Here is a 121,896-nt window from a genome sequence, read left to right as displayed (position 1 = left end):
ACAATCCCTTCTGTTTCTGCTCCTGCTCATGCTCAGTCATGCGCTCGGGAACAGTCTCTGTCCCTGCTTTGCGGTGACCACGGACAGGTAAGTACAAATAGATTGACATGCATATACAGGCTTTCTATTAGTCTCTATACATGTACTGTATATTTATGTGCTTTTATATTAAAAATGTATATATACATTTTAAATATAATAGCACATAAATATAAATGTATACAGGTTGAGTCTCCCATATCCGGGTAATCCATAAACCAAAATATTCCAAAAACTGTAGTTTTCGGGCAGCAGCATCACGTGTCCTGATGTCATGAACAGGTTACTCAGGTAATGATAGCTGACAAGAACTCTGCCTGCACTTTACCACCATGCTGGAACTACTTGCAGCACCCAACGGACCCCTCAACTCACCAGACCAGGCTCCAGCGGCCACCCTTTGCTTCACTGTGCCCAGCGGACACCCCCGCGGCACCTGTCGTACAGGCTCCAGTGGCCACGCTCTGCTTCAGAGAGCCCAGCAGGACCGCCCCCACCCGTGGCACTCGCCGGCTCCCCCACAGTCCACTGTCTGTTTCTCCAGTGCCAGTCCCGCAGCAAGCACAGCACCCACCGGACAGGCACTAGCATCCACCATCAGCCCCAAGGAGCACAGCAGCACCCACCAGACCCATCCCCTATCCACGGCACCCACTAGCCCCCCCTCCCCACTGGACAGGCATCAGCAGGCTACTTCTGTTCCACTGAGCCCAGTGGCACCCACCACTCCCCCCCCCTTCACAGCACCTGCTGAACCAGGCACCAGTGGCTACCATCAGCTCTACTGAGCCTTGATTAAGGTATGCTAATCTTTCTCTTTCTTGTACATGTTGTAACCCCCTCTGTAGGTGCCCTGGGCACTGTGTACCTCCCTCTACAGTCACAATTAGGCATGGTGTACCCCCTCTGTACCTCCCTCTACAGTCACCATTAGGCATGGTGTAACCCCTCAGTAGCTGCCCCTGGGCATTGTGTACCCCCTCTGCTGGCACAGGGCATGATTTACCACTTCCTGTAGCTGGTATTGCCCCTGGTATACCCCTCCTTGCAGCTGGCAATGGGCATTGTCCACCCATCTGTGGCATCCATTAGTGACTATGACTCCATTTAAAGCGGTGTACCCACAAGCTATTTCATTCCGATTGGGCCAGATTGGATTGACAAATGTGGCATTTTGTGCAGTGTGTATGCCCAAATTGCGTGCTCCTGCAGTCACATGCGTTATCGTGTGATTGACCATGTTACAAGGCCATCACATGATATTGTATGCCAAGCCTTGCATATTAATGAAGGATGGAACAAGTGATTGTTCTGTTGTTCATTAATCACTGTTGGGTATCCCAACAATCATGTGAGGTCCAGGGTGAAGGCAAATCGCCCTGGACATCGGCCAGTTTGCCGATTAATTGCTGATTTTTAGTGAAACTAAAAATCTCTTCACAGGAGTTTTGTGTTATAGAAATCTATAAAACAGTGGTATAACTGCACCCTTAGGGCCTGATTCAGAGCTGTTCGCAATTTGCGGACGTTCGTTCAGGAAAAGGGGGTGGCTATTCAAATGAACCGTTCGCTCTTTGCGGTCTGTTGACGCCTCCATGTCTGAACGAGCGATCAAAACCTGCGGCCGCTATTTTGTAAAAAACGCCCCCTGGCCGCTCGCCTGGCCGCTCGCATCATACGTCATGTCCGCTATTTAATAGATTAATCGAGTACATCGAACAGCGTATGAACTGCTTGCTATTCTTCTGGCTGGTTTTTCCTACCACAATCTTGCTAGCAGTTCTGGCTATAAAATAACCAAGTTACGTGGTCGATGACGCTGCTGTTTTAATTATGCACACCCTAAAAACGCCCGTTTTGACCTTTAAGCACACCTGCGTTCGGATCTCCACTCCCCGTTTTCAAGAACCTTCCCCTGTTACCACCCACATACGCCTCATCCTGTCACTCAAAATAGCAGGCACTCGCTATATAGCGAACAAATGATTTCTGGCCGCACTGACTGGTTCGCGCATGCGTATTAAAAACCGTACACATGCGCAGATGTGAAAACATCCCTCCGAACGAGCGAACAGCCGCTTACGAGCAGCTCTGAATCAGGCCCTTAATGCACTGTTGCTGTGATTGTGGATAGGACTGGTTTAAGATTTGTGGGATGGACCCTATCAATTGTCTGTAAGATATGCTGGCAGTGTTATTAAAAAAATAAGTGGTTTTTCGCTGCATCTGCAATGTGAATACGAAGCAAAATTTAAAGAAAAAGATGGTACACAAATATTTGTTTTTCAACAGACCTCTCTTTTTTTTAATTTCTTCCAGCCTTGGCTGCTGTTGCGGCTTTATATGACATCCTACCTGCTGTTTCTTTGAGGTTGGACCTACTGCTATCTGTACTCGTGCTCCGGTGCTTCCTTCCCTTTCTAGCCTGTGTAACGCCATCACCATTTTGTGTGGCTGCAAGCCCCGGTGGGTAAGTTTTGCTATTGGCTCATCAGAAAAGAGGCAACTTTTATTCAAAACCAGGGTGCTCAACATGTGGCCCTCCAACTGATTTGGAACTATACAGCATGTGTAATGTGTAAGCCCACAAAAGCTGGAGGACCTCATGTTGAGCACTCCTACTCTACATTGCACTGTACATTGTAATTACTCTGGTTGTTTACTAAAGTCAACCTGTCTCATTGACTGTCTTTACAGGTACTTATTAACCAGGATAAAAGTGCTCTGTGGTGTAAATACACTGAATAGTGGTGACAATGTCAAAAAGTCCTGCTAACAGTCAGAAAAAAAAGGAAGTGTTGCTGTTTAACTATATCAGAGAAAATCAAGCTGCTGCACAAACTGGACAGCGGTGTAAGGTGAAACATCTTACAGAAGAGTTTGGTGTTGGATTGACCACTATATATGACCTGAAGAAACAGAAGGTTCACCTGTTGAAGTTCTTTACTGAAAGTGATGAACCGAAGTTGATAAATAATAGAAAAACACTGCACAATGCAAAAAGTGTGGATCTAGATCATGTACTGAAAGAGTGGATCCATCAGCGTTGCAGTGAACACGTGCCACTTACTGGTATGTTGATCATGAAACAAGCAAAGATTTTTCACAATGAACTGAACATTGAAGGGAACTGTGAATATTCAATAGGCTGGTTGCAGAAATGTAAGAAAAGACATGGCATTAAATATTTAAAGATTTGTGGTGATAAAGCATCTGCCGATCACGAAGCAGCAGCTAAATTTATTGGTGAGTTTGCCAAGGTCATTGCAGATGAAAATCTAATGCCAGAATAAGTCTATAATGCTGACAAAACAGCACTGTGTCGACATTATTGCCTAAGAAAGACACTGACTACAGCTGATGACAAAGCTCCTACAGGAATGAAAAAGTCCAAGGACAGTATAACTGTGCTAGGATGTGCTAACGCAGCAGGGACACATACTGTAAGTGTAAACTTGTTGTGATAGGCAAAAGCCTGCGTCCTCGCTGTTTTAGAGGAATGAACTTCTTACCAATCAATTATTATGCTAACAGAAAAGCATGGGTCACCAGAGGAATCTTTTCCAACTGGTTTCACAAACATTTTGTACCAGAGGCTTGTGCTCACTGCATGGAATCTGTACTGGATGATGACTGCAAGATTTTGTTTCTCCTTGACAACTGTTCTGCTCATCCTTCAGCTGAACTTCTCCCCCAAATGTGACTAAATTAATTCAGTCATGTGACCAGGGTATCCTCAGATCACTGAAGAGTAAATATAAAAACACTTTCTTGAACAGCATACTAGCAGCAGTGAACAGCGGCATGGGTGTGCAAGGTTTTCAAAAGGAGTTTAGCATAAAGGATGCCATATATACTGTTGCCAATGCTTGGAACACAGTAACTAAAGAGACAGTTGAGCATGCCTGGCACAACCTGTGGCCTGCAACTATGTGCAGTAGTGATGATGATGATGATGATGATGATGATGATGATGATGATGATGATGATGATGAAGATGAAGGTGACTTTGAAGGATTCCATATTTCAAGTGAGCAAGCAATGATGTCTGACCTCCTTGCATATGCAAGAAATATACCTTCAGAATCCATCCATAAGCTGTAAGAAACTGATTTCGCAGAAGTTTTTGACATCGATAATGAGGCTCCAGTTATTCATTCATTGACTGACTGATGGTGAAATAGCTGAAATGGTTCTAAACTAAGTTGATCTTGATAAAAGTGACGAAGATGACGTCGTTGTTGTTAAATCTGCAGAAAAGGTGTCTATAGATGACATGGTCAAAATGTGTGATGGACTTATTTAAGATGTAGAGCAGCGTGCAGTCATAACAGATCACGAAGAAATGTCAGTTTATAAAACCAAAGAGCGACTTCTAATCTGTTAAATCTGCAGAAAAGGTCTCTATAGACGACATGGTCAAAATGTGTGATGTACTTATTTAAGATGTAGAGCAGCATGCAGTCATAACAGATCACAAAGTCATGTCAGTTTTTAAAACCAAAGAGTGACTTCTAAGACAAAAAACGTTGTTAATGAGACAGATGACTTTGGAGGAAACATTTAAAAAAGCCATCCAGCAGAATTCCTCTTCATCTCTAGAGTAGCCACTTCCTGGCTCTTCAAGTGCTTCTGATGTTTTTTTCGTATGTTGAGACGTAAAGCCTTCTGTTATTTATTGCTTAAAAGCTGGTACTGTACAGTATTCTGATACTGCTGAGCACATTATTTTTTCACTGTTCTACTATACCTGTATTAATGTGAAATGTTTAACGGTTAACTACTGTGCATTGTTTACTGTTAAGTACTTATGTGTGAATAAGTGTAAGAAATGTGTTCATATGTGCAAGAAAATTATTGCTTATTGGTAGCATTCAAATTCAGTGCCTAATATAGTACACAAACTTTGTTATATTTTTTGAAACCTTGTCTCATGCACAAAATTAAAGATTTTTGTGTGTATTTTATGTGTTTAAGGTGTATTGCAACATAAATGCATTTGTGTGTTCACACCTGGGTCCCATCATTGAAATACGTCATTGAAATATAAAAATATTCCGAATTACGGAATAATCTGATATTCAAAATGCCTCTGGTCCCAAGCATTTTGGATATGGGAGACTCAACCTGTACAGGGCAATATAAAATCTGTATACACATGTTAAACTATTTAGGCAGGATTAAGCTCTAATTGTACTTACTAGTCAGTGGTCACTGGGAAGCAGAGACAGAGACTGAACGGAGTAACAAGATAATGCAGGGACTTATGAGAAAATTTCCCTGTGTCCATGTAGTTCTGAAATGGCGTTATAAAAAGTAAAGATTTATTGAGCAAGTACACACCTAAAGATTTTCTATCCAACTAGCTGATTGGTTGGAATGAAAATCTGGTAACATTTGGGAGTAAATGATGATCAGCAATGTTCTCCTAAATGCCAGAAAACTGATGAAAATGGTTTTTCAGACAAGTTTGTTAAATGTTTGATCTAAACAATTTGATCAAACAACAGTTTTTGTCCATTTTCCGGCATTTGGGAGCAAATTGCTGATTGTCATTTGCTTTCATACCTTACCAAATTTTCATTCTAACCAATGAACTAGTTGGATGGTTGGACAGGAAATCTTTAGGTGTGTACCCAGCTTATTTTAACACTTTTTGCTATGCTGAATAGAAAAAGCATTAAAACACTGTAGAGGTCAATGGCTGATCCCTACAGTGGTGTACTCTGCAAGATGGGAATTAATGGAGAATATAATTATGTTATCTTCTCCATTATCCCATTGCTGAATAGGGGATTTACATAAATACGTAAATCATAGTTTCCGCATTTTTTATGTAAAAAACTCATTGCTGAATGGGAGAGATATGTGAAGGAACCCTGCGCTAATTAATATGCTTAAGGGTTGATATGGATGAACTGACAATCACCATACTGATAAAATTATTTATAAATCTTTACTAATAATAAAATATAATGTAACAATATCAAACTGACAGGTCAATATACAATATTAAAGTCACCATAATATAATGATTCAATTCTTAGATACACTATCAAAAAAATGTATTGCTGGGAGAAGTGAATCAAAAACATAAACAAGCAGATAATATTTAATAGGTGTCTTATATTAAATGTCTCTCATGGATAGTCTCAATATAAGAGATAAAAAACAAAAAGCAAAAAGCAATAATCCAGTTCACAGGGAAAATATTGGAATGTTTCACACTGAACGTGTCATCCCGCTGCAATGCTCTCACCAAAGCGCTGATCCTATGTAATATCAGACAGCCGGCTCCATGTTATTAGGAATCCTGGGAGGCATCTAATGTACAGCTCCGTTTAGATAGATGAAATATTGTCTATTTCCAGGTAAGTATAGCAAGGTTAATGTCGGAGGAGGCTGCGTCCACGGAGAGACAGTCTATGAGCGGCTCACCTGATGATGCAATAAAGGTGCTCCCGCCGCGTCTCAATCCCAGCCTCTACTCCGACTACCAGCAAACGTCCTCCGGGGTTGCAGAAATACACATCCCAGCTGCTGAACACCACCAATATGTTTGAATGAGTCCCAATGTGTCCTGGAAGGCTACCTCTGACCGGTTTCGCTCCACAATGCTGGGGCTTTATCAAAGAGTGACTAGATGCTGCCTGATAGCCCTTTATATATGTATCCAAATTGGTCACATATATACACCAAACATCTTATTGATTGATATACCAAATGACCAATATATTTTTCACATATTTTGTTTGTCCAACACACCTGATTCACAGGTGTGTAACTGTGTTACCATTAGCACATTTTTTATCTCTGCTGCTTTATACATCAAGTGTTGCTACACACAGGTCATTTGAGTTTATATATTTAAATTAAGTCAAATTAGCGCTGGATGGTTGTTTTTAGTTTTGAATGTGAGAGATCTATCGCAGCCAGGAGATATACATTCCAAATATTATAATATACAGACACACCTTCCATATGTCAGAAATACTCCTTCTTAATAGAGATGAGCGGGTTCAGATCTCAGAATTCCAAACCCACCCGAACTTAGGGGATCCGAGTCAGATCAGAGTTGGCACGGGTTTTATTTCCTGACTCAGATCTCAAAACGAGGCAAAACATCATCATCCCTCTGTTGGATTCTCGTGGGTTTTGGATTATATAAAAGGTCCCACGATCGCTGCCATTTTTCATTCTGGCTATGGAGAGTGAAGGGGGAGGGAGCTGGGAGCTTTGCTGTGCTGCTGTGCATAGTGGATGGCTACAGTTGTGTTAAACTTGTCATTGTCAGTCACTCAGGGACTGCCTGCTTAGTGTCCATAGGGGCTGGCTGTTGTCCATAACATAATCCATATAGGGACTGGCTTGCTATTGTCCTGTCCATAGGGGATGGCTGGCTGTTGTCCTGTCCATAGGGCTTGGCTGGCTTTTGTCCTGTCCATAGGGGCTGGCTGTCTGTTCTTTTGCGTTGTCCAGGAGGTGCTATGTCCATTAGGGGTGCTCTTCACCCCCAGTGTAAAAGAAAAAAAGATCATATATTTTTTTATTTCTGTGTGTGCATTAGCCACATTTATTATTATCAGCAATGTAGGTGCACAGGTGTGCTGCCTGTGTCTCATTTATCAAGGGGCTGCTGCCTCATTCAGGGGTGCTCCCCCCCTCCCCCAGTGTGAAAAAAATAAAACCAATTTTTTTGTGTGTGCGTGTTAGCTACACCCGCCATGTGAAAAAATAAAACCAATTTTTTGTGTGTGTGGTTGGTTGTGTGCCTTAGCTGCAACTCATCTGCGCTATAGTTTCTTGGTGACATGGCTGTAAGACCGCAGTGAGTATGGAGGACAGTCACATGACAGGAGACCAGAATCCACATACCAGTCTTATAGCTGTCGGCTGCAGTCATGATGACGATGCAAGACCGTCAACGTTATCTATGAAGGCCGATGCACTAGACTTAAGTCTACTTTTACGCTGTTAAAGAGAAAAAAAATCTAAAGCTAAGTTAGCTTTAGGGAAACAAAATATTGGCAATATTCCATTCACTACACAAAGTGGCAAGGTAAGGGTAAGGCCTTGGCCTTTATTATTTATGACTGGTGGTTCTAGTGATGATTTATGCCCTTCTGCTTGTAGAAGAGGTACCAAAAATTTTTTAATTGTTAAGAGTCAGATGAGTAAGACACTGAAACCAACCATGTGCTCCGAAAAATCACAAATTCCTGAGGAGAGTCCGTGTGTCCGCATTTGCCATGTGTGAGCCTGACCTTTTGGATCCTCCTTCCACCATTCATTTTCCCTCTGCAAATGTGGGGATGAGCAGCTCCCTCCGTCGTGCGCATGCTCAGTCCATAACATCGACCCACTTGCGAGTGGATAGCCGCTCACGAGTGGGTCTGAATCAGGCTCTTAGGCTTTTTGCTTACAAAAAATTATCTGTTTGTTCCAGTGTGGCAAGCTATATGTAAAAAAAAACTGTGAATGCTGCACCATGGAAAATAATTAGTATTTCCTACATTCACATAATTGTAGTAATCTATGACTTTAATCCTTCTGGAACTTTTTGAATATCGAGCTCCACCTACAGGTTTCTTAAATCAACTTATTTAACCTTCTTCTATCATACACAGATACATCTGAATGATTGTGCTCAGTGTTTTGGCAGACTGTGCAGCACAAAGGGAACTCTAGCAAGTGGGAACTAACTCGGAATGGATTTACTACAAGGTTTGACACTACTACTGATTTTATGTGCCTCTTGCCTCTTCTTGTATTTACAATTGAATAGATTTTGGAGATATAAGAACCTTCCCCCTGGACCAGCACCCCTTCCATTGCTGGGGAACATCCTAGAGATAGGAATAGGAGGCATAGTGAAATCTCTGATAAAGGTAAGTCCTCTTTAAACTTTTCTTTAACTGGATGAAGTTGGTCAGTTAAACATTACACAAGTGACATAATAAGAAATATTAGATTCCTATTTAAAAATATTTTAAAACCTTGAATTGTAATTATGCATGTGAGTATAGGCTAAGGAGACATAAGCAATGCTAGTGGGGCAAAAAGTGCTGCCTATGACAACATACAAGTGCCTTTTATTTTGGATCCTGGAGGTTTTCAGAGATCATTTACTGTAACTAGATATCTGAACATTTTAGGGTACGGAAAACAAGAATTTTCAAGATGAAATTGTGGATGATGACATATAGATGCACAACTATGCTTTAACCACTTAACTGACGAATTCTTTTTCCAAAAACCGCTCCAAAATTGTCGGTTTCTTTTATGATTGAATTAGGTCACGAACATAATTTTAAACTTATCCATCACTATTTTATTTGAAAAAAATATTTTTTTAAAACACAGTATACCATAAAAATAGCAATATTTATATTATACTGTAGTGATGGCCATTGACGGCTGTACCATCGATGGTTCAACTATCGTTAGAAGCCATCAATTGTTTTGCGATTGGTCGAGGAGATCTGTGTACACCACAACTGCCGATGTTTCCTAAACATCGATTGAGTTTTGCCATCGATGGTGCAACATTGATGGCCACCAGCAATGGCAAACCACTTGTTTGCAGTCAGACCATCGATGGTTTGCAAACCATCGATGGCCAGTTGCCATCCCTAATCAGAGGCTCTGCGATATCCATCGATCGATATATATATCGATCGATGGATATGTGTTGGAGCTCAGCAGCAACCAGAGCCGCTGCTGCTGCGCTCCTACACAGTGATCACTAGGTGATCACTGTAAGTGCCGAAGCCACAGCGGGAGCGTCTCCCGCTGGTGGCCCAGATCCAGAGCCGCTGCTGCTGCGCTCCTACACAGTGATCACTAGGTGATCACTGTAGTTCCGGAGCCGCAGCGGGAGGGTGTGTCAGGTCCCAGAAGGTCCCTCTGATGTAGGCGGCTGCGGGAAGATTAGCTTCCCACAGCCGCCTAGTGGGCATTTCTGACTGGTCGTATCAGATACGACCATGTCAGGGAAAGCCCAGCCTGGTGCGGTTGTATCTGATACGACCGTGCCAGGCAAGTGGTTAAGGCAATGTAATTCAAATATTTAAAATGGATAAATAAAACTATAGTAACATTAGTGATAAGGTCTCTATTTACTACAATCCGCATTGGGAATGCAGATTGTAGTGTGATATTACTGATTGAATTTGCATTGCAAATTCAGGCAATATCACAAGGATTTACTAAAAATCCCTTGCAGGGACAGAGCTTGCGATAAAGATCTGTCCCTGCGAATCCCCTCCGGAGCCTTATCACGGTATTTTCGCAAAAAATACCATGACAAGTGCCCCCGCATGTGCTGACTGGCCGCCGCTCTTACCCCCCTGCAGTAAGCGCCAACCCCGACACTAAACCCCTCCCCCTGTGACCACCCACCCCCCCCTCCCTTAATTGCACTTACCTGCATGATCCAGGCTTCGGTGATGTCCTCCTCACCTGATGATCGGGCCACAGTGCAGTATGGGAGAACAGCTGACTGGAGGGAGGACATCACCACAGCCCCAAACTCAGATCCCAGGACTCAGGTAAGTTCATTTTTTTTACTACTTTTTTTTCAGTGTGTTTAGACCACACAGCTGATCACTGGGGCCGGCTCCGGGCTCTGCTCTGCCTGTTAGAGTGGAGCAGGAGTCCTGTAACTGGGGGAGACCCTGGGTAATGCCACCTTTAGGTGGCATTATTATCACAGGGCCTCCCCAGGTATTTTTTTCACAATTTATTTTTAGCAAATTGCACACAGATCACATTTCCCATTACAATTATGGGAAATGTGATCTGATTACTAAAAATAAGTGATACTTAAGGATTGGAGTAGAAATTTACAAATTCTACTTCAATTGCCCTGTAGTAACTGTAGGTGAAACTAAAATAATGTGAAACAGGTGTGAAAACACCCTTTTTCACTTTATTTTAGTAAAAATGATGATAATAAATAGAGCCCTTTATCACTATACGTTGATAAAGCTGATTTAAATAAGATAAGCTAGTGTTTGCACATGGCTTTACAATTCAGAATCTTGGGTGCACACTTTGTGTGCAGATGGGACATGCAAATACATATAGAAGCATAGTGCTCTAGGACATAGGTTCTCAATCTCGGTCCTCAGGACCCCAAACAGTGCATGTTTTCCAGGTCTTCTCACAGAATCACAAGTGCAATAATTAGCTTAACCTGTGAATCATTTAAAATGTGTGAGTAATGAATACACCTGTGAACCTCCTGGGTGACCTGGAATACATGACATGTGTGGGGTCCTGAGGACCAAGCTTGAGAACCACTAATCTAGGAGATACAAGCATACAAAAGAGAAACATATTTTCAAGCCATAAATAAACCCAGGTGGAAATGTACTAAATGACGGTTTGTGTGGTGATTTAAAACCATCTCATATTATGACAGTTTGGATGGAGGATTTACTGTTCTGCAGTTTAGAGGGTAGTTCCCAAACTGTTGCTAATGTGTGCTGTTTAGAAATAGCCAAATAGCTAGCAGTTTTACCCAAACAGTCACAAACCATAGCAAAACCACCATAAACTGCCAAAAATATATCTGTCAATTAGAAGATGAGATGGCACGATACAATTATTATATACTGTTGGCAACCATTTTTATTGTATAAGGTGTACAAAAAAAAACTTTATAAACTCATCTGGGACAAACTTATTTAATGAATATTAAGAGGTTAAATAAATAAATCATCAGATTAATAGACCAATATTTATTTTTAAATGTAGATGCCAGTATTAAATTATTGCTAATGCGGCAAATAAAGTATTTTTAATGGGGAAACCGTTTATGTTTTATGATGTGGTACCATTCATAGTGACATAAAATATTAGTTGTTTACCTTTTATATGGTAATTTTACTGGCCCTATCAACAATCAATTCATAATTATTTATAAATGTACCCCTTTATCATTATAATAATATTATTAATATTATTATTATTATTATTATTATTATTATTATTATTATTCGGCACTTTAATAAATAAACTTTACATAAATATTGAACATAATACAGAGGTTGCAGTAAATACAGAAACCATGAATAGAATATAGAGCTGTGGCAGCCATTTTAGGTCATCAGGTACACAGATTATTTATCCTACCCAAAAAAGTACCAAGCAAGGTAGTCCTCTTTGGTGCACTACTTCTGTTACAGTAGGAAGAATAGGCAGTGCAGTAGATTCTGGCTTAATGCCAAAAATTTAGTGCACGTGTGTGGGTCTCCAGGAGAATGGCACCTTATTCCTGGGGACATCTTTACTGTGCAAGTCACCAGGAAATGGCCGTGAATTTTGTTGCTTTGCAGTATCGGCCCGAGACTGCAGAGCAGCACTCTGTAGACTGTATAACTACATGTGGGTGCAGGGAGACTGTATAACTACATTTGGGTGCAGGGCATGCAGTGTGGGCCCACCTGGACCAAGGTGCCTGTATGCACCGCAGACCTTGCATCTATTATTGATATACTATTGATTCTTTGTCTTACTACATTGGTTTCAATATGGACGGTATATCAGCGGCCGGCATTCCGTCCACTGGAAATATCACTACATCCCATGGTAACAACAGATTAATAACAAAGGTGTCATACTGCAAAATGAGTGAGGACAGATTGCAATAACCAAAAAATAATGAATTTAAGGTCAAGTTGAAGGGGGCTGGAGAAGTAGCATGGGATGCAGTGATCAAAAAATTGTTTAATCTCTGGATAGGGTAGACCAAAGTCAAGTCCAAATCCATCTCAATTTCCAGTTACAACCCCTCATGCTTTGGATGATATTTTATTGATCAACAAAAGCTTATTATGCATCCTACAGTATTTAAATCACTTTGTAAATTAGATGCATTTGAAGGTAAAAAGTATATGTTCTTTTTAACACGACTTGTAGCACATGGAGGTAAGATGTACACATCTGTAGACCCAAAACACGAGGGTCTGCACACATCTCTAGTTACAACCTCTATTTTTCTGGTGGCTCTTCTGGCATTTTTTCAATGATTTGGAAAAATCATTGCTTGATAAATATCATTGTTTCTATTACTTCTAATGCGAACTATTGTGTAGGTTTTGAAAAATTGCTTTCTTGCAGTTAGACTGCCAGAAAAAAATGGTCATTTAACAAAGTGCCATTCAATAAATCTCCCACCCAAAGTTTAAAATTGAGTGCAGACACATCTATTATATTTTCTGATTCAGCAATGTGTAAATCAGCACCATAATATATCAGAGTTGCCATTTATTAATAAATAGTTATTCCAACATAACATTATATATTAAATATAATAACTGAATATTCTACATATGCATTATTTAATTCAGCTTACGGACAAATATGGTGATGTGTTTACCATTTACCTTGGGTCCCGTCCAGTTGTGGTGGTCACTGGATACAAATTTGTGAAGGAAATCTTTTTAGACAATGGAGATGATTACTTAAATCGGGGGGAAATGCCATACTTGCAGCCTTTCTACAAGAATTATGGTGAGTAATAATTATTATTATTTTTTTATAGCAATATTGTTTTATTGAGACAAAGTAAATCTTACAATCCTGAGTATATATATGAGAAGCATCACATATAAAGTGTAAAAATAAATTGTGAATAAGAATACAATTGCAAGGATGATAATCACAAAGACTGTGGGGTAGCAATAGGTAGAGTTGTGAGAATTAGTCTGAGTGTTCTTTTAGAGACTTTTTCCATCAGGGCAACAAATGAGAAGAATGTCTATGGTATAGTGCAGATTCCTCTTGAGTATATCTAGCAACAGAGTTCGTCAACGTAGGTCTTCAAGTTTGTAATTTTTTAACAAACCTATACAGAAAGATTTGTTAGGAATGAACACAAAAATGTATCTTGTGTCTTATTTTGGGGAAAGGGAATATAAAGTGAGGGTAGAATAAAGTTTAAGGATGACAGGGTATTGGAGATTGTAGCCAGAGGTGTGTAGGTGGGGAGAGAGGGGGATAGAGGGGTGCAGTGAGCCAAGGGAGTAACCACAGTCCAGGAAGTTTTATCCTTGGAACCAGGTACTGTAAATTCAAGTATTATGACTGGAGGGGAGAGTTGCCAGAGACTAAATGGGATTGTAGCCATTGTGTAGGTTGGAAGCATGTGAGTGCAACATTTTTAATGTCAAGTAATAATTATTTGAAGGTTTTTCAACAAATATAAATGTTCTTCGAGATGGAATTTTCCATTTTTATCTATTATGAGCAACCAGTTAAGTCACATAGTTTTAATATTTCATGAACTACAGTACAGTATATAGTGTATGTATGTATATGTGAGCGTGTGTATGTGTGTGTGTGTATATATATATATATATATATATATATATACACACATAGTTAATGAATCCCATGTACAGCACTGGTTCTGTAATTCTGCAAATATGCAAGCACCTTTCCAGAGGTTAGCAGTTGTCTATATAGTCCTTTTGGTTATTTTAATTCAATGTGTTGACCTACAATTATCCTGAAAGATTAAAATCCATCCATACACATAATAATAAGTATGGTTGACCAGATAAACACATCTGGTACATTGTAAGACAAAAATAAAAACATTTATATTTATTTTTAGCTGTTGAACATACAGTAAGTTTGGAAGATCCAGAGTTGCATAATTTGGTTTTGTTAATGTGTTGCCAAATTGGAAATGCATACAGATACAAAAATATGCATGCTACTGCACATGCTGGGTGGGGGGTATAACTTGTCAAAATTCATAATGTGGACAGGGATGTTATGTTGACATGTGAAATATAGTCCTTCACAATGTTGAAATTGGCATATTGTAGACAGTGATAAAATTAGGATACAGTTGTGAGTGACTGGCACTATGGGCCTGATTCAGAGCTGAATGCTCTGACCAGAGCGCTCGCTCTGAATCAGGGCCCTCCTCCATGAAAATGGAGCATCCTCCTGGATGCTCGTATAGCTGTGGGTGACCACCCACAGCTATAACGAGCGTCCATGATGATGGTCGCGATGGTCTTGACCATCGTGACCATCGGACTTGCGATGGAGACCCTGCGGTAGGGTCTCCCTGCCACAAGCCCTGGAGTGATTTTGGCTCTATCAGAGCCAAAATAACTCCCACTGACATCACTAGTGATGTCAGTGGGGACGGCTTCAGACGGTAGGCGTTCCCATTGCCGCCACGCCCCCGGCACGCCCACCAAAGGGGGCGTGCTGTCACTCACCATCGACAGCACGCCCCCTTTGGTGCGAGACCCGGAGCGACAGCTTGGCTGTCGCAGTCCGGGTCTCGCGCATGCGCACAACGGAGCTCCCTCCGTCGTGCACATGCGCAGTGGGGAACATCGACCCACTTGCGAGCGTACTGCCGCTCGCGAGTGGGTCTGAATGACCCCCTATGTTTCCTGTGAGGTCTAATAATAGACCCAGAATTGCAGCCAGGAACAGCAGGAGTTTTCAACAGGGCCACTTAAAGAAAATAGTTGGGTGCAAAAGGTGGTTTTGTTGCTTTCTTTAATCTAATAAAAGTCCTTTCTTTCTGGTGTTTTTTTCTCAGAAATATGTGAAAGAAAGAAACATATATTGTAAAACCATATAGATATCTTATTATTTGTTAGAGATAGATGTGCACTCACCCTTCAAGAGTGAGTTATAGGTGTAGGACTCAATTTTCACCACAGTCCTACGGTGGCTGCAGAAAGCAACACTGATCATTATTAATAAGGTTGTTGCTTCCTCCCAAGTGGGGAAACAAATACAACAAGCCTACATGGTACAGATCAATTAATCCATCAATATTAGATCAAAGAAAACATTGGAACCACCTTTTGAATCCAAGACCGTGAAATAATCTCAACATTTTGAATATCCACAGTCCGCATTTCAACATAACATTTTGCCCATTTAATCCCTAACTGTAACCCTAACCACAGCCTAACCCGAAGATTAACATGGTATTGAGCCTGTAACATTCACAATCAGTAGCGTAACTACAGGGGATGCAGGGGGTGCAGTTGCTATGGGGCCCGCCGCTAGAGGGGGCCCGAGTTCCAGCAAGCAAATTGCACTTTAAAAAAAGTGCTGCACCCTCTGTAGTTATGCCGGCACACTGCCTTCGAATCTCACCGGGAGTCCTGTACTACTATGAAGGGCCGCCCAGAGCCGCAACTGGAAGCAACGCAGGAAGGAGACTCCGCCGGAGAGTCTGCTGATAGCTTAATGTGGTGAGTACAACCTTGTCCCTCAGACCCCCCTCCCTCCCTCAGTGCTGGCCCGAGTATCCCCGCTCCTGCTTCTGATGGTCAGTCACAGGAGACACTCAGTCTCGAGCACCGCGGCAGTGCTGCTGATGCCCCCCCTCAGTGCTGGCCAGACTGTCCTGCATAATACATTGAACTCCCCTCCCTCGGGTGATTGAGGGGAGTCAGTGACATGCAATAGGGGGAGTGACAGGTGTTACAGGGGGAGTGAGGTGCTACAAGGTGAGGGGAGTGAGGTGCTATGAAGTGAGGGGAGTGAGAGGAGCTATGATGGTATGAAGAGGTGCTATGAAGTGAGGGGAGTGAGGTGCTACAGGGTGAGGGGAGCTAATATATATATTTGTATATACATATATATACAGGTGCAGTGCATCCGGAAAGTATTCACAGTGCTTCACTTTTTCCACATTTTGTTATGTTACAACCTTATTCCAAAATGGAATCAATTAATTTTTGTCCTCAAAATTCTACACACAATACCCCATAATGACAATGTGTAAAAAGTTTTTTTGAGATTTTTGCAAATTTAATAAAAAAAAAACCCACTAAGAAATCACATCTACATAAGTATTCACACCCTTTGCCACAACATTCAAAATTGCGTTCAAGTGCATCCTGTTTTCACTGATCATCCTTGAGATGTTCCTACAGATTAATTGGAGTCCACCTGTAGTAAATTCAGTTGATTGGATATGATTTTGAAAGGCATAAACCTGTCTATATAAGGTCCCACACTTGACAGAGCATGTCAGAGCACAAACCAAGCATGAAGTCCAAGGAATTGTCTGTAGACCTCTGAGATAGGATTGTCTCGAGGCACAAATCTGAGGAAGGTACAGAAAAATATATGCTGCTTTGAAGGTCCCTATGAGAACAGTGGCCTCCATCATCCGTAAATTGAAGAAGTTTGGAACCACCGGGACTCTTCGTACAGTTGGCCGGCCTTCTAAACTGAGCAATCGTGGGAGAAGGGCCCTAGTCAGGGAGGTGACTAAGAAACCGATGGTCACATTGTCAGAGCTACAGCATTCCTCTGTGGAGAGAGGAGAACCTTCCAGAAGGACAACCATCTCTGCAGCAATCCACCAATCAGGCCTGTATGGTAGAGTGGCCAAACCGGAGCAACTCCTTAGTAAAAAGCACATGGCAGCCCGCCTGGAATTTGCCAAAATGCACCTGAAGGAATCTCAGACCATGAGAGACAAAGATTGCACTCTTTGGCATTAATGCCAGGTGTTATGTTTGGAGGAAACCAGGCATCACTCATTACCAGGCCAATACCATCCCTACAGTGAAGCATGGTGGTGGCAGCATCATGCTGTGGGGATGTTTTTCAGTGGCAGGAACTGGGAGATTAGTCAGGATAGAGGGAAAGATGAATGCAGCAATGTACAGAGACATCCTGAATGAAAACCTGCTCCAGAGCGCTCTTGACCTCAGACTGGGGTGACGGTTCATCTTTCAGCATGACAACAACCATAAGCACACAGCCAAGATATCAAAGGAGTGGCTTCAGGACAACTCTGTGAATGTCCTTGAGTAGCCCAGCTAGGTCTCAGACTTGAATCCAATTGAACATCTCTGGAAAGATCTCACAATCCAACCTGATGGAGGTAGAGAGGTGCTGCAAAGGGAATGGGCGAAAATTCCAAAAGATAGAGGTGCCAAGCTTGTGGCATCATATTCAAAAAGCCTTGAGTCTGTAATTGCTGCCAAAGGTGCATCAAAAGTATTGAGCATATATCACAAACTTCCGGCACTCCAGCTATTCCTGTCAATAAATCACACTAATGGTGCATACACATGGGACGATCATCTACGATAACAATATCATTGAACGATCTCCATGGTGTGCTGGATGATTGACATTGATCATCTAGCACACCACCAACCTGCTAATGACTGCAATCAATGATCACAGGTCCCTATAGTAACAACCTGGTCGATTATCTGCATGGACGGTCGATAGACAATATTTTTATTGTCCATACTTGCCCATGCATCACAGGTCATTGGTGGGTTGGAAACCCTGAAAAATTCACGATATGAACGATAACTATATGATCATTATCATTCATATCGTGCATTTTATCGTACCGTGTGTACGCACCATTACATAATGTGTGTTTGCCCAACATTTCGGTTTACTTAACTGTTTTCAAGGACCTGAATCAAAAACAACATAATTCACTTACCTACAGTATATAGCCATGAATCACCCAGACAGTGCAGAGACAGGCCTCTCACACCCAGCAGCTGGACACGCTAATGATGTCATCAGGTGACACCCTCACTGTAGACCCACATTGATGACTCCCCCACACCCTACTGCCTGCCAGTCTGAGTTGCCTAAGGGATAGGTGTAAACAAAATAAACCACCACCAAAAATAAAGAACAAGAAAAAAAGGGAAATCCTGAATAACTTGCAGGTATAAATAGGAAAAAAACAGGGAAATCCTGAATAAATGCAGGTCTAACAGTACAAAAAAGGTCATAGACTCGTGCAACGGTGGTTGCCTATTAAAATGTCTCATATTAAGGTTTTTGAAGCCAGTGATGTCCACATGGACCACAAAGTCCCAGATTTTCCTTCCTCAATGGAAACAGGGCATCACACTTGAATCTTTGATTACATTTTAACTCTTTATCTCCACTAACAATAGGCCAGTAGTTCTTAGCTGTTTGCATGATGGTATTGCTGGAGAATGTGTAGGTATTTGGATATGGTATTTTGTTTCGATGTTGCTCATGTTTTTTTATAGAGAACCGACTCCCTGGAGAATGTCAGGGCCTTATTTTTAGCTTCCAGTAAAAGGCCCAGATGGTACCCACACAATAGAAATTTGGACATCATCAAATCCATTTCATGGTATCTTCCTCATTGCTGCATATTCTTCTAATTCACATGAATTGAGAAAATGGCAATCCATGTTTAAGCTGTGGAGGATGATGGCTCTTAAAGTCCAACAATGTGTTCCTATCAGTGGGTTTTTGATACAGTGTAGTCTGCAGCCCCATCGGACCCATCTGGATAAGTACATCCAGAAAGTGAATTTCCGTATCACTTATATCTGATGGAAATTTAATATTTGCAATCGAAATGTTGATAAATTCCAATGCTTGTAATAATGTTTCTCGGGTTCCTGACCAGATGATGAGGATATCGTCTATGTATCTGGTAAATAGAAAAATACATTTGGAGATCCAAGGTTGCAAAATAAATACGTCCTTTTCAACTTCAGACCTAAAACAATTTGCATATGAGGGGTCTACGCAGCTGCCCAGGGCACAACCCTGTAACTGTAAATAAAATGAATCGTCAAACAAAAAACAATTCTTAGTGAGCATAAAATCCAGAAGTGTAAGGAAAAAGTTTATCAGGGCCAGGATATTTCTAATTATTACATAGCAATCTCCTCACAGCTTGTATACCTTTAGAATGAGGAATGCTAATATATAAACTGTAATTTCAGGTTCTAGCTGGTAGTGTCCTTTTAAGAAAGGTTTCATGTGCCTGTACCAGCGGCTGGAGGTAGTTATCCAGGAATTGCAAGATTCTGTATATATGCACATTATACACTATATATAGAGATCAAATATACGTGTGTGTATGTAATATATACAATTCTGTGGTGAGAGGGGTTGGCCCTCGCATGAATTAGCCACATTCCTGTGGGATCAGCACCCTCCAAGGGACACTAAAGCAAATTCTGTGCAGTCTGCATCAGCAGTGGAGGTTTGGAACTCTGGGATTTGTGGGTTACACAGGTCTTGCTAGAAGTCATGACTGGATGACAGGTAGGGTTTAAAACCCCCCTCCCTTTTCTACTTGGTATGACCCCTCCCTTTCATGCACCTGAATAGTACTACCAGATTGATTGAGCAGCTAACATTTTTTTGTTTGTGGTCATGAGATGCATTTATGTATGTGCCTTTATCATGAGGCCTCACATTTGCCAAAATATATATGTGCCTTTATTATGAGGTCTTATAATTGGTATATATTACATTTGGGGTGAGCATTTGGGTGTAGGGTCCTCGAGGCCACTCTGGCTGGGCCTCCTCAGGGCATCGCCACTTAATACACATAGTTACTTTTCACATCACCTTTTATGTTTGTTTTTTTATTCATGTATTTTTTCACATATATTTTAACCACTTTTTCAACACTTATTAACTACTCGCACAAATCTATACTTTACACTGCACTGTCTGGGCTGGATGTTTTTTGGGGAGCTCTGTGCTCCAGATGTGAACACCTTAGTGTTAGGGACTGCTAGTGACAGAGAAGCTGTGACGAGGCCTAGCAGCTTCCCATGTATTTGCAAATGCATGCAACCATATAGTGTTCATATATTGTTGCAAGTATTGTTGCAAGTATAATTCAGTGTGCTGAGGAACAATAGGGAGTTAGACCCTCCTCACTTTTATACTTGGTATGACCCCTGATTGATTGAGCAGCTGCCATTATTTTATTTTTTCGTTTAGGGTTTAAAACTCTCATCCACGTGGTGCTCTGGGCACTGATGCTGAATAGCGGCCAGTGAGTAGCTCGGAGTCTCATTAGTGCCAGGGACTTTCTGAACTAGCTGTGCTAAGGAGCAAAGAAGATTGTGAATGCGTTCTACCACAACAGACTGAAAACTAGCACTTTGGTGCTTGGCGATTTACTTGCACCTGCATGTCTAATTACTGTGCCTGTTTGTCCCGGCTTCAGTCTGTGTATGTTAAAGTGTAGTGTCTGTTGCAATTAAAAGCACTGTTTCACCATGAACCTGCCTATTATGTGTCCTATTGACTACAACCCTGTTTCTCTAAAGAAAAAAAAAAAAAAAAATATATATATATATATAATGTGTATATATGCATAGATATGTAATGTGTATGTATGTATGTATGTATATATATATATATATATATATATATATATATATTGCAAAAAGATCCAGCACTCCCTTTAATCGGAATACTTAGCTGGTTGCCCCCACTCGTTACAATGCATAGATTCCATAAGGTACAGCACTCCACGCAAACAGCAGGCACCGCTTAGTAAATCAACATTTCAATGTATTATTATAGCATTTTATACAGTATACATATACTTTTTCTGGATACTCGGCACTCCTGCTAGTGTATACAGATTTCACTGGATGCCCATCCTTAGTGGTTAGCTGCAAATAGAATTTGTGAATAGGCAGCATTCTCAGTATTAGGATCAATAAAAGGTTGGAGGTCCCACTCCCCTCAAGTTCAACATTTCAAATGTAATATACATTTTTCATTGGGAACAATACAAACATATACATTCTTACCTTATACACATGTGAATAAACCCACCAGACTGTGTCGTCCCCACACCGTTTGTGTCCGGACTTCCGCTGACGTAATTGACTATGCACCTTGTCGCGGCAGGCATGACGTTAGACACCGGGAATGTTGCTTAGAATTTTGATTTGATTCTAATACTGAGTGCCGCCTATTAACAAATATTATATATACAGTGTATATATATATATATATATAATTAGTTATTCAACCAAATGAGGACACTCGCTATTAGAGAATTAAGTTAAGATATTGTATTCACAAAGAAGTCATCATCTGTCAATTTTTTAGCTCCGAAGGGTCTTTATCAAGACCAGTGCAAGAAAGATGTCAGCACAGCAAGCAGACAGGAAGCCTCCACATGCTGCTGTGGCTGAGGAGAGCAGGCCCCTATTTTTTTTGTCCTCCCACCCTGGAGTGTTGCGGGACACATGCAGGGGTACCACTAGTTTAGATCTAAGACCAAATCATTTTATTTATGGACTGTGTGATAGACTAAGCCAGAGCTGGTGGCTGCCAATCATAAAACATGTGAAACACCAATATGTCCAACACCACATGACTGAACCTAAGGACGCTATGCAATCACAATTTACTTATTGAGAATTTCCCAAAAATATCAAATGAAGAAACATTTGGCCCAAGAGATGCCGTGAAAAAAAATGCTGATATTTAGTGTGTTATGATTCAATAAAGTTTGGGTTAAAAGAGAAGCAAAAGAAGCAAACCTTCTGATTCTCTTACATGAAAAAGATTGCAGAACATAAAGTACATTTTCAAGAACACTGAGATGTCATGAAAACAAGTCAATATTGATTTGGCCTTACTAAAATAAGGGATACACAGTAAATGAACTGTGTGTCCTCTAAACATTTTGGCCAATGTTCCTGGGACATTTCCAGCACTGTGTATACAATATTCTTGATTAAAGTACTTAGAACAGTTTTCATCAGTTATATATTAATACATTTCACAATTGTTCAGACATGCAAAAAATACTTTGCTAACTTTATAACACAAAGGTGTTGATATTTGTTATAAAATATGCTTTGTTTTAACCGGTAAGTGATGTGAACAGACCTGCACTCTTCTGGTGACCTATGTATATACAATAAACACTGACTAAATTATCAATTTGATTCTGGTATTTACATAATTAATTTAGCCTCATCTGAGACCACTATTACCCTGTCACAAAATCATACTCTGAACCCTAGTGATAATCCTTGAATATATATTCCTTTTTAATAGTAAATGTTGCTGAAATTTTACAGATCTGGATCGAGACTCTCCTGACTCCTGTGCCAAATTTACCATTGTAAACTGTGCTAAGTAATACATTAGATGTAGGCTAATATAATATGTTGCATTTAACATATAATATTGGAAGCTTTGAATAGTGTCATACAAGTAGGGCATAGTGCTGTCCCAAACACCCATTCTGGGGACACAGCCAAACTAATTCTGCCCAAGTTGAACTTGATATGGTCTTTGACATATAAGGAAGAGGTTACATCTGTAGATACTTTGAATTAACTGTCCCTTACTCTGATAACTGAGTAGACTAATGTGCTCTAAAAGAGACAGTAGCTTAGCGTGAGTTAGTCTACTAGAGTTAAACTTTGTAAATCCCCTGCCAGGCCTAGTGCTGTTAACTAATTCTACCCATGCTGTGCACTCATTACAGTGCTGTGTTTGACACCTGTGGTTAAGTAGTTTTGTACCATTTCTGTACTCCTGACATGTGCAAAAAATGTTGTACTTTTTTATATGTTCCTGCTCTTATTACTTATTTACTAAGAATCAAGTTTGTCCGTGATTAAACATGATTGCTATTTAGCAAGTATTGTGTTTTCCGATGATGTATGGAATCATGTCTCCAAATATGTGAGTTCAGTCTTTTTGGACTGAAATGTGTAGACCTGCCTGTCAGCTGCGTGTTCATCAGAAGCACTGCACAGATCACACTGATCTGTGCAGGCTTCTGTGTGCTATAGTTAAGAGTTTATTTTTAAAAAAACAAACTGTGTGGGCTCCATCTGAAAAGCATTACCAGCACCAGACTTTTGAGCCTGTTCTGGTTATATGTAATCCAAAACACACGCCGGGAAGATTAAAGTTTTTCAATCTGAAACTGACTGGAGGACCCAAACAGGGACCTTAATGCATTCGTAACCATTAATCTTACTCACACACATTATTCTCTTTAGCAATCAGTATATCTGGTCAAATGGCACAGCTCTCCCTCAACATTGTATGCATATTGTATTAACCCTGATAGAGATTGGGACATCTCTGTACAGATCTGCAGCTGACCCTAAATCACCATAAAATTTAGTGCATGGTTCTCCCCCCTACAATTGCATAACACTCTGTATTAATATAATCATTGATTAGAATAAACATTAGCAACAAAATTATCTCACAATAACAAGTATAGCCGTAATTAGCATGAGATCAGGCGATTATAATCCACACAGTAATAAAGACTCAACACTTAGCATGTCACCACTTGAACCTGGGAGTGAGCCTAATGTGGGAAGTAATCACATCTTGATCTACAGGCCCACACCTTAGACAGCCTGGCAGCAGGTACTGGAATACACCCAAAGGGGTAAATTTACTAAGATGAGAGTTTTTAGAAGTGGAGATGTTGCCCATGGAAATCAATCAGATTCTAGCTATTATCTTCCAGAAGGTGCTAGTTAAATGTTAAGTAGAATCTGAATGGTTGCTGTGGGCAACATCTCCACTTCTAAAAATTGTCATCTTTGTACAGTTACCCCAAAGACTATAACATGAAATGACTTCAGAAATTGACATGTGTCTTGACTCTGAGTCAGACAAGAAAAGGTAGAAGCAAGTAATACTAATAGGGGAATTCAATATGGAGCGAAAACTTAGTTTTTTGCGTTAATATCGCACCTATGACGTAATTATCGCAGGTTTTGCTTTTACACTGTATTCAATTTCAAAGACTTTTCGCAGGTTCGAAAAGTCTTTGAAAAAAAACGGGGATAACTTTTCACCACTGAATAGGTGGCGACAAAAAGTGCAGAATTGGGGTTTAGGGGTGCAGGCTTAAAAAAAATAGCCTGCACCCCTGGGAATGACATTTTATAAAGAACTGTGTCAAAAAAAAAAATATAAAAAAAATAGGGACACCACAAAAAATTAATTAAAAAATTGGGGTAAAAAAAAAAATGGGAAAAAAGAGTTTAAGAATAGGGAAATAGGTTCAGGGCTTTTCTGCAAGTATGCGGCAGGTGTATTCTAGAATAGGCTATTAGCGGCAGGTGCATAGTTGCAGAATTTTTAAAAACTTACTTTAGGGACATAAAAATATGCTAGTACCCATTTTCATGTACCCCAAATTTGATGGGACCACTTAAAAACCAAAAAAAAACACCTAAGTGCTCTTCTGCAACACTTCTTCAATGTCGGGAAAAAAACACCTGCTTTGGCTATTTAAATCCCCGACTTTCATTTGCAGGCTAAAACGGGGGTACCCATAGTGATCCCCCATGTTTTTACAACTTTAGGGGGGTCCTACAATTTTTTCAAGGAAAATTTCGTTTTTTTACGCAGATCCCACTTCGCAGGTACAGTACCTGCTTTTGGAGGTTTTATATTGAATACGGTGATAAAGCGGGCATGCGCCCTATACTTTATCCCTGAAAAATCTCCGATGTGGAGCGAAAAGTCCAGCACGGACTTTTCACTCCCATATTGAATACCCCTTTAAGTACAGTGATTTTTAAACACATATTCCAAAATATTTATCTTACAATAAAAAATAATGGGGAGTTTTCAAAACATTTAGGAGAAAAATGGTGTTTGATGTAGTACTTTCATTCCAACCGTAATGGCTTCAAATGTGCGAAGAAGAAGAGAGGAGTATTCCCAGTTATGTTACACAGATCAAGGCCAGAGCTCTAGCTCAAAAGTACCGCTGTACTAATGCCCAGCCCCTGATTTAGCACAGTGCAGTATTTAGATTGTTTGACAGATTTTTTTTTCTGGTAGCAAGTGTTATCCCTCTGGAATTGGCAGCTCTCATTTTGATGCTGGGAGTTACATCTGCCATTTTCTACTGTAGCTCTTATATATTAGAATGTCAGCTTTCTTCTGTTAAAATAAATCAAACAAGACCAGAATACAGTATTGTGTGGTGGTGGTGGCTGGATTTCAAAGTAAAACCATTTCTACCTTTGCCACCTCAATGTGCTATCACCTAGTATGGTGTCAGTTAAAAAAGAGAATATTGTAATTGTACTCATTGTTTAGTGTCTGAAGTACACAGCTGTACTGCTATTGCTGTGGATACATTTAAACAGGAGCATTTTATTAATAGTGCTGGCAGAAGTCTACTATTTAAGAAGATCTAGTCAAAGTAAAGCGTACTGATAATAATATCAATGAGATGAATTCTTACAAATATCCAAGATTACAGTACATGCACCACACACAATGGCAAGAAAAGTTTTATTATGAGAATATTTTTTACTAGTAGTGACACAGCTAAAAATGTGACCATTACTCCTGGTCCAATTTATTTTTATTCTTTTCTTTGGTCCCTTACCTGTGCTAATTCAAATGTTCCAAGAGCATGACCTTCAGGAGAGAAGATTGTGTGATAAATTAGGTTATTCATTCCCCAGCTACCTATGGAATGTATGCAATTTATTCAGAAATGTGTGGGTTCAGTTTACCGAAATAGGAACACACACCTGAACTTAGGGGTTCCAAATGCCAGTTTGGATTCGCTTTGAGTTTCCGAGTAGAACAAAGTCCTCGCTCAGGTCTTGTTGCAATTCGGAACTTGGATTTAAAAACTTGATCTTGCATATTTTGGATTGCATTAAAGTCCAGCCCACATGATTTCAGGCACTGTGAGATGGTCAATATTGACTGGAAATGAATGATATTCATGTTAATAATACTAAGGGAACAAAAATGGCTCACAATGCAACTATTTCAGCTGTTTTTTCAAAACCAGATTTGAACCAAAACACTTGCGGGTTTAGTATTAAACAAATCAGTCACTAATCAGGTCTAATAAGATATACCCTCATGTACTAGACAATAAAAATAAAACTGTGTGGATATGTATAGTATGTAATAGTACTAATTGATGAGACAAAATCATAACATACGTGGTTCTCCAGGACTGCAACTCAAGCATGAATATATGATATAAATAAATACTATACTCCCACAGAAATACCTGATATCAATAAGAATAATCTGGCAAGGGACTCTGAAGCTGTAAATATAAAGAAAACTTAAGGTGAGATGTGCTCACGATCCGACCTGAGGCACGATTTCCCCGGAACTCTCCCCAGGCAGCTCCCCGGCAGTCGTGGTCACGATTTGGAGTAAAAAATGTCCAATCTGACTTAAGATCCATCGTGCATCCAGTGCATTGTGTCCCAGATTGGCAAATCTGCCCTACAGCATGGCATATCTGAAGATGCAATGTACGATGAGTGGGGACGTGCATTGGCATCGTGATCGTGAGTGGAAACTCACGATTTGGCCATATTTTACATGATTTGTCATCATGATTTGTCGAAATTGCCCAAATCGGGTAAAAAATCGCTATGTGTGCATGCACCTTTAGAGTATGGGCCTGATTCTGAGTTACACACAAGTCTGAAGACAGCAACATCTTATTTATTTATATTGAGCAAACTGTACATATTTTGCATCTGAAATGAATGAGTCACGTGCATGCCAGTTGCTTCTCACAGTTAGCTGAATAGGCTTTACTAGTTGGCAATTGGGTGAACGCAGGGCATGTAATTGGAATGCATGCCATTTTCAGGCAGCTCTCCTGCATAAATCATGGGGTAGATATAAGTACCTTTTTATTAGTGATGATGAATACTCTCACAGAGTAATGGCTGGATGTGGTTTTGTCACATAGAAGCATATGGCTAAGAATATGGGCAGATATTCGTATAGGACTTCCAATGGCTAAAGGTATCCAGAATTGCGACCTAATATGCACACAATACATAGTCATATCAAAGAATGTAACCCAATATGTCCTCTAGCAAGAGGTTCAGTAACAGTCAAATTATATTTTTCTCAATTTATAGTAGAGATGAGCTGTTCAGTTTTGTTTTGGTTTGGTTATGTTTGGATCTAAAAACAGAATCTTATTGGTATCCAGGTGTCACATGTTTTAGATAGCCAATGAGATAAATATGAACGTGTGCAAATTTTGGTGAAAAGAACAGATTAGAGCCAAACTGCTCATCTCTAGTTTATAGTAGTAATAATTGTTCAGACTGCTCTGTGGAGTTAATCAAGGTAAACAAGTCACAATCATAGGTTAGGGACAGAGAGAGGAATCCAAAAAAGTATCCACCACTGTAGCATAACTAACACTGGCAATGAGGCTAATCACTCTCCTGGTCACTCAGCATGTTCACAAAGAAAGGAGCACTTTTTATATTTTCTGAGCTGTACACCTTTCACTGAAATATCATAACGGTACAGAAAGAATTGTTTTCTTGCTGAGCATGTCCAACTAAATATTCCTGTATATCAGACATCCCAATGTGTCCCAATAACGTGTCATCCAAAGCAGTACTACTGCTACAAATACATCAAAGCAAGATGTACAATGAAAAATTCTATTGTGTTGTGGCAAGCCTCCCTATTCCACTGTAAATGACCCCAGTGATGAATGTTTAGGTATACAACTTACATGATAAATATTCCCTATAAAATGAAAAATCTGGAAAGGATGGAGTTAAGTTTATCCTGAGGACACCACTCTGAAGGACTTCATTAACCAACTGTTTGCAAACAAGTTCAATTTTAAAACTATCATTTACAGATCTCACAGCTGAGAATATATCATGGGATCTATTTTGCTGTTCACAGGCCTGGCTTTTACCACCAACATGAAGAGGTGGAGGGAGCTCCGTCGGTTCTCTATGCCCGTTTTGCGTGACTTGGGCCTTGGGAAAAGGAGTACTGAAGATCGCATTCAGGAAGAGATTCAATTCCTGGTGGCAAAGCTGAAGAAAACTCAAGGTTAGTACAGAAGACATACAATCAGAGGATATGCAGTAAGTGTAAAAAAATATTGGATAAAATTATTTCGGCTATATGGTGGAACTTGTTTGCAAGTACTTTTTCAGAGCATTCCTGCTTATTTTTCCCCAGTTCTGTTCTATGGTAGTTTATAAGTCCTTTTATGCCCTGAGGGAGGAATCATAAAGCACCAGAAATGTTTGTGGAATGTAATTATATTTCAATAAACCATTTTTAAAAGACCTTAAAGAGTTTAGTGATTTATTAAACAGAAGAAAATAAAGTGTGGAGGGGGGGGGACTGGTCATAACAAAACAATTTGGCAAATATGATATACAATTTTCTTTTTTGTGTTTGTAACCCATTTTAAATAAAGTTGTCTAGTAATAGTGCCACCCCTCCAATATTTAAAGCTGTCCAATCAATTTAAACATCCTCCCTGCAGTTTCCCATATTATTGCCTAGGTGCAAAATTGCACCTTAAATTTTAACTGTAAATGGTTCTCAAAAAAACAAAGTATACAATCTTGAGTACAAAATACAACACGAAATCATAGCATAAGTGTATAAAGCATAAGTAAAACATTGTTATAACATTTTTATTTTACTAGTACTGTTAAGAAAAGTATTTGAACATCTGGGTGATATGGGAGACCTCACTTTATACAGTTACCCATAAAGTGCCAGGAGAGTGCCTATAATAACCATCTGTCCAGAACCAGGAACTAGCACAATGCTTTTAAAAACCGATTGCAGAGAGCTAGGAACTAGTGCTATACATGTACTTATCAACTGTCCTTAGCCAGGAACTAGTTTTTGCTCTTAAGTGCGGTAATTACAGATCAATTCCTAGCACTGTGTCTGTAATCATCTGCTCAAAGCCAGAAACTATTACTGTACATACTGAATAATCAGTAACTTCCCAGAGCATAGAACTAGCTCATTGCTTGTATCCATGGATATGTATTTGCACCAGTGGTCGAAGCAGGGGACACATCTCGATCGGCGGCAGCAGACACGCTGGCATGTAGCCGGGACAAAGCATCCGGTCCTGGCTACAGTCAGCACACACTGGCTGCCAGCCAATCGCAAGGCTCGTGGCCGCAAGCCAATCACGGGGCTCGCAGCCGCCAGCCAATCACAGGGCTCGTGGCAGCCAGCCACTGAGAAACTGCCAAGTAGTATCTTCTCATTGGCTCACACAACTGCACCAGCAACATGGGACCTGGTGCTCCTGAGTCCTGGCAGCTCCGTTCCAGCAGCGCACTGAGTGCAGGACAGAGGTAAATAGTGAGAGGGAATAGAGAGAGGGGAGGATGTGAGAGGGAATAGAGAGAGGGGCAGACAGAGGGAGGCAGGCAGTTAGTATTGTAGGGGGTGACAGAGAGGGAATTAGTGAGAAGGGCAGGGTGTGAGAGAGGGGAGCAGGCAGGAAGAGTGGGGGGGGGTGAGACATACAATGGGCTGATATGGAAGCAGGGGCCCAAGGGGAGGGGGGGGGGAAGAGATTCACTCGCCATACCCCCACCTCTAAATTCCCACTTTGAGCACTGATTTGCACCAACAGCTACAAATATATTTCCACTACTTTATGTATCAAGTATATCCTACACTGTTTCATGTAATTGTTTACATCAAGATTGTATAAATTTTCAATGCTGGATAATATCTAACAGATTTATAAATATATAATAAGTAAAACTGTTTCTCAAATGTCCCCAATGTGCCTATGAAACGTTACTGAAAACTATTTACTGACCTGAATCACTACCGTATTCAACTGTGATTACAGACGCAATTGGCTGATTGTTGCGTTCTGCAACGCAATGTGCGAACTAGCTATTGTGATCAGGACTGCTATTACAGTGACTATGCAGACCCATCGCAGAGTGATTGACAGGAAGCGCCATTTGTGGGTGGTGATGGGGGGTGGTTGGTCGAATGCAGGCATGCCAGTGCATTTCAACGCCGTTGAAGGGGTGTGCATAAATTTTCCACTGCAATGGCCTACGCAGTCTGAGGTCATATACCGTGTGTGGTTAGCAATTTCCAAGTAAAGTCAGGGCTTGTGCAAGTGTGCGTGAGGCTGAGATGGTACTCTATTGTACCAATGGTTTTGCAGTGTTGCTAAACATTGCGTATGTGTGCTAAGTAAAGTGAGTGGCCTTGTGTAGTGCTGCATTGGGATAGCGATCGCGATGTATTAGCATACTATCGCAGAACTGAACTGAACTGCGAGCTTAATCGCTTTTGCAAATGCAGTTGCATACAGTAGTGAATCAGGCCCTTAGTACGTCAGCATCAAAAGCAACAGTGCAAGCAGTTTCTCAGTTTGATATATACAGTATGTCCCATAGGCAGGTAGACCAACCATCCCACTGTGGTAGACTAACCATCACATTGTGGTAAAAAATCTATTGTATTTTCAAAAAAAGCCACATTAGAGCAATGTTTCTGGACAATGCAGGGTCCTGTCGTCAGACTGTCATAAACATGAATACCTTATAGCCCCACCAGAGTGATGAACGCTATCCCAGAGGCTGGAGCCGCGCTTCCGTACACCGGGTCGCTGCTCAGTGACATAGGTTGTGATGCGCCTGCTGTTTGCCAAGCAACCTGGTGCTGTCTCCTCCTCCAGGAAGCGGCTGAAAAAATTATTATAGAAAAAATTAATAGGCTACTGAATAATATGATGCACATTAAATCAAGCTTATCTCTTCCTAAGTATATAAGACTATGGCCCACAGTTATTAACGGGTTTTATAACCAAAACGAGTAAGACATTTCACTCTGTATAATAAATGGTGCTCCAACCAATCATCCCAACAGTTGACAGTTGGAAACTGTTTGACTGGAGCACCATTTATTATGCACAGTGAAATTTATCACTCATTTTGGTGATAAAACTAGTTAATAAATGAGGCCCTAAATATGTAGCATTGTCAGAAAAAAAATACTTAGTGGAATCCATAGTAATACTAGGGCAGTGGTTCTCAAACTCGGTCCTCAGGACCCCACACAGTTCACGTTTTGCAGGTCACCCAGAAGGTGCACAGGTGTATTCATTACTCACTGATTTTAAAGATCTACTGGTGGAGCTAATTATTTCACTTGTGATTCTGTGAGACCTGGAAAACATGCACTGTTTGGGGTCCTTGAGAACCTGTGTACTAGGTAGATAACTCCAGGGATAAACTAATTGGTAAAGTACCCTATAGAGTCTGTCCCAGGAAAATATGGTAAACATCTGGCAAAATGAATCATCACAGGCTATAAAGCACACACAAGTAAAGAACATAAGTAACATCATAAAACTAATTTTCAGGATAAATATTCCTTTATCCTTACAGTATCTGTTAATAAGGTAAGATTAAAACTTTCATATTTTTTTGCATACCTTCCAGAATCATTCATTGATCCTCGACACAGTTTCAGCAAAGCTGTTTGTAATATCATTTTCTCCATCATGTTTGGAAATCATCATAAATATGAGGACAAGGACATAGATACTGTTTTATCTTGTATAAATGAAGCATTGGTGACTATGAGCTCGGCCTGGGGACAGGTAACCATTTCATTATTTTTACAAGGTACATGTATTAAAGCAGGAAAGGAACAAGCATTGCCAGACCCTATAGCAAAATCTGGGTAGGGAACCAATGACTTTGCTGCAGTTTTCCTGGCCAACAAACCTGCTCTAGAGAACTATTTAAAGATTCTGGAAGAACTATTAGAGGTTATTAACTTGAACTTGATAACTGAATCTTTGAGTGCCACCTTCTATTTACTCTTGAGGACTATATATGTATATAAAACTAGTGTGCAGCAGTGGCACTCAAATAATTAATAAATCCAAGACCAAGTTATCAATATGATTCTTCATATCTGCTCTATGTTATTTTCTCATGGATATATAAAAGACTAAAACAATGTTGTTTGGTCATATTGTCAAGTAATCACTATCTTAATAAAGAACAAAACTTCATTCCATGAAGGTTGAGTTGGTGCAAATCCTTCCCATTTCCTGCACTTGGGTGAGTGCTATTATAAGCTTGAGATAAGACTTTCAGCCTTTGTGAATGATAGTAGAATCTACTGCTACTTTTACATCTGACTCCTGGGTCACACCCGGGATTATGTTCACGTGTCCATCCTGGGTCTGGGTCGGGTTATCAGTCTGACAGGGGTATCAGCCAGGTCGGCTGACACCCCAGTCAGACTGGCAACCTGACACGGCACTGATGCAAGATCGATGATATCATGGACATCATGTGGTGAGCTGATGCTTGGAGATGAGATGTCAAAGTGCTGGCTCTTCCTATGCAGAGAATGTGACCCGGTTCGCAACAACCCGGGTTACACTTTCACACTGCATCATTAGCAGAGTTGAGTTAGCGTTCAACCCTTCTCAGGACCAGGGTTGAAATACTGGGTTACTCGACCCAGCTTATTTCAACCCTGCCCTTTCCCACTGCACATTAAACCAAGTTGCTGCACGTTCATGTGCAATAACCCAGGTTATTGCTTGTAGTATAAAATGGGTATAAGTAAGCTGAGGGTTTAGACCTCAGGAGGTCTTATTAATCAACACTTCCGAGACTGATGTTTCTTTTATCAGAGTTATCCCCATCCTCCCTCATTAATGTTTTTATTTTATAAGTTCTTGCTAACTTATTTTGTTGGGTAGAATGGAGCATCAGATGGTCAGTCACTGCAGTGCATAGCTGGTACAGTATAATGCCTCTAGAAGAATTAGGGTGGGGGTTCCTTCAAATTGTTGCTATATAGCCTGAGTTTTGCATATCATTTATTTCTTACTAGCTGGTTCATGTCATGAAATTGGAGAAAATATGTCTTTGTTTGGGGGAACTCATATATATATTGATCAATTAAAAAGTAACATTTATTAAGCCTTAATTAAGATAGGATGGAATATTTGCTTAATATATATATATATATATATATATATATATATATCCAAAGTGGGGCAATACTTACATCTTCAATGAAATAATTAATCACTGGGGTGTCTCCCAAATCCACTTGCATAGATAAAACCATAGAAAGATTTCACAAAAAATCTTGTAATTGAAAAAATATATCCTAATATGCGCTTAAATGCAAAGATCCCTTTCAATTACGGAAAGAAATGGAGGCGTGGCACTTATCAAACAGCAGCTGTAGGAGGAGAGTGTTAAGCTCCTCAATACATCATATATAACCACAACAAGAAAACAGCGCTTATGGAGACTATAGTATGGCTATTGTTACGTATCATATACACATGGCCTGGTCAAAAAACAATTTGTTAAGAACATATAAAATCATGAACATCAAATAAAAAATTAAATATGCAATTTGCAGATAATGGGATTTGCCCCACAACACAAGTATGAGTCACTGAGTCCAGCAGCAATAATGTACCCGGTGTTATTCCCAGTAGATGAGAGTAAAATGTTACCAAGTGGGCACTGTAGCAAGAAGTCCTTGCATATGATGTTTGTCCAACTTGGATTGGTCTTTTAAAGAAATATACTTGACTCCAAATTCCTGGTCTGGGAAGCTTATTTAGATGTCCTCCAAGTGCTCTGGTATGTGGGGGGTCTGATTGGCAAGGCTCAATGTGTTTCCGTGAGGAAGTTACCCGCACCTTTGTCAGGAGCAAATGAATGAATAAGCCATGTAGATACTGCTATTTAAGCTGCTTTGATTGCATAATTAATTACAGATGCATATAATCAATTAAACAGGTCATATGTTAAAATCAATAGGATTTTTTTATTTTTTAAGTAATAATACCCGATAAAATGAAGGCAATCATATGAGGGATCACACTGATATAAAAAAGTACAAAAACGAGTGTTCCTACCATATATAATAAAGGGAATACTCCTGTATGTTCATTCTTAGTTGCGGTCACGTGAGCGGCTTCCCAATCACGTGACCCACAGTTTCTTAAGCATTCATGATAGGTCAGATGATGTCATGTGACCTGAATGCAATTGGAGGCATTGACATTGTGAACTAGAATGAGTTGGTCTAGATATTTACTTTCACAGTTACCATCATGTGACCTGTTCAAGCCTCATATAGGATAAATAGATATTAAGAAACTCCTACAATGATATGAATATACAGCTCACGTTATGAAACATAGATAAACAGAAGAAACAATGAGAATTAAGTGTACTCACCTAACTCACAAAGTTAGTTGTAATAATATATATCATGTGAGAAATATATGAAATATGTAGCAGATTTGAACAGAAAAAGATACACATCATTAGAAGTTAAATTATAGCAATATATAAAAAAATCCAAATTTTATTAAAAACTATGAATAGAAACTTAAATAAATAGTTATTTATAAGAAACCCATCACACCAATAATTTATAATGATATAGGACCTCATTCAGACCCGCTTGCAAGCGCCGAGCGCTCACAAGTGGGTCGAAGTTCAGGCCCTGTGCACGTGCGTTCGCAAGCTCCGGAGCGAGAGAGAAATTCTCTTGCTACGGAGCTCACTACAAAAGGGGCGGCTGTCAATGTTGATCGACAGCTGAACCCGTTGTGTAGGCATGTTGGGGGGGTGGTTTCACAAACTGAGGCGTTCCTTAAGGAATGCCTGCCATTTTGTGGGCGGCCGCACTGACATCAGCAGTGATGTCAGTGGGGAGCTTCCTGCTCGATCAGAGCAGGAAGCTCCCTGGGGCTTGTGGTTACCGAGACCCAACCTTAGGGTCTTGTCGCAAGCCCCGATGGTCGCGATGGTCTTGACCATCGCGACCATCAACCTGGTCGGTCGTTAAAGCTGTGGGTGGTAACCAACAGCTTAGCTAGCGACCAGGAGGCCGCACTTCAAACCACAAGCGGCCGCCCTCATTCAGAGTGACCGCTCATATTTTGTGAGCGCCTCTGAATGAGGGCCATAATTCATACCATTAGTGACTATATAGTCATGTCAAAATGTAATATAAAATATTGGTTATATTGATGTTCAGAGTAGTTGAATTATAAATGTTGACAATATTACATAATTCAATCAGGCAATAAAGAAGCACAAGGATTAGTCTAGCTATATATATATATATATATATATATATATACATATATATATAGAGAGAGAGAGAGAGAGAGAGATATGCATACATGCACATATACATATACAAATATAAGACATTTACCAATCCTCCCTAAATGACATCCCATCTTATAGTTATTTAGCATTTAGTATTCAGAAGAAAACAGAGGTCAGAGGGATAATAGTAACTTAGTTTAAGAATCACATAATTGATATTGTTTAGCTGTGGTTAAATCCTAGTCAGGAGAAAGAAACAGAGAATGGGAATACTCTGAGAGGGTCAACCCTCTAGGAAGATAACTTTTATATCCTAATATTCCATCCCAAGTCGTCTTATACCAGCAAAAACTTATTCAGATCCCAAGCGAATAAGTCATATTAATAAGCACATTTAAATGGTGATGGGGAACCTATCTACTATGTATGGCCTACAGGTCAGTCTTATCACATTATGTTGTTTAACTCTATGGATTCATTCAGACCATCTGGATAGAGGGCGTTTAACTTAATCCAATAGACCTCCTGGCGACATGAGGTTCTATACCTATCTCCCCCATGTGTTGATTGGGGGAAATGTTCTAAGGCAACTATTTTCAGGCTACGACTATCTCCACTGTGTACCTGAGAGAAGTGTCTTGGTATGCTGTGGTTGGCCAGGTTGTTAATGATGTGACGATATTGAAATTGAACCTCTATATACCCCTGCCTGTACCTTCTAAAATCCTACCTATAAACCTCTAAGGATGATGCTAATTTGCATACGCAGTCATACAGTAAATAAAAGACTCCAGACTTGGAACGTGTGGTTCCGAAGCACAAAGTATTATTCATGTAAAAGTACAGTCAGTTACACGCTATTGATCTATACACAATTCGGTGCAAAGGAATTATACAGACCCCAAGTACAGTATACATACGCAGTGCTTCCGGACCAGATGATAGGCGTCAGCAAGAAACCCCGTCATCATTCAGCATTCAGCAAGAAGACTAAAGATCCAGTGTTTGAGCACACATATTTATACCCCCCCCCATAATAGACAGGACAATAGAGAAGTTTGTTGCTGATGCTATTGGTTCCAAAGGGGGGGAGCATCTGTTACAGAGCATTTAACAGGCTGGTTCAAATAGACTCATCCCAGCCTCTAACAACTGGGGGTCTCTGCCCTCCAGCCCCCATGCAATATCCTAACAGTTGTTCATAATATACATTTTATTGCTTGAAGTCTCTGCGGTCCATAAGTTGAGAATGCATGATGCGATCTCCACACCGATAATACCGGAATTCTGTTGAAAGAGTACGCATCAGTACAAAACCAAACACTGCTTTCTTCGCATGTATAAAACCTTAGTTATCAAATATCTTTATTTGTTTAAATCTTATACTTTTAAAGCTTATTAAACCTTTTATGTGGATATGTAATGTGTGAGTAAGCGGGGTTTGATATAAAGACGCTAGTTAACTTGGGGCAGATGCGTGCGCATGAAGCTAATAAAACAGTGTTTTCATACAAGGTCTTATGCATTTGCTAATATGCGACTAGTTAACAGCGCAATTGTGCATATTAATGTGTGTATGAGGAATGGTGCACTTAAATCTCACTTACTAAGTGAATACCTAGCAGTGTTGAATGCTGAGCCTTATAGTTCCACATGCCCCCTCTCTCAGCAGCCCCCACCTTTCCCAGGCTCAAAAGAAAATGCCCTTTATTCTCCCAGACTCTTGTGTGAATGCAAATAGCACAGCTACAAGACCCAAACCTAAGATAACATTCTTGGCTTTGAAGTTATTTCACTGCAGGTAGCTTGCTAATGTAAGGTGTGCATTCGAGCCAGGCCACCTGGAGTGAGAGCAGACATTATCCAGGAAGCTTATCTACACAGGCTAGTTGTCACGTGGCCATTTGCTCTGTTCTAGCTAATGCAATATATAATAATATGCACTTTATCCAAAACACCCAAACTACTTAAAGTCATGAAATGGGCTTTTGGTGAATCGCCATAACTTATTGCGATGGTCACAGATGCAATCGCATGATGCTAATAGTATTATCGCCACATGTACTAAAGTGTGAGTTTATCTAAAATGGCGCTTAGGCGGCCATTCGCAAAAGGGCGTCTTGCGGCTAGTCACAAGATGGTGTCGCTGCGATTCAATTTTAAACTGATCTTGTCTCAGCCAATAATCCAGTTTCGACAGTCCACCCTTTGATAGCGAACAACGTGCTATCACAATCTGCTATTAGAATTTAATTTAGGCTTACAGTTACATATTATTTAGTGTTATTATGGGATGGCACAAGGTGGTTCTTAATCCATCAATAATGTGTCTCTGAATGGGGACATAAAACTACTATTATAAGCACACCGCGGATCTTGGAAGATCATGTAAAAGGTGTGGGGATGCACCAGTCTAATAAATGCAGTCTTGAAGGGGAATTTAGACTTTACATTATCTGAGGTGTTTTAAAAATAACATTTCAATAATAGATTCTATGCATGTCTAAATATAATACATTAAATGATGGTATTTCCTAGCTCAGGGTTGTAATGCAGTTCTGTATTTACCTCGGTATTCATACTGGCCACCATCATAATTTCATTCTTTCGTTTTACTCTATTTTTACATTTTCCACACTTCAACACAATAGGAACACACCGGACACATATGCCAATTATGATGATGACAATTAGTATAAGGATCAAGAATTTGCCTATGCTGGCGATCACTTCCTGGACCCATTCCCCTAGACCTGAGAACCATTTCACTGGGTTCAGCCATGACACCCATCCTTCTATCTTTTCCCCTACTTCAGCCACTGAAGCATTATGGTTCTTACGAAACTCCCATTTTAGCTGCAGAATTTCATCCATCCTCCGGTCTATCACCTCCTTAGGGTCATTGGTATCATTGGTGACATAGGTTCAACATTTTACTCCAAATTGGGTGGCTAACTTTAAGTAATACCCTCCAGTAACAGCAGTTAAATAATTCAACACTAGCCTGTGTTGCACCAGTTCTTTCTTGTACGCTTGCAATTCTCTCCCTGTATACCTGAATGTGTCATCGTACATCTCGGTGATATTATCTATCAATTTAGCAAGTTCCTGAATATATCTAAAATTTAGTGTTCCCCGAGTGATCCTGGTGGGATCCAGTGCCACTAAAACTTGAATGCCAGTTGTCTCACTAATTAACTGAGTGGCTTTATGCACATCACCAGCACATCACCAGGTATCATGTTTCTTTTGCCTCTGTGTTCATATTGTGTGTGAAGATATGGGGATGGTGTGTTTTTATGTATACCAAGCATTTCAACATGTGTGAGGGTCATAACTTCTGGAAGTATTCTTCCCATTAACATAACAATTACAATACTAAGATTGGTCAGACACTCCCCTGATTTGGTATAGCACTACTCCTCCTTAATCCACTCCTTCAGCTCTGCCATCAGCTCCCATTTCCTTTATCAGTCCCCCATCACTGAAACTGGGTATCCCCAATCAGATCATCATGACAGAAACTTCTGGAAGAAAGAACTAGGATGACCACAGCAGACCACTCCATTGCTGTAAGCACTGATCTACACATTTCTTTAGCTCATATATCTCACTGTCACCTTTTTAATCCTTCTGGCACAAGCTCACAATCGACAGGTCCATGTTATCGGCCTTGTCTCCGCCTTGTGTCTCCACCGGTTGGTTAACCTCCCTATAGTGAGTGGAATGGACCCCCATATCTTCCTCGGCCTTCCTTTGAGGATGTTGTATCGTCAGATACCGACCTTTCCACCAATCAGTCAAACAACCCGAGCTAAAAAATTTTTGGATCATAACAAAATCTTCAGATTTGACATCATGACAGTTTGCATTATACATGTTAGTTAATAACACTTTCAATTTCGGTTATTCTTATTCATCTTCGTGAGACCCTGCACAGTAACCTCATTATCATATTTTCACATGAGGCTGCCTGTTTGAACGGTATCTCAAAGAGGGGCAAATAAAGGAAAAGACAGTCTGGGATAATCTTAGTGTTGTTACCCATCACCTTACACATGTTCTTGGAATCGTCACCTGTAAAATAAGTCCCCCCATCATTTTTAATAATTCTAGGGATATAGTATCTGATTACAGGCTCCTGCAATTAAATCTTGTTATTAATAGCTACTTAATTCCGAGTATTCGACCTTAGCCTGGCATGGCTGCCGTTTATCCTTAGCAACTTTGTGTCCTATGAGTGGGAGATAAAGCACAACAGTTTAATATCATTTAAACATGTCCTAAAATACAACAATAAATCGTCCACATTTTACATTAGAACAGATCCATTGATAGGTTGAAAAGATTGTAAGCAGTCATATAAGGCCTGGGAGAAGATACTGGGGTTACCTATGAACCCATGGAAAACTCGTGTTCCTGTGTGGTGTTCTTCACTTTGCAATTCTTACTTATGTGGCCCACTTGGTTGCAGTTAAAACATGTTTTTGAGCGGGGTGGATTAAAAGATTGTTGTGGGATTTGAGCAAGAGGGAAAGGTGGTGGGTAAGGGTAAGGATATGGAGATTAAGGGTATGGTGGGAGTAATAACTAACAATAATAATAATAATAATAATAAACATAATAAACAGTGGGGTTTTGGTTCATGAATTGATCAATGCATTTAAGCTTGCAGCCCCCATGTTTATTATTATTGTTAGCTATTATGGTGAGTGCAGAGCCCCTGTGATTTCTATTTAAACAATGTGGTCACATACCATGTTGCACCCCAAAACTCTGAATGGTGAGTGACATGGATTAGTGCTTTTTGTTTATTATGTTTAATTTTTATAATTAATCATGTTTGTGATCACATTTTCTCATGCACCCCTTTTAACTAGTTATCTAACTTGTGTCAGCTGTTTTCCTAGGTGCTTTTGCAACAGGTGTGCTTGGTAACTGTCTCACATTTAAAATCAAAGTTGCTGTGAGCATTAAACCTTAGTAGTAGATAGAGAACACTTTTTCGTCAAACTTAATTTGACAGGTACCACGCCCACAAGCCCTCCCCTAAATCCACCCCCTGTCACTCCTACTTTTCCTCCCCTTTTTGATATCGTTTAATATGCATTTTATATGAATTTATAGTTTTTAATATTAAATGAATATAAATTTGATATGGACTGATATCTTTTTGATAGGGTTTGATAAATAAATCTAAATCAAATGTATATAAATGTGACAGGGTCGGATATAAAATGTGTTCAATGCTTAAACAGGCAGTATTGTTGTTAAACTTCGTGATAGCTATAAAAGTAAATACATCTTTATTTAGCAGGCAGCCATGCCTACGAACAATAGAAACGGTGCATCATGCCGGATGAAAAAGGCGTATTACACAGTATTGAATCCCAGCAGTTATAGCAGCTTTGATAAGTATTATAAGGCCAATAAAGATGCGTTTAAAAGAACAGAAATTAAAAAATGGATGCAAAAATAAGACGCGTATACGTTACATAAACCGGCTAGGAAATTCTATAAAAGGAACATGATCTGCGTATCCGATATAAATCAGCAATGGCAATGCAATTTGGTATTGCTGATAGACCTTGCGAAGTACAACGATGGTTTTAAGTATATATTAACAGTTATCGATATATTCAGTAAGAGAGCCTGGGCCGTAAGCCTAACGTCTAAGAGCGCAGCAACCGTCGCTAGCGCTTTTGAAAAAATATTTCAGCAGGGCTGCATGCCAAAGAAGCTTCAAACTGACAGCGGTAAAGAGTTTATAAACAAAATCCTAAAAAAACTGTTAGAAAAATACGATATACATAATTTTACGGCCAACAACAACGTAAAGGCGGTGGTTATAGAAAGATTCAACAGGACTTTAAAAACACGGATGTGGCACTATTTCACAGCACAGAATACATACAGATATATAGATGTTTTACCGGACTTGATATACAGCTATAAAAACACGTATCATAGAACGATTAAGTGTACGCCGTGTGATGTGAACGCCTCTAATGCTTTAAACATTTTTAAGATGACGTACGGCGAATACTTTGAAGCTAATAAAATACAGCCTCGATTAGCCATTGGTGAGCACGTACGCATATCCAAATATAAGGATATATTTCAGAAAGGCTATGAACAGAATTATTCTGAGGAAATATTCGTCATACAGGCTGTGAACACTAAAGGACTTAGGATACTTTATACGTTGGCGGATCTGTTCGGCGAAGTTATAACTGGCAGTTTTTACCCTGAAGAACTTCAAAGCATTCCCAAAAACTATAACAGAACTTACAAGGTTGAAAAGATTTAAAAAAATAAGATGGTCGGCGGTCGGAAATATGCGTTGGTCAAGTATCGCAGTTGCCCTGCAAAATTTAACAGCTGGGTCGCAGCGTCTGAGATAAAAGATATATAAAGCGCATCACACTCTAAACAGGGTGAGAGATGGATGACAAGTCGTTCTACATAACATTGCCCAGTAATGCGTCGGCGGACACATTCTCACAAAATCAGATTTCTAACTATACAACAAAATTTGCAAAGCCGATACACTTAATCGGTGAATGGGAAGTTGCTCTTACAGAGATACAATACCCGCACACGTGGAATACAATCGATATACGCGATTGTGTGTTGAAAATAACAAGGTGGGATGGACTGAACGAAGATGTCACAAGGGTGTGCATTAAACCCGTTTTTTATGAAACAATCGAGGCGCTGGTCAAAGCATTCAATGCTGACATTGAGCATCATAAGCTGGATGGAGGATTAAAGTTATGGTACGATCACCTCGAATGCACCGTATCCTTCGACAATAAGCCGATGTACTAGATCACAGCCGGTGTTAAGCTGACAAGAATACTGGGTTTACAAAATTATGTTTTTAAAGCCATTCGCTGACATCAACGGGGGGCAATATACGTTGTACGTGTACACAGACATTATCGAACACCAGAGAGTCGGTGATAGTTATGTACCATTGCTACAGATTGTTGAAATTAAGGGGCGTAACAACGAAATGGTCACAATTCAATACGAGAAGCCAGATTACGTACCTTTGTGCAAAGCGCATTTTGACACGATTACCATAGAGATAAAGAACGACCAGAATGAGAACATGGCATTCAAGTTTGGGAAAGCGATCGTAAAACTACACTTTAGATGTTGCAAAAACTATTTTTATTAACCGGGCAGAATGGTCGCTGTTAAAAATTATGGCGATCCGGCGCTGTACGTGCAATATTATATTATAAAGCACAAGCCGGTAACGGATTACCCGGTTTTCACGGCAGCACTTACATGTACGGATGCGGTTTAGGCGGTATTTTTCGAAGCCTTTTCAGAAAAGTGGTACCTCTTTCCGGAGAGGTCTAGAGTTAGCTAAACTGCACGTGAAGACTGCGGCGCGCAATATCGCAAAAGACGTTTTTGGACATGCCACAATGGCGGTGGTGAATAAAATACATGAGGTGAACCAAACCAATTAAGATGGTTCAGGAGTAATATATACAAGAAAAGGCGTGTCTAAAAGAACACGGAAGCCCACAATAGCGTTTCCGCCTTGGGGCATCCCCTTTTTAAATAAAAGCCGGAGACGCCGCAACTTAAAGAAGAAGAAGAGAAAACCAAAGTGCTGTGCTGGTGATATTTTTTAAACAGCATGTCTTTCATACACTCCGAGTCCGTTGAATGCGCAAAAACAGAGCTGGATCTTTTTTACATGCCCCCGACACAAACTAGCATAGAGAAAAGTCTATACGTCGAAGTTCAACCTTTAGCGGCATTATCCGACACAGCGCCCCTTGAATTTTATATAGCGGCCAGCGGAGAACACTACTACGATCTGAACAACAAGATCGTACGAACCAATAACACGGCAGTAGCCCAAGGGGCCCGGGTCGCCCTTATTAATTACCCCTTAGTGATATTATTCAGCCAAGTGGATGTTACTGTGGGCGACAGACTCATATCACAATCCAACAATCTTTACGCTTACTGCGTGTACATTGAGACTATATTGAATTATAGCTCCAACGCTTTGTCAACAAAGCACACCACAGGATTATTTTATAAAGATGTGGCTGGAGAACATAACAACAGGGTTCTGGACGGGCCTAACACTGGCTTCAGAAAACGAGCAGGAGCGACCGCGCAGAGTCGCACGGTTGAATTGCTAGGGCCACTTCACTGCGACCTTTTCCACCAGCATAATCTAATTTTAAATGCCGTTGACATGAAGATTAAACTCACCGGAAACAAAGACTCATTCCGCTTAATGGCGGCTGAAGCGGATGCCTTTAAAATACAGATCGTTGCAGCGTCCCTTTTTGTGAAAAGAGTGCAGGTCTCACTGGCCGTGCACATTGGGCACGCGCTGGCGCTGCTAAGCGGCAACGTGAAATACGCGATTGACCATGTCGGAATGAAAATCTACAGCGTACCCGCAGGCAGTAGAGTGTTTATTCTAGAAAATCTATTTTTAGGTCAAGTGCCGAAAATGGTCATAGTCGGGTTTGTGGACAACGAAGCATTTTCAGGTGCCCTTGATCGGAACCCCCTTTGTTTTGAACATAAAAATGTGAACTTTGCATCTCTTTATCTGGATGGAACGCCGCATCCGGCAAAACCATTTCAACCAGACTTTGAACACGGTAATGCTGTAAGAGAGTATATGTCGCTCATACAGATCACAAACAAGCAGAAATCTGATGCAGGAATACTGGTCGACCACGAAGAGTACCTCAACGGCTACACGCTATTTGCTTTTGATCTGTCGCCGGAGCAGGAGTGCGGAGAACACCTTTCCCTGATAAGAACGGGCAATCTACGCGCTGATTTCCGCTTCATGGAAGTGTTGGATCATACAATTAACGTGATCATTTACACTCTATTTGATAATATCATTGAAATTAATCAAAGGCGCGATGTGTTGTATGATTACCTATAACTGAAAGAAACTATTTTAATATTTTATAGAGAAAATGAACACGCTATAGATAAATTGCATTCTCTACATGAAACCAAGCATGCGCCGCTATTTTAAAGGAACCTATGCGTGCGATAAGTTGCCTACCAATAAACTGGCGCATTACCCCTGCGCATTTGTAATTAACACGCTTAGTAGTGGGCAGCCCGGCGACCACTGGTTAGCCGTTTATTTTGATGAAGCGGGGGTTTATTATTTCTTTGATTCTTACGGACTCACACCGGACAACGTTATTTTCCCAAAGAATATCATAAAGTTTTTACATTTTAATTCAAAAAGCATTTGTCACCAAAACCACCGGATGCAAGGCTTTTCAAGCACTGTATGCGGTCATTATTGTATGTACTTTATATTTTTAATGAGTAGAAACTACAAATATGAGGAAATTCTGTCCCGATTTAGTAATGATACAAAGTGTAATGACCGTGTAGTTGCAATGTTTGTAAGGCGGCTGCTAAAAAGGCATTGTTTGAGCCACTATACAGATAAATGTACACAGAAATGTGAAACTTGTAATCAACCCTGCGTTTGAAACATTTTATGTACAATGCTTCATAACTATAATAAACAACAGTTTTAAACATTATGTTGTTGCATGTTTCTTCCATAAACACCGATTAGAAGCAAAGAACAAAACAATCCATTCTAAATCATAAACATATTTTATTGTAACATAAAAAGTATATTTACAGATACAGCACAGTTGCAATATCATAACAATTGTAATCAGAAAGGTATTTGAAGTATTTTATGTACAATGATACAGCGCTATAATAAACAAACATTTTTAAACTTCATTACAATACATATGCTTAAAAACAATATACAATACAAATAGGTTATAGACTCAGCCATGGGGCATCCTTAAACACTTCTAAAGATCTTTTTCTAGGCATTAAGTAACCGTGCGTTGTTGTTAATCCGGGGGTGCTTAAAACATTTCAGCGTCCTTTCTTATGCGTTTGTAGCGATGGTGGGGTTGATAAATACCCAACACCGTCGGTATATGTTTCTGCCTTTAAACAGTCAAGGTACAGTCTATTGGATGCGTTGCCGACCACTGTGGACGGTATATTTAATTCCGCCATGGCTTGCATAATCTCGTCCCACCCATTCTGCATTTTACGGCTCGACACGCTGTGACTTTGCGTGACGCTTCTTATTAAATCCAGCATGTTGGAGCCCTGTACAGCATTACCTTTATATAGAAACTCGCCTTTAGCATTCCAGTTTGTGATGTGTTTAGACCCGGTAATTTTATTTAAAAGTATCTCGCTGTTTTTCCTATACCGTTCATTAACACCGTCCAAAACTTCATGATAAACGGCGTCAGAACCGTCTGACTGTCCAGTGTTAGCTGTTTGAGGAACAGTTGGCGTTTCGGGCGTTAAGAGAGTTAAAGTTGACATCTCTCTATCAGACTGCTTACTCAACACCAGATATTTCTGCAACGCGGCTGTGTAACGCTTAGCCTTATCATACTCCGATAAATCATTACTCTGTAGTATGTTTATGATCTCTGCATCTAGGCCTTGCACAGCTGTTTTACGTATATCATCGTTACCCGGTTTGTTGCGCAAGCGCTCTATCTGCTGCTGAGGCACCAGATACATTTTCTCAGCGTATTCCATCAACGATTAGTCAGAAGTCCCGTTATTAATGGTATAGCAAAGCCAAGCAACGAGCCAATAAATCCGCCGGACTGTTTCACCAAATGCATCTTTTTACCAATGGTGCATTTCTTATTACATTGCGCTTTTATAAGGTTGCGCTTCTTTTTAAGGTAATTCAACTGTCGTTGTGACAATGGTATTTTACCTTTTAGTGTGTTGAGCGCAATCTCACAAATGGCCATCACCAAATCGATTGAAGCTGTGGATAAAATAGTGTTTCTTTGAGTCGGTGGCGCCTTTATTAACGCTTTTAAAAGCGCCCAATTACGACGTAAACGCGCCGACATGCTTGCTGCTGGTGTCACTATGGTGAATGACTAAAAGTTGAAGAATTACAGCTTTTTAGAAGCATGCTTTTTAAAGACGTACGCTACCGGTGTATCCGGCGGGAATAACCCGCTTCATAAACGGTACTCATCAAGCGTGTTGTTTCTTAAATCAACCAGTAAATACCCATAAGGTGCTCTGGTCGCATCTTCAAAAGCCTCTAAAAAGAACATCGATTTACCGGGATACAACTGCCTAGCCAGCGTTGTCACTTGCAATTTATCCCTAGGGTTCTTAAAAAGAACCATATATTTTGTATTTAAATGTATAGTTCTGCTCTTTTTACCCTGACAAAACACATTTTGCACAAGGTACATGATACTGAGATTTCTATGGTGTACATATTTTGTGAAAGCTTTCTCAATCTCCGAATTATTACTAGCCGACTCCATCAGATCATCAACCACTGCTAAATTAACCTTATCAGGTGGGAAAAGTTTTTCATCATTAAAAGTCTCAGGTGGCCCCTCTATAAAGCGCATACAGGGGTAATCATGCAGCAGATGATCGTACATTGACTGCCAGCAAGCGTAAAACCAAATAATATTATCAGGAACGTGCGAGAGGTGCGTAGTGGAATTATGCAGCAGCATTTTCACAAAATAGCTTTTACCTGAGTTGGAGGGGCCTGCTAAAATACATGAAAAGGGGTGTTGCAGCCTGATATCCATCTTAAAACCCAAAAAGTAGCATTGTGAAGTTATCTGTAAGCTTCCGTTTAGTGTAAACGCACTTTTGCTTTTTCTGCAGCACTCGGGTTTCAATCAGCCAATACCTTTTAAAACGCACTATACCGGGCTGGCGAATCACAATTTTTTTCTGGTCGTCGCCTTCGGGGTTTAAAGGATAATCTAAGACCAGGTCTTTCAGGCTGTCAAAGTTGACATGTTGCACATTATCAACATTAAGCATGATTCCTTTAACTTTTAAACTAGTCTTTTGGTTATTTAAACGATATCCGTATGTCTTGGGCCCCACTGAGACAAACTCTGTTACATGCGCACCAGCGGGATTTCGCTATTCAGTTCGCCTAGATAATCACCCAATGGCGGATTCCAATCACTGGACCTGCTGACAAAAATGACAGTCTGTATCATGGTAAAGACAACGCCCTTGCAACCTATCCAGAAGTTTGTACAGTTCAATACGGGCATACGCCATTGTTATTGCGGCTATAAAAATATTACAAATACGCGAGCTGGTGTAATGATCTTTGGCGTATTTCCAATTCACCATCACCGCTTCGTCATCTATGAAGTCTAAAGAAGACACCTCATAGTGGGGCAAAAACGCGTATTCAAAAAGTTTGTCGGGGTCTGAGACAATTGCGGTGTTGGGTAAGTTATACTTCAGCGCAAACTTACCCCACAATGAGTTCAAAAAGAGCTTAGCTAGCTGATGCTTGCCCGGATCAATATAAATATGTTCTGGCCATAAAGACAACCATTCATTTTTTTGATAGGCATCTATATATGCTTGGCGTTTCTCAGAGTCTGTACACCATTCGGGATAACCGGACGCCTCTTGTTTGTCCCTGAGATGTAATTTAATGTACCCTAAAAACAAATCATCAGATTGGTTATCAAAATGCCATACCTCATAGATTCTACACACTTTGTAACCCTTGTCAACGGCTAAATTTAACTCTACGGTACACCACGTACCGACGAGGGCTCGTTCCTCATCATCATGTTCACACATCTCTGCCTGCCCAGACTCGCAGCATGTTCGACATAAGGGAAACATTAGTTTACTGAGCATTTTAACCGGTAGAACCGGAAAGAATAGCCCACGCGGCAGGTACACTTTTGCTTTGGCGATGCCAAAATATGTTGTGATATCGCCAAAATCTTTATAAATGATCCTGGGATGTTTTACAGGATATGATTTGGTTTTGTTGACAAATGGGTACAGACTGGTAAATTCATAGTAGTGTATGCGCTCGTCCTGCTGCGTTTGGTGATACAGCTTTATAGCGTTTGTACGTCCGCCGTAAAGCGCAGCGCGCAGGTCCAAGGATTCGGGCAAATCCCTGTCCTTAAGAAATGCCTGTAGACACACATCCTCTTGTAACATTTTTTTCCACTCGCACTCCCAAATAACACGCACGTGAAACCCGCACATTTTAAGAAAGTTTATTCTCACCTGCGTCTTGTGACTCAACTGGCCGTAGGTCATTTGAGTCACTTTGTTTTCATCATTGGAGTTGTAACAAGCGCTACATCCATGATAAAAACAACCTTGGAACTCAAACGCTGTTTGTAAACCGTTGATAACAGCGTGTCCATTCAGGTAGTATCTACCGACTTTCTTCTCACCCCCTTGTAATGCGTGTCTTATGTCTATGCCCTCTGTATGCGCTATGTACATTAACCACTGTATGGCCGGTGTTGAGTAGCACTTCTGAGTCTTATGATAGTTATCGCCCGGTACAAGCGCCAACGTGTTTTCCTTTAAAAATTTACATCGGTACCTGGCCAAACATACCGACGCTAATGTGGTAATTTGAAACGGGTCAATGTGCCTCTTAACAATGACGGGCCCATTTTTTAATATACAATTACATCCTCTGATGTCATTGCTAAAACGGTGTCTTGGAAGGTCTTAGAAGCCCTCTGTAGTATTACGACATCCTGCTTGCAATAGCGTTTAAGTTCATCCTGGAAGTTAAATGGCATATGCTTGTATTTCTCATACCACATTCTGAATTCAGCTAACCTTGATTCCATCATATATTGTATGCCAAAATGCTGCATATCCGGCATGACGCCTATATAATTTTGGTTAGCGGCGGTGTTAAAAAAATGCGGTAAATGGCCTTTTGAGCCCTCAAATCCCATCGCTTTTGGTAAACGACTGAGGCACATGGGCAAAAAATTTAAAGAGTCGATAAATCTTATCTTTAAATCAAGAACCTTAATGCACATCAGTTTACCACCTTGCGCCAGCACATCAAATTTAAATTTCTCCTTAATCAGTTGGCGCACTGCAAAGTAACCGTCATAACGACCGGCATTATGGGCTATGAATGTGTACCCCTCAAATTTTGGCCTCATGAATGTTTTTACAAAGTCTTCGATACAAGCAACACCCTGAAACTCCCAGGATTGTTCATTTGCTGTTGATTGAATCACCCAGGACTGTTCACCCCCTAGCGCTAATGCGTAACAGTAATTTGGTATGTGTTCACCCGTCTCCTGCATACATTCAAAATCATAAAAAAAATAATTTTTTGGAGGATCCACAGGTTTAATGTTTTGTATATAACACAAATGACCCGCAAAACTGCCAATGCACACCTTGCAAATGGGACATGTCATTCCCTGACACTTGTGACTGGGGGTAGTGTACAAACTGCAGTGGTCGCTATACAATTTTTCAAGACACGGTGTTTTGGAAGACAATGCTAGAGCCTTTTGCTCTTCTAAACAATCGGTTGACCTGCAAAACACCCTACACACAAGGCATCTTAGCTCCGCTTTTCCTGTATCAACACACGCCTGTCTGAGACAGGCCTTACAAAAGAAGAGGCAGTCGTGATTATTTTTGTGGTGGTACACTGTGTGGCAAAACTTGCAGAAGAATCGGGCACCCACAAACGCTTTTATGTCTAATATACCGTAGTAATGGTCGTCGTGCCATAAAATAAACAGTCTGTTGTCTTTGTATTGACTATCTGTACAATAATAATGCCAGTCTATACTGTAGTACAGTATCTTAATGGTTGCTTTTAAGTGATTTTCAAAACAAGCAATGTCGCTAAAGCTGATCAGCTTATCAAGGGGCAGATTCAAAGCTTTATGAAGCTCAAGAGCACGTTTGTGTATAACAATATCTGTGGAATTATCATTGTTCAGAAGTTTGCAGAGACTAGCCGCCAGACACAAATTGTTACCGCTGTTATTGAAAATGTATAACAAACACCTGCGTTTCTCAATAATAAGACTGTCTGGTATTCTCCATAGGCGTCGGCCCGTCAGGGCTCCGCCTACGCAATTCTTGAAAACAGAGATCACAAATTTCAACTCTGTATCAATTAAAACCTCAGAATTACTTTGCAGCGTGTTTGTTATCTGATTAAAAAAACTGATGGCATCTAATGAATCGTGTGGCCTGCAATGTGAACAAATCGCATTGCGTAAACTACTGCCCTCCAACCTTAACTGCACATGGTCATTCGGGTCAACATTAACCATGTAGCTTTCGAGCATAGTCTGCATTGCGTCATGTATTGCCCTCATAGCATCTACAAACGATGTAACCCTATCCAAATTGACAAACCGGAAATGGTGGTGGATTTCAGACGCCCTGAAATTGGGGTGGTTTCGCTCGTATCTGTCGATGGATTCTAAAAACACAGGGTGCGTCTCCTCATTATTACCAGGAGATTCCGGACTGACAGGTATGGGTGATGCTACGGCATAGTCCATCTGTGATGATCATCTATCTACGCAGCGCGACGCTGCGTTGTCATTCTGGCCACTAAATCTAAACATGCCATGCCGTCCTAGTCTAAGCTGTTTCTGTCTTGTGTTTATTAAAGTCTGAATAGCGCACTTTACTTTTAAACATCTGTATGTATTTTTACAGCACTGTGCTCTATGCACTGCATGGTGGTTCAATCCACGACCCGTCATATTTAGTCATTTCTTTTTTTTACCGAATGCATGGGCCTGTATGAATGCATTAGTTTCCCTACCTAATCTTCCCTGTTCTGTTACAATGTCCATATAACGGTTAATAAATTCAAAAAGCACGCGCTGGTCATGTTGTCCGCCGCGCATTATTTCAGCATGTCATGTTAACAACCCCTCCGCTATGTGTTTCACGCATGTGAGCTCTCTAAAAATCATGCCTAACAAAGCATAATATTTTAATTTTGATAGTTTACTTGTGTCTTCTGCCCTCACTGGTGTACCTGTAGAGGGTTGTCAACCAACACCCGCACCTGGCGATCCTACGCCCGATGGACCTGCGACAGCTTTGTTCAGTGTGTTCTGCGGTGCTGAATGATGTCTACCACCGACGCCTGGTGGCCCAGCGACAGCATCATCCAGCGCAGCAGAAGGCGGCTCATTCACAGGCACACTGACGCAGATGCTCGGGGCGCCTGAAACACCACCTTCCTCATGCGCATCTCTCGATTCTACACCTGATGCCCAGAACACCTGGGCATCTTGATAAGAATCAACATCATCCCGTATCAAAATGGGCTCTACCTGTGTGTCTGGGATGATAATTGTTTCAGATTGGTTGTCTGATATTGTAATAGGACTGACCCGTACAGATGGCAATATTATAACATTATGTTCTTTTGTATGCCTGCTCTTTCTTTTTGAGGTGATGTTGCTGACCTCTGCAGTAGTGTTAATGCTGGCACAGGGCACTTGTTCATCACGCCTGTTGACCCTCTTAACCTTTGCGCAATCTGTGCCAGCGCTTACACTAAGGCATGGTGATTGATCATCATCATTATCACCTGGTAACTTCCTGTATTTCTTACCACCATTACAACTTTCTGGTTCACTTCGCAATGGCATCAATCACCTACTTTTAGGGGCTGATTCGTCAATATAACTCAGTCTCCTCTTTAATTGCTTTTGATTTAATGGTTCATGCACCCAATGCGTTGTGTGTGGCAAAGCTCTCACCCATCTGTTTGGCTTGATTTTATTGTACAATTGGTTCATTATCAACAGTGTAGAACCGGCTAGACGATAATGGCGGTTCAGAGGCACCGGTGTGCTTTGGTTCTCTTTGTCAGCATCGGACAATTGCGGCATTGTTATTCCGTCCGCTGTTGTATGGGCCTCTGGTTCTCCAGGTGATTCATCAACCGTTATTGCGCAGCAATAATCCACCGGATCCATATTATATAGCGCATCTACATCGAACGATAAAATAAAAATAAATAAATAAATGAATAAAAAAGCATTTAGATGTGCAGCGGTGATATACATTTTGCTCTGTGGAAAAATGATCATTTTAGATGTGTGTAATGAATGTACAGCATCGATTAATTAACTTACTCTCGATAGAATGCTCTCAGGGCAGTTCTGACACCGGCGCCAGTGGTGAACATGCTGATGCATCGTGTATAAGATTTTCAATGGCTGATTGCCCACATGGTATGGTAGGGCTGTCTGTGGAATACAGATACATAATTTAAAAACATATCGCATGATCTACTTACAGGCATTTTGTATTGTCGTTAAAATACCCATGGATACTTACAGCTGTTTTGTGACTGCGGCGCTGATGCATACCCCATGTAAGGATTCTGGAATGTTCTGATATCATCCCCAAATGCGCATTATGCACCGTATGGGTCGGCACTTCTCAGGTCTTGACCGGCCGTTCCTGCATAAGATTAATTCTGATTAATTATGCACGAATAAACATTTGTAAAATAAATTTAAATTATGTGGCAGCCGTTGAAGACATATTCACAGGCTTTAACATTTTATATAAATAACTTTATGTTGGCGTCGTTAAACAATATATGACCACTTACGGGTTAGAGGCCGATACACATGATCTTCCTCATCTTGCGAAAGGCACGTGATCATATCATCGTCAGAAATCTCAAAGATGTTCTGGCTTGTTGACTGTGAAAACAAAATATTATATTAATATGCAAATCGTTTACATTTTTTACCGTTAATGCATATTTTTACATGTTAAAACTGTGTTGTACATACCTCTATTATTATTTTTTCTAAGAGTGTGCCTTGGAATAAAAGTTATGCTGAAAGGCAAATTAAAAATATATATTTTAATTACGCACGATGCCACTAATAATCATATTTACACATCGCTTATGAACCACAAAATTTATTGTACATTTTATTTTAATTACGCCAAAACACAGCACCCTGTAATTGTGATAACCTATTTTAAATAATGCCATAAAACGTTAATTTGCCATTAGCAAAAGAAATTGCAAGCTAATAAAACAATGTACAAACATAAAAGCGCCACCGTATATATATATATATATATATATATATATAATTTAATAAGAGTCAGCTAACATGTCTGCTAACAGTTGCAATACCAAAAAATAAATAAATAAAAAATAAACCACACTAAAAGCAAGTCATGTCAGCTAACATAATGACATTCCAACTGCTAATTCACGCATTTTAAACAATATCAGACATATATATGACAACGAGGCATTACTCTAATACTTGCAATAACAAAAGAAAACACTAGCTTAAAATTATGCTATCATACAATTTATAATCACAGCATTAAAAAGTATAGTAAATATCTCTGTGTGTGTGTGTGTGTATATATATATATATATATATATATATGTTTAAATTACACACCATAATCAAAACCAACATGTACATACATCATGACATGTATACCAACCACTGGTAAAAAGTGCAATACCTAAAAAGGCCACAAGATGCCACTCAAGTCATACGTAATACTTCAACAACACAATCATCATAAGTATATAAGAAAATTATGGCATTATGAATGTGATATGCTTGTAATAACCGGTTAATAAACCATAGTATATTAATTTTCTACACAAAATCAATCATATTTAATATTAAACAATGCCAGCATATATATATATATATATATATATATATATATATATATGCTTAAATTATGCACCATGCTTAAAACCACCATGTACATATATCATGCCATGCATAGTATCAATCTGCAATTCCAAAACTCATCTCTAGATGCCGCTCAAGTCATACGTAATACACTGTCTATCTTTGAAAATTTCAAATGCTATCCCAATGTTAGCATTGTTATATATGTAATAAAAACACAATTAAAAGAAGGTAATATTTGTATAAACCAAAAAAAAACCAAACAAACAAAAAAAAAATTATATAAGTTTTATATCTAATAAAAACACATTTAAAAGAAGGTAATATTTGTATAAACAAAAAAAACAAACAAACAAAAAAAAACGGATATGCGGTTTAACTTCTATAAGCCGCACAGCCACAATGCTCCACAATTATTTTAATTACACATGGTCGACACCCGCTAATCATCATATTTACACAACATGCTTTAAAATGAATCACATGCATATTAACGTATGCTAACACATGCTGTTAGATCAGGAATTTCCATGCATATATTTATAAGATGCTTGTTATGAAACACAAAAATAACGGTAACTGTTATAACCACAACGGTGGCTTTTTTTTACATAAATCACTAACCTAATAATCTAATAATGTATATATCCATATTTACTACAACTGCGGGTTATTAGATACAAAACAAGTTTTAAGAAATATACTTCACAGAAAGGATAGTGTCAGCGGTGATAATTGCTGCTAGAACAATTTAAACAAACTGTATAAGAATATCAAGTGCTTAGGGTGCGGTCACAATGTGGTCATTCTATAATTAAATTAATATTTCATACTGTGAGTATAATATAACTATACACAAAACATACAATGGGATTTTAGTACGCTGAAATGTTAGTATGAGGATATGCGCTGTAACTTCTATAAACTGCACATCCGCAATAGACAAACCGCGCATTATCTATAAAACGGCTAGTACATATTGAAGACACATGCACCTCTATATACAGCTGATAAGTATTGTATAATAATTGCTATGCAAAGAACCGTTGATCGCACAGGTTACATGCAGTAAAAGAATATCGATCGCTTAGGGTATTTGTCACAATATGGTCATTCTATGATTAAATTAATACTTCATACAGTTTTATAACGTAATTATACACAAAACAGATACAATGGAGAATTTACTGCTATCAATTCCAACATGTACATATATATCACATTTAAAAACAAGAGTAAATGTTTGTATCTAAAACAAAAATATATATATACTTACATTCTCCTGTGGCCGTTTGCTCAACCTCAGATTTTTCAAAGTTGTGGTTCTCTGTCTCTTCAAAACAGCTGTGGATGTGTAGCAGTCCTAGCCTGGTGGCCCCCCTTATATTCCATGGTCAGTAACTGATGCATACAAGGTACAGCCCCCCAGTAGGCATAGTTATAGAGGCGTGCGCTATTAGCAACTAAAAATTTATCTTTTTTATTAAAAATTATATAATTTTTCTATGGATAATGATATTCTAAAAATGTTTAGGTCTTTATAATGTACGGAGAATTATTTATCATATGAGTCTAAACAAGCCATGGTTTTACAAGCCTGGCACAATTATTTTTAAATGTTTAATTGCCCTATATATATTTTCTTTTTTTTTTTACTTCATTGATTTAAATGTGCTACATTAGACATAAACTGGCCTACAATTTAAAAGCAAGCACAAGATATTTTAACAAACGGTATTAAGTTATTTTATAACAAGCACAAATTGAAATTAAAGACAGCCTAACAACGCGCTATTTCAATTTAATCATACCAGCTGTATAATACCTGCATTTAACAGCGTTCTGTTTTAAACTAGTTATAACACAGTTTATCATTTGAGGTTAAAGGTGCCCTAATGGTGATATTGAATCATGATACTTATTTGAATATGTATCTTACTAACAATTTAATATGTACTTATAATACAGCTATCGTATGAATCTAAATTAAGGGATGTATCTCTCAAAGGCTGCTGTGATATAAAATCAAATCTTGATGTGAGATAAATTGTGATTATTATGTATGCCACTTCCTCAGGAATGTAGCATTTTATTCACCAGCTTTGTCAAGTGTGAAGGCAGAACATGTGGATCACATATTCTGTCTTCACTCTTGACAATAGCCCATAGTCCTGTTCCGGCCAGAGCTGAAAAACTTATACCATTCATCATATTCAACATCTGTGCTCCATAGCAATAAAAATAAACGTGACATGTCCTGACTTGTTCACAGCCATATCTTATGTAAGAATAACAGCGCAGGTAATCCCCCCTGCTGTTTTTGCAGGATATAGTCCTGTGGTAATTAGGCATGCTGACATGTTCTCACACTGAATAATGACCTGGTATGCCTGTGTACTTTGCAGGGAAAACTTATACATGTAAACTTATGCATGTGTTTTTTCATAAGTTCACAGTATACACCTTTTGTGCCCTGTTCCCCTGATATACCAATCCATAGCATCATGATATAAGTAAGATCATAACATTTAACATGAATGCTTCATTTGTAATCCGACTCATCAAACCCTGTCTAATATGACTTTATTCCAAGAGACAAGGCGTCTTACTGATGTGCCTCATCTAAGGGTTAACAGCAACGCTGTCTATGGGACAAAACATCTCCCACTGCTGATGCTTCATCTAACAGCAGCACTGCCTGTTTAAAAAGTGCACTCGTTTATATGAAGCCCTATCGCATTTATATACATTTGATTTAGATTTATTTATCAAATCCTATCAAAAAGATATCAGTCCATATCAAATTTATATTCACTTAATATTAAAAACTATAAATTCATATAAAATGCATATTAAACGATATAAAAAGGGGAGGAAAAGTAGGAGTGACAGGGGGCGGAGTTAGGGGAGGGGTTGTGGGCGTGGTACCTGTCAAATTAAGTCTGACAAAAAAGTGTTCTCTATCTACTAAACTTGATAGCATCCCCTGAGTTTAACACTAATGTGATGGCTATGTCCATGTTAGAATTCTGAGCAATAGAGAAGGGACTTGCAGCAAAGTGGGGTCCCGTGACGGGGGCTGCAAGCTTAAATTCATTGATCAATTCATGAACCAAAACCACACTGTTTATTATGTTTATTATTATTGTTAGTTATTATGGTGAGTGCAGAGCCCCTGTGATTTATATATATATATATATATATAAACAAAAAAATGGGGGGCACTCACAAGGTTTCTTCATGCCTATAAAAGTTGCTGTTTTATTACTCACATATTAAAAGTGCTATAATGCTAACGCATCTTTGGAATCAGCAGAGCCCTTCATCAGGAAGAACAGCCAACACAACCCAGCATGTACAGATGCCAGTTGTAAGGGATTTGAGCATCTGTACATGCTGTGTTGTGTTGGCTGTGCTTCCTGATGAAAGGCTCTGCTGACGTTTCAGCATTATAGCACCTTTAACACAATATGTGAGTAATAAACAGCAACTTTTAATGCATGAAGAAACCTGGTGAGTGCCCCATTTATTTTTGTTTCTATCTATCTATTTTGATAACAAGAACATAATTTAAAGGGATGTTTCTTTTTACTACAATATTTTTTTCTCCAATGCTTGTATTATGGGCAAATCTTATTTGTGAAATAAAAATTTTCAGTTTACAAGATCTCTTACTTATTGGTGGACCTCATCCATGCATATTTCTGGAGGAATAATAGTTATTCTAATTCCTCTTTATTGTAATGCTCCAATTTACTCTTATGCTAAACTGTCATTTAGACTATATATGTAAGTCCATCACTCAGGCTTTGTATATGACCAAGAGTACATGCTAGATAGGTTTGTATTTCAGACTTATACCCCTTTAATACTGCAGCTTATTGCTAGGTTAACCCAGGTTGGTGCTACAGTAGATGTAAAAGGGGCCAGGGTTGGATTCCCAGGTCGAGTGACCCAGCATTCTCTGGTCGAGTGACCTGGCAATCCAACCTAGGTAGCTTGCAGCGTTTTACATGGGAATGACCCGTGTCACCCTGCAGTGTAAACTGGTAACCCAGGTCGTCTGACCCTTGTCCCATTTACAGGGCTGTTGAGAGCGCTGCGGGGCCCTGGTAAAGAGGGGGCGTGGCCTAATTGCGGGAGGCGTGGCCACGCCCCCTCAAATAAAAAAGTTCAAAAAAGTATACATTTGCAGCGCCGCGTAGCTGTGATCGCTCCCCCCTAAGGCTTAGGAGATTGCTCGCGGCTGCTAAGCAGCAGCCACAGCAATCTCCCACTGCATCTCAGCACACGCTGTGTGCTGGGAGATAGTGAGGAGGGAGGGGGGGCGGCGCCAGACCCGGTCCCCTGCCGGGCCCCTCTGGAAGCCCAGGCCCGGGTAAATTGTACCCGCTCTCCCCCCCTCTCGGTGCCCCTGCCCATTTAAAAGCATGGAATTCTGGATTTTGGCAGTTGGAGATGTCCTCTCCAAGGACCGGCAAATCAGTTCCACTTCACCCATGGTTGCAACTTTGGCTAGGCTTCGTAAGCTGAGCCAATCAACTGATGCAGACCCTGGCCTTTTCCCTCCTAGAAAATGAGGGTGACACACCCCTATTTCTGCAAATGCTTGCCAGGAATGCCACCACTCTGCCCCTCCCCAAATGCTGCAGCCTGTTACTTAAGCTGAGGCTGGGAGACACTATAAGCGGAAGATGGAGGGCTGCACATGTGCAGTACACCTTCTGTGCATGCGCATTCCTCCAAAAATTGAAGATGTACACTAACCATCGGGTTGGCGTACATCTTTGAATCTTGCTGAAAGAGACTTGTTTCTCAAACACCTTATTCTCCCATAGTGGACACAATTTATACTAGCTGGTTTACCATAATTTTTATTTATCACCTTGTGTACCCAATTCAGGCCATTGGGGCTGACTCCAGTAAAGGACTCATTTTCTTTTCTTTTTACTCAATTTCTGTCCAACTTATATTATTTACTCCTCAACATTTATTGCATTTATCTATGTATTTTGTTGCATCCTTATTGCTCAATTGGCATTAATATACCTTTTTTATATATATATTTTTATTCATTAAACTTGTGTAATTCTATCAAGCCGTTACTCTAATCAATGTTTTATGAACTTTGTTAATGATTTTTATCCTTGATAAAAAAAAAAATTGTCATAATTGTCCTACAGTAGATATGTTTTTATGTTGCAACATTCATTTCCATCTTCAGATGTATGATATGTTTCCAGGGCTGATGAGATTTATTCCTGGGCGTCACCACAACATATATCATCTATTAAAGAAGCTCAGTCAGTATGTTGAAACCAGAGTCCAAATTAACTTGAAAAGTTTGGATCCTGAAAACCCGAGAGATTATGTTGACGCTTTCCTCATTAAAATGGAAAAGGTAAAATGTAAATGTGTCAGTAAGGACAATTCCAAGATAGATATTATGGAATTATACTGTATAAAGAGAATAGATCAGTTTTAGGAAGTATATGAGCTACTATGACTATTACAAGCAATACTGGTAGAAATTATGGGGATGTTGAATAGTATTAGGAGAACCATATTGGGAAGCAGTGTATGGAGTCAGATGAACAGTTACACTGTTGAAAGTAAATACAAAATGTATTTTCTTCAGGTGTACAATTTCTACTATCCCAAATGACCTTTATAACCAAAGCCAAACTACTGCAGCTGTAGATCCCATGAAGTGCAAATTCCCATATCTAAAACATTAGACACCTCTTTAATACCTCTTTAACACCCTGTCTGTTAAAACTAGGATAAATGATATATTGATTGTTAATAGGTATAATACAGGTAGCAGCAACTGCAGCCAAAGAGTCTTATAAGACATTTATTCTAGAACAAAGTAGATTACTGTCGAGATTGGATGGGGTAATAAAGCTGGATACATGTAAAGCCTCTAGCACTAATGAAGGTTGTACATTACAGGTTTATATATTACTGGATCTAGGGGACTTGTTTTTCCAAGCTAATTGGAGAAACCACTTATGCAATTGAGTCAAGGAGAATCTGAGCACTTGAATGGAAAAGGTCTGGAAGATGTAAATCAACTTCAGATGGATATTAATTTTAAGAGTCAGCCAGGAGATGAACAATTTCTTCCATGTGAACAAGTCCAGTTCAATGAAACATACTGTATAAAAGGAGGACAATTCTCATTATAAAGAATGTCCTAAGCTCTGTAAACACCAAGGTATATTATTTATAAGGAGTTTGCATATAGAGAGGTATAAATGTAAAAGAAGAGCTTTTGTTTTGGGACAATTGATGTTCTACCTTAACATGTGCCACACAAAAATAAAATGTTAAATAAATATGAATAGATCTATAAGGAGATGTCATGGTATGCTGGACATCACTGGCAAACCTTTTATATATTTGGACCCAAAAAAGATGTCCTTGAAGTCCAATTATCATGGCCAAGTGCTTGATGACTAGCACAATTTTTAGGAACAAAAGAGGATTCTGAAAGGTCAACATTCATCAAAACTCTGTCCAAGGGAACTGATTGAAGAACTTGTATGCCCTTCAAGAAGTCAACTCCAATACAGAATTGATGCTAAGGTGCATATATACTATGTTCTAAACAATACACCTTTGAGTAGCTGTCATTCATCATACCCCTGGCCCACCTTCTAAGTGCCATGACAACTGTGGCTCCTGGCTCCCTCACTTTCTCTCCTCAGATCTTCCCTCCATTATTTTGGATGACTTTAATATCCCAATCCCCAATTATTCCTTAGCCTCTAAAAACCTTACACCCACATCTTCATTTGGTTTCTCCCAATGGACCACCTCACCCTCCAATGTGAGTAGGCACTCACTTGTTCTGGTCTTCACTCACCATTGTGATATTTCTGATTTCTCAAATTCCCCACTCCCCTTTCTGACCATTGCTTTCTCTCATTTAACTTATCACTCTCTCCTTCTCCACCTCTGACTCCTAATGCTACCTTTTACTAAGTGTAACACTGATGTTTTCAACATTGTTTCCATATCCTCCCTGGATAAGGGACTCACTCCTCTCCCCTATCCTCTCTTTCTCCTACCCTGAACCAGCTGCTTCCCTAAACAATGCATCCCTTACTTTTGCTCTTGACTCTATTGCCCGGCGATCACTACTCACCCTAGCAGATCTACACCTCAACCTTGGCATTTCAAATGCACCAGATACCTGCAAATGTGTTCATGAACCACTGAGCAATGGAGAAGAAATCATGCTCTAAGTCATATTTCCTACATAAATGTGTGCTCTCATTCTACAGTGTTTCCCTTTCCCTCTCTAAACAGTCATATTTCAAGAACCTCATGTCCTCCCAGTCCCCAAACCCTCACCATCTCCTCACCACTTTCAACTCCTACTCTGCCCACCCCCTCCTCACTTTCCTCCTCACTCTCTCCCCTTGACTTTGCCACCTACTTTACATGTTATATTTACTACATACAGTACGTTAATATCACATCCTACCAGATCCTTAGCACTCCAACACCTCCTTTCCCAGACCACACCTCCCGATCCATCTTTCCAACTCTCACACATTATCCTGTATCTGGAGAGGAAGTCATGGCCTTCATACAGCCCTCTTCCCTTTCCAACTACCTTCTTGACCCTTTTCCCTCCCACCTCCTCTGCTTCCTCTTCCTTCTGCCTGTTTCCATCTTGATCACCTCCTCAATCGCTCCCTCTCATCAGGCACTATCCCTTCTGCATTCAAGAATGCCCTTGTCTCCCCATTCTTAAAAAAACCTACCCTTGATCCTAGCACTCTCTCAAACTACTGACCCTTCGATCACCTTCCTTTTGCCTCCAAACTCCATGGGCATATTGTTTACAACCACTTTACTGCCTTTTTTCCTCCCACTCTTTGCTTGACCCATTTTAGTCTGGATTTCATTCTCTCCATTCCACTGAAACCACCCTACTGATAATCAGCAGCAACCTACTTGCTGCCAAATCCAAGAGCCACTACTCTATGCTCATTATCCTCTTTGCTGCTTTTGACACTGTGGACAACTATCTCCTCCTACAAATCTTTCAGTCCCTTGGTCTATGTAATACCACACTCTCCTGGCTGTCCTCCTATCTCTCTGATCATTATTTCCCTGTCTCCTCTCATGGCTTCTTATCCCCCCACTTTCACTAATGGTAGGTGCACCCCAAGGTTCTATTCTTGATCCACCCCTATTCTCCCTCTATACATCTACTTTAGGTGAACTCATCAGCTCTTCTGGTCTCCACTATAATCTCTGTTGATGATACTCATATCTACCTTTTTCCTCCCCTGACCTTTCCCCCTCTATTCTCACTTGTATACCCAACTGTTTTTCTACTATCTCTTCCTGGATATCCCAGCCCTTTCTTAGACTAAGTCTGAGCTGATCATCTTCTCACCCTCTGGCATAACCTCACTTCCCACAATTTAATTATCTATTGACAGCACAATCATCTCCGTAGCCTCAAGGTTCTCTGTCTTCAATTTGTCCATGACTCCTCCCTCTGATTCAAACCACACATTCAGTACCTCTTGCAGTCCTTCAGCTTCAATCTCAAAATAATTTCCAGTATCAGACCCTTTCTCACCCTGGATGCTACTAAGACCACCATCCACTCACTGGTCATCTCCAGATTGGGCAACTGTAACCTGCCTCTCCACTCTCTGCAATGCAATCTGTCCTTAATGGTGCTGCTCATTTTCCTCTCCAAACATACTACATCTGCCTCCCCTCTTCTACAAGCCCTTCTCTGGCTTCCCTTCCCCTTCAGACCCAGATTCAATGTTCTTGCACTCATTTGCAAAGCTCTCACTCAATGTTCTCCCATTTATATCTCAGACCTCATCTCCCTTCACACTCCTGCCCACCCACTTCGCACAACAATTGTATGCTGCTTCTCCTGCCAACTAATACTTCCTCCCATTCCTGCTTCCAAGATTTTGCTCCTGCTGCTCATTCACTGCATCTGAAGTTTCTCTTTGAAGATTTGTAGCGAGGTGGAGAGTGTGATAAAGGGGCTCTCAAGACCCACTACTTCATCAAAACCTTCCACCTCTCATTCTAATTTTGCTGCTCCCTCACTGTCAACCCCATCTGTATCACACATGCCTGTCTGCCTCTCCCCTTTAGAATGTAAGCTCTCAACAACAGGGCCCTCTTCCGTCATGTCATTCTCCTTCCTCTACTCATACCATTATCTACTCCTAACTCCCCACAAAGGCACCTCACACTTGGTTGCTAACACCCTGCTGCTTATTTGAGTGTTTTGATTGCTAATGCAGCAATATTTATAAACCATTTTATTTGCCCTGCATTGTATTGTACTGTAAGTCACTGTTTTCGTGTTCGCTTATGTGTTTATGTACTTTATATGGTGCTGCAGAACCCTTGTGGCATCATATACATAGAGAAGAATAATAAGAAGAGGAAGTTTGGAGAAAGATAAAGTGGAGAGAGATAAAGTACCAAACAATCAGCTCCTAGCTATCCACTTACAGGCTGCATTTGAAAAATGATTGGTTGGTACTTTATCCCTCTCCATGGCTTAGTACATATCCCCAAAGTATCCAACACAAAGTGAAAGCTGATCCTGTCAAATACTTTGTCTGCATAAAGAGAGAGAATTAGTTATGGAAGTTTATGGGAGTTGATACTTTAGTATGATTGAGGCTGACAAATTACCAAGTATTTTTACAGGCCTTGTAAGGTAAAATACATCTGTTGGGGCAATGTCACAATTTTGACAGATGTTCTGACTTTTTTGTTCAGCAGTAATATGGCAATAATGAGTTCATTAAGGATGATGATTCAGAAAGGATCGCAATAATGAGCTGCACATGGGCAGCTTTGCAATTGTGATCCTTGCAATAATGCAAAAGCAGCAGGAGGTGTGTGACACCCCCTGCTGCACTTGCAATCCCAGCACTTGTGACGGAGGTCGCAAGCTGTGATCACCATTGCGACCATTGATGATGGATGGTGCCGAGTGGCCAGCCAGCTGAGTAAGCCTCAGCTTACTCAGGCTGGCTGGTTTGTGAGCCAAGAGGACTGTGGATGTCCATGCAGTCTCTGGGATGGCAGCTCCTGGAAAATGGGGTGGACACGCCCCTTATTCCTGGAATGCCCCTTGCCTTTTGAATGCCTTTTGACTGTCAGTCTGGCAGAGGCATTCTAGGGCTTGTGCTGCATTTGAACATTACCCATTCTGCACACTCGCTCGATAATCTGGAATTTGCATTCAGCAGTGGACATGCGTGCCCGGCTGAATCAAGCCCTCAGTTGGATAACTTCTTATCTTCTTTTAGGATGACTATTATGCAAGCCTTAAATGCCTCTGATATCTCAGAATCCACCAGCTCTGTCAAATATATGTGAGCTTACTGTTGGTAAATGGTATTGAATTAAGTGTTGTCTGCATTCAGTGCCATGTTATGGAACATAGCAACAAGAAAGATTCTGCACAGAACCAAAATTCAACTCAGTATTGATTTATTATTAACCAACCATTTTGCATTGTTGAATGTACCGCATTTAGTAGTGTTGGTGATGCTCCCAAAGCTTAAAGTTAACATTGAACAGCAAGCAATAAAAGAAGCAAGGCTATTTACTCGGGCTCACTTAGATGATAATTCATATACAGTAAACTAATTTAAATATAACTTTTATTAATTATAGATAAAATGAAGAGATATCCATACACATTCAATTCTATATATCAAATTCTAGAAAAAATTATCTTTCAGTGTTGGAATTGAACACCCACAAATATATATCGTAAAAATAATAAGCAATTGCTGCATTCAACTAGACACATTAATTTATATTGGTAAAATATGATGTTATTATTATCATGTATGTTAGCATACTTGCTACACCATGTGCCATCCTATAGCATTCATCAATCTGTACAAATTTAACCTACAGCACCTGTTCTTTATAGGTGGTCTCCCATACAAGTACTAGCCAGGCCTATTGCGTTATCGCTTCCAAGATCAAACGAGATTGGGCACATTCACTAAAGTATGGCTATAGGTTACGAACATCGCTGCAGAGATGGAAATTGCCCTTGCACATGGTCTGAGCACAATTGTATAGATTTAGGACTATCACCTTTGGAAAAGTCCAATTTATTAATAAAAACAGATTTCAAGAAAAGTAATGTTAAGCATACTTTAATTGTTTAAGCATAAATACGATATAATACATTCATATATATATAAGTATTGACATGTAATTGTCCCAAGTAAATCATTGTTCCATTATACATATATACCCATGGACAAAGAAAGAAACCACTAGTCCCAACATATGCAAAATTCAGCACACCAGTGCTGGCAACTTAGTATTACAGATAGTTAAATAACTATTACAGATGTTTATGTGTTGCATGGTGGCAGCAAAGTGTTAACAGGCTAAAGATTGTTATGCATTTACACGCTGAACAGCCATAATATGTAACCAGAATAGAGTGGTATGGAGTCCGGTCTGTGCACTGACTGGCTCTCCTAAAGTATGTGCAGATTAACGGAGATGGAGGACGCACGTTTGGCCCAAATTGAGACTTGTTCGCCTCGTCATTTCTGCATAGCAAGTGGTGGCGGGCTTTAAAAATGTGTAATGTACACATCAATAACCTATGGGTCGGGTCTTGGCTCGCTGCTAAGAAGGTAGCGATAACCAGGATACTCGCCCCGTCCACCTCATTCTAAGATTATAGTTTATTGGTCCTAAGTGGACTCATGATCTAATGAGTCAACCGAGCAATCTAAAGCACCCCGAAATGCCTCTGGCAGTTGTAGTAGAAACAACTCGGTAATATAAACACAATAAGCTAACGCACAATCAATAACAATTGGCTATAAAAAAAGGTGAAATTAAATACATATATAATCAGATTAAAGAAAGTATTGAAATAAAGTTAAAACTTTAACCCTAAACATGATACCATATTACACCATAGTATGTGATTGTGTTAAAATATATGAAGACAACTAATGTCCCCTCAATGAAGAGTGACAATAATTGATGTACAATGCATACAAGTAGATGTGACAAATGTGTTTTAATAACAATAACTAAAGGGATATTAATATAATAACCCATAAATATTATAATTAATATAATTGTGTAAAACAAATACTTTGTTAACAGATGTATGTGATACTGTACATGTGAAACAATTAACAATGAGTAAAAAGTAAAAGAAACAAGGTAAGTGCGTGCTATATTAAGAACACCATTGCAAATAAAGTAATAGTGACAGTTAAAGGTGCACTGTAAAGGTTAGCACCCTCTTAATAAAAGTGCACTAAACTAGAGTGTCTAGTAAAATACTTAGTTAGTGAATAATAAAGTGAATATTGGTAATAATGCTCCCACCTATAGTAATAAATCTAATAATTAAAATAATAGGAGAATGGGATATCAGTGTGAAAAAGTGAAATTTAAGATACTGCGTAAAGATAATATAGATATATAAGGTTATAATAATAATAATAATAATAATAATAATATATTGAGATGCTTAACACGTAAACTATAAATATATCCAGGATTAAAATATTTTATTTACAAGAAATGCAATATTCTAAAAGATAGCTAATTGGAAGCTAAATTAAATTAGTGGATTATAGGAATACACTGTAATTGATGTACTCATTTCGGGGATAAAGCACCCAATTTGAAAGTCCAAACGCTCTCTTGTTTCATCAGTTCTAAAATTATATCACCTCCATGGATCCCCAATTCAATTCTCTCTAAACCAAATACTCGCAAGTCCTTTGGATTATTGTTGTGCTACATGTGGAAGTGATGGGCAACTGAAGTAAGCTTCTTAAACTTAGCAAGGTCAGATGGAGTGTTTCTGATGATTCCAGCATGATCTAAAGTGCGTTGTCTGAAATTTCTTGAGGTTATCCCTACATATTTCATATTACAACTGCATGTTAAGCAGTATCAACTCCTGTAGTGTTGCAGTTGATGAAATCCTTTAATGGGATAATGTGTCCATATTTATCCTTTACCTTGTCACATTTTACCATATATTGACATGCTATACATGTCCTGCATGCAAAAGAACCATGTATTATTCTGTCTTTCTTTGGAAATTTGATGTAATGACTTTTGACAAGACTGTCCCGTAAGTTTCTAGATCAACGCCATCCCATAGCATTTTTGTTTCCCAATACCTGGGATAAATCTTCATCCAGAAGCAGGACTGACCAATGTCTCTGGACTATGTCTTCAATTGTGCTCCATTACCTGCAAATATTGCCAATAAATCATTTTCACTTCCATATCCTTCTTTCCTTGTTTTGGACCTGACTTAAATTTTTCTCCTTTAAAGATCATTGTATCCCTTTACATGTTATAAATACTTGATATGGCTTTCTTGATACATCTATTAAAGTATCCTGTTTTTATTAGTCTTTTAGATAGTTCAATGCTTTTAATCTTATACATTTGTTCCTCTGAGCAATTCTGCTTAAGGTGCAAAAATTCACCCTTGGGCTAGTTTTCTACTGTTGGTGGGAAGCGCACACTTGTTTGATGTAGGAGGCTGTTCATCGCCGTTTCCTTATGAAAGAGTTCAGTATGGATTACACTTTTAACATGTCTTGTAGATTTTTAAGTCCAGAAAGGATACACAGTCCCTACTGTAGTGATGGGTCAATTTAATGTTGATACTGTTGTTATTGAGTTCTTGAATGAATTCTAGGAGTAGATTTTCTTCATCTTCCCATATCAGCAAAATATCATCGATATAACGCCACCTTCCCCCTACAAATTGGGTGTACTGATCCATTGTACATCCAAAGTCCGTTTCCTGCTCCCACCTACCTAAGAAGAGGTTGGCATAAGTGGGGGCTCAAGCGTCCCCCATTGCCGTCCCCCTCATTTGTAGGTAGAAGTAGTCCCCAAAAGTAAAGTAGTTCTTACTTAGAATAAATCTAAGAAGGTCCAACAGGAATTGATTAAAACCACACTGTTCTTCCATTTGAAGAAAGTAGGCAACTGCCTAAATCCCCAAATCATTATAAAGACTCAATGTCAAGTGTGACAGGAAACTGATGTACCTCCATCCTTATATTGTGAAGTTTTCTAAGTATATCAGATGTGTCTTGTATGTACGATGTCAACCAAGGACGTGATGTCTTAAATGAAGGTCTATGAACTTGCTCACATTTTCTGACAGTCCTCCAACTATGTGAGACTGTGTCTCCCTGGTGGGTTCTTGATGCCTTTATTGACCTTGGGAAGCAAGTATAGTGTTGTTATCTTGGGGTTCTGTTCTTTCAGAAACTCATGCTGCTGTTTAAGGATAGTACCCTCTTGCATGGCTTGATCGATGATTCTGTTGTAGAGTATGGTAAAGTTATCCATTGGATTAAACAACATAATCTGATAACAATTTCCATCTTTTAGTTGTCGCATTGCCTCTTTATTATACATTTCAGTAGGCCAAATGATGATATTACCCCCTTTGTTAGAAGGTTTTATAATTGCTTCCTTCCATTGTTTGCTCCCTAACAATTTAAGGTCTTTCTCCCAGCCAAATCGATAAAATGATTGTGTTGGCGAAAATGATAATCCTTTGCTGAGTATGGAGATTTCTAGATCAGTTAAGAATCTGTTAGAAAGATTAATTATTTAAAATTTGGAGTCACGAGTGATTACCTCCTTGGATTCCTGATTGGATATCTGGATGGTAGATGGTGGTCCCAGTCTGATGGCTCCCCTACATTTCTTCTTCCCCCACCTTGATTTCCTCTTGTATGATATTTTGGTCATCCCCCTTGCCTGGTCCTAAAAAAAACAATGAGGGATCATCATCATCATATGTACCATGTCTCTGCTGAGGTTTTGGGGTCACTTGTGTTAGTCTCCAGGAAGTCCTCACCCCCAGATGATTCCATCTCTGATGTATGATTCCTGTGGTTTATAACTCTGTCTGTAGACATAATGTTTGTTCCACACAAAATGTTTCTTGTATGGAAATCACATTTATCTCTGTTGTATTTTTGCTTCTTCCTTTCTATAATCTCTAACTCATATGCTTTGAGTTCTTTTTTGTGTTTTTCAACTGTTTTTTGAAATGTCGTATCCTGTTCCCAACTCTCCAACTTCTTTCCCAATATCTCAATTTATTTTTCGCACGTATCCAAGATTATGTGATTGTGTTTGATCAAAATGGACATTAAGTTTTGGGAACATTTTAATAGAATTGCTTTCCAGTGATTGCTTAGGTTGTCAGTTGCCAAATTGAAAGCTGGAAATATTTTTAGTCGTAGGCCTCTCGGGGTAATCTTGTGTTTTAAATAGTTTTCCAAGTAGTAATATCCCAAGATACTCTGGTCCTGCATTGTAAGTTGAATTTCAGTTTGTAGAAATCCTCTTCTCATTTATCTTTAGACATATTAATTATTGAGGTGTCTGAGAAAATATCAATTAGATTATTTAGGACTTTCTTTTTTGTTATGAGTTCACTCTTAAGAAAGAATGAAGACATAATGTCAGTTGATATTCTCACAGAAAACAAGATGTAACTCATGTGTTGGCAACATTTTTTTTAATCATATGAATAGCATGGTACCTCTAAAATATAATAACACAAATTCTATAAGGTTCGTACTGGTATCAGAAACGGAATTATCATCAGTATTATATATGGAACAAAGAAACAAGAAATATTCCGCACAGAACCAAAATTCTACTCGGTATTGATTTATTATTAACCAACCATATTGCATCGCTGGATGTACTGCATTTAGTAGTGTTGGCAAGTATTTCTAACATGCAAAGGTATACAATGATCTTTAAAGGAGAAAAATATTAGTCAGGTCCAAAACAAGGAAAGAAGGATATGGAAGTGATAAGATTTATTGGCAATTTTTGCAGGGAATGGAGAACCATTCAAGACATAGTCCTGCTTCTGGATGAAGAGTTATCCCAGGTATTGGGCACCAAAGTAGCTATGGGATTGCGTCGATCTAGAAACTTATGGGACAGTCTCATCAAAAGTCATTACATCAAATTATCAAAGAAAGACAGAACAATACATGGTTCTTTTGCATGTGGGACATGTAAGGCATGTCATTACATGATAAAATGTGACAAGGTCAAGGATAAATATGGACACATTATCCAAATAAAGGATTTAATCAACTTCAACACTACAGGAGTTGTATACTGCTTAATATGCAGTTGTAATATGAAATATGTAGGGATTACCTCAAGAAATTTCAGACAACGCACTTTAGAGCATGCCAGAATCATCAGAAACACTCCATCTGACCTTGCTAAGTTTAAGAAGCTTACTTAAGTTGCCCTTCACTTCCACATGTACCACAACGATAATCCAAAGGACTTGCGAGTATTTGGTTTAGAGAGAATTTAATTGGGGATCCATGAAGGTGATGTAATGCAAGAACTGATGAAAAGAGAGAGAAATTGGGTGTCTTATCCTGTGTATTCCTATAATCAAGCCACTAATTTAATTTAGCTCAATATCACAATACATTAATATTATTATTATTATTATTATTATTATTATTATTTTTATTATTATGTCCTTATATATTCTTAAATATATTATCTTTATATGGAATCTTAAATTTCACTTTTTCACACTGATATCCAATTCTACTATTATTTGAATTATTATAATAATTTATTACTATAGGTGGGAGAATTAATACCAGTATACACTTTATTATTCACTAACTATATATTTTATTAGACACTCTAGTTTAGTGCACTTTTATTAAGAGGGTGCTAACCTTTAAAGTGCACCTTTAGCTGTCACTATTAATTTATTTGGAATGATGTTCTTAATATAGCATGCACTTGCCTTGTTTATATTACTTTTTGCTCATTGTTAATTGTTTCACATGTATCACATACAACATTTGTTAACATAGAATTTTATACAATTATATTAATTATAATATTTATGGGTTATAATATAAATATCCCCTTAGTTATTGTTATTAAAACACATTTGTCACATCTATTTGTATGCATTTTACATCAATTATTGTCACTCTTCACTGAGGGGACATTAGTTGTCTTTGTATATATGTGCTGAATTTTGCATATGTTGGGACTAGTGATTTCTTTCTTTGTCCATAGGTATATACACTACCGTTCAAAAGTTTGGGGTCGCCCAGACAATTTCATGTTTTACATGAAAACTGACTTTAATTTATAAAATGAAAAATAAATAAAATAAAATAGAACATATGGTCAAGTCATTGGAAAGATTAGAAATAATGATTTTTATTTGAAATAATAAATTTGTCTTTCAAACTTTGATCTCATCAAAGAATGCTCCTTTTGCAGCATTTACATCATTGCAGACCTTTGGCATTCTAGCTGTTAATTTTTTGAGGTAATCTGAAGAAATTTCACCCCATGCTTCCTGAAGTACCAACCACAAGTTGGATTGCCTTGATGCGCACTTCTTGCGTACCATACGGTCAAGCTGCTCCCAAAACAGCTCAATGGGGTTGAGATCTGGTGATTACGCTGGCCACTCCATTACAGACAGAATACCAGAGCTGCCTACTTCTTCCCTAAATAATTCTTGCATTGTGCTTTGGGTCATTGTCCTGTTGGAGGAGGAAATTGGCTCCAATCAAGCACTGTCCACAGGTTATGGCATGGCGTTGCAAAATGGAGTGATAGCCTTCCTTATTCAAAATCTCTTTTACCTTGTACAAATCTCCCACTTGACCAGCACCAAAGCAGCCCCAGACCATTCGATTACCTCCACCATGCTTGTCACATGGCGTCAGGCACTCTTCCAGCATCTATTCACTTTTTCTGCATCTCAAAAATGTTTGATCCAAACACCTCAAACTTGGATTTGTCTGTCTATAACACTTTTTTCCAATCTTCCTCTGTCCAATGTCAGTGTTCTTTTGCCCATATTAATCTTTTCCTATTATTGGCCAGTCTCAGATATGGCTTTTTCTTTGCCACTCTGCCTAGAAGGCCAGCATCCCAGAGTCGCCTCTTCACTGTTGTCACTGACGTTTTGCGGGTACCATTTAATGAAGCTGCTTATTGAGGACTTGTGAGATGTCTATTTCTCAAACTAGAGACTCTAATGTGCTTGTCTTCTTGCACAGTTGTGCACTGGGGCCTCTCACTTCTCTTTCTACTCTGGGTAGAGCCTGTTTGTGCTGTTCTCTGAAGGGAGTAGTACACACCATTGTAGGAAAAGTTCAGTTTTTTTTCAATTTCTCGCATGGAATAGCCTTCATTTCTAAGAACAAGAATAGACTGTCGAGTTTCACATGAAAGTTCTCTTTTTCTGGCCATTTGGAGAGTATAATCAATCTGACAAATGTGATGCTGCAGACACTCAACTAGCTCAAACGAAGGCCAGTTTTATAGCGTCTCTAACAAGCAAATCCGTGTTTAGCTGTGCTAACATAATTGCACAAGGGTTTTCAAGGGTTTTCTAATCATCCATCTACTGACGTGCTTAGCATACACAATGTACCATTAGAACACAGGAGTGATGGTTGCTGGAAATGGGCCTCTATACACCTATGTAGATATTCCTTTAAAAACCAGACGTTTGCTACTAGCATAGTCATATACCACATTAACAATGTATAGAGTGTATTTCTAATTAATTTAATGTTATCTTCATTGAAAAAAAATGCTTTTCTTAAAAAATAAGGACATTTCTAAGTGACCCCAAACTATTTAACGGTAGTGTATGTATAATGGAACAATGATTTACTTGGGACAATGAGTTTTCAGCACTGATGTGTTCAATTTCATGTGCTTTGAAACTGATGGTTTCTCTCTGTTTACAGGTTCATACCTATTACCTGTGTTTACTATAGTAAGAGAGGCTAACATTGCATGCTGACTTTGTATATCTGGAGACTAATCAGGCTAGGATACTTTATTTACAGATTGACTTAAAATAATGAATCTTATTGTTTGTTTTTTGTGAAGATACGAAGTTGTTTGGAACATAGTAACTTACAGTTATACTTATAGATGGTGATGGTGTTTTCATTACATGGCAATACTTATATATTTGAATGTATTATATCATATTTATGCTTAAACAATTAAAGTATGCTTATGCATTACTTTTCTTAATCTGTTTTTATTAATAAATTGAACTTTTCCAAAGGTGATAGTCCCACATCTATACAATTGTACTCAGACCATGTGCAAGCGCAATTTCCATCTCTGCAGCGATGATCGTTACCTACAGCCATACTTTACTGAATGTGCCCAATCTCGTTTGATATTGAAGCGATACCGCAATAGGCCTGGCAAGTACTTGTATGGGAGACCACCTATAAAGAACAGGTGTTGTAGGTTAACTTGTACAGGTTGATGAATGCGATAGAATGGCACATGGTGTAGCAAGTATACTAATATCTATGATAATAATGACAGAATATTCACCAATATAAATTAACTGATACCCATTCCAAACTTGTCCAGTGGAATGCAGAAGATGCTTAATATTTTCGCTATATATTTGTGGGTATTCAATTCGAACCCCGAAAGATCATTTTTTTACTAGAACTTGCTATATAGAATTCAATGTGTATGGATACCTCTTCATTTACTGTATATGAATTATCATCTAAGTGTGCCCCAGCAAATAGTCTTGCTTCTTTTCATGCTTGCTATTCTGTGCCATATTACAAATTCTCCGTTGATTTGCATGGGATTTTAAAGCAGGCTGCCATCAGTAGGCTTGATTGTCAAAAAATATTAAATTGAAAGACTTCGGTCTACTTGACTGAAATAAGAATATCTCATCATTATCCCCATTTCATAAAAGAATTGGTTCAGCCATTTAAACAACTTTTGGGCTTATAGTAGTATTTTCAATACACTTTTGCTTAAAACCAGTTTATCAAAATCCTCAGTCTGGAATTTTAATGTAACTATTTATTTTATTTTTTTCTGAGATATCATGAATATTAGTTTTTGCAATAGGCTTATTTAAATATACTACCCACATAACTGTTTTGTGGGCATCCCAGAATAGCATAGCATGCATGACACTTTTTCACAAAGTTATTTCTAATCTTAGTTTCAATTTAAATTTGGAGATAAGGATTGACCTATTATTTAAATGACTAAGATTTCTACAAATCTGAGAAATAAAATGTAAGAATAAAGCATTAAAATAAAAAAAAAATCTATATATATATATATATATATATATATATATATATATATACAAAGCTGAAGAGTGACAAAAATGATATCACTACTTTGGAATTTTGTAACCATTGGTCGGAACTTTGATCCCTACCACTTTTGTCATTGACGTTTCTTCCAGAGTTCCAGCATAAAAATAACAAAAGCACTTAATTACATAATATCATGAAGACTCATGAAATAGCAGCTCTTAGCAATTAGTGTCTACACCTACAAAAATGCCAGGACAAAATTCGAAAAACAAATAGTGTTTGTTTTGGATCATACCATTCTGTTATTACTTTGATATATAATTCCCCAGTGGAGCTTCCTTCTAGAGACATAGGACCCAATTCAGACGTAGACACTAAGCCACAATCACTCGCTATGGGCGATTGTCGCTTGTCTGCGCATGTGTGTGCGATGGGGAACTGCTCCCTCGAAGTGCACGGACGGGCTGCTCCTTTGAGTGACAGTGCCGTTTATGGGTGGTAACAGGGGAAGGTCCTTGAAAACGGGGGAGTGGAAGTGCGAACGCAGGCTTCCCTGAGCATCAAAACAGCATTTTTTAGGCATGCATGCATAATCAGCATGGAAGCATCATTGTACACGTCATCTGGTTGTATTTGAGCCTGCAGTGATCAAAGTGCCTGTGGTGGGGTAGGGTCTACCTTAAATGCTGCAAGCAACTCTGATGGCCCTCGATGTTACTGATTAATCATACACTTCCTGGAGATGACGTGTTCTAAGAAAGAAAAGTGGGCGTCATTACACTGGCGTGCGATCATTCTGCCATCGCTCTCTAAGACATAGAGGGTGTCCTTTAGCCTGGCTGTGCCTTTGCGACATTTGCATATCCATCCTCTGATGGCTGCGAGAGAGCACAGCTTAGCATCCATGTCTGAATCGGGGCCTTAATCCCTTTTGGATGACAAATATGGGAATGTCATTTATTTTAATTCTTAAGATTCTACAGCTTTCTTAAGGATAATTTAAATGCATTTAACGGATTCATAAGAATAGGACTGTTAAAAAAAATATCAACTTTCTCAAATTAAAGGATCTGCTCACACCCATATTCTACTGTCCCAAAATACACAGATTTAACAAACTTCCCAGGAAGATCCATACTTATGGGAATGAATAACAGTACAATGCATTTGTCATCTTATATAGACATTTATTCTTTGTCATCAAATTAAATAAAAAAACATCTAAATGACAGATCGCATACTTTAAATAAATGAAGGCATATAAAATAGAATGATAATCTTTACTAGTATCCCTAAATGTCTGCTGTCTTTACACTTTTATCAAGTCAGAAAATCCTTTTTTATAGATTCCAATATTAGTGACACATTTTTTTTTTTTTTGAGAATAATTATTATCGTCAAAATATTTAAACAACAATGGGCACAAAGTTCACCTCTAGTTACATAAAACATGTTATAGTGTACTTTGTGAAATTTACCATCTGGATGAATAATCCATATGGGTGAAACTAGTGGTCTGCTATGGTTTTAATGAAAATATTATTGTCTTATAGAAAGGTTATTAGTCAGATATTGTATAACTATTATTCCCCATTAAATTTTAGATCTTTAGAGTTTACAAAAAATTTCATAATAAAACTAGTGTTCTTTAAGGTAAATTTTAAATAGAAATATTTATACAGTATATCAGTTAAATAGGGGAATATTCATAAAAAATATGCAAAAAAAACTTTACTGTAAAGTAAGTTCTTACAGCTATAATGATGCTCATAACAATAGCATTGTCAATGCAAAAAAAAAGACGGCACATATTGTAATATGTACAGTAACCAGGAGTAAGTATCTAAAAAGAAACATACATATTTTGAATGGGTTTATCATAACCATATATGGCTCTCATCATAACAAAAAAAATAATGAAAGCAAGATTGATATTATTGATGGGAAAATTAGTCTTTATATAGGGTTAAATATTTTTTGAGACTTTGTAGAGAGATGGAATATTTAAGCAAGTAAGGGGAGCAGTTACTAAGAGTCTTGGAAGGTGTTTTAGGGCATAAAGGGTGTGGAGTAATAGGAAGATCTTAGAAATGTATCCACATACACCTAGCATCTATGTCATATGACACGAGTTGTTCAGAGTGACTGAGATGATCCAGGATTAGTAGCATAGTGTTCTTTTCTTTCATTTTTTTGCCACTTGGGGGAACTGCAAGTGCTCTCATAGAGGGAGACCAGCACATGTGCAGTACACATCATGCACAGGTCTCTCATAATCTGAGTTTCACCCAAACCATCAGGTTTGCGTACTACTTTGATTCAAATGCTCGGTTGCACACAGATGAACAAATGGTGTACATTAAATTGATCAGTGTTATCTAGCAATGTAGTTTTGTTACTCCCAGTTGTTTTATTTAAAGTGAAGAAGTTACAAATTTTGAGCTAAAAAGATTCTCAGCTCAAAGAAAATTAGGAACTCAAAAATGTTAATTTCGCTTTCAACAGTAAATATATATTCTAAATCAAATCTTCAAAGTGTTGTGATAAAAGTATAACTGAAGGCACCAAACTATATACTGTAACACTGGGTATAGCAAGGACTCCAGACAGGCAGGTATACAGTAAAACAGTGTATTTAATGGTAGTGGACACTGCACTTTAGCATACGTGAGAATAGGCCTGGACACACACAGGCACATAAAGAAAATAAGCAAACAACCTAAAGGTAAATGTTCCAGCATGCCCTGTGCTTATGTCAGCAGTCACAATATCTGTGGACCCCCCAGATCCGGGCACCCTAATGCTAACCACCACCACCAGCCTATCACCTGGCTAGCTTATCCAGCATTAGGAGCAGGGAGCATCAGGTGTGTAGAAGTTTTAAACCCTTCCTGTGTTCCAGTGATTATTCCAGCTGGGTCTGTGTAAATGTGAAAACCTGGAATTCCACACCTCCACTGCTAATGCAGAATGCACAGTTTTCACTTCAGCCTCCCTTGGAGGGAGCGGATTCCACCAGAATGTGGGCAATTCAGGTGAGAGACAACTCCTCTCACCACAATATATAAAGCTGATGAAGAAATAAGACTCTCTATTGTTTTATGACATGATACAAAATCGTACATGACCAGTGATGGTTGAGCAACAGTTACAATGTCCTGGAGTAATGGGGGTCTATTCATTTTCACTTAATTTCTACAAAAGCAGGTGAATCCCTCCGCCCCAGTCCATCTCTTTTCGCCAGATGCCGGTGCTTTGTGCGCACTAGCACTACCAAGTCAGCCTCGGCAGTGTTAAGCTTTACTGCTCCCAAAGGAGCAGTGAAACTATACGGGGAGACAGCTCATTTTCGGATCAGCTGTCAATGATGAACTAGTGATGTCAGTGGGAGTGCTTTTGGCTCTGATAGAGGCAAAAGCACTCCTGGGCTTTCGGCAGCGAGACCCTACTGCATGGTCTCGTTGCAAGCCCGATGGTCGCGATGGTCTTGACCATTGCGACCATCATTTTGGATGCTCGCATAAGCTGTGGTTGGTCATCAACAGCTATGCGAGCGGCCAGGAGGCTGCTCCATTTTTAGGTAGGAGGGCCCTGTTTCAGAGCAAGCGCTCTGGTCAGAGCGTCCGGCTCTGAATCAGGCCCAGAGTCTTTTCATTGAATTAATGATATTTATCAGTGCATTCTCTTTACATCATCAGGAGAAAGTTAACCCACACAGTGAATTTAATATGAAGAATTTACTGGCAAACACATTACAGATCTTCTTTGCTGCGGTGGAGACTGTCAGCACAACTCTGACCTATTCGCTCCTAGTTCTTCTGAAATATCCTGATGTCCTTGGTAAGTGGCAATTTAAATCCTTTGTCTTTTATGGTAAGCATTACTTGGAACACTAGCTCTTTTATTTCAAAACCGTTAGATGATTTTACTGCAGATAAATTATGGTTACTTTGTATGGCTCATACACACAGGCACAGCGATGCAGTATGTCTTTGTGCCACAATGTATTAAAAAAACTCAATGGAGATGTGTTACTGAACCTACTGTAACTTCTCTGGTGATCTCATATCACTATGTGGATGTAATACGTAATGGCTCCTGTGTTGCCATTGTGTGCGATTTCACGAAGAAATGACAGATCTCCGTGCAGGTGAACTGGACATCCTGGAATGACAGCAGGATCTGTAACTAAGCACTATGCCAGTTTTTGTTTGCTGTGTAATAAAACAAACAACAAAAAGCTCAGCTTAGTAAGCCAGCTATGGTGTTGGCATTACTGAGAAACCATTGACGTCACTGGCGAAATCCTGATTTCTGCATGAACTGTCTTTTAATACATGTGAAAAAGCATTAATAATAATCCCTTGTTTCTATGAAAATATACTTCTATTGCACCCGATGCAGGGAGGACTTTCATGCGAGTGGCTGAGCCGCGCGCTGGGAGAAAGGGGATGTGGCCTCACAGAAGTGGCGTGGCCTTGCACTCCAATCTCCGTAATAACTGGGGAGCTCCAGTGGAGGGAGGTCCTGGAGTTGTGGAATGCACCCAGGGACCACTCTGCGGGCAGTGCCGGCTCGCTCACTTTGTAAAGAGCCAAGTGCTGCACGTAATGTTACCAATTCAACACAAAATGGGAGCTTGTCACAAAGGCACAAGTATAGCTTTCTGATCCCTTCCTCCCAAATGTTGGGAAATATGCTCAGATCAGCTGCATTCCTTGCCCTTGTACCTGGATTATGAACCTTCTTACTGTCTGCCATCTGCCTTAGCCACTGCCAAGTGTTTTCTAACTACCATGTCTACCCAGTGAACACTGCCCCCATGGTGGCCCCCTCATAGACCCCTGTTTCTGAAACTGCCAAGTGTTTTCCAAATAGTGTCTCCCCAGCTCCAAACCTCCACACTTATCCTATCCTGTTTTCCAGCTGCTCCCCACAGCTCCTCTTGTGCCTGCTCTGTCTTGAAGAGGCCGGGTGCAGCACTGCATGACGTTATGACCTCTGCACCAATTTAACAAAATAAACTTTATTGCACTAACCAGTGCAATAAAGTTACAGTGGCTCCCCGAACTGTCCATGTACCGGTACATGCCTGCTCCCAGCTGATCATGCAGCAGCACAGGCAGCCAGCAATACACCTGTGCCCCTAGATCCTCCATTGCCAGGCCTGTGTGTGTGGGCCCCAGGGCGATTATCCCTGTTGCCCCCCTTTATCCAGCCCTGCCCTAGACTAGTGACCTGTGAAGGCCATCAAGACCAGGAACACACTCCCAGGACAAAGTTGACCTCCGAAACTCGGAATAATATAATACCAGCCTAGCATAACTGAGAACTCAGGCCAGGAATCGGAGTCTTATGTAATCAGAATTATTAGGATGTGGTCAGGTGCACTCTTCCTATATGTGCAGGATGTGCTGTTTAGGTTTGTGTGTTGCATTGAGTGAAATAAAGACAAGACACTTGGTGTAGGGTGGAAAAACTGTTCATTGAATAGACACAGTGCTGCTTTGGAGTGGTCTGGGGGGGTTTGAGAGGTGGTGGTAGAGAAATGTGTGTTGGGTATGGGCAGGGGGGGAAGTGGTAGCATGAAGGGAGCAGGGGTATGGTTTTGCGCTGGTTCCAAAACCTGGTGCATGCTCAATCCAGTGAGGTAAAGTTCATGTGTGGTGTCTCTGCCTATCACATACAGACACCACACATACTACTGACTGCTCATAAGACTGTTGACCAAAGGTCCAGCAGGGAGGACGTGCTAGTCAAGAACTGCACGATAAGGAGCCCCCTGAAGTGGTTTACCAATTCTCCCACCAGAGCTAGTCAAACCCACATTGCTACCACTTCCCCTCCTCCTTGCCCATTCACAACACACATTTCTCTACCACCACCTTCAAATCCCCCCCCTCAGACCACTCCGGAGCAGCACTGTGTCTACTCCATAAATGGTTTGGCCCCACTACACCAAGTGCCTTATCTTTATTTCACAAAATGCAATATACAAAACTAAACACCACATCCCACACATAGGAAGAGTGCACCTGACCCCATCCTAATAATCTTGATGCACAGGACCTGGTTCTCTTGTTTCACCTCCCCCCTCCCATGCCTATCCCCTTACTGCCATACACCCCACACAACCCCCCCCCCCACCCCACCTCTGGATTAGCACAGTTCCCATTCATATCTTCTTATGTAATCAAGGTAGGGTTTGGGGAAGATAAAACTCTGATGCTGCTGTAACACAAGATCTGGAACTGAGTGAGGGACTTGGGTAAGAGAGTCAGGATAGGTTATACAGCTTACTGGACATCTCAGTGTACAAACCATATACTGCACACTGACCCATAGCCCTGGAACCTACACCCTACTAAGATGCAGTCCAAGAAAATAGCACACAGCACAGGGAAACCAATGTATGGCCAGTACAATATTTAAGCTGAAGTGAACCACAGAGCATGGAGTTTGCAAAGTACTGTTCCAATGGTAGTTACCAGTAACAATGACATAGAGGGGGATCCATGGAGATGGTACAAGCAGTGATACAGATCAGCAGATGGGATGAGCTGCAGATCCATATGCCAGCTCAGTATTGGAGCAGCAGGAGGGTATATCTGTATGCAGTGTGGAAGCTGCAGCTCTAGAAGATCACAATTATGCACTGCGGCAGTTGAAATGCAGGTAATGGCTCTCAGAGAGGAGCACTGGACAGTTGATGATGGTAAAAAGTGAGAAGCCCATGATGTAACAGTAGAAGTCACTGGAGACACAATAACAGGATACAAGGAGTGAGACCTGGAGCCTAGAACTATCCTGGGAAGGAACACATTGTTCAGGCAATGGGTTGAATCCAAGGGCTGGATTAAATAGGGAGTGATAAAATGTCATTGGCCTGGCTGACCAGGTGAGCACATACAGTAGGTGCCTCAGAGAATTACAGGGAATTGGCTGAGACATTTTGAACAAAGAAATGAATAAGTGTTTCAATCTGTATGGAATGCTAAGACCCAGATTCTTGATGCTACTGTATATCAGTTGTCTGGTTCTGATGTTGCAATATAATTATTATCTACCAAGTTGCAAAGACCTGTACTTAGCCTGATAGCAGCAATATGTTACCAGATAACCTCTCTTTTAATGAGTTAGCTTTGTGTAAATGCCAGCTGTCAGTATGCAGCATTTATATAGCTACTTCCTTATACTTTCCTCTATCCAGGGTTACTCTTTTTTTAAAAAAGACGTATGTGTATTGCTCAGTATTGCTACTGTAATGCTGGCTGTCTACCTAATACATAATATGGGAGATATAATGCTATAGTTCACTGTCTATATAATAGCAGAAGTCCGCAGCTGGGACTTGTGCACACTGAGCTTGTCACTGGAGTTACAGTGGAACAGCTCCCCCTCCTTTCTGATATGAGAGGACAGCTGTTCCCACCTCCACTACCCATAAGTTGGTGTAAGGTCTGAAGTGATTGGGCCAGCAAGTTATGGCAGGCTAATGGAGCTACCTTGGTTACATCAGGGCTTTTGCTGTTCCACTGCTAGGCTCAACACTCCTGGTCTGGCTCCAAGGGGCAGTTCTCAGTGCCAGGAATGGCCTGCCCTGTTCACAGCTGTACTATTCTGTGCTGCACTGATGAAAAGTCTCTCTGGATGGTTTCTGCCTCTGCCCAGTCTTTCTACACAAAGCCTGTCACCGCCACTGGTCACACCTCCGGTCCTGTTGTCAATCTTTCCCTGGAACAGCACTGCAACACATCCTGACAGGAGAGCTGTCCAGACCCAGATCCTCCTCCTCAGTCAGTAACTCTGGAAAAGAGCTGTCCTCAATCCACCTCCTCACAGGTCTGCTCTGCCATCCAAGACAATTACTTCAGCTCTCCCCTGGCTAACTACCACCCACCTCTAACTGTCACTTGCCTGACCACCTGACACTGCTCATGTGACCTCCTCCTCAGCAGCTGCAGAGGCTGCTGTATATAATGAAATACAAATGCACTGCAATGTGCTGCACAGTGTCAGACATAATACCTCACATATATGTTATTAATTTATTATACATATGTGCAATTTTCTTTTTTAAATAATTAATATAAAAGATGGTGCTTCCAGCAGATTGAACAGAGGGGGATTCGCTTTAAGCACACTGTGGAACTGTATCTCTTCTAGCTGTACCCATTATAGATAAAATACTGACCTAGACCGCTAACTGTGAGTCAGCCATCTTTCACTAAAACTGGCCACACACTAAACGACTCACAAATGATGTAATGTCATTAACTATTTCCCTTGAACTCCCCAGAAGCTCCCCAGCAGTCCTGGACAAATGATATCATGCATAAAACTGTAAAATCTGACCAACGACCTAATGATATAGGTTGTTATAGATATACTGTTGTTAACAAGATTTCCATATCTTACTGCATGTAGGAAAGATCTGAGGATACGGTCTGAGGACCACGCACCGGATCGTTATTGCTCATGGGAACATACACGGTTTGCACAAATTTGAACGTTTTATATTTCTGATCCATTGGAATCATGCAAATCGTCCAGAAAATCATCTATTGTGTGACCAGCTTAACATTCAAGATCTGTGGGAAAATAGAGTGCCAAAATATTGATACTATCTATATACAGACTGTACTAAACATGTGATAATCATTATGTATTCTGCAGCTGTCAACTTTTGAGATTCTGTATAACAAAATATGTAATGTTGAATATATTATAAATAAATGCAATGTTAGACATATCCTGGTACAGTACAAATTTTACAGAGGCACCCTTAGGCTGTGATGTATCTAAGCTATTTTACGGTAAAACCTCTGCAAAATTGCATCTGTTTGAGGATTTATTGTTTAACTGTTTAAAATCAACATACCAATGAACTTCGTATTTTATTGGGGCTTCATAGAGCTGTGAGAAATGTCATACACTTTGGCCTTATAGTGACGTTCTAACACAGTGACACAAGCAGGCAGATTTTACATCAGCATCTTTCTAACAATTATTAATATTATCCTGATTTTTGCTTTATATTTTTCCTGTTCTTAAGCTAAAGTGCATGACGAAATTGACCAAGTAATTGGCCGACATCGCAGCCCAATCATGCAAGACCGGAACATTATGCCTTATTCAGAAGCAATGATCTATGAAATGCAAAGATTCATTGACCTGGCTCCATTGGGTTTGCCAAGGAAAACCATAAAAGAGGTGAAGCTAAAAGGATACACATTACCAAAGGTATATATATATATAAGGATGTAACCATAAGTTCACCTTATTCACCAAGAGGCAGGGGGCATAACTACATCTAGGGGGGGCCATAGCAAAATTTTTATGCTATACAGTGACTGTATTGTATCTTTTTATTTTCCTAGCATTTTATTTGTAGTATAAGAAAAATGGTCAGTGCTCACATTTTTGAAAGTACAAAGCATAAGCACAACTCATTATTATAACAATGCAGATTGGGCAAGACAAATGGCAAGTGTAGAGGAACAAGCTGTACAGTAGGTTTAAGGAGCATGCAGAGGTGAGTAGTGGGGAGTAAATCCAATATTCATTGAACATATACCAAACATACAGTATGGTTATATAAACCATGTCAGAGTTATCCAAAGTTCTGTACACAGCAACGGATCTAATCATTAATAGGATACATGTTGGAGAGGTAAATGTGATGAGTGGCAAGTTATGAGGAGGGCTGAAAAGCTGCTTTCATGATTGTGTTAGGACAAATGTAATGCTGGGGAGACTTGTATTGAAGCTGACTAGGTAAGGGAGAGAGTATTAGAGGAGGAGGCACATTAAGAAAAATATTGTAGGTGAGTATGAGAGGATGTGGCCATGATAAGGTATCAGTCAGAAGAGGAGCGGAGAGAACAGGAAGGAGTGTGAAAGAGATAAGGTTGGATATAAGGAGTGCAGGAGTGGTTTAGGGCTTTCTATGTGAGAGTGAGAAATTTGAACTGAAGTCTGGGAACCAGTTAAAGGGATAGGCGGATGTCACATGACAAGAGAGAAAAATTAGATTAACAATAGAGTTAAGTATAAACTGAAGTGGGGAGAGGTGAGTAATTGGGAGGCTAAAGTGGAGGGGGTTACACTAATCCAAGTACGTAATGATTAGTGTATGGGTGAGTGTTTTGGTGCATTCAAGGATGACAACCCAGTTCTGGAGATGGTGGTGAGGTGAAACCAGAAGAATTGGGAGATGTCCTGAATGTGAAGCGTGAAGGAGAAAGAGGAGTTGAGGATGACAATAAGGCAGAATACTTCAAGATATACTTAGACATCCAGTAGGCAATGGCAGAAAAGCAGTTAGAGATGGATGTTGAGAGAAGGAGCGATGTGTTGAATGCAGGGAGTGAAGGAAGTAGAGGTCTTGAGGCAGCAGGAGGTAGAAGTAGAGTTTCTGTAGATTTGTATCATCATATGGCAGTGGATGCCAAATGAGCTGAGATTTCCAAGCGAAGAAGCATAGAGGGAGGAGAGTAAGGACCAAGAATGGACCGTTGTGCTATCTCTAAAGGTAGAAGAAAGAAGGAGGAAGTGGAGTCTGATCTACAGTAGACACTAAAAATGAGTGGTTGTTGAGCTAAAAGATTAAATATAATATGACAATATATAGGAATTATGGAGGCCAATGTTTTGCAAAGCAGAGGAAAGGGATAAGTCAGTAGATAGGGACAGTCAGATTTAGAAACATATAATTTGATAACAGATAAGAACCATTTGACCCATCTAGTCTGCCCCATTTTTAAACATATTTTTACCTCAACCCTTATTGATCCTTACTTCTGAAGGATATCCTTATGTCTATCCCATGCATGTTTAAATTGCTCTACTGTCTACTGTCTTCTTCTCTACCACCTCTGATGGGAGGCTATTCCACTTGTCCACTACCCTTTCTGTGAAGTATTTTTTCCTCAAATTTTACCTGAACCTACCACCCTCCAGTTTCAGAACATGTCCTCTTGTTCTAATACTTCTCTTTCTTTGAACAAGAGGATATGTTCTGGGGTTCTTAAGGATAGGGGAGGCAAGGATGTGTTTGAGAAAAGAGGGAACAGAGCCTGAAGTGAGAGACAGATTGAAGAGAAGGATGAGATGAGAACAAGCATCAGTAAAGAGGGAACAGATGAATGAGATCAAGGAAGCCAAATAGAACAGATTATCTTTGGTGGATCAAGTCTATAGAAAACAGTCTTGCTCTGAAAACAATATATAAACTACAAATGCCAGTATACAGTATATGGCTTTCAGAATATGTTGGTACTTAAAGAACTATTGAAATTATCATGCGTCAGTATCCACAGCATGCTGTAACCAGTAGTGCACTTGTAATAAAAATATAATATAACAATACATACACTCACCCAATTTAAGCAATGGATTGGCAATAGAGAAAGTGAAAAAACACATCAGTTACAAATGTGAAAGTACCTTTATTGCACGCTCACAGTGGAATCTCTCATGCTTCCAGGATACCGATGTTTTTCCAATACTGACATCTGTACTGAAAGATCAGACCTGTTTTAAGCACCCTACAGAATTCAACCCTGACAATTTTCTCAACGAGAATGGAGAGTTTCAGAAGAATAATGCCTTCATGCCTCTAGGTGCAGGTATACACTTTATATTTATATAAAATGTTTGTCAATTTCAGAAATATGATTAGAAATGAGAGATGTGCGGTTCTGTTTCACATAAGAACTGAAAATACCCAAACTTGGGGGTTACAAGTGGAACAGAGGGCCTGATTCAGAGATGAACGCAACTGCAAATTGCATGCAGATCAAGTGATTGTTTGCCATCGCACATGTGTATGCATCACACCACGCATGTGCGAAGGCAGCAGTTTGATCGCCCTGCGTTCATGCAGACCATGAAGGCCCATTGCAGATTGATTGACAGGAAGTGACCATTTGGGGGTGTTGACAGGGGGTGGTTAGCGAAATGCAGGCGTGCCTGACCGTTTGAATGCTGCTACGTGGGCGTGCATAAATTAGCCACTACAATTGCATACGCAGCTCTGCATGGCAGAAGAGCTCCCTGGCCTGCGGCAGGTCAGACCTGCCACAAGAGTAAAATGGCCACCAATGAAGATCAATGGTACCGATGTTTATGTAGGTATGCGTAGACGCACACAGGTGAGAAGGCTGTAGTGGGTGTATTTATGCTCGGGTGATCTTTGCTAACATATGCATATTTTTGCAACTGCATTGCATTCGGAAACACAGTTGCGATCGCATTAGTGTCCGTCTCTGAATCAGGCCCAGAGTCACTTGTAACTCTCTGGTTTTCCTGCCAAGTTTGGATCTCAAAATGGGGCAAAACTTAATTTCTTTGTAAATGTCAAATCTCGTGAGATCTGGATTGCATAGAAGAGTCCCATTAGAATGCCATCAAGATGCTGCTGTTAGGGTGCCATTAGAACAAAGAATTGTAGATGGAATAGGTGCCTGGGAAGGGTGACTGCAGATATCTTTGCTAGTGTGTGTTTGTTTGTCAGATTACAACTAGGTGCTCACTATAATATCTCACTTACTAGCTCCGGTGATGCTGGTCTCCTTGGGCTGGCATGTCTTCACTGCTGCTGGGTGTCTGGCAGAACCAGCCATGGAGACATGCAGGCAGTGGTCTATCCTACATGCTGGTCTCCCCCAGTATGTAGTTCAGGCATCTGTGGCTCCCATAGAAGCATGCACATCGACCTGTATTAAATTTCAAGGGGAAATATAAATAAAAGGGAGACTATGCTTCTGTATGTCTCCAGAATCTGGTTCAGGCTCAAATTTAGTGCCTACCAGCTCCGTACTAGGGAACCCAGACAAAGGAGCTCCACCCAAACTTTTTTATTGGAGTTCATGGTGAAAACTCGCAGCACGTTAGACTCCACGCCTCTGTTCTGGGTATTAGTCAATTCCAAAAGTACCTGTCTGCATCCACACTATTTATTCTTGAGAGTGCTACAGTATACAACATTGATGCCACTTGTAACCCATCACCAAAGGAGCTTCTCTATTGTCTCCTCACCAGAATTGACAAAAGGAACAAAACAAGTCTCAGATAATGCAGTGCCTGAAAGTACTTATCCAGTGTATTGATACATTGCAGCCTCCTCAAGCACAACATTATTTAAAATACAGGCAGTGAAAGTAATTGCAGTTCAATGCAAAATTGGTGATTTACACCAAATTTTACACATTTATTTTACTTTCTTTAACTGGAAACTTGTAATTTGTGATTTTATTTGATATATTTTATTGATATTTTCCATTTGTTTTATTATGGAATCAATGAGTGTTAGCTTAGAGCTCTCAATTCCAAATTTAAGATAAATTATTGTATTATGTGACACTTTCTGACCATTTAATATCATGTCATCACACTTCTTAGGAAAGAGAATCTGCCTTGGAGAGTCATTAGTACGAATGGAACTATTCCTCTTCCTTACCACTATCCTGCAAAATTTTAACTTGAAGTCACCTGTGCCACTGGAAGAACTGGATACTACACCAAATGTATCTGGACTAGGGAACTTTCCAAAACCTTACAAAATTGCCTTTATTCCTCGTTAACTAGTAGAATGGTCTCAGAACATTCAGGTGTCTATCCCATATTATTTTGGAGTGTTCTTTTTAGTATTTTTTTTTCTGCATTTATAATACATTTATACACTATCTACTGTAAGTATATTTACTGTACATGCATGTGGGTTTGTGTAGTACCCCTAAGTTGTTACAGATTTCTAGATACTCCTTGTATTGGTACTCTTAAGGACAAGGTTCAAGGTGTGAAATGGACAGTACACTCTGAGCCTGACTCAGATTTGGAAACAAAGAGTAAGAAAGAGCAAGTGTGCATCTTGTTCAAAACCATGCTGCACTGCAGTTGGGGCAGCTGGGAAAATGTGCAGAGAGATTAGATTTGGAAGGGTTGTGTCCAAACTGGAATCTAAATTGCATTGTAAAAATAAAGCTGTCCAGCATCTGTGGGCTACATGCAAAAGCAGCCCGTATTTACCCCACATGCAAAAAAATCTATGTATTTGCACCCCATTGCAACATGGTTTGTCCAGGTGTCAGTGGCTTATCTATGGGGGGAAGTCATGTGGGACCCGGTGTTGTGGGGGGGCACCATACAGGGCATGTGCAGTCTGCAGTGCTACACACTAATACAAACACACCACTGCCAACGGTGGTGTGTTTGTTTTAGCAGTGCAGCCAATAAGATTCAGACAGACTCTTATTTGCTGCAGCACCCAGGGCCAAAGCTGGCCTTTCCGGCTCTTGCAGTGGATGAAGTGAGAGATGTCATGATGTCTCTTCCATAGTGCTGAGCATGTCCAGAGGAGCATATGGCTGCGAACATAGGAGCGGGTATTTGGGTAAGTATTCATTTTATGTGTCTGTGTGTAAAGTTTATGGGGCACTACTGGCGGCACTACTGTGGCTCTGCTACGATGGGGCATTGCATGAGGGGCACTGATAATGGGGGTATTGAATGAAGGGCACTACTACTGGGGGCATTGCATGAGGGGTACTGCTACTGGAGGCATTAAGGTGCATATGGAATGGAAAGGAATGTTCCCAGAGTGACAAAAAACAGTGGTGTCATGTTGACACGCCCCCATGTTTCAGTGGCCACAGCCCTTGTGGCATGTGGCCATGCCCAATTTTTTGTTGCATATCTTTACTTATACACACCATGATAGAGCGGCAAGCATGGTAGCATAATTCCCTTCCCGCAGACACGATGACTGATCAATTGGAATACATATGTTACACCGCCGGCTGCATGACCGGCGGTTCAAATCCCGGCAGCACCAGGCCGACGTGGAAGGAAATCCCGATCATCTGAAAGGTAAGTATTATCTAACCTAATCTACCCCCTAACCCTAACCCTCCTTTAGGGTGCCAAAACCTAACCTCCCCCCCTGTGCCTAACTCTAATCCCCCCTGTAAGTGTCTAAACCTAACCCCCCCTTTCCCCGCCATCTAAACTTAAGTCCCCTGGGGGGGGGGTGCCTAACCCTAAGTTCTCCCCGGGGGTGACTAACCCTAACCCTCGCTCCTCCTAGCCTAACCCTAACCTCTGGGGGGGTGCCTAACCCTAAGTGCCCCCTTCCGGAACCCTAAACCTAACCCTCCCCCCCACGTGGCTGTCCGCGCTTGGTGCCCGGCATCCCTTCGATAGGGATGCCGGGCTCTGGTCTCCTGGCGTAGGTTAATTAACCCTCGCCAGGATTCTGTAGTGGAGATGCCAATGGTAGACATAGCGACCGCCGACATAATAAACGCATACCGACCAATTGGTTTCAAAAGCAGACTCACCTTTTATTTTGCAAAAGAGAAACTTTTATCTCCCAGTAAATCATTTTCTTTACATCATCTGCAACAATGAAACAGAATCTTATTATTTCTTACTAAGAAAACAATATTTGCATGTCATTGGCACCCATAAGCTTTTCAGAAATGTATACTGTTCATCAGATCAGCATAACAACATCACTAATACAAAAATACTTTCCAGAACTGCATGCAACTTTTTATGAAAAGCCAGGTAGCATAACATTTGCATAAATAGATTTTCAGAAATGCTTGAAGTTTCCCACCAAAAGTATAGTTAGCATTAAGAAGAAGAAAAAAGAAAAAAAGAGTTGCATGCAGTTCCTCCAATTTAGCATTAAGCGATACAGTCTAGCATCAAGGGAACACAGTAGCAGTCTTTAGCAAGGGCCTGCACTTTGAGGTTAGATAATTAGCAGTTCCTTGAAGCATTGAATGAAAACAAAAGTAACCTTTAGCATATTCCTGCATCTTAGGGCTAAATAGCAATTAGCAATCTTTTGAAGAATCAAATGATAATAATAATAATAATAATATGCTCTGACAATACTTTGCCCACTTGAAGATGCCCAATTAAAGTCACTTTGTCACTCCATTGGAAAACCAATTGCAGCTTGAGACCACCATGATGAATGCTAAAGCAAGAATAAACCTCCTCCAACCTGAGGGGGGGGGGGCTTAAATCACTGCCCTAACTACCATGGCTGCCAATACTAAGTAAGGCTCACTCTCCAGAGATTCAATCAATTATTTCCCCTCTATGCTATTTGCTTGGCACAATAAGGGGCAGCTTCCAGAAATTAGACAGGTAACCCAAGTTAGATTACCCACCACTAGAGGTCCATGGATTCTCCTTGCTCAGAATACAGATCCCTCCATCTCAAGTGCTGTCCTCTAAGTAGGGTATATGATCAGTAACGGCTACTCTTTTCTGGAGCGGTACTTCTGTCTTGTGGAAAAGTGCTGGCTGGGGCTGGAACAGCATCATGGGGACATCTCACTTCCTGTGACACTCCCAGCACTGTTACCACACCACCAACCTCTGGAGTTTCACCAGATATTTCCTCGGTCACACTGGGTGTTCCTCATGGTCTCCTCCATCCACTGTTTATTTGTGTCACCCACCCCCCACTCCTGCAGGTACTTGCTTCTGTGTTTTCATGAGCACAAAGATGCTTCTTTCCTCTCTCTTCAGCTGCATCCTTATATCCCTCTTAAGCCGCAAGCCCACTTCAGATGCCTTACTTTCACACTGGCTACAGTTCCCTAGAAACAGACAGCCTCTCTAGGACTTCCACCCTCTAACCTGGCTACCAATCCTGGCTTCTCCTGTCACTAGCCGGCTCTGTGTCAGCCAGACTGACATGGTCACGCAAAGTTCACACCATATATACTAGCCCTTTATAGAAATGGCCCATTAAAGTTGACATGGGCTGAAAGATGGCTATGGGGGGTTGCTTTTAACCAAGCTAAGTGGTACTCCACTTAAGGGGTACATCGTGTATGTGTTTTTATTCATATGAGAACATGAAAATTATGGCCACCAGTGCTGAACTCAGTACTGATAGACAGGAATTTACATCCAATATTTCAGTGTCTTTTATCACATTGTCATCAGGGATAAAATACACATTACATAGAAAATGGTCTTACAGTACCTTACATCCTGCAGGCTCTATTGATGTCACCCAGTGGCCCATCACCAAGACAACTAGCCTAAAACTATAAGTAGAATAAGCATACATTTGCAAATGTTATTTAAGGATATACAGTATCTCACTAAAATATAGAAATAGTCCCAAACATTATGCAAATGTACATAAACCAGTAAAGTTTTCTGGCAGAATTATAAGTATGATAATCTCACCAATGAACAAGATAATTGCCTTTTATTTTGGTAGGCCTGTAATTCATTAATAAGTGGATATATCTCCTATTGTGCTAATACCTGAATAAATTTTCTAAAAATGTACAAATTGACCCAACAGGCTGTCACAGACTCTTATCAAACTTATAGACACTCCCCTACACAATCTCACAAAACATATTAATTTGCCAAAAAGACCCAATTTGAGGAGGTTTTGATGCACCATGGGGAATCGGTACTTCCAATGAGACTAGTAGCAATAGAACAAGCCATCTCCTATGTAATTATTTGCATGGTTTTGTTTATTAAAAGCAGAGTGCAACAATATTACATAAATATAAATTATAATACATAATTACATATATACATTGCACATTTTTTCATAATAAACTATAATTATACATAACTTCTTATATCTTCACACATCACCTCACACCCTACCCCCCTATTAGACCCCCACAACAATAACAAAAGAACACACCACAACCCCGACACACCCCCACCACAAGCTCCCTCCCCCTCACACTCCTAACCTAACCTAGCCCTAAGTAGCGGAAAGTTAAGTACAGCCATCTAGATGTATGTAAAGCATTCCTCTAAATTTTACTTAACACCATTCCTGTGACAGGGCAGAAAGCCTTTAAGAATTGACAAGAAATAAGATTGTTGCTACCCAATTAAGGGGGTCTCAGATGGCACCACAAGAGGGACCAGCGGATGGCGTCCATCCTCTTCTTGTCAATGTCTATCATCCGTCTCACCTCATGCAGAATCTCAACCACCACCATCTCACAGGGAAGTACTTTACTCTAAATCATAATGTGACACCATGCATTCCACGTGCAAAACCTAACTGCTAAGCTAACTAAAAAAAAGTGCATAGATCAAACCTTCCATATCTCTTGAAAGCCCCATAAGCCCATTCAGGGTAACTCAGGCCAGAAAAGCACGGGATGTGCAGAGCTCTTTAAACTTTTTTACAAACCTTTATGTTAAAGCGACACCCACAGAAAAAGTGGTTCATGGTCTCCTCCTCCCCTTGACACTCCTCCCATGGGCAACCATGATCATCAGCACCTTTCCATACAAAATTCCCACTCACATAAATCCTTCCATGGACGGAGAGTCAAGCAATGTCTCTAACCCTCAAGGGGATCCTCTGTGAGTTAACCGAATCAACCCCTCTGAACACATCTCACCCGGGCAGTCTTTTGGCGACAGCGGTATATAAAAATAGGCCCACAGAATACTCAACCCCAACTCCTTCCAGGTTGAGTTTCTAATATCTCCCATTTCCCGTCTCCATCATCTTATCACTTTCAGGCACAGGATTGTGTAGCTCGGGAGGTATCCAAGCTGGACTAGAAGAGCCTTAGCTTGATGTCCCTCTATTACATCTTTGCTGAAGGGCAACACCCATTCTCCAAAACCTTCTACTCATCGAGGGGGAGTCTTTAAAACAAGACACCCCAGGTTGAGTTTCAAAAGTTGTTACAGGGTTGACCATGCTCAGGCCTCCCTCCTCCATCGATCTGTAGGTGATGCCTCTCTTAACTATATTCATTCTGTTTCCCCATAACATCAGGAAAAACAATGAATTTATCCTAGACCACAATGATTGAGGCAAAAAACAGACATACAGTAGCTGATGTACAAAAACACTGGAACCAAGTAGACCTTGCACAAATCCACCCTTTCCCTATAAGAAAATTTCCATTTTCTTCAACACACTACATTCTGGGATACAATCTCCAGCTTCTACTCCCAATTTAGGGTGCCATAATCACCATGATCGAAATAGAGTCCTAAGATTTTGTTCTGTGAATTGGCCTTGGGTAGGCTGTCTGGAAGGTCAAATTCACCGCCTTCCTCCCCATCCAGAAAGATGGACACTTTTCCCGGTTCACTCTGGAGCATGAAGCCTCAGAGTATTCACAGATGAGTTGTTCCACCTGCCGTGCCTCTGCCCCAGTGGACAGAACCACCATGACATCATCTGCATAGGCCACTAACTTCAGCGCAGGACCCAGACCCAGCTGCACCCCCCTAAAGTGCCACTCTCTAGCCTTTTAATGAAGAGGTCAATCACAAACACATACAGGATGGGGCTCAGGGGACAACTCTGATGAACTCCAGAACCAACACAAAAAGTAGGGCCCACCCAACCATTCACAAGTGGAAATTTTTCGGCCTTACTGTATATTACTCTCAGCCAATTCACCACCCACTCTGGAAACCCATACCTTTCCAGTTCGGCCCATAGCTACTTGTGATTGACTTTGTGAACCCCTCCACTGGGTGAGGTGCCAGGATGTCAGAAAAGGTCTTATAAAATTCTGATGTTAGTCCATCCGGGCCTTGATATTCTTGACTGATAACTCATTAATTGCTCTCCTGACCTCCTCCACAGATATATCACACTCCAAAGAGTAAATCAAAGCATCAGGTTCCCTGAGTCCAGGTGTTTCCCTCAGAAAAACTTCCATCCTCTCCCTGATAAGTGACTTCTCAGATAACACATCATAGTAATAATCCACAATGACACCCAAGATGCCCTCTTTCACCTCTGATATGGCTGCGTGAAAACAATATGGTGGCTGAATGAAACCATAGCTAAAATGGATTTTGTATTTGTTTAAAAACTAATAACTATGTCTTTAATAAATCAATTTGCCTGTGTGTGTTAGAATATTGCTAAAAGCATCTTGTGCAAGAAATAAGGATGTATACCAAGCTGCAGGTTATGTCTGACTCAGAAACCAAGATGTGGTGAGCCGTTTATCAGAAATATAAGGAACAATGATGTCTGTACAAAGGTTAGATAACCTTTGCAATTTAAACATCATAAACCCATGACTTATTGCTTCGTGACTATAATGATAACTTTGGATATTGTCCAATATGACAGTAAAATAGTTATTTAATTGGTCTCATGTCTTTAGGCGAGTATGGCAATGACAATTATTTGATTGGTTTATGTGATATTAACAGTTTGATATATAAATGTATACAATGATTAATGTGGTGAGTTGGCAATACATTATTTTGCTAGCTCTGTGTATGCTGCACAATAAATCTACAAAGACACTTTATCATTTTAATATGATCATTACCTTATCACCTCCTAAATGACACCCTGACTATCATGCAGACCTCTAATCTCCCTTGTCTCGACTGTCATCCTACAGCTCTGGTAAGGATTGGGAAAGTGGTATATCCCATAATCTCTTTCCAGAACCAAGGAGGCCAGTCAGCTATACTGCAGCTCTTTCATCTGAGCTTTCACTCGGGAGATTTCCCCATCCTCTCCCTGCTCAGAGATCAAAAACTCCAATTTGCTTCTCAAACAAGGGTATGTATTTCTATTGCTACTAATTGGCAAAAGAAACTCCGAGCCCTTTTCTTGACCTCCTCCCACCACTCCAACCTACTCCATCTGGCATCCAACAGCATTTCCTGAGCCTGAAGGAATTCCCTAAAAGATAGTCTAATCCCCTCCTCCTTTAGGAGGTCAGAATTCAATCACCATATGCCCTGTCCTTTCTGAAGGGATTGTGCAACATTCAAGGTAACACTCAGAAAACAGTGATCGGAGAACTCAACCAAACTTGACAGAGGAGGCAAGGTCTGCAGAGTCTCCTTAACAAAAAAATCTATCTATTCTAGACCTACAACTAACTCTGTAATATGTGAAACCCGTGAGATCTGGATGATGGCGAACATGCAAATCAACCAGACCAGCCTCCATAATCATCCTAACTAAATACTTTGAATCAAAGCCCAGCATTGTCATGGAGCCTCTCCTGTCCTTTGGCTGAATCATGGTGTTAAAATCACCTCCAAAAACAATTTGCTGAGCTGTGAAGAGAAATGCCCCACCCCCTCTCCCACCATCACTAACTCTCTACTACCCTTTCTATCACCATCCCTACCATCATCCACCCCACACCCTTGATCTGGAGGATCCGGATCTGGTGGCTTATGGGCAGTTTGGGCAATTAGACAATCTTTATTCACCTCACTGCCTGGTAATCTTCCTGGGATCTCCCTCTGCAAGACTTTCCCACTGGGTTCTCCTGCATTATCCCTACCAACCTGAGGATCTTCCATCTTTATCAATAATCCTCCCTCTACCTCCTCTCCCTCTCTCACTGCAACACTATTCCCATCATGTCCCACTCTATGTCCTGCACATTCTCCTCCACCTCCCTACTATTTTTCCCCTTCGGCCACTTCCTTTCATTTCCCTCCTCCTACCTTTTCTTCCCTCCTCCCTGGCCCTTCTCCTGACCAACTTTCCTCCCTCTACTTCTTGCTACTTTTGTCACCAAAACCCAATCCTCCCTTTCATAGTTATCTCCCCCTCTTCCTCTTCATCTGTAGAAAACACATAAAATCTGTTACTTAAGATTATTCCCGAATCCTCTCCCTTCTTTTTCTTCTTCCCTTTTTTCTTTACTTCCAGGAAAGCACCCCCCATCCCCACTAGTCCCCTGCCCTCCTAACTTCTACTTTACTACTTTTCCCTCCTGTACTTCCACTACCACCCCTTTCTTCTTAGCACCATCTTCTCTACCTTGTTCCGCCTCCTACCACCAAACTGATCCGCATCCCAGCATCTGCTATACAGATGCCCTTCTCTTCCACACAAATTGCATGTTACCATATTGCACATTTTTGAAGTGTGACCTGTCTAACCACATAATGTATATTTGGTTACCCCACAATCCGCACTGAGGTGACGTGTGTCCCCACATTTGAAACATGTTTTTTTTTACCTTCGTAATACACCTGGATCCTATCCCTACCAATGTAGGTCGCGGACGGTATATGACTTGTACCAAAAGCAATACAGATTGAGTCTCCCATATCCAAATATTCTGAAATATGGAATATTCCGAAATACGGAAGTTTTTTGACATGACTGAGATAGTGAAACCTTTGAATTTGGATGGTTCAATGTACACAAACTTTGTCTAAGGCACAAATTATTAAAATTATTGTATAAAATTACCTTCAGGCTGTGTGTATAAGGTGTATATGAAACATAAATGAATTTCATTTCTGTACACAAACTTTGTTTGAGCCACAATATTATTGAAAATATTGTATAAAATGACCTGCAGGCTGTGTGTATAAGGTATATATAACACATAAATGCATTCTCTGTGCATATTTGTGTCCTATTCCCAAGATATTTCATTATTATATGCAAATATTCCAAAATACGGAATATTCGGTTATCCAAAATACCCCTGGTCCCAAGCATTTTGGATATGGGAGACTCAACCTGTACTTAATAATCTCACCTGTGCTGCATATGCCCTTCCCCATACCCCTTTTGTATATTAAATTTTGAGCAACCTTGTCAATACTTCACAGTGCCTGGCGAACCAATATCTTATATCATTCTCCAAAATGGACTCATTCCGGTCTAAAATTGTTATTTTTACCACATCTTGCCTGGACACCAAAGTAGCTCTATAGTCACAGTACGGCTTATCAGGCTTGCATAACAGCCACCTACCCCAAAACATTTGCATTCCACTGTTATTCAAAAAACTCTCATCAAAGTCCAGTGTCCTGGGTGGATGTATACATACGTAAAGATGCCTTGCTTCTATATCCAATGTAAACAACATTTCCAAGAAATCTCCCTTAAGCAGAGTTTCTCCCTCCCCCTCCACTTTAAATTGAATAACATTCCTCTGTTTTATTCCTCTGCCACTCTCCACCCTCATCTGTGGTCTTATTTCAGACTGCAGACTGCTGTCCTGTCACTGCACCAGCATACAAAATTTGCCCCGACACAGTTTTTACCCACTGCACATTATTTGCATCAGTATTACCCTGCATCACATTAACATTGTTTTGCACTTCATTCACATTTTGCACATTGCTCATATTACTGTTGTTAGACCCAGATGCCTCCACATTGATACCACCAGCACCACCAACACTTCTTTTACTCTAATTTTTACTTATCAATTCAAGAGAAGCTTTTACCCTCTCTGGGGTTTCTAAGTCACCGTACATGATGTCCAGTAGTTTCTTCTCCTGTGGCTGCAGGCTACCTTTGTCCAAACAGGGCAATACCTGTGCCTTTTTACTAATACAGCTGCCACCTGCCTTAGCTTTTAATACAGATCCCCTTTTTTTAACAACCCCTGTCCTTTTAGGCTATGACTCTCGTAGCCATCCCGAGTCCCGGGGTTCCCCTTGTCTCTGTTAGCCCAATAGAGAGCACGGCCTCTGCACCTCTGTGCGCCCTCAACCTCTGTGTCCTCGCCTCCAGCCACATCTCCATGGTCAAGCCCAAGGGAAACTTCTGCCGACGTGACAGGCACGACCTCCACTGTGACTTCAGCAGAGTTCCCCTCCTTACCGCCTACCTGTAATTTAGCCACACAGCCACCAGGAATCGCCACATACTCCAATACTAGGATCTCCGGTCTTCCCCATGAGTCACCGCCACATCAAAAGCACTTGGGCCCAGTCCTGCCTCTTTGGCAATACTCCGGCCTGGGACTCTTGCCATGTCAGCAGCCTTTTCCATGGAAAGCTCTCCTTCAGCACCACCCGGATCTCCCAGCTCAAATATGTCTATTTTTCTATTTATGCTAATTTTTTACTGTAGTTTCTACACCTCAGCAACTGTCTCTTTCAAACTTAGCTGCCCGAAGTTCATTTTCATTGTCGGAGACCAAATCCTCCTCTTCCTCACTGCCGGCAGACAGCATGCCTTCTTCAGTCTTCCCTGCTTCACTGCTTTGTGGGTCTGCAATATCTACTGCCTCCTCTCCACCTGTAGTTGCCTCACTACAGGGAGCCCCCTCATGCAGTTTAGGGGATTCTGGTTGCGACCCCTGTTCCATCACAGTGTCCACATTAGCATTCTCATGCTGTCCCAACAGGACATCCACAGGCTGGCTGGTATCTGTCCGATCTTCAGCCTGTGCATCCAGGTGTTGAAAAACCTTTTTCTTCATTTTAATTTTAGTCTTTACAGGCTGTGGTCCCTTCCATGGGGGACGCTTCACTTTGCCTGCCCAAGGAGGATGCATCCTGCCTGGAGAAGCCTGCAGGGAGACAAGCTGTAACCCAACACCTTAGTGGTGATCAGGAGCTCTGATCACACACAGCTGCTCAGTATAGTGATCAGTGCTATACACCAGATCCACAGAGAAGGGAGTATGGTGTTCGCTCTTCCACACTTTTTAAACATTTATGATGACACGATAGCAGTCTCACAGCTGATCGCTCACACATTATTGACCTTTGTAAAAACTTTTATGAAAAGATATAATTTCCAAAATCCTACTAACTTTATTAACACAACTTTATTCTGGAGTGAGTTGCCTGTCCTGCATCTCTCTGATTCCTCAGCTGCCCCTCTAATTGCTCCCATTACCACCCAGGAAATTCAGAAAGCCATTAAATCACTGAGACCTGGTAAAGCTCCTTGCCCTGATATCTTTGTGGTGATTACTGCAAATTACTTTCAGCCAGGATGTCTGATGCTCTAATGTTTCAGTTTTATTCTGGAAAATAACCTTCTTTCTAGCTATTTTAATTCAGTTACTATTAACATTTTACCAAAGACAGGGAGAAATCTTGAACTTCCTAATCTTATTGGCCTATTTAACTTATCTCGGATTATAAACTTTTCACAAAAATCCTGGTTGAGATATTTAAGTATTACTGCCTTCCATTATCCATGAAGACCAAACAGACTTTATTTAGAGTCATCATTATGTTTTAAATATTTGTAGGATTCACCGGCTACACTCCTTGATACAGAGAAGGCATTTGACCTGATCTCATGGAATCATATTTTTGATACACTAGCCTGCTTTGGCTGCTGCCAGAATTTACAGCTATTGTTCAATAACTCTAAACTCAAACTATACTTTCCAAGTATCGGTGAGACATGCCGGCCTGGGATATTTTCTACAAGAATTATGGTCAGTACTCTCTTTTTATACATATGCTATACACCATATTCAAATGTCTACAAGAAGGAGCTTTCCATTTCAATAAACTATGAGCATCCTGGTCAAGCCAATAATAACATGGTGCAGAATGTTGTAGCTGATTTAGTCTGAGTACAGCCAACTCTGGAGATACTGGAACCAAATGTGGGAGGCCATCCTTTCCATTTCATTGAGGAAAACTTCATTGGGGGTGAAATAAGACATGCACTCTTAGGTTTTAGGTATATTTATAGCAGATTTATGTTTTACCTTGCTTTCTGGTGTGAAAAGAAGAGTAGAGTAGGTTTAAAGGGTATGAAGACATGTACTGCATTAACTTACCCTTGCCCACTCGAGCCAACAAAAAGTTGAACATATCTCAGATGCATTTACATACACCCTCATTGTGTGCATGGAACTACTGTAAATGTAGATGCACTGTATGCCTGTATTCTGAGTTATGCATCTGTGTGACCACAATGCCCCTATCCCTATGCTTGGTTTCATCGCCATAATGATTTTCACAGCACATTTGCACCAGCCCTATCTTTGTAACAAGAATTTCTTCTGAATACAGGTAAGTTTATGCATGTGTACAATTTTGCATAGCTTACAATTCATTTAACACTCTCATGACATGCCTTTGCTTAACTGCCTACAAGTGAATGCACATTTTTACTCAGCTATGCCCCTCCAGACACAAGTGAAGATGCCAATGTTTTGTGGATGACTCTGTCATACCATAGTTGAGCATGCTACCGCACGGCATGTGCAGACTATAAATAAGCAAGATCTGTACGCAAAACTGACTTTTGCATCTTGAGGTAGGCAATTTATCTCACTGAGGGGTATATTTACTAAAGTGAGAATTTTTAGAAGTTGAGATGTTACCCATAGCAACCAATCAGGTTGTACTTAACATTTAAATAGCACCTTGCAGAAGACATTAGCTAGAATCTCTCACCTTGGTAAAATTACCCCATAGATTTAAATGCTCACCACCCTTATCCAGGAGTCTCTATGACATTGAGGAAGAAGAAGTAAGTTTGCCTAACCTAGGTCAAAACAAAAAGAGAATCCCCCTGTCATTTATCTCTCTCTGTCCCTCTTTTGTCTATTCCCCATTTTCTCTTTTTCTTTTTTTTCATTACTCTCCTGTTACTGCAGCCTGTCCATATTACAGTAATCATGCTGAGATGGTATTGATAAGCTGGTACTCAGAAATACTTTTTACATGTTTTGATCATTATGCGTAACAGATATGCAAATAATTACCAGGATCAATACCAAATTGTTATCTTGAATGTTTTTTCTTTCCTCTTCCAATTTGTTTTCCAAAGGGTTCATTCAGTTAGCTCTGCAGTTAGTTTCTCTCATGCAGTACAACCTTGCCCCTTAATACATGCAGAACATATTCAAATATATGTACACACCTCACGCGTGTATGTGCACTGCAGGCTTATGATTTACTTGCTATGGTAATGTGGTCAAACCTTGGTTTAGTATAGTGGTGCCCAGAAAGGTGGATGAGCGAGCAGGGAATGTTGGCCTAGTATAGTGATGTTGGTGGCCGCCGCAGGCATTTTTCCAGCAAATTGCATATGCGCTGTGAGGAAGCTGCCGGGAAAATGGTGCCGCATCATTTCCCCGGTGATGTTACAATTCTCTTACACAGGAGAAATCGCAGGACTGCTGACCAGAGCAAGGTATGATGGAGGAATGGCTGTCCTTACACTACTAGGGCTAGCTGGAGTGTGGTTACAGTAAATGACACCAGCAGCAACAAATAATGGTCTGGGTACATCTTTGGACTAAGGCAGGAATGACCAGGACTGTAATGTGAATAGCAAGCTAACAAGACTAGACTAGAGTAGACATAACAAGACTGCACTATGACAAGACTGACAGAAAAACAGACAAGGACTGGACATGACAAAATAAGCACAGGATACTAGATATGTCCTAGAGGCCAGGGTGCAGCTTATACAGCCGGGACGTGGCTTGGAGAGCCGGGTGATACTGGGTTGAGTAAGCAGCCTCCAGATTGAGGTGCGGCTGGAGCAGCCGAGGTGTGGCTTTGAGAGCTGGGTAGTTCTTGACAAGAAGCAGCCTGCGGGCTGAGGTGCGGCTGGGACAGCAAAGGTGCGGCTTTGCGAGCCGGGTAGCTCTTGGCAAGAAGCAGCCTGCGGGCTGGTGCCAATGATGTGGCAATAGCCGTATGGAGAATGGTGGTAGCACGGGAGCTTACTAGGTGTGGCTGGGAAGCCGTATGGAGACAATCTCATGGAGAGAACAAAAAGCTGCCCATGCAGCTAAGCTGATGAAATCCACAGACATGCTGTAATGCATCCTGTGTTGCCCGGTTGACACAAGCAGCAGAGGTGGTCTAGGCAGGGTCCTAAACAGCAGACAGGTGGATTTAGATGCTGCAGTAACACATAATGGAGACAGTGAGGTGGAAACACTGCAGGTAACAAGATGAATGCAGACAGATAGGACTGTGGTATAATACTGCAGGGCTGAATGGAGACAGGATCCAGATTCAATAACCAAACTACTCAGTAGACTGGCACACACTTAGGAAATGAACACAGCAAACATATGCTGGTAATGACAGTATAATAGGCAATGAGAGCAGGGCTGGCTGTATACTTATGAGATGCAGGATCCAATCAGAGACCATTCCTGGAGAGTAATACCTAATCAAAGGCATGTATGTACCTGCTCTGCAGAGAGACAGCTAGTAATTAGTGGAGCACATGATAGAAAACACACAGACAGACCTGAATGACAGGCTATGATCTGAACACAGACAAGACAGGATTTCCAGCTACCTGCAAAAAGCCAGAACAAAGACAGGACATGATGCAATATCCCAGTAACAACTATGACTGGGAACTGCCACCAAGTGATTTGCTAACCGCAAATCCTAACAGGTGATCTGCACATATGCAATAGACTCAGGGCACACTGTAGTGCCCAAAGTCTGTTGATTCTGCAGTGGCTGGCCAGACGCATCAGTCGGCTGCCGGCTGCCAGAGTGAGAGGAGGGGGCCCATGACGGGGGATGCACATGGGCCCCCTTCTCTAAAGATGCCTCTGGCAGGAGCCATTGATGAGAAGGGGTGTGTTGCAGGTTTATGTCGCTGCTCTTACTGCACATGTTGATCTACTGACATGATTTTGGAGAAGAATCACATAGATTTTAAGCTTTTAGTTTGAAGCTGGAGAGTCTCCGACTCCACAACTCTAATTAATAGAATACATTTTTGTGAAGTACTGTATCATTTCTCATGCTTTCAGGATATCAATGTTTTTACACTGCTGAATTCTGTGCTGAAAGATCAGTCTTGTTTTAAGTACCCGACAGAATTCCACCCTGAAAATGTTCACAATGAGAAGGGAGAGTTTCAGAAGAATAATGCCTTCATGCCCCTATCTTTAGATAAGCACTTTGTCTCAGTATGAGTTATGCTCCTGACGAAGGTGGTTGTTAACCCCCGAAACGGGCGTTGGGCTGACTTATTATGGGATGGCATTTGCTGGCTTGGATGTGATGAGTATACCTTCTCCCTCTGATTGAAATGTGCCTTATTGATGTGCCACTTAAACATGCCTCCCGTTTATTGCTACAATATGCAGACTGATGCCATGATGTTCTTATGCTACCTTATGATATAAAACTTTTTCATTTTTTTGTACTTGGATGTGCTGGCTCTTTGTTCATGTGTATGTATATATATATATATATATATATATATATATATATATATGAACAAACTGCATAGCCCGACACTCTGGACCCACCATGGGGTCACTCGCTCCGATGCCTTCCCAACATAGGTCAACTCTGCAATAGGCGGCACTCGGAGACTTGTACTCCAGTGAAAAAAAGTGGTGTTTATTTCAACGTTAACATTTCGGGGAACGTGTCCCGTCCTCAGGATACACATAAGTGCACAACCAACAAATAAAAACTTAAAATAGGCTTACCTCCCTCACTCCCCCTGGACGACGCAGCCACTGCATGCAGGAAACCACGATCTCCGCTTCCGGAATCGGCACCACTGCTCCAACCAGAAGTGATGTCACGGGAATCAAACAGCGGTAACCATGGCAACCCTGTGAAAAAACTTAAACATTGTGGTGCTTACAGATCTGCTAGTGCAGCAAGCATATTATAATATGCATAAGACAAACATCCATATTCCCCTATGTTAGACCATGTCAAAACATAAATATTGATGTAACAAAATACAAGATTACATTTATAATCCCCTTAGATAACGTGCGTGCAGACTCTCTCTTAGTAAACAGTGATAGTGCCATCTAGTGGATAAAAAATATATATGTGCATATACTAAAATGTTATGACACACAGGGACAAATAAACCTTTGTATGAATAAAATATGTGATTAATATCATGTGACACAAAAAAAGACTGAAATTTAGGCAAAACAACTGTGTTTTAAAATCTATGTTTGAAATCTGTGTTACCCAATGAATTTACTCTCACAAGTGACAGAGAAAACTAAAGGCCTAGTTAGCGATGAATTGATGTATAAGACTAAAGATTTGGAGAGGAAAAAATGTGTCCCCTTTGTGACCACCTACAATGGACATGAGAGTAAAAAAAGGAGATCCCTACAGAATCATTGGCACATACTCCTTATGGATCCAAAATTGAAAGAGGTACTTCCCCTGAGGCCTGACATCCTATACAAGAAAGGCAGGAACTTAAAAGATATACTAGCACCAAGCATGATTAAAATTTGGACATTTAAAGCCAATTAAATTCTTCTAAGGTGTCTAGGATGTTACATATGTGGACAATACAATGTGTGCAAGTTCATTCACCCACGAAGGAAAACATTCTTTAACTTCGACAATTCCAAGGAATACAAAATCAAACAATATATGAATTGCATTACTACATATACCATCTACCTTCTGGAGTGCAAGTGTGGCTTGAAATATGTCGGCAAGACTAAAAGACCACTGAAACTGAGGATCCAAGAGCATGTCCGCAACATTAAAAACATAATTGAAGGGCATGCAGTATCCAAGCATTTTTCTGTTCAACATGACTCCAATCCTGAGGATCTTATCTTTAAAACAATAGAACATGTGACATTAGGTGAAAGAGGGGGGGAGCTCAGTGTGAAACGCAGGATTTCTAGAGGGGGGTTTCCAAATACTTGATTTTAGAGCAAGTGTGGCCAGTCCATGAAGAGGGCATAATTAGCACTTATCCAGCTTTAATATATTGTGTTGCATAATTCCAGCATATAAAGGACCAGCGATCACAGTAAGCCATTAGATGCGGCAGTAGGTCCATCCTGTCTGAGATAAAAAAAAATTTTCAGATGTGGACATCATTCCTGAGCATTGGAGCAAGTCCGGGAGTTTGAGGGAGCAGCAGAAGAACCTAGCACTGCCCTGGACATATATGTACATATTGGTCTCCATATGTACTGGATAGTGTATTATTATACAGTATTAATAATTAACCCTATTGATGGTCTATAGCAGTGCACCCCTAACAGTGCATGTTTTCTACATCTCCTAGTTGGTGCATAGGTGTATTTATTAGTGGCTGACACATTTTAAAAGATCCACAGGTGGTGCTAATCATTTCATTTGTGATACTGAGAAGAACATGCAGCACTAGTAACATTCTATTATATTACTATTTCTATTGTGGTCATGGTGTGTGCTGGGGATGGGGGTTTCCAGGCAGATGGAAACCCCCCCCATGTTGCCTATGGACCTAGGGAAGAAACTTTCAAGAAGAGAAATGCTCTGGATCTTCAAATTGAGGACCTCATTCAGAGTCGGTCGTAGCGGCCGCACGGTCGTACGCCAATGATGTTCGCTAAACTGCCCATGCGTAAAGTTCGCAATACGTGTGCGCAAACTAGCTGCTACGATCACAAATTTCTCTCTCCTTGAACACAGCCAGGTCGGTAGTTTGAGTGACAGAATGAGGCGTTTGTGGGTGGTAACAGGGGAAGGTGCTTGAAAACGGGGGAGTGGAGATCCGAACTCAGGCGTGCCTAATAAGGCGAACGGCGTTTTATGGGAGTGCATAATTAACAAAGTAGTGTCATGGCACACGTGACATGGGTGGTTTGTACACTGACTTGATCGTAGTGCTTAAGAGAGGGTATGGTCAATCTTAAGCTCTACGACCAGTTTTGATGGTTCCCGATGGTCTTGATTAATCCTTATATGCCCGGAGATGATGTGTAATGTGTACGAGAAGGGGGCGTATTTTTTGTCTTACGGCCACATCCTCCCCTTGGTCGGCCAGCTAACGATCCGATCTTAAGGACGCAACATTCGAGTGCATCATTTGCATATCCAGCCCCTTTTCCCTTACGACCGTGCGACCGCAACGACCGACTCTGAATGAGGTCCTGAATACCATGGCCCCACAAGGATTTAACGAGAGCTATGAAATTGCACCGTTCTTGTAGGGGATGAGTTAGTAGTTGTATGTGTAAGAAGTTACCTACAACCACACCAGTGTGTATATGCCTAATCTAATCCGATCTTGGAAGCTAAGCATATGTGGGCCTGGCCAGTGCTAGGCTGGGAGACCTCCTGGGAATACCAGGTGTTGTAGAGTCCATACATTCATACATCAGGGTGCACAGTGCCCACTCGGTCCTCGAAAGAACAAACTCTCATGTATGCCTTAAGGATGCTTGATGGCCTTGTAAAAGATCTCACTTTGTTATTTATACATGTTCTATAATATTTTATATATATACCCTTATACATTTTTATACATTTTTGTCATCATTATCTTCTTCATTATTATTCTTATATCTCCTTTTTTACCTATTTCACCATATTTATTTTCATATAATTGTTATTTGGTGGTCAGTGGGGAACCCCCTTGTGGTTTTTATTATTATTATTAATATCACTGTTATAATCTATTCTTGCTATTGAATACTTCTGAATACTGCATCTGACTGATCTTGTATATATCTTTCACATATTATTTAGTACCATATTCAGGAATACCTAATGTTCCCATATTCTGCCTTTTTTCCCCCTAATGTTATAATATTTGTATTATTTGTATATATAATTTTTAATTCATTACTATATATGCCTAAATTTTTCCATTTGGGAAAAAAAAATCCCTTAATGATGCTAGTATGGGCAAGGTTTACATATTCTAAAATGGCGCCTAAACTTCATCACTACAAAAATCATAAAGTTGTCATTGAATTTCACAGACAGATGGGTGTGCCGTTTAAAGGATGCGAAGGCATCCGGCTGAAGGGACACCTGACAGAGGTACTTGATGACATCATAGGATGGGTGAAAGTTCACCCCCCTGCCAGCCACCACGGAGAGACCGGAGAAAGGATGGAAGTCATATGAATCAGGCGGAAGAGTGGAAGTTGCTTGCCGGATGGGCGGAAATGCTGTCTCGATCAGACTAAGAACATATAACTATTCTGGTTACTTACTGACATTACTGGATTACTGATTCATGTCATAGATAATAGATCACCCTTTAGTAGCTTTTTAGAAGGTATTCTTGGTACTTCTTACCACGATACCGGAAGTGAGGTCATCAATTAACTTAATGATGCCTAATCAGTCCTGTTTAGCCTGGTATAAATATGAGCTTATGTTTGGCAGCTATTATCCCATGAAAAAGTCCCATTGGATGAAACGCATTGGGAAAACTGTATTCTTGCCTTTATGAGCTATCAAGATAAGCATTTCTTAACGTATTGCTGTTTTTAAAAAAATGTGCCTATTCCTCTTTAAAAAAAAATATTCTGCTATTTACATGCTAAATATTATGGTTGTGCAATACATGTTATGCACTATTTGCACTTTATTAACATTTTTTTGTTAGTAATATTTCTTCTTCATTGTGATTTTTAAATCTCAAGATTACTGCCAGAAATTAATTTATGTCCTGTAGCACTATTTGCACTTTCCGCCATTTGCATAGAGGTTTTTTCTCAAACTATGAGATATTTGGCACCATAGAGGACCAAGCTTGTTCTAGCTATCAATATCCTTTTGTGTGTTTATATTGTTTGTCTTCATATTTTGAATTAAATTGATTTTATATACTTGTCAGTTTTTAGCATATATTATTCAGGCAGAGATGCCTGTCGCTGAAATCATTCACTTCTTTTAATATATATATATATATATATATATATATATATTCCATATAGAGCCCACACTAACAAATATCCATCCAGCCGGGGTGCATACCCAATGTAACTACACTCTACCATAATGTGGTTAACATATGCAAAAATAGAAGAATAGACGGTCGCAGCAAAAAAGGTTATTTATTACAAACCACCAGTGTCATTAGTACAAAGTTCGATGTTTCGGACATATTATAGACCTTTGTCAAGGCACAAGTATGTCAAGAAGTCACAGCCATCTGTAGTAGTCAGTGAACATAAAACAAACACTAGAGTAAATAGTAACATTAGGCATGACTTACCAGGTGCAATCAATCACTGTAACATATCATCCAAATGCCATTCAGCACGCACCCCCATTCATCCAGGCTATTCAAGCCTCACTGTGAGGACAGCAATCCGCTGCAGGCAAGCTGCAAACAACCACTCCAACTGATTGCATAATGCCGCGATCACATAATTGCTCCACAACGCGAATCACCCACACAGACCGGGGGGCGGGTGCGCTGCGATGTAGAGATGACATGAGCGCACACCAGCTGATGGTCTCCAGAAGACCAGCAAACAACAACACAAAGAGCGCTCGGACAATCATATAAACCGAACAACTCGATAAAGGCAATGCACTACTATGTAAATGTCAGTAGCAGATGTAAGTATAGCAACAATATCCAATGATTTAGAAAAGTCATTTCCATGTTATACAATGTAACAGTAATAAACTATCTATCACAAAACAACATGCTAAAATAGCCAGACAGTCCTCACAAGGACAGTATATCACATCACAAAAACAAGATTATGAAAAAAATCACAAAAAATTATAACAAAAAAAATCACAAAAACACATTAAATAAGATCTGTTCGTTCAGGCCCCTGGGAGCCACCATGTTGAGATCAAAGATCCATTTGGCTTCCCCACACTTCAAAGCCAGTTCTCGATCTTCCCCACATGCGAGTGGGGGCTGCCAATCAATGACCATACATTTAAGTGCTGCAAGCCAGTGCCCTTTTTGTAGAAAATGATAGGCCACTGGCTTGTTCATCACTCCAGTGGTGAGCGCCTGTCGCACCAAGCAGCAGTTGTTTGCCATCCATTCACAGAATGGCCTGGTGGTAAGGCCAACATATACAAGAGAACATGGACAGGTAAGTATATAGATAAACTCACTAGTGCATGTGATTCTGTGTTTATTTCGGATAGATTTGCCAGTGTGTGGGTGCCTAAACATATTACACACATTCATGCTGCAATATGTAATACAGTTTATATAAAAACACCCAGTTCGTGTTGCTTTCATTCACTTGGCATTGGCCACATTGTGGGCCTCAAAACCAACAGCTTGAGAATTTGGACCTGATTCAGACCTTCTCGCAAGCGGCCGCTCGCTCGTGCGAGGCCAATGTTTTTCAATCTGCACATGCATATGCTTCGCATTGCGTGTGTGTGAACTGGTACGAGTGATGGGTAAACTCTCGCTCGCCAAGCATAGACAGCCCAGCTGAATAAGTGACAGGAGAAGCCATTTGTTGGTGGTAATGGGCAGGCCACTGGAAACGAGGGAGTGGAGGTGCGAACGCAGGCAGAGGCGTGCATAATTAACAGGCAGCATCATAGGACACGTCACTTGCTTGAAATCTACACTGAAGTGCACGCAGTGCTTACAGCATGGTATAGTCAACCTGAAGCGCTGTGATCGATTCTGAATGTGCTCGATGTACCAATGGTTTCTTGCACTTCCTGGAGATGACATACGCAAGTGGGCATCTTAAGACTGGCTGGTGGTCATCTACAAACAAAAAGTGATCGCTCGCCGATACATAGTGGGTGTGTTAATGACTTGCCCTGCGAGCGGCTGCCTTGATGTCACTTAGCCGAATTTCCATACACTGGGAGCGAGCAATCACATCTTGCAAGAGGGTCTGAATCAGGCCCTTTGTCCCTTGCATAAGGAGACAAGTGGCTTCTTAGCTTGTAAGGGCAGTGCGCCGTCAGAACTTATGATGTGCCAGTTTTAATGAATCGCTTTTTGGACACTGGTGGCATGGGTATCATTAAGGTTGTAAAAAATATATAATTGCTAAATTTTGACTGATTCATCTGCACACTAGAAAACTGATGGAATTTCTTTCTTGCTCTGTCCAAACAGGCTTTAACCACACTACAGGAATAGCCCCCATTCTAGAAAGTGCTCTTCCATTTCTCTTAATTGTGTTCAGAAATATCAGCTTCACTATTGTTCCTTAACACTCTAACAAACTGCGACAGTGGGAGCCTTGATTTTAGATGTTCAGGATGGAAGCTTGTGGATGATAACAGTGTGTTGAGATCAGTCAATTTTCTATAGAGCTTAGTCACTACTTTATTCCCAACCTTAAACATAGTCAAGTCCAAAAAATCCACCTGGTCATTATTAGCAGTGAAAGTACATTTGATGGGCTTGGGTAAGGCATTTAATTCCTCCATCATACCAATAAAACTAGTATGGTCACCTGACCAGATCAAGAACAGGTCATCGTTAGGATTTCTATATATATATATATATATATATATATATATATATATATAAATATATATATATATATATATATATATATATACATACACTGTATATAGAGACACATTTAAAGCCAGTACACACTGTAGCCATAAATGCACTTGCCTGGGGTGACTAATCCATAGGTCCAGGGGAGAACCCAGTAGTACAGCACAAAAAAAGTAGGATTCACTCTCCAGGGCTTTCCAGAGATTATAACAAAAATGTCACATTTTATTCGGTCACATCACAGTTATCAGGTGCATTGTGAGTCAACGTTTTGACCACTAAAGTGTGGTCTTCTTGAGGACACCACCAGAGTAGAGGACACAGACAAACCCTGCCTGTACTCCTGCCAAAATCCCCTTGATATACTACTGCCAATTACCAACAAGATAGGCTCTGCCCCTTGAGCCCTTCCATGACCGGAAGTGGCTCAAGTAACTAAGGCACAACATTTATCACTATATCCTACCTATGGCCCACTAGCTCTTAAGCTAAAAACGCTACCTCAGAGACAGAGAACCTTACAAAGAGCTGCAAAGCCAGCTCCAGGCTGCGTGGATGCTAATATGCATTTCAAGTACTGGTAGCACGGTTTCCAGTTTGTATTCCAAATACCCAGAAGTGTATCTGAATTGTGGAACAGCTGGGTAAAGTAAACAACGGATCATGCATTATTAGTTCCACCTAATGCCAAGTTATACAGTAGAATACCAGGGAATAATGAAAGGAAACTAGGGTTATGTGAGATAAACATAAATCCATCACCACAGTAATACAATTAAACTAAATATAGAGCTTCTGGGTAAGTATATACCAACATTCAAAAGTAAAAAAATAATTAATCAGAAAATATCCAAAAATATAAAGTAATACTAATAAAAGTGAAAAAATGTTCATGATTAAGTTGCTGGATAGCAGATGGATCTAAAAAAACAGATGATGCAGATACTTATAGCATTCAGATCATATGAACCTACAGTACTAAACCCATAAGTCTAAAAGGATTTAATCGATAATGGGTAACAGTTGAAAAATTATGCAGATCAATGTACTCATTTAGGCCACGTGGGGCTACAGTGAATCCAACACGACCTGCGTTGCAGCAACACACGACCTCTGTCTCCACTTCTTTTCAACGGGGGGGCTCAGTCAATAATTATATATTTCAGAGAGGAAATTTGATGTTCAAACTGTAAAAAGCATGCCACAATGGGTTTATCGTTTGCATTTTTTCAAATGCCAGCCTAATTTCAGATCTATGTTGGGTCATACGTTCCCTGAAGTTTCTGCTGGTCTTACCAATGTAAACCAGCCCACACGGACAAAGTAGAATGTAGATTAAATAGTCCAGTTGGCAGGACATCCGACCTACAGGTCATGCAGTGGAAACAACCCTTCTTGGTAGTGAGCCAATTAGCAGACATTGCCTGTTTAATCATTACGTCAGTCCTATACAAAAGAGCTTTCAAATTGGCACCACGTTTAACACTCAGCAGCAGTGGCCGTCGACCAACTGTACCCAATGAGGTATCAGGGCATACAATTCGCCAACATTTTTAATAGATTTCTGTACTGCTCGTGAGCCAGTGTCACCATGAACTATGAAAATCATTCTGTCCTGTTGGTTAGTGGAATTGTTGTTTTTTTCTGACCTATTGAATACTGTTTGTGCCCTGGTGAGGCTTTTTTCAACCCCTTGTTTATTGTAACCACATGTCCTAAATCTCTGTGAGACCTCTTGCAATTGAGCCTCTGCAAGCTCTGCCTCTGAGCTATTCAACATGACTCTCAGGAATAGTGACACAGGTAAGTTATTTTTTAAGGAGTCATGGTGGTGGCTAGAGGCCAACAAGGTGGTGTTCTTGTCTGAGGGTTTGCGGTAAAGTGTGTGGGCTTGTCTTTCATTTTCTTGAAAATCAAAACATCCAAGAAATTCATGTTGTCTTTGTCTATGGAGGTAGTAAACTGAATTGGACTGTTGATGCCATTGAGATAGTCAATCATCTGCTGGATAGAATCTAGTTCACTTTGCCATATTAAAAATATATCATCAATAAATCTTCAATAATATAAGACCTGTTCTTTAAATCTGAAAAGGATCTGACTCTGTTCATACTCATCCATGTAGATGTTGGCATATGCGGGGGCCATATTCACCCCCATTGCAGTCCCGGATTTCTGAATAAAGAATGCACCATCATAGAGGAAATTATTATATTCCAGCACAGTATGCAACAAATTCAATATGAGGGCCATCATGCTGACCAATAAGCAAACTTCTACAAACTGCCTCTACACCACCATCATGTGGGATGATGGTGTAGAGGGAGCTCACATCCATCGTTGCCAAAAAACAATATGCCAGAATTAAACCCAGAGAACTAATACCCTTCAAGAAATGACTAGTGTCCCCGACATAACTCTCAGATCTGGTAACACATCTCTGCAGGCAAAAGTCAATTAGTTCCACCACTTGTTGCAATACTGACCCCCGGGCAGAAATCATTGGCCACCATGGGGGGTTAGTGATGGACTTGTGTACCTTTGGGAGAATATAAATTATCGGCAGCACAGGATAATCAGTGGACCAATGCGCCACTAGCAGGTTATCTGACCACTGATTATACTGTGACCTATTTTGTTTATTATGGATTTAGTTTTGGCTCTGAGAAGGGTGATGGGTTGGCAGTTTGTCCCCCATCTGGGTTTGCTATGAGCTGACAGTTGGCATCCATTTAAGATTATCTTGCTGGGAAAAGAAAGTTCACTATAAGTAGGGCTGTTCTTTCTTTGCCACCATACCCTTTTCCTATAAACAAATAAAAAATAAAACTGACCCTTTTCCCACCCAATAAGTCTCATTGTCTTTATTTTAGATTTGTTATAGTGTAACCAGTGTATGAACGTAGGGTGACATCAGCCAATATAGAGTTTATTAGTAGACTAAACTAGTCAAAACCCACATGAACACTATGAAAAATTGAAACTAGGAAAATCAGGAATCAGTGTCTGGGCTGTCAGCTTAAACTACAAAAAAAACACCCGGGGCTAAAAGAAATAGAGTGCGAGTTCTAAAAAGGTGCAAGTTTAGTGCAAAACTCACACAATTTCAGAAATCGCACATAATAGGGTGCAAAAACATGCAAACTTTCATAGTTCTTGTATGTTCAATACTCGCATACTGCAAACACATATCCAGATATTTTCCCATGGAAAATATACAACTCCCACAATGTAATAGGGTACAAGTTGCTAATTCACACAAAATTACTTAAAAAACTCACAAAATAATAGACCTGTTTCAGACTAGCGAGTTTAGCCTGAGCATCATTGTCTATAGCAGACGTCTACACAGATCAGTGAGGGGTTGTGTATGAAATACCGGCAGTCAAGATACCTGCTGTCAATATACCAACAGCGACATCCCGATGGTCAGTATCCCGACAGGGGTCAGGTAAGTATACTAACCCTCCCCGATTCTCCCACTAACCTTCCTTTCTTGCAACCTAACCCTAAGCCTCCCCACCCCGCACCCTAGCCCTCCCTGAATGGTGCTTTATCCCACCAATCCCCCCTAAGTGCCTAACCCTAACCTCCCCAGTAGTGCCTATCCTTAACCACACAAAGCCTAACCCCCCCATGGGGTCTAAACCTAACCCTCCCCTCCACGGCAAACAGCTAAGATGCCTCAGCATGTTGAGATCTAGACTGGTGTTGGGATTTCGACATCTATCTTTAGTCCTTGGTTGGGCTTCCGAACTTGGGATTTCAATGGCTGGCATTACATCTGCCGGCATACTAACTGCATACCATCAGTGAGATCTGTGTAGGCTTCAGTGTATAAAAAGCAATGAAAGTGTTATAACCAATGAAAAAATGTGGGTCCCCCCAAAAAACACAACCAGCACTAGGCTGTGTGAGGCGGTCCAGGTTATAAAAATATAGGGTAAAAAAAACTGCAGGAATCCCTCGTATTATCATCAACCAGCACCAAGCTCTGTGAGGTGGTCTTGGTTTTGGAATTATGGGGGACAAAATGAGTAGGGGTTGCCCATATTATCCACAGCTAGCACCAGGCTCTAACTAGTGGGCTTGTAATGCTGCAGCCAGGGAACATGCCTCACTGGGTCCCACAGCAAAATCCATTAAGCACCCACATTAGTCAGCCAAGGAAAAGGATCCCTGGGGAGATGGGGATCCCCAATAAAGGGGTCCCTCCTTTCCAAGGTACGCCTAGCTGGAAGGTTATCCCCTGCATCCCTGGCCTGTGAATCTGAGGTTGATTGTGTTGATTAGCTGCAGCCAAGTGCACTATGCTACTCCATGGCGCACACTGTGATCACACCATGCAATCCTAAAGAGTCTTGGGGTTGAACGCAGTGCATGAATCCACTCACAGGTACAGGACTCACGCCATGCGTGGCACAATTTTCCATGAATGCAGCAAAGATGCAAGAGGATGCATTTGTACACTCACCCGCACTCACACTATAGTCTTACCTTTTCCCTTGCGCCAGTCTGTCCCCTTTGCCCAGAAGAATACTTGATTGATATCTGAAATTAAAAGAAAGCACTTTTTTCAAAGTAAATAAATGCAAATGTGAAGGCCACCGTCACAGTACTGTCCTGTAAGGACAGTACTTACCAAATGCCAGTTCAGCCGCTTCATATCAAAAAGAAATGCATTGGCTGAACATTCATTGCCAGAGATTCGAGCCTCCACCTCTCACTCAAAGAGTGGTTCCACCACAGACTTTAATGGTGGGAATGCATTTTAGTAACCTTGCAGTTCCCACCAACATGAATAGATATCCTCTCAGAGGGGCAGCAATGAGCAGAATAATAAATATATGCAGATATTGTAGGGATATATAATTATGCCTCATGTATTCTGCTTGTTATGAACTCACAGGGTCATATTCAATTTGAGGCGAAAAGTCAGAGGTCGGACTTTTCGCCATCATCTCCATTTTTTACTGGGATAAAGTATTGGGCGCGTGCCCGCTTATCCCAGTATTAAAAATAGGATCCGATGAAAACAGGACCGGGTGAAAAGGTAAGTATCGAAAAGTCCTGGCAATTTTTGGGAAATCATCATGGCACCCCCCTAAGTATGGTCTGACAAGGGGGATCACTAGGGGTACCCCCGTTTTGGACTGCTGAAGGAAAGACAGATTTTAAATAGCCGCGGCAGGTGCATAAATGCGCCTGTGAAGAAGGGGTGAAGAATAGCACTTACCTTTTTTTTTTCAAAAAATAACTATGCCCATCAAATTTGGGGTACATGAAAATGGGTGCAAGCATATTTTTAAGTCCCTAAAGTAATTTTTTAAAATTATCCAAAAATGCACCTGCCGGTACTACTCGCATTCTAGAAAACACCTGCCGCATACTTGGGGACCACCCCTGAATCAATTTTGCTACTTTAAAACTTTGTTCCCCACTATTGTTTTTTTGCCCCCAAAATGAAAGTAAATTTTTTTTGGGGTGTCCTGAGGATTTTTTACATTTTTTTTTCACACAGATTACTTTTAGGGGATACTACCAGAGCTGCAGGCTACTTTTTTTTAAGCCTGCACCTCTAAAGCCCAATTCTGCACTTTTTTTCGATACCTATTCAGTGGAGAAAACTTATCCCCGTTTTTTAACAAAGACTTTTCGCCCCAGCGAAAAGTCTTTGAAATTGAATATGGGAATAATTGAAACAGGCGACAATGACGTCATCTGCGATAACTTATCGCCGATTCCAACTTTTCGCTCCAAATTGAGTACGGCCCACAGGGTGCACTGAAACCACAAGTCACAGAGTATGATGAAGCATATGAAGATATTTATTGAGGAATGATTCAATAGCAGGGGAATGCAGGTGTTGTTTGTTTAAGAATATTCAATGATTTTACACAGAGGTCTTGCAATAAAAGATAGAAGCAAACAGAGGGCCTGATTCAGACCTTCTCGCGAGCGCTATGCGTTCGCAAGCGGGTCGATGGTGGCCCAGTGCGCATGCACACGACGGAGCCGGCTCCGTCGTGCGCATGCGCGAGACCCAGATAGCGACGGGCAAGCCGTCGCTCTGGGTCTCGTACCAAAGAGGGCGTGCTGTCGATGTTGGGTGTCAGTGGGACTGCTTTCGGCTCTGTTAGAGCCAAAAGCACTCTGGGGCTTGCGGCAACAAGACCCTACCGCAAGGGTCTCATCACAAGCCCGATGGTCATGATAGTCTTGACCATCGCGACCATCATCATGGCCACTCGCATAAGCTGTGGGTGGTAACCCATAGCTATGCGAGCGGCCAAGAGGCCTCAACAAAAAAAAAAATGCCCTGATTCAGAGCGGGCGCTTGTTGAGAGCGTCCGGCTCTGAATCAGGCCCAGAGTCCAGAAACAATAGCAAGATGATAATGTGGTGAATGACATAAGCAAACAAAATACAGAAACAGAAAAAATGGCACTGGAATCCATAGTTCTTGCAGAATGCAAAATAGGGAGATGCAGAAACCAAACATTAAATATTAATGAACCAGTCATGACTGCTTGGCTGATATAAACTAAATAGCTGTCATGTGTAGTACATGTTGGTAATTGAGTCATTAATTATCTGACGCTTAAGCACAAAACAGAGAGCAGCAACTCTGGTAAGGACCGGTACTGCAGCTCACATACCCAGAGACCTGGTGACCCCTGGTGGCAGGGAATCATACTGCATGGGGACAGCGCAAACCAGTTCTAACACTGGCTCTGATTCAGTAAGGATCGGTATTGTGATCACAATAGTGATTATGCACATAGGGTCTCATTCAGACCCAGTCGCAAGCGCCGATGCGCTCACAACCGGGTCGATGGTCTCGACAGAGCTTGCGCACTACGGAGCCGGCTCCGTCGTGCACATGTGCGAGACCCGGCTAGCGATGGGTGCTCTGTTGCTAGGGGTCTCGTAGCAGATGGGGCGAGCTGTCGATGTTGAGTGACAGCTCGTCCCATTTGCTGGGCGGGCTGGGGGCGTGCCCTGCCAAACTGAGGCGTTCCTGTCAGAATGCTTGCCATTTGAGGGCGGCCCCACTGACATCATTGATGATGTCAGTGGGGAACTTCCTGCTCAAACAGAGCAGGAAGTTCCCTGGGCTTACGAGAGCTCAGACCCAACCTTAGGGTCTAGCCATAAGCCCCGATGGTCACCCTGATCACCATGATCGCAAGCTAAGCTCTGGGTGGTAACCCACAGCTTTGCTTGCGACCTGGAGGCAGCACTTCAAAACAAGAAGTGCCCCCCTCATTAAGAGTGAGCGATCGCTTCTTGCGATCGACTCTGAATTAGGGCCACAGTCTTGCTACGAAGATATGCTAATGATTGCAATCACAACATAAGGATGCTCACTTTACCTTACACACATCCGTAATACTTAGCAAGACTGCGAAACCATCAGTAACATTGAGTACAATCAGATCCTCACGCACACTTGCACAAGGTCCGACCTTACTCAGAAATGCTAACCTCATCGCACACAGTGAAAGCCCAAGCTGTGTATGGCATTACAGTGGCTAATTTATGCACATCTCTGCAATGGCGTTTAAATGCAATGGTAAGCCTGCATTTTGCCAACCCCCCCTCATCACCACCCCCAAATGGTACTTCCTGTCAATCACTCTGTGATGGGTCTGCATAGTCACTGCAGAGGAAAGAACAGCAAACCACCAGTGCCCATTTGACTTAGGCAAAAGTTGTCCACAACTTACCAGGGCCAACTATCCCAATTAATGGTAAGTGAGATATAAAATACTTGCAAGGGCCAAGTCTCCCTTTATAGTGACACAAGCCACCGCACTGTGAATGCTGTGCAAGGTGAACATCGGGCAGGTGTTCACTGAATCTCTGCCTACCTCCTATCCATCATTCTGTGGATCAGTCCAGATTGGCTCCGGCATCTATATCTTGCTGGCGCTCACGCTGCTCTGATGCTGGTGATAGAGGTCTCATGTTTCCGATTCTGGCTTTGTCTCCTGTCTCCAGTTGAGCTCCAGTTTTCCTGCCCTATATATTGTTGTTCTGCCATTTGTGTCATCAAGGCATATCTATTCCTTGCCGTTCGTGTCATTCAGGCGGCATGGATAGTACTCTCTCTACATCTTCAGCTGCTTGTGTCAACCCGGCGGCACAGGCCACAATTCGGCATCAGCTGCTTGTGTCAACTCAGTGGCACAGGCCGCACTACAGTGTCAGCTGCTTGTGTCAATCCGGCGGCACAGGCCACACTACAGCATCAGCTACTTGTGTTCACTCGGCAGCACAGGCCTCACTACAGCGTCAGCTGCTTGTGTCAACTCGGCGGAACAGGCCACACTACAGTGTCAGCTGCTTGTGTCAACCTAGTGGCACAGGCCACTCTACAGCGTCAGCTGATTGTGTCAACCCTGCGACACAGGTTGCACTCCAGAGACTTTTGTGCTCAGTCCTGCGCATCTAACACCAGTGACTTTGTTACAGCTATTCTTGGCTACTGCCGCATCTTGCCAAGTTATTCCAGCCCTCAAGGTTGCTACACAACCCAAAGGCTGCTACACAGCCCAAAGGCTGCTACTCGGCCAAAGGCCGCATCTAGCCAAGTTATACCAGCCCTCAAGGCTGCTGCATGGCCCAAAGGCCACCATATTCTACAGCCTTCCAGTCCACCTAGCCAAGTTTCTTCCAGCTCACAAAGATGTTGCATGGATGCATCCAGCCAACATTTTCAGCCCTGAAGGCTGTTGCAGGACTTTAATCAATAGAGTCATATGCATCCTAACATATAGCAAATGAGACAGTATCCAACACCCATACCAATTCACCATTTTGGCCCACCCAGATGAGAGGCGCCACTGACCCCAGTAGGGTGAAATCAGCCTAACCCCTGCATGAAGGGTTGTGCACTGCTCCTACTGCAGCAATATGGATGCTTTACAGATTGCCGATCTTTCCCTGCCATAAAACAAAGCCGACACAAAACACAATAGGGAAGGGAGGGTGGGAGATCAGAATCAAAGATGCAGAATATCCTACAGACATTACCCATAAGCCCAGTAACCACTCCCCCCTTAACAAACAATCTATTCCTGTGACTAACAACTGTCAATCCTAAATTACCCCTCCTTTCACTTTATTAACCCCATCCCTGTCTAGAGGTTTATATGCAAACCTCGGTTATTTTTCTCTGCTGTGAATGACTCCATGGGCTGTTATGTAGGCAGTCCTGGGGCAGGGCATTGGACAAGATAATAAAAAAATATTTTTTACATGGGGGAACAATAGATGGAGGTGGGTTGCTAATGACCTTGTACCAGATTAAGATCCAAATGGGCAGGGAGTTTAAATTTATTTAGGGCCTATTTTCTGCCACCACAGAACTGTGGTGGTGTGACTAATGATGTGGGAGAGTGACCAGTGCTGTGTGGGTGTGGTCTGAACAGGGTGTGTGGCCTGTGCCGTGAGGGCAAGCTAGCTCCACAGAGATCATAGCTAGCGCCTACCTTTAACCACTTTACAGTGGAGCTTTATCAAAAATAATGTTATTTTTGTGAAAGAGTGTGCATTGTATTGTCTACCTTTCCTTGAGTGCTAGAATAGTTTAGGTTATTAAAAAAGAAAAAAAAGTTCACTGATTATTGCCATAGTAAGTGTTCATCCCACATCAAGGGTTAACTCACTGATTTGCATATGTGTGAGTTTGGGCTTTCAGGTTCAGTTAATAAAAAAAAATTATACAAATAAAATGAAGTCAAATTATTTTAAAAAATGTTAATGGAATTTACATATTAAAATATATATAGGCGTTGGGGTCATTGACCATAACCCACTTGTACCACCCACATCTTCCACACAATGCACCACACCACCCAAAGCAGGCTGCCCTCAGTAGTTGTCAAATATGCATTGACCTGTAAGAAGGTTCTTATGCTTATGCATGTAGCCTTCAACTCACATCCCTCCAGGTTGCGCTCTCACTTTTTTCTTATAATTTCAGAATACCCTCTCAGTTGCCAAGGTAGAGGATGAATGGGTGTGGCTTCAGTTGGTTAGGGGCATGGCTTCAGGCAGCCAGGGTGAATGGACAGGGCTTTGGGTGGGAGAGTGGGAGAGTGCATGGCTTTGAACACCCGGCAGGTTGTGAAGAGCTTCTGGTGTGTGTGGTGGGGTGAATTGGCAGGGATTTGGGTGGCCAGAAAGAATGAATGGGATTCTCATGGCTGGGGGCAAGAATTTGGTCAGTCAGGCTGAATGGGTGGATCTTTAGTTGACTGAGGGCTAAACTTATGATAGCCACTGGAAAAATGGACAGTACTTCATTCACCCAATGGGGTTTGGACTGGTCCGAAGTGAAGGGGCAGAGCTTTTTTTCCTGTCAACACTCTGCCTGCAGTGGATCCTGTTGACCTATTTTCATGAGGGGGGCCTGGAGCTGCAGCTCCACCAGCCCCATTGTTAATCCGGCCCTGCTTGGCATAGGAGAGGTCCAAAAGACTAGTCTCTTATAATATCAAGTGGTCAACTCCTGATTAACCAAGACCTGTTCCAGGATCCAAAGCAATCTTGTTCTGAATCTGATCATTTTTGGTGGCATGCAGTTCTTTTTTTTTTTATTTTTTTTTTTATAATTTTACCTGCACTTTAAAGATGAAAGTTGCAGCTTCAGGTTGATTCCTTTATAAGACATATTTGTGGATAATCAATCAGATGCATTATTTACAGTAATCAGGACTTTGAACCAACCAATATAAAGTATAAGCCAGAACATTACATATGCTGTAGCTCATGACCATCAAACAATTATTATATCCACCTAACTTAAGCTGCCTTTTGGTCCATTGGTGGTTGGAATAATAGGATAAGTGTTAATATACTATAGATATTGTAGGTTTTCAATTTTGCTTAGCCAATCACCAAGACTTTAATTAGGTTTTTCAGTACAACTTATTTCTAATGCTTAGAATATTTCACAGCCTTCTCTTTAGTTCAGTCTTTATAACTTGCAGATCTCTTCTTCAGTATTGTAACCTTTCATTCTCATATTTCCTGCAGGATACATTAATTTTAAATAAACTATACATACAAATGACTTTAGACACACAAAGCAATCCATTGATCCTTAAGATGAGTATTATCAATTGGTAAATGATATACAGAGATTTCCTAGGTGTGTCCTCTATTACACTTTTATTTAGTCACTGTCTGTGTTTTCATTTTAAAACAAATTTCTATAGAATTAGCATGATATACTAGATACTAGGTCAACACTTTACATGTACAGTTGAAATAGTTTATTGCACAGAACAATGCACCTTGACCAAAGGTTACATGGAAAATCTGTGTTATCTTGTTGTGGAGTTGTAAATGAATTGTATAAATTGGAGATGTTGTATTGCAAAAGCAATCTCTTG

At 40.6% G+C, this 121,896-nt stretch overlaps 1 protein-coding gene and 2 pseudogenes across 1 annotated transcript; 2 read left to right on the top strand and 1 right to left on the bottom strand.

Moving 5' to 3' along the window:
* The first annotated feature begins 8,747 nt into the window (after nucleotides 1-8,747).
* On the top strand, nucleotides 8,748-88,356 carry LOC148518797 (cytochrome P450 2G1-like). Its single transcript, XM_088477112.1, has 9 exons — nucleotides 8,748-8,927; nucleotides 13,395-13,557; nucleotides 28,543-28,695; nucleotides 32,100-32,260; nucleotides 59,571-59,747; nucleotides 78,249-78,390; nucleotides 83,606-83,793; nucleotides 86,039-86,180; nucleotides 87,955-88,356. The coding sequence occupies exons 1-9, from the start codon at nucleotides 8,748-8,750 to the stop codon at nucleotides 88,134-88,136; spliced, it is 1,488 nt and encodes a 495-aa protein (XP_088333238.1). The 3' UTR covers nucleotides 88,137-88,356.
* On the bottom strand, nucleotides 48,944-49,963 carry LOC148518798 (uncharacterized; annotated as a pseudogene).
* Nucleotides 88,357-106,259: 17,903 nt separating the features above from the next.
* LOC148518796 (5S ribosomal RNA) lies at nucleotides 106,260-106,378 on the top strand (annotated as a pseudogene).
* Nucleotides 106,379-121,896: the final 15,518 nt, after the last annotated feature.

The sequence above is a fragment of the Taudactylus pleione genome, unplaced genomic scaffold (genome assembly GCF_031769625.1).
Source record: "Taudactylus pleione unplaced genomic scaffold, aTauple2 ptg000199l, whole genome shotgun sequence".
Lineage (NCBI taxonomy): Eukaryota > Metazoa > Chordata > Amphibia > Anura > Myobatrachidae > Taudactylus > Taudactylus pleione.
The sequence above is the reverse complement of the archived record's forward strand: the minus strand, read 5'-3'. Positions and strand labels throughout refer to the sequence as shown.

Coding starts and splice junctions, on each gene's coding strand:
- LOC148518797 (XM_088477112.1), top strand. CDS start 8,748: ATGGATTTACTACAAGGTTTGACACTACTACTGATTTTATGTGCCTCT. Junction 8,928..13,394: donor TAGTGAAATCTCTGATAAAG/GTAAGTCCTCTT, acceptor TATTTAATTCAG/CTTACGGACAAATATGGTGA. Junction 13,558..28,542: donor GCCTTTCTACAAGAATTATG/GTGAGTAATAAT, acceptor TGCTGTTCACAG/GCCTGGCTTTTACCACCAAC.